This window comes from Rhodamnia argentea, chromosome 6, assembly GCF_020921035.1.
Source record: "Rhodamnia argentea isolate NSW1041297 chromosome 6, ASM2092103v1, whole genome shotgun sequence".
In the NCBI taxonomy this organism is placed as follows: Eukaryota; Viridiplantae; Streptophyta; class Magnoliopsida; order Myrtales; family Myrtaceae; genus Rhodamnia; species Rhodamnia argentea.
This window is the reverse complement of record NC_063155.1, coordinates 15,690,855-15,827,466: the sequence shown is the minus strand read 5'-3', so window position 1 is coordinate 15,827,466 and position 136,612 is coordinate 15,690,855. Positions and strand designations below refer to the sequence as shown.

Genomic DNA, 136,612 nt, shown 5'->3' with positions numbered 1-136,612 from the left:
GCTACTTATTTTCTTATTATGTTCTTTTACGACGTTGAAAAAATTTCCAGATCAGTGGTCATATTAGCTTAATCAAGTGAGCCAGTGATGGAAGGGATTTGATACTCAATTGCACAAATTAAGAGTTCAAAGATCCAATTGCGTGTTTTGCACGAAACAAACGAACAAATGAGAGACACCATCCATCTATTTTGTGGAGATTCTTAGAGCCAATTAAGTCTGCTGCTTTGATATTCAATCCAATCCAAAACGAGACCAAACCAAGTTTATGAATTTTTTTTTTATTTCGCGAGAAATGAACAATCTCCAATAATATCTTATTAAAATTGATTGCTGCTCCAAAATTAGTGAACAACATAACATTTTATCGTCCATGAAAATATTTAAACATAAATTATTATTAATAATGATAATATTTTGCCGATCCAATCATTTTTAGATTTTTTTTTTCAAATTATTCACTTCTGGTTAAATAAGCGGATTCTTGTTAAAAAGGCGAGTGTAAAATGTAAAATATCAGTAGCACAACAGGTAAATCTCACGCACTCACTGTCATTCAAGATTACAAATAGCCACATAGGTCATGGACTCGCAGCTGATAGTTAAAATAGACACAGGAGGAGATGCATAGAACAGATACATCAAGACAATAAATCATAGTGGCAACGAGGGAACCATCGCGACTAATATTTATAGAAACAACACTAGCTGGTTTTTGTTACATTCTTAACACCATCGAGCATTACAACCCGAGAAAAGGACAATGCTTCCTCGCGTGTTCCGGGACCAATTTCAACAGGACCTCCACCGGGACACCTTTCAATTCTGATTATAAAGAGACAGCAAGGACAAGATCAGTGAACTGTCTTGAATACTTATATAAAAAAACAGCAAAGTGAATGCAGATTGAGTTTGTACCGTGAGCCTTAAAATTGAAAAGTGGCGGCAGGAACCGTCCGTTTGGCAGCCGAGTGTTGGGATCGCGTAGCTCGTTGAAGAAGGGATGCGTCAAAGCATCAAGCTGCAAAATGGATGTAGGCAACCATTGGTTCGAATCTAGTCCAGAGTTTGTATGTGCAAAGTCACGACGACACTCACAAAACTATTAACCACAGTCCAGTCTCTCCTAGCCACTGCCACTACTTTTTACTCACTCGTCAAGCAAATGATATGAACACTAAAAAGGCTGTTCATGCAGTTATATAGCCACAAGTAACAAGATATAGCCCAAGAGAGGAAAAACTAAATCCCAAAGCTATCAAAAAACCAACAAAATGTTACCGCAACTAAAATTCAAAGGGATTTGTTTGTGTGTTTAACAATATGATAATTCGCTATCTCTTGAATGTTGATCTCTCAAAGAATGAACAATATGGCCAAAAGAAACCATGAAGCAAAATAGAAGATATTGCATTACGATTGTAGCTATCAAAGGCCGCATATCTCCTGGTTATTCCAGACAAAAATTGACAGTTGGAAAATACTGTAACAGCCGCAGAAACAGGTTATTTTAAGTAAGTGCCCAAGAATTAAAAAATAAAATAAAATAAGAGAGCAGTGCCTTAACGACAACCCTGCTGATGGATAGTTTCGCTGGAATAGGCCATCATTGGATCATACTTTGATAAATGACGCAATCAGTAGTGACATTGATACACAAGAACATTGGGAAACTCTTGAACTAGCTTGAGGGAAGGAAAACCACATGAGATGCAGAATCGAAGTAATCAAACTCGCAGTCGAGTTTAGGACACGACTTGGAGCTATCATTGCAGCTCCCAGTTTAGGACACAAATGTCCCCGACATTTGTGTCACACAAACAGAAGAAGAAAATGAATCCAGGAACACAAAATCCCACTTCTTATACAATGTTACTCAAGGGGAAGGCCGTAAATCATATATGAAATGAGGTAATCATTTGAATGCAAAAGTAGACGGCACAGGACAACATATAGCAATGCATTAAATTAAAGAGCAGATTCATCAGTAACCAAATAGAAACACTCACAGCTGTGCATCGCAGATTGGGAGAATATTGCAACAATCTTGAAACTAAATCAACAGCTTCAGGAGGCATTCGCTTGTGGAATATCTGATAGGAAAAGGAAAGGAAAATAAGTGACGAGGGAACTAGTCGCTACTCATGACACCCAACACCTATGCATGTGCAAAGAGCATACAACCCGTCTATTCGATCCAAGTACCTTGTGCCACGGGTGCGCTTTTATCTGAGGGAATTTAAACTCTGTGTAATTGGGGTTCATGCATTTAATTTCCTCCCTGGTTGGAGTGCCCAAAATCTGCAAAACAAACCAGTTAATCAGAGATGCATAGAAGGCAGCAAAAATAAATGGACAATGTGTTTAACATGAGAAATTTCTACCATGAAATGAACTAACAGAACCTAAATCCCTAGACTGACTACAACTAACTAAATACAACACTTACTTTGATAATCTCCACCAGCTGGTCAACTCCACTCTCACCAGGAAAGAGAGGCTGAAATAAAAGATTATGTAGTTCAGATTGCAATACATTTGAAAATATGTACCATGCTGAGGCTTATCTGGAGCATGCCATGCGATTGTAGTTCGTTGGGCCTTAACAACCACCATTACTTACATAAGAGCTCTCTTAGGTCAGCAATTCCCCTCTTACATAAGGTGGGTCTGTTCCCCGTTTGCAACATAGTTTGTGTACCGTTTAAGATATTTGATATAATAGGAAGTGTACCTTTTATTCATTTTGTTGATTAATTTACAAAGTTCATGGAAAATACGAATATAACTGAATCTTTGCATTTGATTATGTTTATCATTCGTTTAATTTATGCATAGTAATGTTTTCTTCAAATGTTAAATTTAAGTATTATGCATTTGATGATTGGACATTTACCAATATTAAAAAGAAATCAGAATGTTATAATGTATTTGTTCATATTGAAATTTAAAACTCCTTTAAATACTCTTTAAAAAAAAAAGAATGATCACGAAAACTGAATCTTTACTATATTTTCATAGACATAAGTAATTACATAATTAATGAAATAGCTAAATGATGATATTCATGCTCTCTCTTTAGAAAGTCACTATATAATAGACCAGTATTTCATGCATTCCCTCAATCACAAATATTAAAGTAGGGGTAGATTTTACCGGGTTCTTATTGATAACAAACTCAATTATCAAACCATACGAAAAAATGACCTGTTATGATTTTTAAATAAGTCAAAAACTACAAAAAAGATAATTTTTCCAGCGACAACACGATGGTCCATGCTAGTTGCCATAAAAGCAAGAATCCCAAGTCAAAAAGTCAAGTAGCATACGTGTCCAAGCAGCAGCTCTGCCAGCACACAGCCAGCAGACCAGATGTCAATAGCTGTAGTGTATTCAGTTGCACCAAATATCAGTTCAGGTGCCCTATAATATCTTGAGCAGATGTAGGATATATTTGGCTCCCCTTTTACCTGTCAGTCACCCCAATAAATTTAAGACTCCAAGTCAAAGACATCATTAAACAAACTTAGTAAGTACATTGACCTACCAACACTTTTGCACTTCCAAAATCACATAATTTGACTTGGTGCGTATGAGGATTTACCTGCACAACAAGTAGAAAGATTAGTTATCTTTTACAATGAACATTATATCCTTAGTGAAGCATAATTAAGTAAACTGCAAGAGAACAATCCTCTATCTTTTAAACTAACAGGAATCTTCTATCTTTTAACTTAACGGGTTGTGACGGAGTAATGCAAAACTAGGTCCAGCGTTGGAAAATTATATTATAGTAATCTTACGGGGAATAGAAATACAAGCAATTCTTCATTGCATCAGAAGAAAATGTCATCATAGAAACATTTCAGCAAGGAAACAATACAATAGAGATATTTGGGGAGTACCTGAAACAAAAAGCAAGAAAAATGGATTTCGTATGCAATTTTTAGGTCCATTGTTTTAGGAAATAACTAGAATAATCCATCTTGCAATATTTTTCGTTTTTCATTCATATGCACTATATACAAGTATTTTCCGAAAGAAAACAAGGACATGGCGAGACAAAACAGTATTCTATCTAGAACACACCAGCCAACTGCAATTTCACATGGCTTTTATGCTCAAAGCCTGTTTATAAACCTATTCCTATAAGCATATATGAATGAACACTTAGAAATCCACTTCCATTGCACAAAATGACAAATTTCAACTGCACTCTCTCTACACCAGCAAATTTTCTTCAAATTATATCCCTCAGAGGAGTACAAGTATTCAAAGAGAAGAAAATCAAAGTGCACAATGCAAACAGCTTCTCTTGATAGCTATGAGCTTACCAAGAGATTTTGAGGTTTAATGTCCCGGTGGCAAACTCCTATACATCGATGAATGTAAGACAAGGCTCTGAATATCTGCCAGCAGAAATTTCAAGCGATGTTAATTTAGGAATTGCACAATCAGAAACGAATAATATAACCCCAGTACGCAACACTTTAATACAGGTCATAAAGGAGTGAAATTATAAAATGGAAGGAATGTAGCAATAGCAGAAGAAAGGGGGAAGCTCATTGCAACTCAGAGGCTTGCAAAGGGAAGAAACATACTCCTAGGGATCTATAAAAACAAAAGAACTAAGATAAGAAATTAGGTTTAATACCTGATATGTGTAAAGTTTCACATATATTGTGGGCATCCTTTGGTTTAACTTGTTATAGTGCTTAATGACACGATGAACAGTCTCTGGCACGTACTCAAGTACCAAATTAAGATACAGTTCATCCTTTTCAGTCTCCGAGAAAAAGCAATGCTTCAATGAGACAACATTCGGGTGGTCAAGAAGGCGCATCGTTTGCAACTCCCTATTCTTGTACCTCTTGTCTTGAAGGACCTTCTTTATAGCCACAGTTTCACCAGTCTCCAAGCACTTAGCCTGGATAAAATTGGAAAAGAGGCAATCAGAACTGCTACAACCGATACATGCATTTCACGACACTGTCAAAGAAGAAGACAAACCTGAAAAACAACCCCGAATGACCCCTGTCCAACCACACGCTCAGCCATGTAACTTATCGTCTGAGTTCAGAGAGAAACTAGTTAGCATAAGTAAGAACTAAAGTGATATTACAATATTAAAGAACAGTCTCGTACAGCAACTCAACCACATGCTTCCTCATAAACGACGATTTAAAACAAGTGCATGACGGATGACGATATGACAAAATGCACATTTAGAATCTGTTAGACATCACATTTAGCATGGCATTTGCAGGACAATAGAAAAACAGTAGGTTTTATATTTCAAACACTCACCTGCTTTGGCTGACCATTTCTGCCACCAATAGTTGTCACGATGATGTGACCTGCCTCTGTGCCATTACCATCAACTACAGTAGTTTCCATTTCCTGATTAAAAGTAAGGATGAGCTGCTGAATATTAGAATGTTCATACTCACAGATGCACAAAAAGGAAAAGAATTAATGCTCTAGTTCCCAGAACAAGCATGAAACAACAAGCTGAAAAAACGGAGAAGAGTCTTGAATAGTTCCATTACTTACCTTGTCATCCCTAAGTTTCATTTCATTCATCTCTTCAGGCAACCTATCAACACCGACACTGTGACCACTAGGTTCCCTGATACTATTAGGTGCGATGCCCACTGAAGCCATCAGATGCACAGGCATCAACACCTAAGCTCACAGATTCTCCAAGTTGACAGGGTCAATCATTTACCTGCAAAATCAAATCACACTCAAAGGCAGTACTTGATATACACGAACTGAATACGTAAACAGAATCCTCATCTACAGCCGATTACAGCATGAGAATCAGAAGGCCCACAAGACAAATGTTTCAGTCTCCCATCTCCTAGTAATCTCGACAAACATCTTCATCCACACCCAGTACGTACAGGTAGAGAAAGTACATCGCACGTCCACAAACAGCTGACGACGGCTCTAATCTTAATGCTATGCATATTTCAGGCAAAACATACGTGACTCGAAAGGGCTAAAGACGTCCCATCATTGAAAAGGCAGAACCCACTCTACTGCCTGCTACAAAACCACAATTCAAGTAAACAACAGAAAGATACTCATGATTCTCAGGGACAACAGCACAACATGCAACACCACATCCAGGGACTTCCCCTTCATTTTCTCTGCGTGAGCAGGAGAAATAGATCTTCTAAAGCCATCTATGCCTCTAAATATCCACAACAAAATGCAAATACAAAGATATAAACGGGAAAGTCAAGGCATATGTAAATCTAAAGAGTTCTTGTTTTTTTTTTTTCACACAATTAGGCAGGAAAGGAACATTCCTCAACAATCGAGTTCTGGAAGATAGCAGTGACCCATGGAGAAAATCGAGCAAAAAATTAATGCAGCAAAAAAATACCGATCAAAACCCTATTTCCAAAAAAAGAAAAAACAATCAGACACTACAAAAAGCGAGATCGAGGAATCAGTAAATCTAAGCGTAAAAACAACTTCGCATTTGACGCAAAAAAAAAAAAAAAACGCATAAACAGAAAATCATCTGGGGACAGAGAAGAACAGAAAAACCAATTGCAAAAAAAAAAAAAAAATCCGCAAACGAATCCAGAGCAGCCACGTAGAAATGACCAGAGCAGCCACGTAGATCTCCTAAAAGGGCCGCCGCCGACGCATCCATCGAGAACAAAAACCCCTACCATCTACGAATCCAACCCCCCCTGAAAACCACGGGGAATGAACGGAGCCAAAAGATCACCGCGTACGACTGACAACAAGAAACCGACACCATCCGGCGAATCTGGACCGAGAAAAACCTACCGATCGCACGAGGAATCCCGTGCCGGCGACGAATCGATCTCTCGACGGCGCGTCGACGGAGCAGCCGGAGGTCGCCCGATGCGTAGAGAGAGAAAGAGGAGAGAGAAAGAGGAGAGAGAGGGGAACGGGTGGTGGTGGTGGTGATGACAGTGCCTTTCTTTTCAGGCGCTCGTTGTCTCTATCAGGTTTGGTTTATTGGTCTTTTTCCTCATTTTCTTTTTTCATTTTTATTTTTCTGCTCCTTTTTATAATAATAATAATAATTTTTTTTTTGGAGGGGTGTGTGGCGTGCTATGATGCGCTGGTGACGGTCAAAGAAAAGATAGAGGGAAGCCTCCCGCTCCCAAAATCAATCATTAATTAATAATTGGAATTTTCATTTAAAGAAAAAGCTAATAATCGTAATCATACTACATGAGTATGAATATAATATGGACATGCATAATTGAGATCCGGTTCGTGATCGAATATGTCCATGCTCGAGATCCGCCCGATCGGGAATCGACGGAAGATCGGGATCGCCAGAAATTTTTAGATTCTTCCAACACACACGGTATCTTTATCCATCCCGATCAATTTAACGAGTTACAACTGCCGTAGATGTCCTTACGTTCTTCAAATACGAGAGATGATCTACATGAAACTTTTTTTTTTTTACGTCAATCGGCTCGGAGGCCTCCCTCTCTTTTTTTTTTTTTTTTCTATTAACCACGTGGATGATAATTCTTTCCGTCCTTATCTGCTCATGGTTATAAGATGTGGCAAATTTGCTCATATCTCATATGATAATGACGCCTACAATGTAAAGGATTGATTTGGAACGAATGTACCTACTTTGATAATTTCGGTTACAGAAAAGAAGAAGAGGAAAGTACCATAAAATTTTTTATACGATGCTCATTACGGCACAATTATTATTAAAACCTCCGAACTTGTACCGGTATGATAAAAATACCCTCTGTCTCGACGTCACAACGGAAATAGTTTTAATTTTTTTTTTATAGTATTAACCCGGCATTTACCACACATGTATTTTAAACTTTAGTTATTATAAAAAAAATTAGAACAACTTTAGTAAAAAAAAAAAAATTGGCATGGGGCTTTTAAAAGAAATGGGAAAAGGAAAATATTTCTGGTAAGAGTTCCTTTGGCTTTCCGCTTTTGACCGTTCAAACTTACTTTATTTGTTTCTTTTTAGTTCAAGAAAATAGTGGAGCAGGAGCCAATGAGGGAGCGACACGTGGAATGAAAAGAGTGGAGATAATTGATTATTGGTTTTTTTTTTCTTTTAAGGTTTTACCTTTTAAAGTCCTCATCGGTAGATGCTTATCTCTTTGAATTATGGGCGAAATGGCTCATTCATCGAAAAGTCCAGATTATCAATTATCTTCTGCTGAAATTCGACTGGGGCAAGTTACCGTTGGTAAATCCTGATTTTGATGTTTTGTTATTAAACCTTTTTTCCCTTTGCTCAGGCGAGGCGGGCCCTCGCTAGATCTAGGCGAGGATAGCCTAATATTGAATTTCCATGACAAGCGTGACATTTTTCAAATCAGGCCATCCAAATGAAAATGGACGGTCCGATTTAAGCCATGTTTAGTATTCAAAGTTTTTCAAACCCCAAAAAAAATTCTAGCCCACATTTTTTCCCTCACTTTCAACACATGACATGACTCAAATCAAGTTGTTCATTTTCATTTGGACGGCCCGATTTGAGTAATGTCACGCATGTCACGGAAATCACAATATTAGGCGATCCAAATTCGGGTCGCCAGCAGCCGACGACCCTTGTGGGCCAAAATAAAGGAAAAGAAAAAGAAATGGAAAAAAGAAATAAACAAATGAAATAACGAAAATACCATTGATTATGCCGTTATTTTAAATAAAAAGGGCATTTCGGACCCTTATTTTAAAAAAAAAACATCTACTTCAAATGTCTATTTAAAATACTTATATACAATTGGCTTTTTTGTGTCGAGTGCATTTGATGCTACGAAAATTAACGAGACCAGTGTCTTTGTTTTTTTCTAACAAAATATCGAAACAAGAAATGTTGCGAAATATAGTAATTTCTGGTGGTATGTAATTATATTATATCCATGAAACTAACCATTGTTTTGACTGCGCTAATTATAATGTGCAAAGGGGTCTTATTCGATAAATATATTGCTCAAAAGTCCGATGGGAAAACAATTTTTTTTGCATCCTCGACGTACTGATCTTTGCCAAAATGGGAATAAACAAGTGTATTTTTTCATATAAATTTTTTTGTAAGTTGGTAAATTTGACTTTTGGTTTTTACCAATGAAAAGTGTCTAATGTGATTATCCTAATTAATCATGTTACAAGCTGTACGATTTGGAAAATACCGACATGAACGGAAAAAAAAAAGGATGGTCCAATGACGCCCGGTAAGCTCACGAAAACAAGTAAATTTTACGCGGGAAAAAATTGAGGAGAACATGCAAATAACATCCTTACGAGTAGACGTGACCGGTTCCACGGAACCGGCGGTTCCACGGAACCGGCGGTTCCAGTTCCTAAAAAAGGTGGAACCGCCGGTTCCTAGGCTCAATAGCTCTTTTCTCCCAAGCTTCCTCCTTTTGTTTTTTATAAAAGCCGGGTTGGAACCAGCTCGGAACCGGCGGTTTTGGGTCGGTTCCGAAAATTTAGAAATCGGAACCGTGGGCCCGGTCAACGGGCCAATTCCGGGCCGCTCAACGGGCCCACGGTTCCATATGGCCATGTCTACTTACGAGTTCGTCGCTATGCATGCTCTAAATGATTGTTCCGATGTATCATGAAATTCTTCGAAAATGCATGTTATGACAATAAATCTGTAATTTTGTTTAAAGCTGAGTAGTTTTTTTAAAATTCCGACCCAAAAAAAAAGTAGTTTTTTTAAAGTTGACAAAATGCTTATCAAGAAATAGCCAACACATTCCACCAAAAAAAAAAAAAAAATAGTCAACACGCAATTCTAGGGATTATATAGACTGAATAGTCAAGTTTTCGCATGAATGATTCGTCTCATATTTGGTTATATTGTGATTTTTACTTAAAATGTCGGAAGACACAATCACCGAGACATTTTCATTTACATGTTACGGTACGCTGAACAAGCGTTGCAATGAAAAATGGACCCAATCATAACGTTGCGATGGGGCGGGCCATGAAGGGTCGGATACGCGACCACATCTCATGTCTTGCCGGTCAAAAAATACATTTCTATTATGGGAGTTAGGACACGAATTCTTTTTCGGCTACGCTTCCTAGCTATCATTAAAATCGCAACTGCTTCTAACCACTACCTAACCAAAGCTCTATTCCATCACAAGCTCACAGCTTATGGACCACCTAATTTGGTACCCCTCTTCACATGCGACATCTCCTTTTTCTCCTTTCTCCAATTTCATGGATAAAATACAAACATTATTTCGTCACTAAGTTCATGATAAGAATATCCAATTGGCATCACAAGTCAGATAAAAATGCAAGACAAAATTCGGCCTGAGCGGCCTGAATACGGGGCAAATTCTTATATAGACTCGGGTTCATGGACCAAGTGTAATCACAAATGTTGCATTTTGTGAGACCCGGGGGATACATAAAACTCCCGGCGATCGATGGCTATAATCGATCCGAATTATTTAGACCCTGGTCTAGATGAGATTGTAATTGCAAAGCGGTTTCGCACTAATTGATGTGAAAGTTGGGGCATCTATTGGGTGTCTTCACCCACCAAGAATAGAAAACAAAAGAAAGGCAAACAGTATCTTCTTGCGGTGGACTAAAATAATTGCTGACCACATGGGAATATCTCGTGATCCCTTCATAGCGGCAAGAGGACCAGGAAATAATTGCAGCATAGAAAGAAGAAGAGCTTTGCCCTGTTGCTCGGTCAGACGAGGGCCTCCCATTTGTCCAGAAACCCATCAAACGCCGGAAACAGTTAGGACAAAAGAGATGATTGCCAGAGGCAAACATCCAAATGGAGACCTCAGACCCCTGTAAAATGTCACATGATCATTGTTCTGTTTGAATCTTGAAAATAGGGAAGACAGAAGGTTTTTGGACGTTAGTTCCTGGAAACGCGTGAAAACACCAGGACCCCCCAACCCAAGTTCCAAATTAAGCCTGCTTTGAAGAGTTACTCAAATCTGTTCAACCTGCATTTGGCTGTAGGATCTTATGACCACAACCAGGGAAAAGAACGACAGACATCAAATCCTACCCGTTTCTCTGGAGCAGTCAATGGGTTCGGATATTAGCTGTGATCTCGAAGGATCTTGACAGTTAACGGAATAAAAGCAAATCAGAGTAATGAAAAAGGGTGGGGACTGTGGAGGCTCGGCACATGCGGAGGAGGGGAAGAGAGAGTCGCCATTGACGCCTGCAATCCCACCCATATGATCCGATGACAAAGTGCAGCAAAAATGGTTTAGAAGAAAATAATCCAGTTGCTTGCAGAATCAGTAGAAGGTTAAATGCATGTACAAGTTTTCAAAGAATGCAATTTAGCCACTCCCAAGTCCAATATCCACAAGTACCTTCTAAGTTCCTACAAAAGTTACTCGAGTCTTCGGTTTTCATACTTCCGCATCCGAGTTTAACTGCTTTCAGCATAAGTAAGATCTCGTTCCACAAGACAGAATAAGGTTGTGCATCAAAATTGCAGTTGACCAGTTCTGCACCACTAAGCTCCACACTGTGCCGAGAACTGAGGTGCTCTGCCCAGAGGTATTAAAAGATCCTTCATGATCTCGTACTCTTCCACGCTCATTCGGGCGCCCTGCAGCACCTGTTTCACAAGATACAAGGTTAAACCGTCCATGTTTTAAGGACAATCCCTAGTTCAAAATCTAAATGGCAGTATAAAAAAGGGAACATTCAGGAACCTATCAGTGTCTTTTCCCCATCCCACCGAAGAAGTTGTCCTACCTTACTTCTCCAGGGTATTTAAGTAATATGACAAAGGAGGCTAAATCTGGTTTGTAAGGACTAGAGAAATACAGTTGCAAGGGACTAGAGAAATACAGTGAAGAGAACACGTGCATCGTAGTCGCCCCTTAGAACAGCCATTACAGGAATAACTCTATATATGTGGGTATATATAAGGAAGATTTCACCAGGCTTACTAGATGGAACCATGATGTCTAACTCACCTTCTGCAGCGAGGGATGCCTATTGGTCATGTGTGCAGTCAGCACAGGAACTCGACAAACGGAGAGAGCATCAATAAAGAGAAGAACAATCACTTGCCACTGCTTTGTACGCAATGCAGGAATAGAATCCATAAATGACATTGTATCCAACAAACGACCCTGTTTGATCAACCAAAATCAACTCTTCATGAAAAAAAGATCTGCATGATCAGCACTCAAATAAAATAGACTTCTTAGATTGCTGAGAAAGCAAATCTAAACTTAGATAGCTAAACAACAAAATTCAAAAAGAAATTCCCCAGGCTCTTTGACAAAGATCAGCAACCCACAATTTCTCTCATTTCTAAACCAATTTTGTTCTCTATATAGATAAAAATATAACAAAGGTCGAATATAAAGTCTTCATTCTTCAAACAGGCTGCAAAGTTGGAAAGATGTAACCATTTTCGCTGTCGTCACTTGTCAAATTAATCTTCGCCAGCATTTTTATCTCTCATAAGGACTTTTCCTGATAATAATTTGTCATGCGTAAAACCCAATGAAAAATACTGCACAACTACAGGGACTCGTTGCAAAGAAGTCGGTAACTGGCAATATCTATCTGAAGATTTGAATCACTTTTTACTTTTAGGTAACTATCATTTTGTGTTATGGTCAGAAGATTCAAATATATGCACTCATGCATAGCCAATGCAAAATTCGGATAATTTTTACAAGAACTGCCAATCATACAGCTTAACTAGTGCTATCTAGACTAAAGATGTAATCAAACAGTAAATTTCTGTTTGCATTTTCAACACTGGGGCATCTAGCACTCAATTTCTAGCTCTAAAGTTCTCAGTTCAAAATTTTCAGCTCTATCCAAGCAGGCCTTATTGACAAGATTTGATCAAACTCCAAGACAGTAAAAAGATAACTTTATGCCTAATCAGACAGCAGATTTTTTTTTTTTTTATTTGGGGGGGGAGGGAATGACACAACAGAATTGATGATACTGAAAATGACACATAAACAATGAGAAACACGGAGAGAGTACAAGGGGTCCGCAAATGCCACAATCTATTCATATTTCCAAGTGATTAATCAGCTTTTTTGTATCAACAGTCACCATAAGAAACACGACGACTCAGAAAAAGAGAGAGGTGAAGACAGATTCATATATTATACCAATCCTTGCTCGAGGGTGGATACTGGCGTTGGCAGCCTGAGATCAGAAACCACTCCAGGTAAAGCTCGAGAAAGACAACCAGCGAGAGTTTGCTTAATTTCAGTAGAGCGGCCATCAGGCAGTATAATCTTTAGTGGGTACTCTCTGCCATTAACTGACATGTATTCTTCATGAAAGCTTTCATCTTTGCCATATATATAAGCCAAAGTAGATGATGTTATCCATGCAAAAAGGGCACCCCACATGGTTGCGAAAGGAGACAACTGAAACATTTCAAAAACACTTTAAAGTGAGTGACGACACTAACAAGGTAACTGGAAATTGTAGACAAGTTAAATTTAAAACACTTACAGTCAAACTAAATCCATCTGGCGGGGCATCATAATATGAGTCATCAGCATCAAATAAATCAGCGGTCGGAATCCCAGGTTTCTTTGGCCACTTTACGGAGACTGGGTCTACTTCCAGTGGATCAGTGTCCTCGATAGGTTCTTTTCCATCCACATCATGTGGATGTGGCAATAAAATCAATCCAGCTTCAAACACCAAATGGAGAATGGGTCATCAGGAAAAAGAAAACATACCAGAACAATCTCAGTCACACAAAACCCTAAGGGCGAGCAGGCTAAACCGAAACCTAATACAACTAATCCCTGCAATCTCAAACTCCCAAACCAAAGAATATAAGCCCAATGTCCCTTATTACACCAAGCAACTCAACAAGCAATCAACGCCCAAGACAACATGGAGCCATATTTTGCTCATACCTAACCAGAAAACAGATCTTCATAACCAGCAACTTCTCAACATCATACTACTGAGGAGGTACAAATGGTTTAATTCCCCAGTTGTGGTTGAGTTGCATGCCCTCTCTGAGCAGGATAAACTTCCTTTCTTCCAACAATGCAGACATCTTAACCCTTACAGCAAACAAACCATGATGAAGAACTCTGCCAGCATATGGCTGCATTCCAGCAAATTTTAATAAATTCACAGCAAAGGACTTTTCCATCAAGTGATACAATGCCCAATTTAATTCCTGATCCCAACCAGCCACAGGTCTTCAATCATTCCTTAATAAAAGCAGTATAGTCCATAGATTTATTGAGAAAGAACAACCAAAGATAGATGCTACCTTGATTCAGATTTATTTTTGCATAAAACATGAGCAGTCAAACATCTTCCATTTTTAGTTATACCAACGTTTGCAGTATGATCATGCCAAATAATATTAAAATGGATCTTCCATACAGGAGAGAAGACACCAACCAGAATCAAAGACATCAGATTCTCCAGATGCAGCAGCCTCAGCAGCCCGACTCAAGGCCATTGCACAGGCTTCAGCTGATGAAAAGCGCAGCAGATTTTCATCATCTTGCACAGTTTCAATGCCAGATGTTGGAAGAGGTTCCTTTTTGTCCACCATTTCTCTAGTCTCGCAAAGATTTCCCCCATCGGTTGCACTAGCTTTCTCATCAGCCCATGTAACAGAACGATTAACTTTCTTTGCGCCTGTAGACTTAAGCGAGGGCTTCAGCTTGGTTTCTGTTGATCTTCCATCTGATATACCATCATTAACTGCTCCTTCTGCTCCTGTAACACGACTTAGGGATCCACTTTGACAAACTTCTGAAGGGGAAGGAACTTTTTGAGAACCGTATTCATCTTCTGTGATGTCGTAGCTCTTCCCTTTCAATTCACTTTGGCTTATCTTGGAAGTTCTCGGCTTTGCAGATGAAGTCTCAATTACAGTACGACAACTCTGTGTATCATTGCCATGTACTTTTTCCCCTTTTGATTCTTTCATTGTTGCGGCAGAAACTTCCTCCACTGAATTCACAGGCAACTTTGAAATGCTATATTCATCTTGAGTGATTATAGTACTTGTGAAGTCCATGTCATTAATTATTAGCTCTTTTTTACTTGGCTTAGAGTTTCTGGATTTGGACCCTGCACAAGCAAATAAAGGACACTTTTAAAGCATGAAGAGGGTCCAACCAAGACTGCGAAATCCGCTTGCCACAGCCACTATAATTAACTGCTCTAGAGAAGCCAAACTACTAGTGCTCCAATGATGCAGAATTGGACGGACTCAAAAACCTCAACCCTTCTCTCTTGCCATTTCATCTAGCAAACACACACACAAAATTGAGACCTCTCATCAACACTCGACAATTAACAGTGCTATAATATGCCATATCCAGTCAATCATCGACAAACCAAGGCATCACCAAACAGTTTACCTTGTCTACTTTCCTTCTTTGCACGCGAAGACGCTGCGGCGGCCATATCATCTCTTCTCCGAGGAACATAACCTTCAATCGCATCCGTAGGACCAATCCACTCTTCCAAGTTCACTTCCCCCGCCTTATTCTCTTCATTCTCTTGTATCTTCAACTCAGACATCCCCAATTCCCCGACTTTATCCGCCCTCTCCTCCCCCTCGGATGCCAAACCCTTATCCCCAAATACCCTCAAAACCTCCTCCATCTTCAGCACGTCCAAAACCGCACACCTCTCCGGTTGCAAGCTCCCCGCGAAAGCCCGGCTATTGACGACGCAGCCCGACGAACAATACATGTAAGTCTCGTGCAAATCATACACCTTGTGCTCCTTCAGCGAAATCCTGTACCGCCCCTTCCGCGGGCGGTCCGCGGGCAAGGGGTTCGCGCAAAGTGGGTAGCCGCAGAGGTTGGCGATCGACCTCTCGACGGCCACGTCCTCGTAGTCGCGGCACGACACGATCGAACCGGCCGCGAGGAGCTGGGCCTCGCTGTCGATGCCCTCGAAGAGGAAGTGCTGCAGCTTGTAGACCGCGTCTTGGACGGACGCGGGTTGCTCCTGGAGTTCCACCATCTCCTTTTTCGGGGGGGTGGGACGCAGTTTCGATTCGGAGATCAGATTTGCGGCGAGCCGCGCGAACGATTCGAGCGGCTCGCGAGGCAAGAGCAGGATGAAGACGATGAAGGGAGAGGGGAGAGAGGGGGGTTTCTCAGTCGCGAAGAACTCGAGAGCTGAGGCGGTTGAAAGGGCGATTCGGCGGCTTCGAGGTTTTCAATGGAGATATTTTGGCGTTTTTAAGGGCAAAAGGACACATAACTGTCAAAATTTGTGTGCTTGTGTCAATTTTTTTTTTTTTTTAATAACTTAAGGTGCACGCATAATCATCTCTATTTTTCTTTTAAATCTATTTTTAATTTAGAATAGAAATTCGTTTGATAACGTAATTTTATTGCTCACTTCCTCACTTGCGTCCCTCTTGCTGTTGGCCGATTGCCATCCGCCTTTCGCCGATCTCCATACACCATCCACCCATCGCCCGCCTATATGAGGCCCGATGGTTGGTAATTGTAGAAATTTCATGTTGTTAACAAATAAATTTCTATTTTGGGAACAGAAATTTTGTGTTGTTTTCAAACACCTTTGTCTACTCAGGATAGAAAATTCTATTTCTGTCTAGAAATTATTGCCAAAAATAGAATGGTTATCATTCATGCCCTTTAAGTATAAACTTTTTTTAAAAACGATCACTTAAGTGTCAATTCCAATCTACTTGACTAAAAATTTCGACATGACATTTTTTAATCAATATCTAAAGCCAACGTAGCTCACTCGAAGATCCATTTACCAATAAAAAAGCTAAAAGTTCAAAAAAATTAGAAAATAAAAAATACACAACTTAATTAGATTAAAATAAACTAAAAAATAAAAAAGAAGAAAGATGCATTTCGGGCGAAGAGGGCGAATGATACCTCACGGGTGTAGTAGAGCCCAAGCCCGGGGTCGATAACCTTATCGAGGGCCTGGCCCTCCCCGGATCGGGCGAGGGTTACTAGCCCATGTTGCTCGCAACGCATTTTTTAAAATTTTAAAATTTTCAGCTTATTTTAATATGTATTTAATATTTTCTAATTTTTAGATTATTTTTAAATTTAATTTTCTTAATTTTTAGTTTAATTTTAAACTGATTTTTTTATTTTTTAACTTATTTTTAAGTTTAGCTTTTTTTTATTATAAAAAATTAGCTTATTTTTTTTTTATAAAAAATTAGGTTATTTTTAAGTTCATAAGTCTACTAAAATTTTTAAAACATTTGCCATGTCAGATTAAATATTTAATTAAAAATGCCACATAATCAATTAAGCGGAAATTTATATGATTTGACACTTAAGTGAATCGACGAAAAATTTTGCCACTTTTGATGTTATTTAGCCCTTTTTAACCGATGGGTTTTTTTTACCAAAAAAAAAAAAAAGAGGTGGGGGGTTTTACTTTTATATTAGATTAGATGATCTACAAAATGATATAATAAGGAAAATTTGTGGGATAATTATATAAATGATCCTTGAACTTTTATCCAATGTGTAATACTATTCCTAAACTTTTAATTCGTTCAATATAATTTTTAAACTTTATATTAATGTGTAATGTTAAGAGGGTGAGTAGTTTCACATTCCTTTCATGTGCCCATCAAAATCGGTTCCCCAATTTTTGTAACTTGAAATGTATCCTACATACATGAAAGTTGGAACCTACTATGTCACAGGTTCCAAAATCAACCCAGGTTCCATCTGTGTTCTTTCTTGAACAATTGTAGTAATTAGCGCTTCTAATGACCACCATTTCTTATTACAATTCATTGAGCACAATCACATTTGGGTATAAGAATAATACGAAATATTAACAAAGTAAAAGTCTTTGTTATAGATATGGCCAAAAAAGAAAGCATGTGCTAATGATTTTAGATTATACACTCATTAATGGACGCCATAGAATACTACGGGATTATGCAAGGTGTTGAACTAGAAAAAAAAACTAAGGCAAATTCCAAGTTCAACCACTTGGAGCTTACCCGTCGGAATTAGTTTTCTAATTTTTAGAATTTGGAAGTTGACCTTCATACCGTGCAACTTGAAATCAAATTGCTTCCCACCGATGCGGTTATCTAGTTCCCGATTCTACCTTAAAACCATTCTCACCCTTATAATATTATCTCCGAACTTTCAATATATTTAATGTGATCTCTAAAATTTAGATAATATTCAATCTAGTTCCTCAACTTTTTAGTATCGAGTGATTAGTGCTGAAACTTATAAAATGCGTTGCACCGGAGATTGATCTTCCTAGACAATCCGATACGTTGTAATTGTAATGATAGAAGCTCATTGAAGTCATTTAAATAGATGGCTTTAAAATCGTGTGGCACATGTTTTTTTTTTTTTTTTGGGGTCACGTGGCACATGTTTATTAGCGAAGAATGTTGTCAAGTACATTAATTTTCCAAAATTTGAGAGATTTGGTCAAAGTGACCGCCGAACTCGGAAGGAGGCCGTGATGGGGGACGAACGCCACGCGTGATTCCGGTGATTGGCGAATCGAGAATCGGGACGACACGAGCACCGGATGGGACACGCAACGAGCGCGAACGGAGAAGAGGAAGGAATTGTAGCTCACCCGAACCGATCGAGCGGAGGGAGAGAAGGAGGAGAGAGATGGAGGTGGACCGGAGGTGTGGGTTGTGGGTGGGAGGTGCGACCGAGTAAAAGTCCGCCACCTCCACAACGAGTTCAATGTGGTTGAATCGTCGGCGTCTCCCTCACAAAATCATCGAAATGTAAAAACAAATGAAATATTAAAAAAAAAAATGTGATGTAATTTATGGGGATTTCTTTTTTATTGGAAAAGAATAATTTGGCGGATCTTTTCTCTCTCTCTCTCTTTTTTTTTTTTTTGCTCGTGGAAATTATTGTTTCTTCCGCTTGTCAGAATATGGCGGTGTAAGAAGAAGAAGAAGAGTTTGTACGGCAGTCTCACCATCACCACACCGCGCCAAACGAGAGGACTTAACGGGCGTACTTACCGTTTGCTTTCGGACTTTTGGAAGAAGCTTGTTGGGCTTGCTCGACAAGGAGTAGATATTCTTGCGAAGGAGTTGATCTAGCAAAAGTAGGCAAAAATTGGCTGAAATATATATCTTTCGGGGATTAATTGTCAGTTCATTGGTTTATGTCAATTATACACGGGTTTGATATTTTCAAGTTTGTGCTCAACTCGATTAAATTGGTCAAGCTATTCGACCTTCACACATACTAAGAGAAAGATTAAGCCAAAATTCAATAATAGGGGAGTTGAATTCGCGTAACTTACATGGGTCATGAGTATTAGGGGTGTCAAAATTGAACTAAAAACTGAACCAAAATCTGAAATGAACTGAACCGAATTGAAATTTTGTGCATTTTCAGTTTGGTTCGGTTAATAATAAAAAAAAATGGATAATTTAATAGATCGGTTCGGTGCAGATCAATTCGGTTCGGATCACAGTTTTCTCTATCCTCTCTTATTGTTCACTCCTCTATGCTCTCTATCACTCCCCCTGTTTTTGCTTTATTCTCTCTTCCTCTGTCTCTGCGCGCTCTCTCTCTCTTCCCTCCTTTTTCTGCTTTATTCTCTCTCTTCTTCTATCTTCGTGCACTCTCCCCCCCCCTTTCTACTTTATTCTCTCTCCTCTTCTTCTCTCTCCCCATTTTCTTTTTCGTGCTCTCTCTCATCGGAGTAGTGAATGGCTTCCCGTTGCTGTTATTAACATTAGTCCGGGGTTTTGCTTTCTCGCTTGCATTTCCTGCGTTCGTGATTTGTCGCGTCGATCGAGGCTTCAAGCCTATCTGTTCCTTCTTCGCCCTTCTTGATCTCACCTCGGGGGTCGTTGTCATTGTCATTGCCGTAGGGGATGATGTTGCCGCTCTTGCTGCCTAGGTTCTCCATGCAGAGCTCCAAGCTCCATGGGCTGAGCTTGAGCAAGGAAGCTCTCGCCCGAGAGTGGACGTAAACGGGTGATTTTTGGTCGGGTTTGGTGGGTTCTCGGCGGTTGGTGGTCGAGACGGCGTGCAAGAAGCTCCAACCACCACGACCTAGACCCATGTTGGGATTTGATGACGATGAAGAGAGGGATTACGATGTCGATGACAGTGAAGAGCACTTGGGGAGCTCAAATCAAGAAGAGAGGGAGTGAAGCTATGGTGGTTGGCAATGGTTTTGGGGGAGGCCGGCTTGAGCCTCGGGGTGGCCATTGGGTCACCTACAAGGTGGGTGTCTAACTAAAAACTGAACCGAACTAAACCGAACCGAGTTTTTCAGTTCGGTTCAATTCAATTCAAGACAAATTTTGGTTCGGTTTAAGTATATTGACTAATGGTTCGGTTCGGTTCGGTTTTTTAAAAAATCGAACCGAACCGAACCGAACCATTGACACCCCTAATGAGTATGACAACCTAATTTTCCTAGTCATATATAATCGGCAATAAGCCTAATAAAGGCGAGATAATAGTTTGGAATGCAGGTTTGAGTAGCTTCCGGACAATAGCAAATTATTCAATTTTGGGTCCTTTATTTTTTTTCTTCTAGTGAAATTGAGCATCTAAACTATATATTTCTTTGTTTGAATTGGTCTTTTATATCAAAGTCATCATAGACCATGTCCTTGATTAGCAAGACCGATCATAGTAAGGGTGCATTCTTTTTACTGAAAGCTTCATGATAAAGGAAAATATTTTTTGGAAATCGATTTTAAGGGAAATGGTTGATTTTCATGCATTTGGTGGTTTAGAAAAAGTAATATCCTTCTTGCCCGGAGAGGAAGTCATTTTCCTTCTATCTAAGCTCGTTGTTTTTGGTCCATGGAAAATGTTTTCATTAGATCAATTACTTTTTCATATCTAAACACTAGAAAGTCAGAAAATGATTTCCTAGTAACAATTTTCTTTCAAACAAACAGACCAAGCCGTCAAACTTAGTGAATTTTCAGGCAATTGAGAAACTACTTAACCATTCGATTAATTGGTCACATGTCGGTGGGATATATTACATTCTTGAACAAACGGACCAAGCCCTTCCACAAAATTACTGTACTCCCTTATTAATCCTTGATGAAAGGCAAGGAATTTTCACCGACCAAAAGAAAAAAAAAAAGAATTACCAACTTAATTATTAATTTGACATGTCTACTTGTTTCCTAATTTATGCCTTTATAAAAAAGAACTACTAGTGTGTAACGGAACTTACCAACATTGGAAGATATCATAAAAGAAGGAAGCCGCTAGCCTGACAGTCCGACAAGACTGTCATTATTTCTAACTCCACGATATTTCAATTAATGAATGCTTTATGCAAAACACGCGGTAATGGTGTGTGGATCTATGGTCAGAAATAATTGAAACTACCGTCAGACATCAGGAAAGCATTCTCCATAAAAAAAACTACTTAATTGATCACATGTTAGAGGCTATATATTCACCGATGTTGCTTTGAAGATACCATGAAAATTTCCAAATTTTATGACTTAATCATCTACTTGATCAGTAAGCCGTCAACTTACTTGGATTCTACTAATAGTTATGAAAGCATACCAGGTACGTTTATTTCGTAAAAAATCAACTACTTAAAAATGTTGTTCTAAAATTAATGTCAGTCTTGTGGAGCCACTCCTTGATCGATTCTAAGCACATCTCGCTTGAAATCCTTGAACACAATAGCCGTGTTAAAGCTTTTCCGTGCATGATCAATTCCTTTTGAGTTTGCAATCTCAATCTCGCTTGGCGTCACCACGAAAGTGTCGGGAAAATGTTAGATAACATATAAAAATAACAATCATATGAAATATTTTGAAAAACACGAGAAAAGTAAGAACAATTATCCGAGATGTGCAAGCACTGTTATTAAAGATTATTCCGTCCCTAGGAGTACGAAACTCGGTGCGTAAGACTTCTAGTGGCTATTCTCTCAAGATACAATAGACATTCTTTTGTATTCCGCATTGAATATTAGAATGAACATGAACAACGTATAGCCTAGCAAGGAAAAGTATAAGAAAGAAAATGAAATTCTCTTAGTAATTTCATGTATATTAAGATTCTCTTGAAGTTCAAATAGAGCCCTTGAGAAACCGTTATAGAGATGTTGTATAATATTGAATGATTTATGAAGAAATAAATCGCACGTTACAAAGCATTAGATGACTGTTAGAAAGTCGTTAGAGAACCATTATATGACCGTTGTAAAGCTGTTATAAACGACCATCATAAAACCGTTACAAAACAAAAACTTACATGCAATTATAATTATTATCAAATCTTTTAGAAATACTTTAAAATTGGTGAAGTATCCAACAAAAGGAAGGAGCCTCTATCGGCTCCGCCGGGCAGCTGAAAGTTGAAACGATGAAAGCTGAAGACTTGTGAGGAACCCCTTAAAAGCCGAGCTCTTTCCGAGGTTGATCCGGTCTACCGAACCGGAGGTTGCCCCCGGAGACCATTTGATCCATTCACTAAGTTTCCGAAAGTCCATGTTAATCTTATTCCTCCTATCTCTTTCCTATCGCTCCTCTTTGATCTGATTCGGGTCATACACCGATCTCCTCGAACCCCCCTCAGGTCCGGACCCCGTCCATCGACTCGACGTAGAACTCCACGTCCTACCGTCTTCGATTACCCAAAGATAATATGTTTGGGAAGACGGAAATGCCATAGGGTTATTATCGCCAGCCAATTCCTATGTTAATTGGACTCACATTTTTGAATTTTTTTTTTGTGTCGAACACATGTCAGACTTGAACACGTGTCCGACACGTCCGGACACCTCCGGACTCTTCTTGGACATGCGACCAACAAGTGTCCGAGTTCGGACTTGCGATTAATTATACGGACTAGCGTGTTTGGCCTTAAAATATACAAAATGACCAATTTTGACATAATTTCTAACTCACATCCCTCTTGGTCGTGATTCACCTCTCTCCCTCTCCCTCTCGCGATTGAGTGCCGACCGGCCTCTTATTGGCCTCTTGCGACTTGCTGTCGTCGCCGGCTCCCATCTCAATTCCTGCTCCTATCGCCGGCTTCAGCTCGTCGCCTTGATCATCGGCCTCTGTTCGTGCCTCTCCGCTCGCCGCGCCGCCTCAAGGTATCACTCCTCTGCTTCCTCTCCTCTGCTTGCGCCTCTAGACCTGGTGGTTGAGGGTATAGTTGGCCGAGAGACTTAAGGGAAGGGAAGATGGTCAGCCTAGGGGCTTTAAAGGCATCGTGTATTACTCGTGTACATAACCATAGGTTATATAGTGAATTCGAGGTAAGAGGTGAGTCGGGTGAGAACTAGTGAGTTAAGTGGTTGAGAGGTGGAAGCCGACTAGGAACCCCGTAGTTGAGATGATGTAAGGCTTCAACTTGAGAATTGGTCCAGTTGATGTGAGTTGAATCTTGGGCATGAAAGTGGAAGTGACGATGTGAACTAAGGAAGAATTGGTTCTGGATAACCGGTTGGAGTCGTTCGAGTAGGCTTGGAACTATTAGACTTGTCTGAGTTGATATCACTCTCCCCCTCCTCTGCGAATCGCGTACGCCCATCACTCCTCTGCTCCCCCTCCTCTGTTCTATGCTTTTTTTATTCCACCGTTTCTTGAATTGCTTTTTATAACATACTCAGTTCCCTACACTTGAATAACTTTAGTGGTTTCCTCAAACGTTCTTGTGCCGCATGTGGCAATTTTACCGAGATTTGATTCCGCTTGATTTTCTCGTTGCGTAGCTTGGTAGTTGGTACTATAATTCTTCATTGTTTGTGCAACACAGTTTACTTCGGATTACTAGTATTTTGCTTTAGAAAAATGGATGCTAGATAGAACTTGTATGTTGAAATTTATAGCCATTGTAATTGCTTTTTTGTAGAGTGATATCAACTTATCAAGCATGGACATCAGTAGCAATGAAGATTAAAATAAACCACTGTGAAGGTATATTACTAAGTTAGCTAATCATGGAGATGCGGGGGGGAATTGTTCTTGGAAATGCAATTTTTGTGAAAAAGATTTTAAGCATTCTTACACTAGAATTATGGCTCATTTGTTGATGATAAATGGAATACGGATTGCAAAATACAGACAAGTAGAAAAACAAGATCTTTTGGAGATGGAAAGATTAGATAGGGAAGGTCAATGAGAGATTATAGAGTAATGCTCCCAGAAATGTGCCTTTGCCACCTTCTAGTTGTATTAGTGTGCAAATGGATTCATCCTTTGACTCTAAGAAAAGGAAAATGGGAAGTGGGAGCGGGAGCGGGAGTGGGAGTAGAGGACCAATTGAGAAAGCATTCAATATGTCTCAACGGGAACATTTAGATCATTTGATTGCTAGGATGTTCTATTCGGCGGGCTTGCTGTTTAACCTAACAAATAACTCTTACTTTCATAAAGCTTTCACTTATGCCGCTAATCACAACATTGCGGGATATGTACTACTGAAATTTAATTTGTTGAGGACTACTTTATTGCAAAAAGATAAGACAAATATTGAGAGCTTGTGTGCACCTATTAAAACAATGTGGAAGGATAAAGGTGTAAGTATCGTGAGTGATGGATGGAGTGACTCACAAAGGAGGCCACTTATTAACTTTATGGCGGTGTGGGATGGAAATCCTATGTTTATAAAATCGGTTGATTGTTTGAATGAAAGGAAGGACATGCATTTCATTTTCAACTTATTGAAACAAGTAATCATTGAAGTTGGACATGAGAATGTGGTCCAAGTTATTATAGACAATGCTTCAAATTGTAAGGGCGCGAGACAGTTCATTGAACAAGAATTTCCATCCATTGTTTGGACGACTTGTGTGGTGCACATGCTTAATCTAGCTTTGAAGAACATTTGTGCCGCAAAGAATGTGGAGGCCAATGAAGTAGCATACAAGGAATGTAATTGGATTTCAAAGATTGTTGATGATGTTATGCAAATCAAAACTTTCATCATGAACCATTCGATGAGATTAGCAATATACAACGAGTTTATTCACTTAAAGTTACTTTCCGTGGCGGATGCCCGTTTTGCATCGATGATTGTGATGCTTAAGAGATTTAAGTTGACAAAAAAATGGTCTTCAAAGCATGGTTATTTGTGAGAAATGGAGTACTTATCGAGATGGTAATCAAAGGAGGGCTAGGTTTGTCAAGGAAAAAGTATTGGATGACCTTTGGTGGGATTCAATAGATTACATACTTTCCTTCAAGGCTCCTATTTACAACATGCTTAAAGTTTGTGACATTGACAAGCCTCGTCTTCACTAGGGTTATGACATGTGGGATTTGATGATTGAAAAAGTGAAGAAAGTTATATATATGCAAGAAGTGAAAAGACTAGATGAGGAGTCTACGTTTTATGAGGTGGTTCATACAATTCTTGTGTATCGTTGGACTAGGAACAACACTTCACTTCATTGCTTGGCACATGCCTTGAATCCTAAGTAAGTTCTAAACTTATATTATATTGGTTATTCTTTCTTTGACATATTGATATAATGCTCCTTTTACTTTTTTATGTTTTGTTAAATAAGGTACTATAGTAATTAATGGTTCAATAAAGATTCTACTCGAGTTTCTCTACACATGATTATGAGATCAATAAAGAAAGAAAGAAATGTATTAGGAAATACTTTCCTAATGAGGATGAGCTCTACAAGGTGAGTATGGAGTATGCAGATTTTGCGTGTAATAGTGGGCGTTGTCAAGACCCTCATTCCATTTGATATAGGTATTTTATAGACCCTAAGATATGATGGGTTGAATATGGTGTATGTGCACCCATGCTTCAAAAATAACCTTCAAGCTTCTTGCACAACGTTCTTCTTCATCTTGTGCTAAGAGGAACAGGAGTACCTACTCCTTTGCGCAATCAGCGAGAAGACATAGGATGACTCCAAGACGTGCGGAAGATTTGGTTTTCATTCATAACAACATTTGTCTTCTATCAAGAAAAGACCCACAATATTTAGAAGGAGAGACCAAGATGTGGGATATTGGCGGAGATGCATTTGACACGTTTCGAGATGTTGGGGTGCTTGAAGTTACAAGTCTTTCACTTAATGAGCCCGATATATAGTCCGTTCTTTTATTAGGAGAGCGGATAATGTAGATCCATGACTTCTTGTTATTTTTTATGGTGAAATGGGATTTGTTTTTTGTTTTCCACCTATGGTTAAATGTTAAATTTAAGGTGGAATGTGGATTGCTTTTTTTTTTTTCCCTCTAAGTTTTATGGATTATTGGAATGAAATGTAGTTGAATTCTTCATATGATATATTTCTTGATAGCAAGGTATGGTTTTGCTTTGCCTACACATGACATATTTTGTGAGACCTTTCTAAGGAGGATATTAATAATAGTTTTGGTATCATGATGTATTATTGTTGAAATTATAAAAATAATAATTTGTTATGTATATATAAAAATATACATATAATATATAACGTGTCCCAGCATGTCGAAATTTTCTATTTTTTGAGAATCACGTGTCGGCGTATCATGTCGTGTCTTCGTGTCCGTGTAACATAGGCCAATTCCGCTTCATGCGCCTTGTCATTTCCTCGTTAGAGATTTCCCGTTGTCCGATCTCGAGTGTCATCTCGGACATGAATGACTTTACACTGTCATCTTTGGATTCGGTTTTACGCCTTTCTTCTTCTTCTTCTCCATCCATATCGAATGAGCAAGCCCCGTCCTTCACAGCTTTAGAGCTAACATGAGGTGCTACATCCGGTTATTCTTTTCCGACAATGACTGTCCCCGCAAGCAGCATAGAGAAACTCTCGTTTAGGGTCGTTGGGCTTCTGCAGATTCTCGAAACCAAGTGACACAATAAAAACCATGTTCTCTTTGACGGTTGTTTCACTTTCGGCATTAATGTTCAACCATGACTCACCAAATTCAATACCAACTCCCGTCCCAGCAGACTTTTGTCAAGTTTGGTCCTAGTTCGGGAGCATCCTTCTCCGCGATTGAAAAGGCTGCATGATAGGCTGGATTCAGCAACTTCCCAGGCTTCAACATGGTCATTGCTACTTCATGTGCCTTAAGAAGAACTTCATATGCTTTACTTTGCGGGGGATTGGCCCCAATCAAGAATGTCCTTGCAACATTGGAGCAATAACCATCGTAACGAGATCCAACGGCACATTTAATTGCACTTTCAAAATTTATAATACCGGAATTCACCATACCCGGCTGTGTAGGCCTGGGGTCAAACTCTCTTCCACTCTGGAAAACCGGAGAATAGCAGCAAATCGATGTTTCTGCCTTCAGCTTTACTTTAACTCTAGAGATGGTTCCAATGTGGCTTCCCTAGTTCCATCCGTCAATGATGAATGATCCATTTAGTTCTCCTCATCAGCGACATTCGCAAGTTTTGGAACCACATAATTCTTAAGCACATTAGCCGTCGAATGCGTAGCTTTTCTCACATTCAGAATCTAAGTTTCGTCTTTGATAGCAAACAAGTCGATCGGTGTCACGCCCCGACTCTCGAGCCCGCGACATCCCTACCAAATCGCCACGAGGTCACGAAGGATAACGTCTTAGGCGCGTTATCGACCTTTCAACTATATACGATGCGGAAACGGTTTACTCCTAGACAACATATAAACAAATAGGGATAGCATAGCGGGAGATACATATCAAGGCAAATAATCAAAGATAGCATACGTAGTTACAAGACAAGAGATGAGTCTTAACCCTACTGAGTTATAGAAATATATACAACCCCATACTTGGGGGCAGCTCACTAAGACCTCAAAAGGTTACTAGGTCAGATAAGGTTAACTTCTCATCTACTCCAAAAGACTATCCTCATAACCTGGTCTTGGTATCCGCAAAGCTCCATCACTTAGGACCCGAAAGTGGTTCCCACAACGGGGTGAGATATAAATCTCGGTGAATCAAGCCTAAGCTCGGTTAGGACACCGATTCGCCTAAAACATCCTAAACACGAGGATTATAAAAACCATGATATAAACAAATCACATGGCAATAACCATCCACGTGTATACTTACCAGCCTTGAGCCATACATAATGCAATGATTGACTCAACTCAACAATCACATCGGACGACCAACTGAATACGCATCATACTCACAAGTATGCACTGGACACCACACAAGTCCATTTATTAACGATGATCGCGCTCTTGGCGCCACAATGATGAGGATCCACGCGATCGGCGTGATCGACTCTCACAATTAATGCGATCCCGCATTCTTCCGGTAGGACCGGGCTACGTTCCTTTTCCCTCTCGGCAACGGCTACTACAAGTAGTGTATCTAGTGCACCTTGCACGGCACGGCAAGTAGGCATCCCTATACGGGGCTTCGGTCCATCACAAGTCGTGACCGGCATCCGATAATCCCTTAAAACCGTACGTACCATACGGGGCATGAATTATCGTGCTTACGGCAAGTCGTGTGGTTCCATAAAAATGGTACGGTGTGTACTATGTGTACAGTACGAACTTGCCAGGAAAAACCCATCATCGTTCCTTCATATGACCATATAGCACACCCGACACATCAATCAATTTATTCTCTTTGATTTAGGCCGGATGCTCACACAAACGTGCTCAAAGACTCGGCCCAAGGCCATTTTCATGCTAAAATGTGTCTTTGATATTGCACACGGTCATATGCATATGCGGACTACCAAATAGACACCGCAAGGACACACAAGACAATTAACTCCCAAATAAACACTAATTCACTCAACGAGCATTCAGGGTACTCAAATCAACATTTCAACGCGGTGATCCGCCCAAACAAAAGTCATCAATTCAACACGAATAAACCAATTCGGTTAGGCCATATAAAGGCTCAATTTCGTGCCAAGGTCATTGATTAGCCAATTCGATTTATAATCGCCAATCGATCGCTCATCCTTAACCTATCGCTCGCTCGCGATCAAATCACAATATACAGTCAAATTCATCTAAAAATAATTAGTCACAGATAATTTTAATTTAATCGATTATGGCCATTTACCCTAAACTGGGTTTCTAACTAATCCGACTATAATCAAATTTACCTAAATTCCTTATCGACTAGCTAATTAATCCTAGGCGCAATTAGCGCCCTAACCAAGGATTAGGGTCAACTCACCAAAAACGGTGGTCGAGCACGATTTTCAAGGCCGGGGCCGAAAATCACTTTTCACGCCGGAAAACACTGTTCATCGGCGGCACTATTTCGGCAACATCGTTCACGGCCGAAACGGTGACGAGTTCGGCGGTGAAATCGCTGCAAATGGCAGCAGCTCGGCGATTGGGGGCCCGGCAAGCGACGGAAGCTGAAAAACGGAACCAACAAAGGTAAAAACAGGGGAAACCGGGCTGAGTTGGGGGAAAAATTGATCTCACGGGCTGATGCCAGGCTGGGGAAGGCTGGGAGACTCACCTACAGGTCGAGGACGACCTTCGGGACCAGCTGGGGGCGGTGGACGACGGCCGGAAGTGGCGGAACAGCGGCTGTACGGAACCGCGCAGAAAACAGGGGAAAAACGGGCAGAACGGGGGAGGTCCGATCGGGCTCAAATCGGGCTCCACAAGCGGCGGTCGGCCACCATAAGCTTCGAGGGACGAGATGGGACTCTAAGGAGGTCGTCGGTAGTGGTGGTGAGCGGCGGCGGAAACGGCTGGAACAGTAGCAAAAATAGCAAAACTCGAAAACGGGGGTTGTCGGTTTCCAGGGCGGTTCGCGGCAGTTCCGGTGGACAACGAGCGGCGGGGTTGGGTCGGGATGGTGGTGAGGAGGCTGGTGGACGTTGCTGAGGTGGTGGTTGGCTTCGACGGTGTCGTGAACGACCGGAGGAGGAGTTGGAAGTCTCGATTTCAGGGGCGCCGAAACAGAGCAGTCCGATGCCGGGGCTATTCTGGGCTTCCCGGCGGCGAACGGCGGCGGGGATGACGGTGGCGACGGCGAGGAGAGGTGGATGAGGAGTAGGGTGGTGGATGGAGGTGGTGGTGGCGCAAAACAGCCCAGGGAGGAGGAGTTGTGCACGATGGGGGTTGCTCGTGCGAAAGGGAAGGGGGTCTGTAGATCAATGAGAGAGAGAGAGAGAGAGAGAGAGAAAGAGAGAAGTCACGTGGCTTTGACTGGTGGGGGTTGCATTGACCAAAAGTGGGGCCCACCCATCTCTTAAAAAATAACGATTTTTGTCCCATACGCATAATATCCAAGGGCGGTTCCGTAATTTGACAATTCGGGACTGATCGGATTTTTGGCTCAATCGATTGGGAATAAAATTTGGATTTTCACGGGCTAGGTTCGGTCCAAAAAAGTTTAGGCACGAGGACTAAAAATCCTAAGTCGCGGTGACCACGATTTCGAGACCCAATCGAAATTGAACGATATTTCAGGACTCGTCTAAAAATCGTCACTTATATCCTTGCGATCCAAAAATTTGCACGGACTAAAATTCAATTTCTTCCTTTTTATTGAATTCGGGTAAATTTACATAGTCCAAATTTCCCGGGCGTCACAACTCTCCCCACCTTAGGAAATTTCGTCCCCAAAATTACGATCGATTTACGATTCTTCAAAAAGATACGAGGAGCTAGTCTTCATAATTTCTTCGTTCTCCCATGTAGCTCCTTCCGTTCCATGATGTTGCCAAACCACCTTGACTAACTTAATTGTCTTGCTCCGGAGCACTTGCTCTTTCCTATCCACGATCCCGACTTGCCGTTCCACGTACGCAGCTCGCTCATCTAGCTCAATTTCTTCATAACTCGGGACATGAGCGGGGTCCGGTTCGTACTTTCTTAACATCGACACGTGGAATACATTATGTACTTGAGCCGGTCTTGGCGGCAACGCAAGACGATATGCCAGATTTCCTATCCGCTCCAAAATCTCAAAAGGCCCGACATACCTAGGGCTCAACTTTCTTTTCTTGCCAAAACGAGATGTCCCTCTCATAGGCGACACCTTCGGGAAAACATGATCGCCCACTTGGAATTCTAGAGGTCTCGGCTTCCTATCTGCATAGCTCTTCCGGCGACTCTGAGCGGTTCTCAGCCTATCTCTGATAACTTTGACCGCTTCCATAGATTGTTCCACCAACTTAGGACCGGTGATTTTCCTTTCACCTACCTCGTCCCAACAAACTGGCGTTCGGCACGCTCTACCATACAACGCTTCAAATGGTGCCATCTTGATACTCTGTTGAAAGCTGTTGTTGTAGGCGAACTCAACCAAATGCAACCGCTCTTCCCAACCGCCTTTGAAATCTAAAACACATGCTCTCAACATATCCTCCAGTGTCAGTATCGTTCTTTCGGGCCGACCATCTGTCTGCGGATGATAAGCCATACTGAACTGCAGTTTCGTTCCTAAAGCGGTTTGCAGACTCTTTCAAAACGTGGTAGTAAACTTAGGGTCACGATCCGAGGTGATCGTCACCGGCACTCCATGCGATCTCACAATATGCCTCACATAAAGCTCTGCATATCTATCTAAAGCGAAGTCTTTTCTTGCTGGGATGAAGTGTGCCGACTTCGTCAATCTGTCTACCACAACCCAGATTGAATCATGTCCTCTTTGACTTCTTGGTAATCCTATCACGAAGTCCATCGTGATATGCTCCCATTTCCACTCCGGAATCTCCAAAGGCTGCAGTAAACCTACGGGTTTACAGTGCTGCGCCTTGACATTGTTGACAGGTCAAACACTTAGCCACATGCTTGGCTATATCCGCTTTCATACCGTTCCACCAGTAGTGTTGCTTCAAATTCTGATACATCTTCGTACTACCCGGATGGATACTATAATTGCTACGATGTGCCTCCGATAAGATATCCTCCCTTAAAATTTCATCGATCGGCACAACTAGACGTCCTCTAAACTTCAGTATCCCATCCTCGGCCACTTGAAAGTCAACCTTTCGCTTAGCCGAGTCCTCTTGAAGGATCTTCTGAATAGTAGGGTCCATCGACTGCAGGGTCTTTATTCTAGTCTGCACTTCTGGCTCAATTCTTAATGTAGCTACCGGACTCGACAGGCGACTCACTTCCAATTTGAAGTCCGAGTCTCTTACTTGCTCAAGCAAACGCCATTCATGTACACATAATTGAGCAATCACCGATTTTCTACTCGGGGCATCCGCAACCTTATTCGCCTTGCCCGGATGATATAGGATCTCACAATCATAATCCTTGAGCAGCTCCATCCATCGACGCTGCCTCATGTTCAACTCTTTTTGAGAGAACAAGTACTTCAAGCTCTGATGATCGGTATACACTTGAAAATTTTCTCTGATCAAATAATGCCTCAAAATCTTCAAGGCGAACACGACCGCAGCCAATTCCAGGTCGTGCGTCGGATAGTTCAACTCGTGGGGTCTCAACGGGTGAGACGCATACGCTACTACCCTTCCATGTTGCATCGGCACGCAATCCCGACCTCTGAGAGACGCGTCACCGTAGATCTCGAAACCTCCCGAGCCGGACGGAATCGTCAACACCGGAGCCGTAGTTAGCTTATGCTTAAGCTCTTGAAAACTACGCTCACTCTTGTCTGTCCATTTAAACTTCATATCCTTCTTCGATAGCTTAGTTAAAGGTGATGCTATAGCTGAAAATCTTTCCACGAAACGTCTATAATAGCCTGCCAAACCCAAGAAGCTTCTGATCTCCGTCACTGTCTTCGGTCTTGGCCAATCCATAACCGCCTCGATTTTCGATGGATCTACTTCAATTCCTTCTCCAGAGACTACGTGGCCTAGGAACGCCACCCGAGCTAACCAAAACTCGCACTTGCTAAACTTCGCATAAAGGCGATGTACCCTCAGAGTTTCCAAAACTACCCTCGGATGTTGCTCGTGCTCTTCTAGGCTCTTCGAGTACACTAGAATGTCGTCTATAAATACGATCACAAAGAGATCTAAGAACTCTTTGAACACCCCATTCATCAGATTCATATAAGCGACGGGAGCATTTGTCGGGCCAAACGGCATTACCGTGAACTCATAATGTCCATAGCGCGTCCCGAATGCCGTCTTCGGTATATCTTCTTTCCCGATCCTCAACCGATGGTAGCCCGTCCGTAGGTCAATCTTAGAAAACACCGATGCTCCTTGCAACTAATCGAACAGATCATCAATCCTAGGCAGTGGGTACTTATTCTTGATCGTCACTTGATTCAACCGCCCGTAGTCTATACACAACCTCATAGAACCATCCTTTTTCTTAACAAACAATACCGGTGCTCCCCATGGCAACGCACTGGGGCGGATAAATCCTTTATCCAACGGTTCTTGCATTTGTACCTTCAGTTCCTTCAATTCTGACAACGCCATCCTATATGGCGCTTTAGAGATCGGCTCCGTCCCAGGAGCTAACTCTATTACAAATTCTATCGCCCTTTCCGGCGGTAAACCGAGCAGTTCTCGAGGAAAGGCATTCAGAAACTCGCGAACTACTGCGATGTTCTCAATCTTCGGTTCCTCCACCGATACATCCAATACGATCGCCAAATACCCTTGGCATCCACTTTCCAATAGACGCGTCGCTTCCAACGACGAAATCAACGAGGTTGAGGTTCCACCTCGACTCCCAACAAATTCAAAGCCCATTCCATCCAACGGGTTAAACTGGATGGCCTTACGATAACAATCCACTACTGCCTTTTGTTTCATCAACCAATCCATCCCCACAATCGGATCAAAGTCATACATTTCCAGCACAATCAAGTCTATTCTACCCTCATGTCCATCTATAACTAGCCTACGGTTAGGACATCCATTAGCGACCACTACGCTATCCTTTAAAGGTGTAGAAATCTTAAAAACAACATCCAATGGTACTACACTCAAATCAGCCATTTTAACAAATCTATCAAGAACAAAGGAATGCGTAGCACCCGGATCAAACAAAGCATAGGCGACTTGATTATGCAAGATGACCGTACCAGTAACGGTCGGTGAATCCTTTGCCTCCTCACGGGTGACCGCAAACACCCTTCCTTGAGCCCGTGGACGATTCTGGAAGTTTTGTGGCGCAGCTCCCCTTAGTGGTCCTCTCGGTTGTGGCGCCCGCCTTCCTTGCTGCCTCTGCGGGCGGTCCTTCACCCGATGGCCCAGCTGGCCACATCCAAAGCGAGCTCCATTCCTATACGGGCACGGACCAAGTCCATGTCTTTGGTGATACAGATTGCACACCTCACTGCGGCGGAAAACAGGCTTATTAATCGCTCCTCTGCGATTAGGTGGGATGTGTTGTCTGCCCCCATACATAGCCTTCTTTCCTTGCCTCTTCTCAAATATGTTTGATGACGTAAACCGTGACCCGGATGCGGCGGTCCTCTCGGCCAAGTCCCGCTCCACTATCGGCGCCCTCTCATAAAGGTCATCATAATCTTGAAGGTTGAACGGCGCTAGTATACTCTTAATCTCGGGCTTCAATCCGTCCCCGAACCTTCTAACCCTATCCTCGGGGTCCTCAATCAATCTCGGGGCATACTTAGACAATTCCAAGAATATGGCTTCATATTGGTCGACAGTCATCCGATTCAGGCGGAGGTGGAAGAACTCGGCTATCTTCTGCTCTCTAGCTGTCCTCGAAAAATACTTATTATTAAAAGCCTCCACAAAGGTATCCCACACCGGAACCGTACCTTCTGGGAAAATTCTATCCTTGACAGCTCTCCACCAAGTAATGGCGTTACCCTTTAGTTGATAGACGGCCAGGACCACCTTATCCTCATTTGAACATCTAAGCAAGTTGAACACTTTCTCCAATCCTTCAATCCATTGGGTGGCAGCCTCGGGGTCTCCGCTTTTAGTGAACTGCGGTGGCTTCAACTTGAGAAACTGTTCCACCATCTTTTGAGCCTTACGATCCTCAACTACGGCTACGGGTGGCACATCCACCGGCGGAACCGCAGGTGGAACTACAGGTGGGGCTTCAACAGCGGCGGCGGCGGCGGTGTTTTGATTCCTTATCTGCTGCCCTATCAACTCCCCCATAGCTCCTAAAGCTTGCATAACCTCTGCCATAGTCGGCTCTTGCCGAGCGGGACCAGCTGCCGGTGGTGCAATAGGAGGTGCCGCTCCAACATCGGCAATCTCATCTACCAGCCTCACAGGCCTCCTTCGAGGTGCTTGAGGTGTTCTTCTACCGCGCCCGCTCATTATGCAGAAATGATGCGGAGTCCCGCTTACCCCAAAGCAAAACGCGGTCAGAAGGCGACCCCAAAAACTTAACACACAAATAACAATCACATGCATAGCGATAAAAGTCCTACTAACTATCCCATATCCCATCGCTCCTTATTACTCCAGGCCAATGACCGGATGGATCAGCCTGACCTTGCTCTGATACCACCTTGGGCGGGGATGTCACGCCCCGACTCTCGAGCCTGCGACATCCCTACCAAATCGCCACGAGGTCACGAAGGATAACGTCCCAGGCGCGTTATCGACCTTTCAACTATATACGCATGCGGAAACGATTTACTCCCGGACAACATATAAACAAATAGGGATAGCATAGCGGGAGATACATACCAATGCAAGTAATCAAAGATAGCATACGTAGTTACAAGACAAGAGATGAGTCTTAACCCTACTGAGCTACGAAAATATATACAACCCATACTTGGGGGCAGCTCACTAAGACCTCAAAAGGTTACTAGGTCAGATAAGGTTAACTTCTCTTCTACTCCAAAAGACTATCCTCATAACCTGGTCTTGGTATCCGCAAAGCTTCATCACTTGGGACTCGAAAGTGGTTCCCACAACGGGGTGAGATATAAATCTCAGTGAATCAAGCCTAAGCTCGGTTAGGACACTAATTTGCCTAAAACATCCTAAACACGAGGATTATAAAAACCACGATATAAACAAATCACATGGCAATAATCATCCACATGCATACTTACCACCCTTGAGCCATACATAATGCAATGATTGACTCAACTCAACAATCACATCGGACGACCAATCGAATACGCATCATACTCACAAGTATGCACTGGACACCACACAAGTCCATTTATTAACGATGATCGCGCTCTTGGCGCCACAATGATGAGGATCCACGCGATCGGCGTGATCGACTCTCACAATTAATGCGATCCCGCATTCTTCCGGCAGGACCGGGCTACGTTCCTTTTCCCTCTCGGCAACGGCTACTACAAGCGGTGTATCCAGTGCACCCTGCACGGCACGGCAAGTAGGCATCCCTATACGGGGCTTCGGTCCATCACAAGCTGTGACCGGCATCCGATAATCCCTTAAAACTGTACGTACCATACGGGGCATGAATTATCGTGCTTCTAGCAAGTCGTGTGGTTCCATAAAAATGGTACGGTGTGTACTATGTGTACAATACGAACTTGCCAGGAAAAACCCATCATCGTTCCTTCATATGACCATACAGCACACCCGACACATCAATCAATTTATTCTCTTTGATTTAGGCCGGATGCTCATACAAACATGCTCAAAGACTCGGCCCAAGGCCATTTTCATGCTAAAATGTGTCTTTGATCTTGCACACGGTCATATACATATGCAGACTACCAAATAGACACCGCAATGACACACGGGATAATTAACTCCCAAATAAACACTAATTCACTCAACGAGCATTCGGGGTACTCAAATCAACATTTCAACTCGGCGATCCACCCAAACAAAAGTCATCAATTCAACACGAATAAACCAATTCGGTTAGGCCATATAAAGGCTCAATTTCGTGCCAAGGTCATTGATTAGCCTATTTGATTTATAATCGCCAATCGATCGCTCGTCCTTAACCTATCGCTCGCTCGCGATCAAATCACAATATACAATCAAATTCATCTAAAAATAATTAGTCACAGATAATTTTAATTTAATCGATTATGGCCATTTACCCTAAACTGGGTTTCTAACTAATCCGACTATAATCAAATCTACCTAAATTCTTTACCGACTAGCTAACTAATCCTAGGCGCAATTAGCGCCCTAACCAAGGATTAAGGTCAACTCACCAAAAACGGTGGTCGAGCTCGGGTCGGGCACGATTTTCGAGGCCGGGGTCGAAAATCACTTTTCATGCCGGAAAGCACTGTTCACACCGAAAACACCGTTCACCGGCGGCACTGTTCCGGCGACACTGTTCACGGCCGAAACAATGACGAGTTCGGCGGTGAAATCGCTGCAAACGGCAGCATCTCAGCGATTGGGGGTTCGGCGAGCGACGGAAGCTGAAAAACAGAACCAACAGAGGTAAAAACAGGGAAAACCGGGCTGAGTTGGGGGAAAAATTGATCTCACGGGCTGAGGCCAGCCTGGGGAAGGCTGGGGGACTCACTTATAGGTCGAGGGCGACCTTCGGGACCAGCTGGGGGCGGCGGACGGCGGCCGGAAGCGGCGGAACAGCGGCTGTATAGAACCGCGCAGAAAACAGAGGAAAAACGGGCAGAACATGGGAGGTCCGATCGAGCTCAAATCGGGCTCCACAGGCGGCGGTCGGCCACCATAAGCTTCGAGGGACGAGATGGGACTCTAAGGAGGTCGTTGGTGGCGGTGGTGAGCGGCGGCGGAAACGGCCGGAACAGCAACAAAAATAGCAAAACCCGAAAACAGGGGTTGTCGGTTTCCAGGGCGGTTCGCGGCGGTTCCGGTGGACAACGAGCAGCGGGGTTGGGTCGGGATGGTGGTGAGGAGGCTGGTGGACGTTGCTGAGGTGGTGGTTGGCTTCGACGGTGTCGTGAACGACCGGAGGAGGAGCTGGAAGTCTCGATTTCGTGGGCGCCGAAACAGAGCAATCCGATGCCGGGGCTATTCTGGGCTTCCCGGCGGCGAACGGCGGCGGGGATGACGGCGGCGGCGGCGAGGAGAGGTGGACCGAGGAGTAGGGTGGTGGATGGAGGTGGTGGTGGCGCAAAACAGCCAAGGGAGGAGGAGTTGTGCACGGTGGGGGTTGCTCGTGCGAAAGGGAAGGGGGGCTGTAGATCAACGAGAGAGAGAGAGAGAGAGAAAGAGAGAAGTCACGTGGCTTTGACTGGTGGGGGCTGCATTGACCAAAAGTGGGGCCCACCCATCTCTTAAAAAATAATGGTTTTTGTCCCATACGCATAATATCCAAGGGCGGTTCCGTAATTTGACAATTCGGGACTGATCGGATTTTTGGCTCAATCGATTGGGAATAAAATTTGAATTTTCATGGGCTAGGTTCGGTCCGAAAAAGTTTAGGCTCGAGGACTAAAAATCCTAAGTCGCGGTGACCACGATTTCGAGACCCAATTGAAATCGAACGACATTTCGGGACTCGTCTAAAAATCGTCACTTACATCCTTGCAATCCAAAAATTTGCACCGACTAAAATTCAATTTCTTCCTTTTTATTGAATTCGGGCAAATTTACATAGTCCAAATTTCCCGGGCGTCACAGTCAGTCCCTTGCCCGACATCATTAAGCTGAAAACCAGCAGCCATCAGCTAAGCCCAGGTCTCTGAAAGTTTACCTTCTGGAGCTTCTCTTGCTACATACCCAAAAACCGGGACCTGTACACCACCGGCCTGAGAAAAAGAGTGGAAAACAGTGAAAATCCACTCTTTCACAAGTATCACAACATCTGCTCCTACAGCCTCCCTAGCAGATCTTTTAATGACTTTGGATGAAGAAGCATTCTTCTGGCTGCACTATCATGGAGCTGCTTTTCATTGAAATACACTACAGTCTCTAGGGATTCTCCCATCTCTGGATTTTTTACCCTTATAACCAGCCCGTCAAGAAAAAGAGGCAATCAATGCATCCTAGGACAGTGAGATACAAAAGCATCGCATGCTATATAGTTTCCTTAGCACTTTACTAAGGAGTTTGTCCTTGAGGTGATCTATCTAAGCCTGTTTAAGAACTTCATGCATCATAAAGTCTGATCTACTTTGCCTTGTGTTTGTTTCTCTGTTCCATTCTTCTCAAAAATAAAATTGAGAGTTGTTGCTTGTCAAAGGAAGAAACAGAAACAAGTATTCAAGTGTACAGTGAATGCGAGTCACTCTAATTACCTTTGAGCGTGAGCTATCGCATAATAGTCCCAAGGTCAACCATTTTCAGGGCCCGTAAGAGAGCATAAAGAGATGCCAATGAATTGTTACGTGGCATTGTTAACCAGATCATCGCCTTTTCAGAAGAATTTTCAAGCAACAATAGCTGAAGAGCTCACAGCTGATCAGTTTCTCTTTTACTTATCTTCCTTATTCTTTCTGCATGTTTTGACTTACATCATCCATTGCCCATGATCAGATTTCTAGTACTATCGAAGAGCTCAACTATCCCAAAACAAAAGTACGCCACCCGGGAGAATGTTTCGGTAGCTACTCCAAGAAGAGTGAAAAAAAATTCACTACAATACCTGCAAAAATAGCACAAGTTAATGTTAAACATGGCCAAAGCTACTACAAAGTTTTAATAAGCAGGTTTAATCGGTTTATAATCGCTCCGTAACATATACAGAAACTCCATAAAACTTGACAACCTAAACCAGAAACGTCCCTCTATGTCTGCAAACACATTACCCTCCAATTGCGAGCTCGGAAACTTCAAACCGTTATCACACTTATGGAAAGCTTGAGAAGCTCTAGGACAAAGTACCCGCAATTCATCTTAGAGTTCATTAAAAAAAAAAAAGAACCAAGAACTACTCCCACTTCACACAGAGCAGGATATTGCAAGTCTTAATCTTGGTGATTTTACACTCCTTCCCCTTCAGACTCAAGAAAGTGACGCGCATTCTCCCGACAATCAGATCCGACAACTCCAGCATTGTGCCTTATCATTTACCCCTCCTCGTATTAATCCTAGGAAGGCTTAATGTTGGTGATTACACTACTTTTCCCTTTTAATATAATAATATAATGTTGTTTTATTGACTTCTCCCCTTAGTGATTTACAAAGAGATGATGCGTTTATATACACTTGCAAAGAATTTTGACAACAGAATTCAGTTTGAGTTTGAATGAATCTGAATGGGTTATAGATGTGGAGAGGAGCCGAAAGTTTCTCGCTGAACGAGTCTGGTGCTGGAGAATAGGAAGACGTAAACTGCTTGTTCCAAGTGGCAACTTGATCTGGGCCGGAAGCTGATGTGGACGCCTTTGACTTGTTCAACAGACCGACCGTCTCGTTCGCTCATCCCGCTCCCACAGTTCAGCTACAAAAGCCTCTCGCGTCAAGTGCCCTGACTTCGCCTGCTCCGATAGCCTCCATCGTCTGCCGTCCAGTTTCGGTGATTGGCGGACCAGAGGAAGGGAGGCTAGATGAGCAATCCGTGCCAGTTTCCTGAGTTCGACCTTCCTCGCACCACCCCAGCTATGGCTGCGGCTGCGGCTGCGGCTTCTGCTCTATGTCAGGCTCTGTCGGCTTCTTCACGTAACTCTTCCTCTCTCTTGAACACACAGTGCTTTCCTTGAAAAGGCGCCTGTGGAGTTCCGGGGAGGATATGTCGGGTTTCAGTCTGGAGATACGTCACATTGTTAGTCGACCCAGGTTGAAATTCCCTCTCCCCTTGTTTACTTCCGACTTTCAGTTGCTTGATCGCAACTAGTTTCCCGCTCGAAAGCACTCCCCTGTGAACGAGTAGCCAAAATCACCCTGGCCAAGTAAATTGAGATTGGAAAAACCATCCCTTGCTATTTTTAGCATTTCGTACGTGAAATTACTCTGGGAAAGACCTAATTTGAATCGCAAGTTTAAAATCAGTATAAGGCAACGATCGGAGCTGATGTTTTCATGGAGGAAGTTCAGTTTGAGGACACGTTGTTGACATTGCAGGTGAGCTTCGCATAGTTCTTAGTTTCTTTTCCGCGTAAGTTGTGTCATTTACGGATGGATTTCGAATGCTTTCTGATGCAAACTGCGGAATTTGAGTTTGACAGGCTTCATGCTGGCATAGACGCCCCCCTGCAGGGGAGCAGCCGCGACAACACAAGGCGGTAAATGTCTGTGCAGGTCCAAGGGTGAACGAAAATCATTGTAGCCTTTCGCAGGGCACATTGGTGTGCAAAGCGCTGAAGATAGCAAGAGATGGTTTCTTCGATCTCGACTCGCTTGGCAGGGGTGATTTCGGCTACATTCATAAGGGAGTGCATTCGAGCAGGAGAGTAGTCGCGATCAAGCAGTTAAAAGCCGGAAGTCGACAAGAGGAGAGGGAATTTTTTGTTGTTGTTGTTGTTACTTTCAAAGTATTATAGTTCTAGGATTACAGATGAGGCCTACTTGTTGTGTTTATTATCTATCATTAAAAGTGTAAATAAAACTGATTTAAAAGTTTATTGAACAAGTTGTATTCTCGACAATATTTATTGGTTATCAAATAGATAAAAACCTAGTATAAGATGATGTCCGAATGGAAATAACAACATTGTTGTTTCAAACTAAAGGAACAATTGAGGTTCTCTACAGTTAAACTGCAACTTAAAAATGAATGAAGATATCAACAATTTTTCTCACTTCTATTGGCATAAGGAATTATTTAAAATACATATGACACCTATGAAAAAACAACATATATCTGATAATCAAATTAATGGGAAACAATACTGGTATTTGACAATATTAGGACATTAATTTAAATTTCTGCCCAAACTTTTTTCTTCGTTTATCTCTGGATTTCATATTTAAGGTCATTTGAAATTCGAAGACATAAAAAATAATGCTCGGAATTGGAAATTTACTCTGATGAATGTTTGATTATGTACTTGAATTAGAATTTATAGGGAAATGATAAAATTATTACCTCTCAAAATAGTGTTCAATTGACCAAAAAAAAAAAAAAAAACGAAGTAGTGTTCAACTGACCAAAAAAAAGTAGTGTTCAAAATCATAATGATATATCTTAGTCTCTTGCTTTTCTTCCTTAAAGTTACACTTAAATGTAGGTCTTTCATTAATATATGTATATTTGGCGACCAACTGGGGAAGAAGGAAGGGAAGGAAAGAAAAAAAAGGGAAAAATTTAAAAATAAAATTTTTGAAAAAATATTAAAATTTTATCAATAATTATGCACATCGGCATTGGCCATACCACGTAGGATGGCTAGTGTCTATGTCGGCGTTTTCCTACCAAAATTGGATTAAATTTGCATAAAAGCAAAAAATTTAGGACTCAATTGGAAAAAATAAAATGTAATATTGAATTGGCACAGTTGCAAGATTTAGAAAAATTTTTTGGTAATTTTCCCCGTAAATTAAATGGGGGGAAAAATACAAAGGAAAAGGATCTCAAGGGATTAGGAAAGATAAAGAGGGATTGGTTAGGTCAGTTTTATACACATTGAAAATCCCTAGTGATATCTCGAAATATGGAGAGTTGTGAGTATTAATCGGGGGTGAGCAAAAGAACAGGATTGAACTAGTTGTCGGTTCCTAAAATTTGGAATCGGTGAATATGGGTCCCTTTCCCGATTCCAAGTGTGGACCCACCCACTTGGACCATCCGGACTAGATCAATTTTTTTTAATCTTATTATTTTAAATTTCCAAAACCCTAATTCCCTACTTTCATGTATGATATGTAAGGTAAATTGTGGATGTATTTGAAGTGAAGCTTGCGAACTTTATGGCAAACTCTTGTAATGATTGTTATGCTTGGCATACTCCGTGCAAACTCACAAACTTGGTTCTTGATGATCCGTATAGTTTTGTTCATGGAGATGATCATCATGTTTAATTTATCACTGCTTTGTTCTATTGACATCACTCGTGTAGTAAGTGAGACTATGCAACAATACTTGTTGTCTTGTAGGGAATAGAAAAAAAGAAGAGATACAGTCGGTTCCTATACCCACCTAGGAATCGTATCGGACCAAGCAATCGAATTCCCGAGTGGGTCTAGGACTAGGTGGGCCGATTCTCGGTATCATCAATGGGGAACTCGATTCCTAGGTGGGAATCGGCCAGCCTCAAACACAATCAGTTTTGAATCGGCGAAAACAAGGGTCGTTTTCCCTACCTTGACTAGATCACCACCAACATGAAATAAGATGGCCGCACAAAAGGTTACCACGAAGGAGATGAGTGGAGGAGTATGGCATGGTACCCCGGTGCCCGAGCCCCGGTCCTTGGCACTTGAACTCGGAACATAGTTTGTATGTGGGACTTTTTCTCATATGAGTACTTCATAATTTCTGTGTAATAAACGTCGAAAAGTGGCTTCCGTACTGTTTGCAAAGTACAATAAAAAAAATTAAAATTCGGAATCAAATTTTTTTAGAAAAGTTAAGTTGCCGTGAAGCAATTTGAGGCTTATACATAGCGGGGTTTTTTCCTTATGAAGTCCACGGATGTGTAGTGGAGGGAGATTTCTAGAGCGGCTGCCGGGCAGCACTAAACCTATCCCATTGTTTAATTTTATTCCTTATTTGCCCGATCAATAAACCCTATCCCACGTTTTAATTATATTCCTCCTTTAGGCGATGTAATAAACCTATCTTAAATGGACGAATAATAATTGTCCTTCCCTTTTAAGTAGTTTCATTCCTCGCTCTCCAAGAATCAATAATTGCCAATATAATTCATCGCATGAAACTAAAATTTTTAGATTAAGGAATTTATACACACGTTACTCTATCGCTCGCATAAATTATGAAGAAATGATAGGTTGGCCATTCTTCGAGAAATTCGTCTACAAAATTACATCTATTATTCTTATTTATTGAACAACTCAATGTACACATAACGAAGTTCTTCGTTAGAAGCTTATCGTAACAATTGAAGATGGACCACATTACCTAATTCCCTTATCTACAAACCGAACTTTCAGTAATTTCTCGACTTCTCTTTTTCTCTCTGTCGATCACCCATTTCGCTAATGTCTGTTCTATCCTCATAGGCAACGCGTTAGACGTCTGCCTCATCTAAGACAATTAAAAAAAAATGCACCCCGAGGTCCCGCCATAGAGCAAAAAAGAAGCAAATAATACTAAAGAATCCGACATGTAAACCATAAACAACAAGTTATAAAGCGATTTAGCCATAAAAATTCAAAAAGATTGCGATGGACCTGTTGAAGTATTCATTAGAATTTGACACTTTGCTTTCGTTTACTATGCTAAATGGCAATCTTAGCCTCTCCATGTTGTGGTGCGTGCATGTATTTCCTTTCATGTTTCATGATAGATTCCCCACCGGCTATTAAACGATCTTGTTAGCTAGTGCTTGTATGGTATTCGTTGGTCTTACTTGATTGCTGTAATACAACGCACAGAAACTAACCAGGATCTTGCAAATTAAGTCAATGCAAAAAGCCCAGAAAAATAAAGAGGAACGATAAAAGACATTAGGGATTGCGTGGCTTGATCCGAATATTGGTACCTACATTTACGGGGAGAGTCGACAAAGAAAGGTTTTCAATTTTGACTTGGCGGGCATAAGAACGATGTTTAAAATGACAAATCTTCTTTGTTTATATATTCAACAAGTGTATTTAGATTTTCTTTTAAAACAAAAAATAAGAAAAAAGATAAACTTCCCGTTTGTTTCGTGAAAAATAAATGATTTGAAAAATATTTCCCTAGAAACGATCCATTTTATGGCTGAAAATAATTAGTTAATCAGAAATGTTTGCATTATCGACAACAATGTAGGCATAAATATTTTCGTGGATCGTGAAAATATTTTTCATTCATTCATTTTGTAAGCGATTCAAGGGATCGTTTTTAGGAAAATATTTTTCAAATCAATGGTTCTTTGCAAAACAAAAGGAGCCAAATATTCAATAAGCTTTCCAGAGAGAAGGCTGTTCCGCTGGTTTTCCTCTTCAAATTCCTCCTCTTATAAATTCAAACTCGCCTCTTCCTCTTATTATTCAAGCAAATAAAACGTTAAACCCTATCCTCATTCCATTTTGCCATTCACACAGTCACTCCGTCGCCGACGTTACGCACATACGCCCACCAACCTCCGTTTCTCTCGTTCCAGGAACCGGGTACGAGTCCTTCTCCTTCTTCTTGCTTTGGTCGGAATCCTTCTTGAAGCCCACGGAATTTGATCTCCTGAAAGCCTCTGTGAGCTTCCAGAGATGCGTAAACGTGTTGCTCAGAATTAGATTTTCGAACTTTCTCATTTCGTTCCAGTCGTTTGCCCTCTTCTTCGCTTCATTCAATCACCAGACCTCGAGAATCTATGTTTGATCTTTTGGGTTGGCAATTCGCGAGGCTTTGTTTTGCAACTGCTATCACTCCATGGACTAAAAGCTTTGGATCTTCATCATTCCGTGTTTTGATTTTTATTTCTTCGATCCGTAACATCTTTGCGGTAGTTTTTAGTTTTAGAAGTGGTAAAATTTTTGTAAATCGCTTTGGTTATCTTTCTGCAACGCAGTATTTTGGGACGTTCCCTCTTCGGTCAAGAATGGCGCACCACACCCATCAATGTCGTTCACCCGCTGTACACACCGCCACTCCTGATGCAGTAACGCGTGAATTCAACTGCCCGGCGATTGATCTCAACTGTCCACCTCCGGATGATCTGATGGTCGATCAGGATCTAAATCCGTCTGTCTCCGATTGCAATAGCGCTGTCTCTGCCGATCAATGTGGCAGTCCTCCGTCGCTGTTCATCGGCGGCGAGTTGATGGAACTCAGCGAGGAAGACAATATCCACCACCTTATGGGGGAGCACTTGGTCTCGAGGCTAGCTATGCTTGGGGCGAGAGTTACCTTGGTCGCAATCCTCAGGATTTGCTACTCCGATTTCTCGGCAAAAGAACGGGCCAAAGCATTTCAAGTTCACTCAGAGGCAGCACAGAAGAAAGTCGGCGACAACACCATCAACGTCGTAAAGTTTGCATGGTACGCGGCATCGAAGCCAGAGGTATTGAAGATCTTGTCCTGTGGCTTTGGCTACATTGGGAAGCCTGGGAACAATGGCTCATATGGTTGTGGAGTTTATTTTTCTCCTTTTGATCATCCTCTTGAAAGGTATCCTTTCTTTTGCCTTGTATTGCCTAAACAGTTGACGGATATTGTTTGGAAAATGGTATGATCACGAAGATATGTTAATTTAGCGTGTTAGTATATTTCCATTTCAAGTTATGACCACTTAAATCTAACACACCGAGTATATTTCGAGAGCATATGGTTTCTTGACTCATGGTAGTATGGCGTGCTTGTGATGACATAGGCCTTATTTTCTCCGTAATGCCTTGGCAATTAAATCCGCCCCTATCAATTGCATAAATAAGTAGGAGACATACTATTTGGAAAGTCGTACGATCACGAAGATTTGTTTATTTAATGAGTTAGTATATTTCTCTTCTACGTTACGGTCGGTTAAATTGATGGAACGAATTTGTTTCACGGACATGTTGTTTCGTGATTCATGTTAGTAATTTGTGCATGTGATAATATTGGTCTTAGGTAGTTTCTCTGTAATGCTTGGGCAGTGCAGTATCTGCCCCTTTCGATGAAGATGGCCTAAGGCATCTGTTGCTTTGCCGGGTCATACTGGGGAAATCGGAGATTGTCAGTCTTGGCTCGGGACGGTCTCATCTCATTTCGGAAGAGTACGACTCGGGCGTTGATGATTTGTCATTTCCGAGGAGATATATAATTCGGAGCGCTCACTTGAACATTCGCGTGTTGCCGGCGTACATTGTCAGCTTTAGAGTCTCTTGTTGCTCGAGAGGTAATAAAATTTTCTTTCTTAATCCTGTTTTTGCATTGACCATGGTTGTGTGTTTGACTTTGTCTATTCCATCAACCGTGTCTGATGATTTCTAAGATGAATATGAAATAGGGTTCTGGAAAACTCCGGAGAAGCTGGAGAATTTGACCACCCCTTGGACACCATTTCCGATTTTCTTTTGGGAACTCTCGAAGATCTTACCTCCATCTCATGTCAGTTTGATCTCCAAGTATCATAAGGACCACAAAGCAAGTGCCCCATCAACATTGTCATCACTTAGTTCCTGGCATTTAAGCTCTATCTTCCGCTTATCTGTGACTTTGAAATTATCTTAACACATTGTCATCATTTTCCAGGAGAGGAAGATTGCAAGGCATGAGCTTGTACAGAAAATAAGGCGAATAGCAGGGGATAAGTTGCTCACTCGATTCATTAAAGATATGACATCTAAGGTGTGGATTATGATTCTTTTGATAAACAGTAGTTCCAAGTATCATAAGGACCACAAAGCAAGTGCCACATCAACATCAGTTCTTGGCTTTTAAGCTTTATCTTTTACATACCTTTAATATTCGAATTGCCTTAACACATTATCATCGTTCTGCAGGCGAAGAAGATTCCAAGGCACGAGCTGATACCGAAATACAGGCAAATAACAGGGGATGGGTTGCTGATTGAAATCATTGAAAGTCTCAAAACTAAGGTGTGCATTATGATTCCTTTTATCAACAGTAGTTCGAACGCACATCTATGCCTTTGCTGTCAAGTCATGAATGGAGAGAGCTTAGGTTGCATCAAAATAATAACTTCGATAGAGAAAACTGATATCGACGCAAGGAATAAATGTAGGAAGGGCGGGTTCATTACTCATTGCTTGCTTCATATATATGCCATTACAATTCGATATGTCATCGCTCTTTGCATGCAAGTTTCTTTTTGATCAAGCGGATCTCTCCCTCCCTCCCTATGTGTGTTGGTTGTCGGTCATTGATTTAGTATCATTCTCTAGAAAACAAAACAACTGTTTAGGATAGGATACTTGCTATACACAACAGAAGTGAGCATAGTTTATTCTGTTTTACAGCAGTCTGGGGGATGAAGCGGCTGATTGTGGGACTATCGATGGACTTGAATATGAATGGGATGTGAGGGGAGTTTATAAGGTCGTTTTTCATTTTGAGGAGTTCCTGGAACACAACAATCCTGAGCAAATGGTGCGCAAGGTGTGGACGAGGAGGTCCATCTGGAATCATATATAGGAAAAAGACTCCTTTGGAATTTGTATGATCCCCTGGTCATGTGGAATGTTTGTGTTTGCTTATAATCATCAGCTGTGGTTTTTCTCTTGGTTCTGATGTCGCATGACTGTTTCCAATGGAGATGGCGACCTTTGGAATTTGCATGATAGGCTTGCCTTTTGGAATATTTGTTTGCTTATGGTCCTCAACTATAGTTTTCCCTTGGTTCGCATGTCATATGTGACTGTTTGTTTCCAATGGAGAATGGGAAATCCTAGTGACAGCAAAACTTTTCTTTATTTGATACTGGAATAGTTTCATTCGGAGAAATATTCACCTGTATCTGGTTCCTTTCTTGCTCACCGACATATTTCCCAGAATAGGAACTCCGGACAGTGAAAGGCAATTGACCACATCGTCGAGTTCGGTTCGGACTCTTTTTCTCGGTCTTTTTTTATGGCACTCATGGTGTACTTATCTCCTTTTTCTCACATGTGGGGTTCGGTTTGCTTTCTTGACTAGGCTAGAGGCTTTTGCTCTCTTTCTGAATAGAAATGGCAATGTTACTCAGGGCAATTTCCGGTCATTTTAATGTGTAAAGTACATTAGTGTTTTAGCTTGGCTTTCTGTTTAAATTGGTCAAGGGAAACCTGTGAATTTGCTATAAAAAAGACCGAGTCGGGTTTGTGAGGCCATAGTGCAACTCGTGAAGCTTAAGGTCCGGTTTTGGGACGCCAGGAAATGATTCTTGTACTGCCTTTCAGGATATACTTTCCCCCATCATTGCGAAATAGCAATTTCCTGTAGAAAAAGAAAGAATTATATAAGAAAGAATCATGTATTTACTAATTAGGAAGCACCGATCATGTTGTGTTGATAAGATGTGATAATCTTAAGTCCACTAATGCTTTGCTTGGTTAAGCACCGTCGGAGGGATAGTGGCTGTTGATTTTGGGCTGTGCACGTTGCCATAAGGACCACCCCGAGACTGGAAGGTCCATGATTGACAAGCTCGGCACCACAACTCCACCAAAATGTTAGCAACTAGGAAGTCTCGCCACACAAGATATGCTCCATGGCCGGCAGCAAATCAATGAGGACAAGCCACTCGGAATTTGATAAGGATGTGAATCGAACTCGTGGCCTCGTGGGAAAAATTAAATTACTCAACCAAAGTTATATACTTTGTTTTGCGCCGTAAGTAATATTTCCTCAGCATTTTACAGCGTGATAAACTTCACATATGAAATTAAATGAACTATCAAAATTTAGAATGTATCCACGCACAATTGAGCATTACTTAACTTGATTAAATAGGACTTTTGAAAAGTTCATTTGACTAAGTTTCTGTTTCGCGAAATATATGATGTTTTTGAAAAATATTTTCCGGAAAGTCATTTTCTATGAAAATAACAATATCTTTCGGTATTTGACTGAGACTTGACAATGAATTGAAAAACAATTTTCGGTTTTTGGTTGGAATTTCCTCACTTTGACCAGATCGTCTTATGTGGCATGGTCGGCAAATTTTTTTAATTTTTTTAAATAAAATTCCAAAATTTTTAATAATCTTTTTGTTTTTTATTGTTTATTTTTTTGATTTTTGAATTTTTTGTTCTTCTTTCTTCCTTTTCTTTCTTCTTACGTTGGTCGCCGACCATGGAAACGGCCGGCGATGGGCTATAGGCGAGATCAACCTTGCCCTAGGCCGACAAGCTTGAGCCTCGCCTTGCTAGATTTGGCAAGGCTTTTCCTCACTCGTTGTTGATGAGGCTTGAGCTCATCGGCCACGGAACAGCTCGTTCCTTGCCCGTGACCGGTTGTCTGTCGTCACCGCGGCCGTCAATCGACCGAGAAAAAAAGAAAAGAAAAGAAAAGAAAAAAGAAAATGAATGTGAAAGAGTAGAGGGAGAAAAGATGAGGGAAAATGATTTCCTCTCTTCAATTTTGAAAGTGTTTTTTCATGGTTGTAAAATATTTTCCTTGACTGTTTATTTTTTGTGAACCAAACATCGGAAATTTGGAAAAAAAATTTCCTGATAATTGTGTTTCGTGAAACAAACAAAGCCTAAGAACGGAGTTAGATATGCATTAAATAGCAGTATCCATTAATCACAATGGTCCGTCAAACCAAGCGAAGCACAATCTCTTGCTCCTAAGCCCGTCCTTTAGGTTTTGGCTTCTTCAACGCTCAAAAAACTCTTAGGGCATGTTTGTTTGGTGGACAATAGATGATCTGAAAGATATTTTTTCAAAAGTTATCTATCGTATCATTACAAAAACGTATAAACGAAACATATTTTCAATCGTCCATGAAAATATTTAAATATAAGTTGTTCCTTTTACTTTCTTTCAAAACCATACCTTACATTGTAGAAAGTTGACGTTGATTAAATGATAAGAAATAAAAAAAAAATTAAAAAAGAAAAATAATAGAGAAAATAGAAAAGCAATGAAAACTCAAAGGTAAACAAAACCCGACTCAGATTGAGCAGCCGTGGCGGCTTTGGGCTTGTACTTTGGCTTGAGCGACCATGGAAGCGAGCTTTAGATCTGGTGACCTCCATACGTGGAATCGCAAGCGGCCCAAGCAGAGAGAGAGAGAGAGAGAGAGAGAGAGAGAGAGAGAGATTTCCTAGCATGCAAGTTTGTTTTTTGATTTAGTGTCTTTCTATTGAGAACGACACAGACGTACTATTCGCAACAGAAGTGAGTATAACTTATTCCGTTCTACAGCAATTCAGAGCGTGAGGCGGCTGATTATGGGGCTACGGATGGACTTGAATATTGAATGGGATGTAAGGCCTGTTCATAAGATTGGTTTTCGTTTCGAGGAGTTTCCGGCACACTGCAGCATGAGCAAATGGTCCACAAGGTGTGCACAAAGAGATCCATCCAGAATCATAGATAGAAAAAAAGATTCCTTTGGAATTTGTATGATCCGCTGATGTTTTGGAAAATTTGTGTTTGCTTATAATCATCAGCTGTAGTTTTCTATTGGTTCCTATGTCGCATGACTGTTTCCGATGGCGATCGAGACCTTTGGAATTGTATGACTAGCTTGTCTTTTGGAATATTTGTTTGATTTTGGTTTTGCTGTGCTGGAATTTCTGTACAACAAATATTTTTTTACGGAAGTTCGTTTTTCGGCTTTTAAATGTGATAAGAGATGATACGGTGATTCGAGACAAGAGTGATCCATATAGTCAGAAAATCAACATGTAAATGATGCAAAGATTTCAATAAAATTGCACTAATGTGAACCAAGCCAGAGTTTGACTCAATGGATGGCTCAGATAGTACACTTCTAAAGAATCGATACATAAATGACTAGAAGAAATTACACAAACATAGACTAAGTCGGGGTTTGACTCAACGGAGTGGCTTAGAGAGTACACTCCCTACAAAAGAACGAACCAACGTGCTCAAACCTTGCCAGAGTTTAATTCAATGACAGTGCCTGAACATACCTTGATACTACACCGGAGTTTGACTCAATGGCAAAGCATCTACGATAAGACAAACGCTGGAGTTTGCCTTGATGACGAGAATCTAAAAGTTACATTTAAGGAAAGTAAAGTGCAGTGTAGAAAGTAAAGATAAAGGTAATTTGTTGATTTGGTCTGCCGGGAGGGAACGGGATGGGGGGTGGGGGGTTTTAATGGTGGATGTCCGGTGGTATTTATAATGGTTGAGCAAGTAACTGTCTTTCAACGGTTGTATCTTCCAGCGCATTCTTACCGATAGCTCCCCGCGTTGATTATTCTGCACGAGCTTATTTGACTAGGTCTTCAGACATTTATTTTGACTCGTGTAGTGCACCGTATAACTGCCGATAGTCTTTAATCTACTTGTAATGGTTTGCTTCTTTTCTCTCTCCGCCCCTATCAATCGTGCTCATGTTCTCTGCCTTGAATCGAGTCTTCAGGAAGTTGTTTTAGAGCTGGCATAACTATTCATAACCATTCTCCGGTCGGATGCTCGATTAACGAGTGTCCATCTATTCTAGCACGCCTTCTGAAAGTTACTTCAGATTCTTGGCCGCATTTTCTGTTATCGATGCCAATATTTACGTCTCCTGATTACTTGTAGATTTCGAATTATTGTAATCATATTTTCCTCGGATCACTAGCCTTTTGGATTTCGGTTTTGAAAGATTAAAATCAAACTTTTCCGATTCTTCTTCCTTCTGCTCTTAAACCCTAAACCCTGGTCCATATTACTTCGAGCCTTCTACTGATTCCAATGGCGTTGAGTTCACCTCAATTCTCCTCAGCAAAGATCATAGCAAATTTCGATGATCTGGAACGAGATGATTGCTCCGATAATTGTCGTTTTCATCCCTTAAACATGTTGGGTGAATAGCCTGACCGGTTGGTCCTTGGCCCTTGTTTCCTCAATCATCAACGTATTCCTACTGTTCTTCGGTATTGCCTTCCTATGAGGTGTGGAGAGCTGCTTCTCATCCAAAGAACTTCTATGGTGGATATTTGGACAACAGAACCCTCTCAATTCCGGGTTTCCATCGTTGGAGCTGGATTTCCATAACTGGTACCTTAGGCTGAAGCGTGATGGACTCACATAAACCATTTGGAAATCAAATGGCGTGGACACAGCTATGGAGGTTAGCACACTGTCTCATGATTTGAATCTTGGACTTTTGGGTGCTGCCATCAGCTTTTGGTCCCCTTCCTGACCGTTTCTTCTTTCCTTAGGGTCCCATGTCGATCACGTTGTTAGACATTCATACCATCACTGGACTCCTTCCATATGGTATTCCTATTGAAAAGGTAGGACCTCTCGAAACTCCTTTTGTTCCTGATCATATACAGAGACGGATCAACGAACCACCAATATGCGCACTTGTGTATCATATGCACAAACCTAATTGACATGTATTTTTCAACGAAGTATGAACTATTCGTTCTCGATTATAACCTTGGCCGAGGATTTCAATACGGTGTAATGATCAGATATCATTGGACATCATTTTTGTACCTTGTATATAACAAGAAGAGAGATTACATATTGTGCACACATATGCCTTTACATGTGAAGTTATGACCATCAAGTACAAAGAGAGTTCAACGAAGCATCATTATGCGCACCCGTAAACCATAACTATTCAACACACAAGACAAAACCGTGTCTTACGTCTAAGGATCATTTACATAAAACCATAACACGAACGATTAGACATTCACCATGCTAAAAGCTTCCATGTTGCTAATCATTCTATGCATACCATGTTCAGTGAACTTGTATGATACACACCTATGTTCTAACTCGGGTATCGCAATACCCAATGACTTGTGACTCGTCATTCTTCTTAAGTATCCAATGCTTAATGACGAATCTATAAATACACGGATCTCAATAAGATCATCAATATCTACTCAATGATTCATCGATTGGGAATAGTTTAAAGATTCAGTTTAACTACAAACCTATCACACATATTCTCAATGCTTTAAGAATAGGTTTAGTCATGATTGATCTTGTGGAACCATTTATATATGTTTGCATATATATATTTATGTAACTGGACAATGAATGAGTACATCTTTTCCAGAAAATAAATAATAAAATTGAAAGTATAACTGAAATTCCTGACATGTAGCTACTATATGGTTGCTTTAGGGCATGCCGCCAAAACCTTGATGCTGCTATACCAACACGTTAAGCTGAGGTCAGGTTTGTAACGAGTTGCAACGCCTTTTAGGTACGGTCGTGAGCATTGGGGTCTAGAGCCTCAGCTCGAGGGATTTGGGCCTAGTCAGGTATCGAGGCACCATCGTTGGGAACGCAGCCAAAAGCACTGGGGACTTAAAGCGCGACTTCAAGGAACTCAAAGCATCCATATGCTTAATCATATTTTGAAAATTTGATTTCTGAATTTTAAAAAAGGAAATCATTTTTCTTAATTTCAAGCTATGTCTTTTGTTGACTATGAAAAGATTTTCCGTCGACTCATTTTTCTAAGCGACTCAGATTCCTACTGGAAATTTCACCGAATTTTTTTTGGCGAAACAAATAGTGCTTTTAAAATTAACGGGACTGGGTAGCATTCTCTCTTTGCCTTTCTTTTCTTTCATGGGAAAGCTGTGCTGCTTTGCCTACCGGAGAAAACAGAAATCCCGATCCACTCTTGCAGTTTCAGACTGAACTCTAAACAGTAATAAACAGCTTGTGATTCATAAGATGTGCTAATATTAAATCCGCTAATACTTTGCTTGGTTGAGGAACATAAGAACGATAGTAATGGATGCTTCGATAGTTACCTCCGGAAGCTCACCTGATTTTTGGGGCTGTGGATTTCAACTTGACTATAACCAAAGAGATTATATTACTTCTTTTTTTTAATTGTTACAAGGGTGGGGAGTGGCATCAACGCTTGCAAACCCATTGAACGTTACCATAATGGCATATTTAGTTTAAACCATAGCTATTTCGCAATACCCGCGACTGGAAGGTTCGAGATTGACAAGCTCGTCACCACAACCCCATCAAAATGCTAGTAGCTAGGAAGTCTCGCCACACAAGATATGCCGCAGGTAATCAATAAGAACGAGCCATTCGGAATTTGCTAATGATGTGAATCGAACCCGTGACCTAGTGAAAGGATTAAATTACTCAACCAAAGTTATATACTTTGTTTTGCGCTGTAAGCAATATTACTTGAGCATTTTACAGCGGAATAAGCTGCACATATGAAATTAAATGAACTAGCAAAGTACATTTTCCCATATACATATTTCACGATCTTCATGTATTATACATCGAAAAGTGACTTCTACATTATTTGCAAAGTAGATAAATAATTGGAATTCAGATGTACCTTTTAGCAAAGTTAATTATTCGTGAAGCAATTCGAGCCTTATGATCTTTTTTATCGTTGGTGAAACAGAGGCAGTGTGTTACAGCACGTGTGGTGGAGGGAGATTTCTATTCTTTCTTTACCTGATGTGATAAACCCTATCCCATTTTCTAATTCTACTCCTCCTTTAACTAAGGTAATAAACCTTATCCCGTGCTTTAATTATTTTCCCGCTTTAGCTGATGTAATAAACCAATCTTAAATGGATGAATAATAGTTGTCCTTCCATTTTCAGTAGTATGATTTTCTGGCTCGGCGAGAAGAGAACATGTTCTTTTTCTTTTCCGGACACAATTCTTTTTCCCCCCTTTTTGACATCTTGGGAAAAATAAAATGCCATAAATATCGCTTTTCCACACAAATCAAAACACAAAGGTATAAGTGTAATATATTGTGAAAATTTTGATAAAATAAAGTGAGTTCAAGGGAATCGGTATTTACGGTTTTCTCATTGCAAATTGAAAGAGAACATTGGTGGATCCAATACTATTGAAGCTGCGGAACTCGATTTTTAGATAAGTGAAACTATATAAACCTTACTTTACAGCTCGATAAATTAAGAAATTATAGGTTGGTCATTACTCGAGAAAATTGTCCGCAAAATTACTTTAATTATTGAGCAGCTCAATATCATAAAATTATTGTAATAAATAAACATGAATCATATTACCGAAGTTGCTTATCCGTGAACCTACTGTTTAGTAATTTCTCGACTTCTCTTTTTTCTCTCTCTCGACCACCCAATTCGCTTCTCCTAGAAATGTCTATTCTCTCCTCACAGGCAACGTGTTAGATGTCCGCCCACACCGAAAGAGGCAAATAATACTAAAGAATTTGACATGTAACTAGCAAACAAATAGTTATAAAGCGACTAAGCCAAAGAAATTTAAAAAGATTGTGATGCACCTATTGAAGTATTCATTAGAATTTGACACATCGCTTTCGTGTACTTTAAGCTAAATGGAAATCTTGGCCTCTCCTTGATTCCAAAAACATGTGTACATATTACAATTTAGTGCACAAATTGTCAATAATACAAAGCAAAGTATTCTTGCTTAGTTCCTCATCATAACTCCGACACATGGCAATAGAATGTTTATTTATGATGTAATATACAAGCTTCCGGAGGCTTAATTAATTTCGCCAATCGCCGCACTCTGAATCATAAACAATTTACTTTTCCCATTCACAAATAGATTCAATTATCAAAGAGTTCTCTTCATGTTGTGGTGCAAAAATATGGTACCTTTTCACGTTTCACCGTTAGATTCTATACTGGTTATTAAACCGGTTTTGTTAACTAGGTCTTTTATGGTATTTGTTAATCTTACTTGATAAATAAAGATTTTCAGTTTCAACTTCCCGATCAAGCGTCAAACCAGGAAGACGATGTTTTGAAATGACAAATCTTCTTTATTTAAATATTTAACAAATGTATTGAGATTTACTTTTAGGCTCCCATTATTTTGCGACATACGAATAATTTGAGAAGTATTTTCTGAAAACGATTGCTTATAGAAATGAATAAATAAAAAAATATTTTCATTGTCCACAAAAATATGTCAACATAAATTATTTGTTTGCAAAAAACAAAAGGAGCACAAATATAAAAAAAAAAAAAATCGACAACTGTTCCAAAGCACTTGTAAAAAACGAGAGAGAAGGCTGTACCGTTGGTTTTCTTCTTCAAAACCCTCCTCTTTTATACTCAAACTCGCCTCTTCCTCTGGTTGTTCAAGCAAATAAAACTTTAAACCCTACTCTCATTCAATCTCGCCATTCACACACTCACTCCATAGCCGAAGTTACCCACATACGCCGACCAACCTCTGTCTGTCTCGTTCCAGAAACCGGGTTCGATCCTCCTCCTCCTCCTTCTCCTTGCTTTGATCGGAATCTTTCTTGAAGCGTGCGGAATTCGATCTCCTGAAAGTCTCTATAAGCTTCCGGAGATGCATACCCTTGGGTTGCTGAGAATTAGATTTTTCAACTTTCTCATTTCGTTTTCATGGCTCTGTTTGTTCTACGGTTCTTTGCTTCATTCTACGACCTGACCTCAAGAATCTGTTGTTTAGTGCTTTTGGTTGGCAATCCGTGAGGCTCTGTTTTGCAACTGTGATCCCTGCATTGGATCTTCATTCGTTCTGTGTCTCGCTTGTTCTTTCTTCAATCCGTGCCATGGTAGTTTTCGTTTTGGAAGTAGTAAATATTTTGTGAATTGCTTCGTTTATTTTTTTGGCAACGCAGTATTTTGGGACGTTCTCTCTTTGGTCAAGGATGGCACACTATACCCATCAATGTCGTTCACCGGCTGCACACACAGCCGCTCCTGATGCAGTTGCACGTGAATTCAACCATCCGGCGATTGATCTCAACCGTCCACCTCCAGATGATCTGATGGACGATCAGGATTCGAATTCGTCCATCTCTGGTGGCAGGAGTGTTGCCTCTTCAGATCAATCTGGGGCTCCTCCGTTGCTGGTCATCGGCAGCAGGTTGATGGAACTCAACGAGGAAGACTATGTCCATCACCTTATCAAGGAGCACTTGGTCTCGAGGCTAGCTATGGTTGGGGTGCAAGTTACCTCGGTCGCAGTCCACAGAAATTGCTACTCTGATTTCTTGGCAAAAGCACGGGGCCGAAGTGTTCCAAATTTATTCACGGGCAATGCAGGAGAAAGGCGGCGACAACACCGCCAACGTAAAGTTTGCATGGTATGCAGTCTCGAAGCAAGAGGCATCCAACATCTTGTCCTGTGGCTTTGGCTACTGTGGGAAGCCTGATAACAATGGCTCGTATGATTGTGGAGTTTATTTTGCTCCTTATGGTTATCCTCTTGAAGAGTATCCTTTCGTTTCCCTTTTATTGCGTAAACAACTGATGGATACTATTTGGAAAATGGTACGATCAAGAAGATATGTTAATTTAGCACATTAGTAAATTTCCATTTCAAGCTATGATTGGTTAAATCTGATACGAGTATATTTCGCGAGCATATTCTTTCTTTACTGATGTTAGTATGCTTTGCATGTGATGACGTAGGCCTTATTTTCTCTGTAATGCTTTGGCTACTTAAATCCGCTGCTATAAATTGCATAAATAATTGGGAGAGATACCGTTTAGAAAGTTGATCACCAAGCATTTATTGATGGGTTAATATATTTCCCTTGTAAGCTATGACCGATTGAATTTATAGAACGAGTTTGTTTCACAAGCATGTTTCATAAGCATGTTGTTTCTTGACTCATGTTAGTAAGTTGTGCATGTGATGATATTGGCCTTAGATAGTTTCTCTGTAATGCTTCGACAGTGTAATAACCGCTCCTTTCGATGAAGATGGCCTAAGGCATCTGTTGCTTTGTCATGTCATACTGGGGAAAATGGAGCTTGTCGGTCTTGGCTCAGGACAATGTTATCTCAGTTCGGAAGAGTACAACTCGGGCATTGGCGACATATCATTTCTGAGGAGATACATAATTCGGAGCACTCACACTAAAACTCGCGTGTTGCCGGTGTACATTGTCAGCTTTAAAGTCTCTTGTGGCTTAAGAGGTAATGAATTTTTCTTTCTCAATGCTATTTTTGCATTAACCATGTTTGTGTGTTCAACTTTGTCTGTTCTGGCAACCTTGTCTGACGATTTGTAAGATAAATATGAAATAGGGTTCTTGACAACTCCAGAGAAGCCGGGGAAATCAACCACCCCTTGGACATCATTTTCGATTTTGGTTTGGGAACTCTTGAAGATCTTACCTCCATCTCATGTCAGTTTGATCTCCACGTATCATAAGGACCAAAAAGCAAGTGCCCCATCAACATAGTCATGACTTAGCTCTTGGCATTTAAGCTTTATCTTCTGCTTACCAATAATTTTGAAATTAGCTCAACACATTATCATCCTTTTCCAGGAGGGGAATATTACAAGGCATGAGCTGATACAAAAATTAAGGCAAATAGCAGGGGATAGGTTGCTGAATAGATGTATTGAAAATCTCAGAATAAAGGTGTGGATTATCGTTCTTTTGATAAACAGTAGTTCAAAGTATCATAAGGACCACAAAGCAAGTGCCACATCAACATTGTCATCACTTAGTTCTTGGCTTTTAAGCTTTATTTTATGCTTACCTTTAATTTCGAAATGAGTATAACACATTATCATCTTTTTCCAGGCGGGAAGATTCCAAAGCATGAGCTGAGACAAATACTCAGGCAAATAACAGGGGATAGGTTGCTGATTGAAATCATTAAACATTTCATACATAAGGTGTGGATCACGATTTCTTTGATAAACAGTAACCTTTATCTTAGTTATTGGTTTTTAAGCTATATCTTCTGCTTGCCTTTAATTTGAAATCAACTTAACACATTATCATCATTTTACAGGAGAGTAAGATTCCAAGGCATGAGCTGATGCAAAACTTCATGCAAATAGCAGAGGATAGGTTGCTGATTGAAATCGCTAAAATTCTCGAAACTAAGGTGTGGATAATGCTTCCCTTGATAAACAATAGTTTGGACGCACATCTATAGCTTTGATGTCAAGTCATGATATAGAGAGCTTAGGTTGCATTATAATAATATACACCACAGAAGTGAGTATAATTTGTTCCGTTTTACAGCAATTTGAGGCGTGAAGCGGAAGATAATGGGACTATGGATGGTCTTGAATATGAAGGAGATGTGAGGTGTGTTGATAAGACCGGATTTCATTTTGATTAGTTCCTAGCGCATAGCAGCATGAGCAAATGGTACACATGGTGTGGACGAGGAGGTCCATCGGGAATCATAGATAGAAAAAAGACTCCTTTGGAATTTGTAAGATCTGCTGATCTTGTGGAGTGTTTATGTTTGCTCATAATCATCAGCAGTAGTTTTCTCTTGGTTCTTTTGTGGCATGACTGTTTTTGATGGAGATGGAGACCTTTGGAATTTGTTTGACCAGCTTGTCTTTTGGAATATTTGTTTGTTTACGGTCGTTAACTATAGTTTTCCCTTGGTTATCATGTCACATGACTGTTTGTGTCCAATGGAGAATGGGCAATCCTAGTGAAAGCAAAAGTTTTCTTTGATTGACATGTTATGGGAATATTCATTGTATGATCTGCGTAATTACGTGGCATGTAATAACATTTCCATCTAATAACATATCATGACACAACCAGATCCTGAAGTTCCTGTGACAAGTCTAGATGAAAATGGTGGAATAGTGCTTTAGCTAGGAATAGTTGGAAACGGCTTCTATTGGACTTGGACACGGCTCCAGCAGTAATAATGTAATTGAGTTACAGTCATAGAGGTCGAAGGTCTGATACTGGAATGATTTTATTCAGTGAATGGTCACCTGTATTAGGTTCCTTTCTTGCTTGCCGATATATTTATCAGAATAGGAACTCTGGACGGCGAAAGGCTATTTACACAGCCCAATTGTCGAGTTCGGTTCGGACTGTTATTTTTGCATGTAGCGTTCGCTTTTTATCGACTGACTGTTCGCTTTCTTTTGGTTAGGCTAGAGATGTTTTCTCTTTTTCGGAATAGAAATGGCCATGTTACACGGGGCAATTTGCAGTCATTTTAGTGTGTAAAGTACATTAGTTGTTGTAGCTTGGCTTTCGGTTTAAATGGTCCCGGGAAACCCGTAAATTTATTATGAAATGTTCTAGTCGGGTTTATGAGGCCTTAAGTGCAATATTTAGCGATCCTTGATGCAGTGATACCAACTCGCCAAGCCTAAGGTCAGGATTTGGGATGGCGGAAAATGATTTTTGTCCCTGGCTGCATGAACCATCTCCCGAAGTATGTGGCCGAAAAGGTTAGGTTACCCGAAAGATGATTATCGGTACTGTCTTATATTCGAACCGAAGCACGAACCAACCCAAATTTTCAAGTATTTGCGGTTCGTGTCTTGTTTGGGTCGGGTAATGGCTTAAATTTTAGGTATTATAAAAAATTCGGGCCAAGTCGGGTCTTGTTTCGGTTCGAGCACTTGCGACGTGGGAATATCGCTCGTTTGTATAAATTTGGTTTTTTACTAAAAATTAGTCGTATCTTATATACTTATTTTGGCATCTCTGGTTTTGTTAATAAAAAAGATATTCCTTAAACGTTTCAAAAAATTTAAAATTTTCATATCGAATATGTGTGAATTTGGAGCCCCCTTGATCTTGACTCGAATCAAACCGGATTTGCCGTTCCGCACTTGATTGGATTATATGCTCATGTTCACCACCTTGTATCCAAAGAGTGATGGCCGGCACTTCATACTCGCGTGTTAAATTCAGGAGTATGTATTAATGTCAAGTTGTGCTATTGCAAAGTATTATATCGGTACTAAGTATTTTGAAAAACTTATGTTTTCTTATCTTGGTAGCAGAAACTTACGTGTTTTAAATTGTCAATGTGTCTCATTTTATGATTTGCCAATGTCTACTTGCATATCGTGTCAAGTCCTATCTGAAGATGTCACCATTGAAATAGTCGCTCTGTTAACTGGTATGTAAAGTCCATCTGATCAGAGATGCAAGGGCCCTGAGTTACTTAGAAATTCACATTATCAAAATGAATACGGCAAACAAAGTATGCAAAAAATTCGGTGGGAGAAATTCACATATGGGACCACTATCCGTTAAATAGCAGTATCAATTTCATTTGCAATTCTATTTCATTGTAGAGAATGCCAGACAGTTGGTCACATCAAATGTGCTACATGTCCGGTAAGCCCCCATCATATAGCTACTTTCTTTCTAAAACAACCTTGGTTAAGCTTGAAACATGAGATTTGGACGAATGAGCTACAAGGAGACAAGTTGAAAGCAAAATCCTACTGCGAAGAAGTTCAAATAGAGAGAGAGATGAGGTTCTTCCTATGAATTGCGAATTTCAAAGAAGAAAAGTAATTCCTTCTATTTCTTATTGCTTATATTCTTACATCGAACATAATATATAAATAGAGTGTAGGATAGCTATATAGTAGAAAGAAAATGAAAACAGAAGAGGAAAATACTTCCTACTTCCTAAATCTAATGATCTACTTCCTAACTTAGAGGATTCGGAAATAAAATAAATGGGAACAAAATATAATTGTATCCTAAGATTTTCTCCTAATCCTTCAACACCTCCCTCAAGTTGGTGCGTAAATATCTATGATGCCCAACTTGCCGATGAGGGACTCGAAGTTAGGTCTGAACAGTCACTTCATAAGAATGTAAGCTATTTGTTGTGCTGTTAGCGTAAATGGTGTACAAATAGTTCTTGCATCAATCTTCTCCTTGATAAAGTGTCTGTTGATCTCAACATACTTAGTTCTGTCATATTACACTAAATTATGTATAATGTTGATTGTAGCCTTGTTGTCACAATACAGCTTCATAGGCAACTTAACCGTACTTGAAGTTCTTCTAGTACTCATCTTAGCCACAACATCTCACAAGTTCCATGGGCCATTGCTTGGTGTTCTACTTTTGAACTACTTCTTGCCATGACGTTCTGCTTCTTACTTTGCCAAGTAATCAAGTTCCCCTAGACATAAGTACAATATCCCGAAGTCGACCTTCCGTCAGTAATTGACCTTGCCTAGTCCGTATCCGTGTAAGCTTTAATTTCTTATTGAGTAGACCTTTTGAATAGCGGAACTTTTCCGGGTGTGCTCTTTAGGTATCTTAGGATTCTATACACAGCCTCAAAATGTTTTTTTTTTAGGGAGAATGCATAAATTGGCTTACCATACCGATAACAAAGGTAATATTTGGTCGAGTATGCGATAAATAAATCGGTTTCCCTACTAGCTTTTGGTATCTTGATGTATCAACACGAAACCCATCTTTGTCATCTCCAAGTTTTTTATTAGGAGCTATCGGAGTTTCCACAGGTCTACAACCACTCATTCCAATCTCTTTCGGAAGATCCAGGGCATATTTCCTTTGTGAAACCACAATTCCCTTTTTTGACCGAGCTACCTCCATTCCAAGGAAATACCTTAGAGTTCCCAAATCCTTGATATCAAATTTAGACGCTAGACATTCTTTTAACCTATTCATCTTGGCTATACCATTCTCGGTGAGAATGATGTCGTCTACATACACTATCGGGATTGCAACCTTCCCATCACGAAAATGCTTTACAAAAATGGTATGATTAGCTTGTCCGTGAAAATACCCTTGTTTCTTCACAAACTTCTGAAACTAGGTCCTTGGTGACAGTTTTAATCCATATAGTGACTTCTTCAATATATAAACCTTTGATCCAAACTTTCTATCAAATCTCGGGGAAAATCCATGTATACTTCTTCCGCCAAATCTCCATTTAGAAATGCATTTTTCACATCTAGTTGTTGTAGAAGCCAATCAAGGTTGGCTGCAAAGAATAGGAATACTCTAATAGTGTTCGGTTTTGCAATTGGAGCGAAGGTCTCAAAGTAATCGATGCCAAAGGTCTAGGTGAATCCTTTGGCAACCATCCGAGCTTTATACCTTTCAAGGGACCCATCAAATCTATGCTTGGTCGTGAATAACCACTTGCATCCAACTGTGGTCTTTTCCTTGGGTAGATCCGCCACATCTCCCGCTCCATTTTTTCCTAGAGCTTTCATCTCCTCAAGGATTGCTTCCTTCCACTCAAGAATTTATAGACCATCCTGCACAATTTTTGGAATCTCCACACATGACAAGGTCAAGGTAGAGGCACAAAAACTGGGTAGAATTTTTCGCAAGACAAATAATGAGACATAGGATGTTTGGTACAAGACCAAACTCCTTTTTGAATAGCAATAGGTATGTCAAGTTCATCAGTAAACTTATTTTCTTGAATAAGAACATGTTGGAAATATTGAGTTGGAACATTACCCGATGATTTTATGGAGTTCTGGTTATGCCTTGGCTTGGACTCATGGCACCTTAATGGAGAAGAAGACTGCTTTGAGTTTTGTTTCTTCTCGTGTGGACCTTAGAATAAGATGGGAGCTCAATATTTTGGGTACTACTTTTGCACATGTTATGCTCACAAGTAGGATGCGATGCCAAAATAGGTGGATCCGAAATTTCATTCTTTAAGAAACATGGCTCAAAATCGGGGAAAAGTACATTAGAAGTGTCATAACTTGTGTACGGCGTTCACTTGAGTGCCATAACTTTCAAAACGTTCACTTAAGTGTCATTACTTTAAAAAATTGTTTACTTGAGTGTTACGTCGGAGTAAAATCGTTCACTTAAGTGCTACAGTAACTTTTTTAGTATGCCATGTCAGCTTTCCGGCATGCTACGTTAACTTTGCTAGCATGCCACGTCAGCTTTTTTAGCGTCCACGTCAACATGGCATTCAAGTAAACGATTTTTGAAAGTTATGGCACTTAAGTGAACGTTTTGAAAGTTATGGCACTTAAGTGAACGCCGTACAAAGGTTATGGCACTTCTAGTGTACTTTTCCCCTCAAAATCAGGTATAAGAGTTGCGTGAATAGGATTTTTAGGAAAAGAATTTTCAGGTTCTACAAGATGAAAAGACTCTATGATGGTGTTGTGCGAATCTACACTTTCTTTTCTTCCCCGAAGATGAGCTCCAAAAATAGGTGTTAATTCAAAGAACGTGACATCCATGGTGACAAACTTTCTTTTTTTGGAAATCGGGTCAAAACATTTATATCCGTTTTGGTTAGGTGCATAACCAACAAACACACATCTTTTTGCTCACGGATCAAGTTTCCCCCGATTTATGTTATAGATGTGGACAAAGGAGGTATAGCCAAATAGTTTTACTGGTAAGGCCAAAGTAAGTCTAGAGGTTGGATAAGTCTTCTGGAGGACTCTCTGGGGTGCTTGAAACTTTAACACTCTAGAAGGCATCCTATTGATAAGATATGTGGATGTGAGAAGAGCTTGACCCCATAAATATGTGGGAACTTTAGTTGTAAATAGTAGGGCTCTAGTTACTTCTAAAAGGTACTTATTCTTTCTCTCTACCGCCCCATTTGTTGAGAGGTGTCAGGGTAAGAACTTTGATGCACAATTCCCTTTTCCAAGAAAAATTGCCCCAGAATTTTATTAAAATATTCTTTCCCACTGTCACTCCTGAAAATCTAGATTTTCACTTCAAACTGTGCTTGTATCATGCTATAAATTTTTTTGAAAATAGTCTCTAGCTCAGATTTCTTTTTTAACAAGTACACCCAACTCACCCTCATATAATCATCAATAAATATGACAAAGAATTTCTTTTCTAAGGGCATAGGAATTCTAGATGGGCCCCAAACATACTATGAATTAATGAGAATAGTTTGGACAGCCTATAGGTTTGCGAGGAAAAATTGATTCGGTGATGTTTGGCTAATTCACAGAGTTGACACTGAAATGAAGATGGACTTTTATTCAAAAACAACTTTGGGAACAAGAACTTTAAATATTGAAAATTCAGATGACCTTGCCTATAATGCCATAACATAATATCATCATCCTTACAAATAGTAATAGATTCGAAATATCTATCCTAAACTTGTCTACTTGAGGTTGTTCCATCTTCAAAGAAACAAAGCCCTCCACTCTCTTTAGCACTGCCAATCGTCCTCCCCGAGGTCAAGTCCCGAAACTCACAATGAGATGAAAAAAAATTAGCTCTATTCTTTTGATCATATGTTATTTTATTAATGGACAACAAATTACAAGATAGCTTTGGGACATGAAGAACATTATGAAGTGTGAAGGTAGGTGAGAGCTTGATGGATCCTAATCTAGCTATAGCTGAAAGAGAACCATCTACAATTATGATTGTTTTTTTTATTTCCTACACAGATTGTAGGGAGAAAAGAGTTTTGAACAACCTATCATATGATCAGTGGCTCCTGAATCGAGAATCCATGGAGTATTTTGGAGTGGATTTTCTATGAGGAAAGCAGTAGAAAAATGATTACCTTTTTGGGCTAAAGAACAAGATGGATTTAAAGAAGGTTGTGGAGATTGAAGGATTTTGTATAGGTGCTCTAATTGGTCCTTTGTGAATGGAACTAAATTTGACTTGATTCGCTCTTCATTTGTTGCTTGGAACGCATGGCCATCGCTATTGCTCCTTCTCTTCGAGCCTTCTTTCTTCCAATTCTGTGGTTTCCCATGAATTTTCGAACAGGTTTCTTTCGTATGCCATGGTTTTTTGCAATGCTCACACCATGGTTTCTCCCTCCTATCGTCTTCAAAATCAAAACCCTGAGCTACAAGTGCAGAATTTTCAGATATGGATCACATTTGTTTCTGAATCATGCAGCATGATTCGCCTCCAAGATTCCTCCCTTCTAACTTTAGAGAAAACTTCGGGGATGGATGGTAGAGGTTTTTGACCAAGGATCCTGCCTCTCACCTCATCCAAGCTTCGATTGAGGCCTACTAAAATCCTGTATACTCTATCATTCTCTTCTCTCTTCATTTATCTCTTGCAATGAATCGGACTTTCCCATGAATCATCATAGCATTGATCTAATTCCTGCCACAAGGTCACCATTTAATTGTAGTAAATAGTAACCTCACGATCCCCTTGCCTTGATTGCCATAGCTTTGTCTTTAGTTCAAAGATTCGGGAAGAGTTCTCCAAATCAGAATACGTTTCTTTCACAACGTCCTACACATCTTTAGCTGTCGGAAGGAATAGGTGTGGTTTTCCAATTGTCGGTTCCATGGAATTGATCAGCTGGGCAATCACTAAGGAGTTCTTGGATCTCTAAGTCTTCCTATAAGGAACTCTTTTTGTTGGTTCCGTCACCTCGCCTATCAAGTCGCCTAGCTTTCCTTTGCCATCAATTGCTAGTTTCACCGATTGAGCCCACTCGAAATAATTTTGGCCATTCAATCGGTGAATAGTTAATAGTAGGTTGGAGTTCTAAGAGAATTGCTCTCCACTATTGCTCAATTGTACAGAGGAGATCAATTGAATTTTTCTCTAGCATGACACCAGAATCGGTGTCCTAGTCATAGCCGTTTTCACCATAGTAGGAGCCGAATTCAAAACCTCAGCTCTGGTACCATGCATATTCCAAAGAAGAAAAGTAGTTTCTTCTATTTCTTCTTGCTTATATTCTTACATTGAACATACCATATTAATACAATAGGAAGAAAATGAAAACTGAGAAGGAAAAGATTTCCCACTTCATAAATCTAATGATCAACTCCCTAACTTAGAAAATTCGGAAATAAATAAAATAAAATAAATGGTAAGAAAATATAATCATATCCCAAGATTTTCTCCTGATTCTTCTCCATGAACAAAAAAATCGGATTCAAGGGTAATGCAAGTTAAAATAAATGAGACTTTTCAGTGCACCAATGATCATAACCAATGAAGCAAACATCATAGATGTCATCTTCAACACAAATTTCAAAAGTGCATGCCCATGAAAGGCTTAAGCATACTACAAATGCCAAAACTTGTGTACGACGCTCACTTTAAAGCCAAAACTTTCAAAACGTTCACTTAAGTGTCAAATTTTTTGAAAAACACTCACTTTAGTGCCAAGTCTGGTGAGCCATGTCAGCTCAAATATTAATAAAAAAAAATAGTTCACGTCAGATTTCCGATGAACCACGTCAGCTGAAATTGGAGTTAGCATTGGACTGAGCGTTTTTTTTTTTTTTAAATTAGCACTTAAGTGATCGTTTTGAAATTGTTGATACTAAAGTGAGTGCCATCAAGTTTAGGAACTTGTAGTGTACTTTAGCCCCCATGAAACTATCTATAAAGTCATTGCGTATTAGAAATCCGGAAAATTATTGACAAGATCTAGCCACCTTTTCCTCTCCGGTGAAATTGTAGCTGACTATAGAAGACCCCCCCTCTTACAAAACTACCGGAAGAAATAAAACGTTTAAGCGAAGAAGTAGAATCAAGGAAAGTAGATTTGAAGGCAAAGGCAGAAAAACTGGAGGCCTTGGAGAGACAATTTGCAGCAAAACCATTAAAAAAACCTGAGGAGGTAACAAATGAGTCAGTAAAGGTTCTACGTCTACCAATGAAATTTGTGGTGATAATGGAATCAGAAAACATGTGCCTCTGGATTGAAGTGTACTTCAGCAGTCACTAAAAGAAACAGAGCATGAACGCTATTGCTCAACAAGTACAGTGGAATTAGATCAATGAGGGATTGGCACAATTGACTAACAGGCAGTGATTACTCTGATTGAACATCTAATGGCGAACAGTCTTTTGTTTTCCGGAGATGACAGCATACAGCCCCTCTTGTTATGTTTTATTTTTTATTTTTTATTTTTTTCTATGCTGGGTAACTTGCGTGCCGCTATCTGCCAATGTGGTGTTGCAAGAGAGTCCCCATATGTTGATTCACATCTCATTTTTGGCCTGTTCCACTTGGATGTCTGTCTTAAAGCAACCAGTTTCTGCTCATGATTGTACTCCAAGTGATATCCTCAGAGTGTCGAATTAATGTTTCGGACTCTAAACATCCGTTCTTCACAGCCAAATGTTAATTAAACACTAAAGGTAATTATGCTTCGGGTAGTTTTTTCTTTTATTCGAGATTTTCTTTTCTTGCTCAGACAAATAGTTGTTTTAGTTAGTTTTGATTTTGCCTGTGCATCATTATGATGGATTCGTACTTTTTTCTATCACAAAGGCGTATGGTGTTCAGCATGAAAATGATATTTGAAGGCGCTGTACTGTTGTTTCTCAAAACTTGAGAATTGGCAAAGTGCCTCTAATGTTGAAACCAGTATAGAGATTAGAGTTCTAAAATGGCCGAAATTGAGGAAAGCACTCCCATTCTCCTTCATCATCACATATTGGTGAGGACAGAGAGTTCCAGGAACTCCGACAAATTTCACTCGAGATTGTCCTCCATACTTGTCTAACGATGAATCCTCCTCTAAGCTTTTATAAATTGGCCATACTGCAACAACTACAGTTCTAAATACAGAATACTAAACGTTTGAATGAGGCCGTTCCATGGTCACAAGAACTTATTCACTTTATTTGGCTAGTTTTGATGGTTGTACAACTAGATTTTTCACTGTAATACTAACAGAGAACTATGATGTCACCTTCTCTGGAAGTTGAAGTGCCCTATACAGTATGCGAAAAGAGTTGCTAGAACAAAGGGAAAGGCAGTGAGGACGATGGCCACAACATACAATTGATCGTGGTGAAATCCGAAATAATCCTTCAAGAAGGCCGCCACAGTTTTGGTTTCTCCAAACACCATTATTTCCTTATCAATATCTCCATACTGCGAAGTTAATATACCGTTAAGTGCCCATGATGTTGGACACGCATAATACAACCAGATCCACCATTTTGGAATTTTCTGCAGCAATGACAATAAAGATTAATTTCCCAAGCACTAAGTTTTGAGATGTAGGGAATAGTGTTAATGTCCTAGTTGCTGATACATGCATAAGATATCTAAATCTCATAAGATTCATGAACTTCACAATTAGGCACTCTGCATATACAAAGAAAAGAACGTGGAAAAAATGCTTGTGAATGAAGTTAAGAAAATAAAAAAATTAGATCAAACTGCGGTAAATGACATGAATTGCTTACCGGTTTTGGGATCAAAAACCCAGCAAAAAGATTAAAACTTGTGTAGAAGGCAGATTGTAGTATTGCAGCCACCATGAAATTTGGTGTTAGGGACACGAGCAGCATTCCCAGGTAATTGAATGACAGCAATGAGCAGAACATGACATAGGAGTACCAGAAAATCTTGTATGCTGACCCGAAATAACCAATCATCGGATATGTGATGATAACAAATGAAATTACTTGAACCAGTATATATGGTATCTCAACAACAACCTGCGAAATCAGCATAGCACCACAATCTGATTAAATTGTTTTACTCATTCTTGGGTGTCCTTGAACATGATTTGTGCATTTGTTAATAGGGTTGAACATAAATTAACTACTGTGGTAACCAATTTCATCAGCTTCTAATACATCTATACCTGTGCTAGTGAAAAAGCCCAAGAAGAGTACATCCCTGCGAATCTCTCACGATACATGACGGTCCGTGCCATAGCAACATACTGGAGTACTGATGAACAGTTGTTTATGCCCAAGAAGATCACGGCTATATACATCGCACCAAGTATGTTGAATAAGTTCTGCTGGTTGTTTCTAGCAATGAGAATATATGGAGTCAGGAGACATGCCAGTCTCTTAATCGTAGCAGGTCATAAAAAGTTAAACGACCTTATATGACTGAACATGTGCTAGCTAATCGTGCTGACCATTGCGAAAATGCAAAACCCAGCCGAACATTTGACAACCTACAAGGTAGGTACTATGTTTTTAGTTCTTCTTCCTTGTTAAAGATTAGATACTAACAGGATCAGAGAAGTGTTTGCTCAGTTAGCCAGATGTAGACCTTAGATCATCTCAATAAGCTCGCGCCCAGACTCAAGCTCAAATTAACCAAGAGGGATAGTTACTCACAGTTTCTTCCCTTGGTTCCAGAACAGTACCCCGAAGAGAAAAGACGCAGCAAATGTGTGGAGGGTACGCATCAAGTTGTAAGAAGGACTTCTCCAATAGGACAAGTACTGCTTCCAGAGACATGATTTGAATTGTCCCCACCAGTTCTGTGAGAATTGGGAGGAGAAGTGCAAGTCACTAGAACCGATAGGCGGAGTGCTCAACTGCTTTACAAGCTCTTTGTTGGTCCTGGAAGCAAAAACAACACGAGGTTGTATAAAAGTGGATTTTGTCAATGGATTGATCAAGCTGCACATCTTTTAACTAATAAGAGATCAGAGCAGGAACACCAGTTAACTCTGAAGACATCCAGAAACTGAGGAAAGTAAGGTCACGATACAGTAGTTAAGGCTGTGGGTTTATCATTTATATGGCATATCAACTCCCGCAATTTCAAATCTTAGACTCCAGGAGATTATACAGTCTAATGGACAAGAATAAAGAAACCTTTGCTGTTTCTTGATTATGATAGAAAATGGCAGGATAACTTCAAAGTATCCTAATATAATGGACCATCTCAAACAATTATCAAGCATACACACTTTTATTGGGCACACAAGAGTAGCAGTGGATGAACTTACTTATATACTGCCGAGTCTCTGTATATTAGAGCAAAATCAATGCCAAGTTCAGCTTCAGCCGAGGTAGAAGTCACCTCTAGCATCCATGTAGCTGGATTGTAGTTGCTCTTAATCTTTGGCACCCCGGGAATACTCTGTTCAACAGAAGTTGGTTACTGAAGATACAAATAGCAGCAGTTCAAATTAATAAGGATTATGTAGTAACATGGAAAAGAAGAAATTTCGAATCTGCATTTTTCGTGCAACAAACTGACCTCAAAATATTCTATAATCTTGGTCGAGTTATGTCCCAAGGGGCCTGAATAAATCAGCCGTCCACCAGTTTTTAATAAAACCAACTGCTCAGAGAGAGAGAGAGAGAGAGAGAGAGAGAGAGAGAGAGAGAGAGAGAGAGAGAGATTAGGCCATCAAAAATCTAAGATTCTGCTCATGTTGATTCAATCTTCACTATCATCTTCTCTTGTGATCCATATGGAGCCTATTCAGCTAACTGTTTTAGCATGCTGAGAGAAATCCAACTGATTGACATTGTTATATATATATATATATATACATACATACATTAACAAACTTTACCTCATCAAAAGCCTCAAATATGTCAATGCTGGGTTGGTGGATGGTGCAAACTATTGTTCTTCCTGTATCAACTATATTCTTCACTGCTCGCATGACAATCGCAGCAGCTCTAGCATCAAGACCCGTTGTAGGCTCATCCATAAAGATTATGGAAGGATTTGCAACAAGTTCTACAGCGATCGTGAGTCTTTTCCGTTGCTCCGTGGATAGACCACTAACACCAGGTATGCCCACCAAAGAATCTTTTATTCCATCAAGCTCGATAGTCTCCAGGACTTCATTGACAAATTCCTACACATGCAATTCATGATTGTTCTGATACTAGCTGAAGAAAAGCAAATTATCAGAGCCAGGAGTGTAATCTTACTATTTTACGTTTTGAGTCAATCTGAGGATCTAAACGAAGCCAAGCAGAAAATATAAGAGACTCTTTCACAGTGATTTGTGGGGAATGTATGTCCGTTTGCTCGCAGTAACCACAGATTCTTGCAAATGTTTCTTGAATTTTGGGATAGCCACCAACTTTTATTTCTCCTTCAATATAGCCGGTAGTTTTTCTCCCAGAAAGGACATCCATAAGAGTGGTTTTCCCAGCTCCGCTCACACCCATCAATGCGGTAAGAACACCAGGTCTGAATGCGCCTGTGACATCAGAGAGAAGCTGCAGTCTTTTCTGTTCAAACCCTCGTTCTCTCATTTCCTAAGAACCCACAAAGGAAGAATGTAGTGAGAAAGAGACAACATGATTCAATGAATCCAGAAGGTTTAATCTAGCAACTTCAGGATGAGAAAAAAGTTCAAACGGTTACCACAGGAGTGTCTATGTAGTATTGAACATCTTTAAACACGATTGTCAATGGTGTGAAAGGTAAAACCATCCTGCCTGTTTGTGCAGTAAAAAAGCCAATTTTAATGATGGTTGAAGGAACATCAAAGCTAATTGGTGTGCGAATATAATTGCAAACGGGAGAATTAAGGACTTGACCATTTCTTGATTGCACAGGTCCAGCAGAAACTTTCTTTGGCTCTCCATGCTTTATGCTGTCATGAGAATCTTCAGTTTTATGTATATGCAAGTATTTCTCACGTGAAATAATAGCACGTGATGATCCCGGAGCTGTAAGTTTTAAAGTGATTTCATGAGCATCCTTGGCACTAATGCTCCAAAAAGTGAAGTCTAGATGCACAAATGACCAACTTACGCTTCAAGAAACTTAAGGCCAAAGTGAAACCGATGTTGAACAGTAAGGTAAACCCCAATAAGGCACCAACTGATACCCAAAATAGATACCCATCAAAGTTTAGTCCTCGGCTTGCAAGGGTTGCTTGCCCAATTGTAGTGTTTCCAGACAATATCTGTGAATATGCATTTAAAGCAAGAACAAGTCCGATTGCATTAAAAGACAAAAAAGTTAGTTGAATCTACGGGTTATGTAAGCAAAAACAAGTTAAAAATCCATTGAGAAATGTAGAGGAAGTTAGTTCTGCCAGTGGATTGCAAAACTGTACCCACTACGTCTTAATGAAAGGATTTTTCATTTCCAATAGAGTACAGAGTACCAAAATATTATAGAGTGGATATGATCATTGCTCCAGAAATTGTGTTGCATTAAAGTCAGTTAACTGGATGAGTTCATAATCACTAATGAGACACTCTGATTTCAAGCAAGAAGTTAGCAAAGATAAATTACCAGAATAAAATCATAGAATCTAAAGATTATCAACATCTATCTGTTAACTGAGGCCCTCAGATCTATAAACAGCTCGACTCATTTCTTGTCCTCACACTAAGAACACCACAAAGAAGAGAATATTTTAGTAGCCAAGCTGGTTTAACTAAATGACAGCACTAGCATGTTGAAATACTTTTCTAGAATAAAATGGGTTAAGTGATTTCTCCATATGATAGAAAGTGTCTTCTTGTATTTTGAGCTACAGCAGCCAAATACTTGTTCTCACTTCTACAAGCCCTCACCTTTTTCCATCGTGGAGCATCAAATTCATTAACAGAAAGTCCGATTTCTCCATATGATATTGGAGAGATCCAGAAACCCCACTTCAACCACGCAGGCATAGAGGCTGCAGCGAGAAGGAGAAATATTAAGCCTCACTTATTTATCCAAAACCAAACCGAATAGATATTCTAACAGCCTTACATTTCGGGATGATGAAACCGCCAAATAGCATCACTATCAGAATTGCAAAACTACCAGCTGTGGTGGAAGCAACCACAGTTTGAAAGATTGAGGCGAGAAAACGGTACATGGATATTGAGGACAGGTGCACAGAGAACAAAAGTATTAGTTGGCGGAAGAACCTGCATAAATAAGCATAAAACAACAGAAGTCATGACTTATGAGTAAAATGCCAATACGACTTTATAGAGGGTATTGAAAATGTAACAGAAGTTTAAGGAGGAGGTAATGGAAGGTCGTATAAGGAAGAACTCTCGTTAAAACTCACCTGCCTGCCTCAGGACTATATCCAATCACATAATATGTAAGCGATGTCCAAACCACAGATTCCAGCAGTGAAAGAGGAAGTTTCAGTATAGATGCTGGAATTGCATAAGCCCAAGCAGGGTAAAAGTACAGCTCCTTTTGTTTATAGAAAACTGCAAGCCTTGCAACAGTCAATGCCGATTCTGGTATTCCATCAACGAGGAGTATGACTAGCGCGTAAAACAGAGAGCCCATATAGTAGTTGGCATGAAAAACATCTATTCCCATCCGAGTCCGCAAGAATACAGTCATCGTGATAGATGCAATGAAAATAAGCTGCATGAAGAAACGTCAATAATCAACTTCTAAAGTTCCTTTTATATATGAAATCAGGGAGATTGATTAGAAATTGGACTTCAATAGGCATGGAAATTGGAAGAGACATGCATAATAAAAGCTGCTCGAGATGTATGAGAGCCTATTTTCACCTGTACTGTTTTGAAAACATAGAGAAATGAATTTCTCCTCATGAGAAGAAGTTCCCTCGCCATGCATGCTCTAAGAAGTTCCCATCGGGACAGAGAGTATACATTCAAAGAAAGAGCATTTTTGTGGCTTTTGGACCTATCAAATGTGTCTGAAAGCTCCTGATCTAGCTTCATCCCACTATTAGATTCCTTGAACTTACTACAGAACATATCGTTTGATATATAACTGTACAGTAGCTCGGGATGCTGCCAATATTGTGCTTGGTCTTTTCTAGAAATAACCTGCATGTGAATAGGCAACATAATAAATTGTCAATAAAGGAAGCTAACTTGCACTGCACGATCTATTTGGTGTTTACTACCTCTTGGAGGAAATCGGCAACCCCTTTTCTTTCGGGACACCTGAATCCACAATCCTCAAAAAACTTCAGAGCTTGATCACGAGGGCCTTGGTACACAATTTTCCCTTCAGCCATCAGAATAAGGTCATCAAAAAGATCAAATGTTTCTGGCGTGGGCTGAAGAAGTGAAACCAATATAGTGGCATCAGTTAAATGTGCCAGTTGCTGAAGACAAGAAACAATCTGAAAGGCCGTCGAACTGTCCAATCCGTTTGTTATTTCATCCATGAATAGAGCTTTGTTTGGGCCAACAATCATCTCCGCTGTACAATATTTACCAGAATGTCGGCTTGTCAGATAAGATTTTGGAATTTCAAGTAGCCAAGAACTGAAATGACATTGAAACATTGTTTCACTACAATAATCTAGAAGTTTATTCTTTGTGAGATTTGCTGCATCTGCCAGCATTTTTCCATTCTACTACCTGTGGTCAATCTCTTCTTTTGACCACCTGATATGCCTCTTCTCATGGGATCTCCAACCAATGTGTCCGCACAGATATCCAGCCCAAGGATCTGTGAAGAAATTGATGACATAAACAGAAGGTTTTGCTTAAACATTTGAGGTACAGCAAACTTGACTGTCAACTCAGTTAAAGAGCTTACTCTTAAAATATAGTCTGTCTGAAGCGTTCTTTTAAGCCCTTTGACCGCAATTGCCTGGTAAACAAGGCATGATTACTGTCGACAGAAGTTCTAGAAGTGGCAAATAGTTTTGTAAGAGATTATGCAGTTCAGTGAATGTAATTTATGTCCAACTTACAAGTCACAAAAGAAATGGACTATAGAAAAAGCATATTTCCTTTGTTCATGACAAGCTCACATTGGAATGGTAGACCTGGGCACATTAAATGCCCCATTAATCCAATGGATCCAGTGAGACGCGAACCTAAAACCGGATGGGGACCAAACATGGGATCGTTTGAACTAGTTACGGGGACTTAAACTCCTTTTTTCTTTTTCTGCCTGTGTCACACACACTATTCTGTTCCTTAACCATAACCTAATGGCATGGTTTTAACTTATTATGTTCGAAGAATCTGTAACTGTTAACCGCACTGATTGCATTACACCCAAAGTAGAACTTCTACTAACTAGGCTAAGAACCAAACCAATTAATGCTGGTGTTACATCCCAGCCATCCCAGTTATCAAATATCGTTTCCCCCCCCAAAAAATAATAATAATAAGTGCACAGCAACTCACTGTTACCCACCACTCAACAGTTGAAATTATACCTTAAAACTCAGCTTACAAACCCTTTAATACAATACGGTGCAGAAGTCACAAATTTGTCTTCCAACAAAACAAACAAAACTATGATATTGCAACTGCTCAGCCTCTAGGAATGATTCAATACTGAGATTGAATTTGGCTTTTTTTCCAGCTACAAAACAGGAGACTCAAATGGAATCTTGAAGTTGCTTGGGAGAAAAAAGTTGGAGAACCTTTATGGAAAACCTCACCCAAAAAAAAAAAAAAAGTTGGAGAACGTTACTAAACGCACCTTCATGTAAGTATCTATATCAGGATCTGGAACGATTCCTGCCTCCTTCTCCCTTCTGCTGATCTCCATCATGATATCTTTGCAACCACGAAACAAAAAAGATGGTTGTTTAACACATTTTCCTAGTGACAGATCTACACTCACTTTGAAGGATATATGTACCTTCTCTGCTTCCAACACCTTGACAGCGGGCTGAGAAGTCCATTGTTTCCCTCACAGTCATTTCTGGAATATGCTGATCATATTGGCTTATGTAAGCAGATGTTTTTTGGGGGATGAACTCGTCAAGCTTCTGGCCATTATATGAAATTGTTCCAGTGACCTATCAGATGATAGAGGGAACAGGTGAGAATGTCAAACTCAAAGACAGACAAATAAGAGCTTCGGGATGTTTTGACTGTTCCTGATTTAGCTTACTGTAAACTTCAAGTTCTGTGCCTTTAGCTACCCATATATTACAAAATAGTTCTGTTCCAATTAGCTAAAAAATGCAAAGATGCGACATGTGTAATATTATCTCACTTCTCAGCACCCTTCAAGCCCTTTCGTCAAATAGAATAGCACAAAGTGCTTCAGTGTTGACTTAAATGAAAACTCACTGAATCCACGTCTGCGAGGATACTGTTAATTGTTCAAATGAAGAGGAATTTGTATGAGCATGTGTTCTCTTGAGCTTCATTCAGTCTCAGTTTGCATGTTATTTGTAAGCCATACATGCAGTGTGTTGTTATTGCTGTTAAGCCTTGTGCAGTTTGAATAGAAGTTCTTAAGCATAGAGCAAGCATGAAACCTCAAGCGATTTGCTTAGAATCCCTGAAAGAGACTTTAGAAAGGAAGTTTTCCCACATCCCGGAGGTCCAAGCAGTAGAGTCACTCTGAGGCAAGAAAAGGGACAACAAATGTCATGAACTTTCATATCATCAAGCTTGTGCTTCTCTCTATAATAGAACTGTTGGGATCATGGTTTTCTTAAAATAAATGAGTGATGTTGGCAAGCTTTTCAAACTTCATAACACTTTTCACTGTGTGCAAGTATGCTGTGAATCCCCAATGATTGACACTGCTCTCAAATTTTAAGAATCAGCCAACGTTCATATGTTCGTTGTAAAAGCTAAGTATTTAGCCTTTTAAAGCCAACATCAAGTCTGGAAATTAAATTGTGTGTAGGAGATACAAACAACTACAGCTAGATGCAAATGAAATAGTTGAAGACAGTAGGACTGCTTAAAGGATGAAGGATGAGGCACAATTTTCCAGAGATCATCCAGAGAGATTGGAAGAGCGGATACAGTATAACAAACCTTCCAGGCTTTATAATTCCACTGACATCCTTGATGATGCTTATTTTGGCCTTACGCAACTCTGAACCTGGCATTCCAGGAATACCCTGTATAACAGTTCCAATGCACTTGAATTAGTGAATTGTAGGAAGCAGCAACCATTTAAGGCAATTGACATAGTGCCAGAAAAATCTGTTGAAATTTTTCTGCAGCACACAGAATGGTTAGGTGTAGTTCAGTCTTATTACAAAGTAAGGCATAACATGACAAGTGCTATGGCAGCGGAAGGATGAAAGAATGGATGTAGGAAAAAAAAAAGTGTTGACAAATTAGAATATGGAGATATACATTGTTTTGCTGCAGTTACCTATGTATGGCCTCTAGTTAGCAGTAATTAGCAGTAATATTAGTTGAAAAGAGTGTGAGAAATGATCGACAACACTTCCTTAACCTCTTCAAGAAGGACAAGTACCTTCTTAGCTTGATGATCTTTAAGCATAAAGTAAGTACATGCAAAATGACGCGAGTTAAAAACTTGCAAATATATTTGGTGACGGTATATACATACAAGTTGGGAAGCAGTTCACATGTTATTGGATTCAATCTTGCATTTTCAGCTGCTTGTTGATTAATGGAGATCAGAAAGAAGCCAAAAGGATTTAGCAAGAATTCCTACATCTACTCTACATGAAAGGTACTCACAGGAAGCATGCTTTTTAGAGAATTCCAGAGAGTGGGCAGGGGCTTTCCTTGAACTATCTCACAGTCTGCTTGAATACATAAATTCAGATATCTGACTTCTATGGTGGGCAATTTTACACCAACCCTGTGGAAAACAGTTCAACAGCAATTTATTCCTTACAACATGAGTTATAAAAACCGTAGGATGAGTTTGAGGAACAAAGGAAGAAATAAAAACAATACAAAAGCAAATCCTCATACAAATAAGATGGCCAGCATGGGACAGGGACAGTGTGGCCTCTTACCTAGATCAAATTCAAGCATGTACCTATGAACAGAAGTGTATTTTTCATCTGTTAATGAACTTTCAGCCTCGCATGCTGTTTAGGTCTGCACAAATATTTTAGGTTCACACAGGTTTGTCTTGTTTCTAGGTAACTCTTTATCCATTAAATTTTCTGGACATGTTTGCAACTCCCTTTATTAAGAGGAGAAGAATAAGCTTACTTTTCTGTTCTGTCTCTAATCCTGCGCAACAAATTAAGGTTGTCATTCGCAATATGCCTGATGAGCTTCTCCACCAAAAAATGACGTTCCAATGCACCAAGCTTGGTAATGTCAACCACCTTCTTTCCTTTACCATCAACCGCCCTTCCATCGTTCTCCTTATCAAACAGTGATGACCTCAAGCGCTCAAAAGTTGGCAACCGCTCGATAACAGCCCATTGTAGATCATATTCATCGTTAATATCATCTTTTGTTGTGCTCACAGATGAAATGCTTCGATGACTCGAACCTTGAAGTCGAAACGATGATCTCAGGCTTCTTCCTAGCTCTGATAACTCCTTCCTAATCGACTCTATTCCATCTGATTCCGTCCCAATTAGCTCGGCCATAAGTGCGAGTATGGGAACAAAGTCAACTCTGCAGAAAAACTGGATAGTATATGCTTATGATATTTATAGACAAAAGGTACTGCTATCAAATGAAGATGAAGTAATCAAATACATCATTCATATGCTTGCAGCACAAGGAACTTGAAACTGATAAAATAACATGGTTTTCAAGATGGCAGGGGACGGTAGAGAGTTGCGTCAGGTAATCAAGCTTTAGTTAGTCTGCCAAAATCTTATTTTAGGTACATGTGTTTTGCCTTCTCAAGTAATAAAAATTAGAGAGTTGACCTCCATATTCTAGCAGCTGGCATTCTCTCTTTCAAATCAAAGCATGAAACCACTAAGTAGTTCAGGCTGGTATATGTTTCATGCTTCTCTGTCACCTCTTACATCTCCTCTTCCCTTTGTAAAATAGGCAATACATCTCCAAATAACAGACCAAGCTCAAGATAACTAACGCAATTCCTCCTTAGGAATGAATTAGTAACTTTAACTTGTTCATTAAGCTTCTCGAGAAAAAAGTGAACATAGGAATAACAAGAACGCAAGTGTCAATGTGGGTGAACTATTCATAAAAGCTGCATCACAAACTAACAACCCTTATATGCACACAGGATCAGCTTGGTTCCACATGGATGTGGGGCTGCCCCTGTAGTCTGTACACCGCTATGAAGTTCAGCATGGCACAGCCTCTGTGCCACAGATTCATTGCACAAGTATTAACTCGCACACCTATTTTCACCAAACACCAATTAAACAATGAGTCACGAGTTCAATCCACACATAAAAGAAAATAAATGTAGAGACTTCAAGGCTAAGGCAGTGGCATTAGATGGTAGAACACGGCATCTAAGAACAGCAAGGCACAACCACCGGTTATCTTGAGAGGGTGATTGGGAGATATACATATATGGTGCATACATCAGCAGAATGTGGCATCACCAATAAAATACCAAAAGAAAGTGGTATAATATTTGTAATCGAGGTCTTATCTAGCGAGTCAGGGAATATCAGGATGCCAATCAGTCATCACTTTGACATTCTATGAGCCCAAACCCATGTGGAATAAACTTCATTCTTGAACCATGACGGATCAAATATGCTAGTCATGGAAGCAGGATATGTCCAATAAGCTTTAAAGTCAACCCAGTTGATGCCAAGGAACATGGGATAACAATAATAATAACAGCATAACCAACAGACGTACCCCTCGCAGAGTCAACGCATCGAACAGATTAGCTGCATTATTGCAAATTCCAATTACATCTAATCCAAGAATAAGCAAGAGAGGAGAAAAAGAGAAGTGGTCAGACAGACATTTGTCCGCACCATGGACCTCATGCATGACGTCATTGTATAAATGGAAAAAAAAAAAAAAAGGAGTAGAAGTAGCTACAAGTTGAATTAGCCTTACTAGCCAAGCTAGGTTAATGAATAATTAATGACTGGCAAGGGTTAAAAAGTAGATGCGGATCGAAATTTTTTTTACATTAAATCAGATTGTTGACGATAAAAAGCTCACTAAATCCTAGTTATTATCCGCAAGTGGTAAGCTCCTCGTTAGAGCAAAGTTTGGTCGAAAGAAGAAAACATTTGATAACTAGTACGATCGGCAGTTAAGTCATTGAGAGAAAATAATACGGAAGTTATGAAACATGGAATATAAATACCAACCGCAAAATCTGATTCAATTTATCGCAATCGATTAGTTAACATGTTGGTTAACCGTATTTTGAAACATGAAAAAAAAATTATTAGCATTTCAAATTATCTATCGAGCCATGAAAAAGATTAAAAAATAAAAAAGACAGAAACAAACCCGTCAAGCCATACTGAAGTAACTCTCGACATAACAGTAAAAGCAGGACGTGTAGACAAATTGATTCATCAAGTTCCCAATGAAATAGGATCTCACACAAGAAGAAGCACTTGTCATTGGTTGGTTATTCGGAGCATCCCGAAAACGTTGCAAAGCTCCACCAATCAATTACAAAACATCTGATCTTTCAACTTCAATGTTATATATCAAAATTTCTTGCAAATTTACCTTTCCAGCACCATTAAATTCTCTATACCATTCATCTTTCCTGTGACCTATAATTGTACCTGCAATATCAATTCCTTTACACTTCCGGCGCGAGTATGACCATTTCTGGATACTTGTATCGCATCCCGAAATGAACCTTTCGGCAGCTGGCCATGACAGTGGCACAACAGTTTTCGAGTCGAGGGAGAGCGACCTGCCTTTGCTGCGAGCATCGATATTATTTTTCACACCAGATAACGTTTCTTGTGCTGTTACGAGTTTTCAAGTCAATGGGACACGCAGGTTATTCAGACTCGAAGCACTGGATCTGCCGGCCTCAACGGATGTCCGAAGACGCTCGCTTATAGTACTACAGAAAAATGCTCTTCTTATTTGCTCTGATGTTGATGGAGGATCTGATGAACTTTACGTCATTGCGAAGGACACTGCCGTTCAAGAGGCAAAGAGAGAGGTGCTGGAGGGTCTGCTGTCTTCGTGGCTCGGAATGAAGTAGTGGTCCAAGAATCTGAAAAATGAGATTTTTAAGAAGAGCGGCCTTCCTTCTTCCTGCAGATGCAATCTTTTAAGCTGGAACTGGTAACTCGCTGTATAGGTCAGAAGACAGAGTTATAGTTATTGGCTTGCAAGAAGCTTCTCCAGCAATGCACTCTCCAATCTCCATGAGACCATTGGTGGGAAGAGCAGGGGTGATTAGCACCCGGTCCCACCCAAGAACCGGGAAAGTGATCCAATGGAACCGACGGATTAATAATAAGGGTGAACAACACATATTTTAATTTTACTATATCAATTAGCATTTTGTTTACATTTAAGCAAAAAAAATCAAAATAATAAGTCCAGTCCAGGCAGTCCAATTTCTCCCGAAATCGAAAATCGGACTGAATTGGCCGGTTCACACGGTTTGATCGGTCCGTTTTGCTTACTTCTTGTAAAGAATGCAGCCTGGGACGACAATGGAGTATTCATCTACAGCTACACTGAACCAGATGAAGTAGTGCCTGCCTAATGGTGATAGCGGAATAATTAGAAATCCAGGTGTCCGTATCAACATCACGAAGGTTACGGGGAATACCACCTTTGGTTCTGATCGTGATGGGAAAGAATATATTTATTTATGGATTCCACGGAGTACACGTTCAACAAGTCACGAAAGCCTGGAAGGTATGAGATGGCTTCAACTTCGTTGTGCCGTTTCTCGAGCCCGGCCTAATGAAGTTTTCTAATTCAATATACGGATTTCAGTTACGTCCTAAACATTTTCGATTAATTCAATAGAGTCCTAATTCTTTGGTTGAAGATGTAATCAAGTTCTCCAAGTCATCGTCAGCCATCCTATCTATCACAACCGGCAATCCGATATTGACAACTCACTCGAAACGACACCCTTTTACTTAACTTCCTCATTTTATTGATTATCTTTTCTTTTTTTCCTACTGTTCATCCTCTTTCCCTGTGAAGCACGTGAACAGGAAACAAGATTTTAAGTATTATCATCAATATCATTAAGCTACAACTCAATTCACGCCACAGCGGAAAACATGACAGATCCCTTCACTAAAGCCTTCCCTCAGTCTTTATTTGAAAGAAACGTTGACAAGATGAGTTTGAGGTACTAGATTAGTTGGCTTTAATGCAAGTGGGAGATTGTTAGCTATATGCCATAAAACAAGCATGTAATTGTTACATGTTAGGGATATTTTAGTTCTCATTTCAGTTTCATATTAAATGAATGGCAAAGACTTGTTCATTTATCTGTCCAAATTAACTAGATGAATGATTCTATAAGATCGGTTGTGACTGAACCTATTCTTAAGGTGTTAAGAATATGCGTGACAGGTTCACAGTTAGACTAGATCTTTAAACTGCTCCCGATCAATGGATATTTGAGTGGATATCAATATCCTGTTGAAACCGGTGTGTTCGTAACTTCGTCATTAAGTATTGGATACTTAAGGGAATGATGAGACACAAGTCATTGGGTATTGTGATATCCGAGCTAGAACACGCTTGCTTGTTCCGGACAAGTTCACCGAACGTGACACGCATTGAATGATTAACAACATAGAAGTTTCAAGCGTGGTCAATGTCTAAATTGTTTATTTTTTGGTCATGTGTAAATAATCTTTAGACCCGAGGCACAGTGTTGACTTGTGTGTTGGATCCTATGGCTCACAAGTGCGTATATTAGTGGTTCGTTGATCCGTCTTTGTACTTTATGGTCAAAGCTCGTTCACATACGAAGTCACACGTGTGCCGCAACAGTGGGATCTGTCTCCTTGTTTAATGCAAGGTTGATATCCTGTGCGATCCGATCATGACACTGCATTGGAAATCCTCGGCCGAGATTGTAAACAAGAATGTCTCGTATAAATGCATGTCAATTAGGTTTGCGCATATGATTGAATTGGTGACTTGACAAATATTCCATAGCCTTTGTTCGGCAACACATGATAAGACAGAATGATTGAATTGCACTGTAGCTAAAGCTAACATCTTCATGATGTTCTTGTCACATTCACATTGTTTGGATAACTATAATACTTTACTAGATGTCACTCATGACTTGTAGGACCTAGAGGCTGATCGGGACAATCGGTTCTCTTGATAGTACTAACGTGTTAATGCATGTCCCACTGCCAGCTTAGTGATGAAATTAGGGATGCCACACACCAAAATCAACACATGACGATGTTAAGTGTGAAAGACGATATTGTAAATGTGTTTGCGACCACGACTATCGAATTGGTCGGACTGAAAGAAAATTAAATAAGATTTGATTTAATTCATATAGTTAGGTCATGAACGTGCGTGCATATAATGCACAAATACGCGCGAGAAGGACACATAATGATGTGCCCGATATACCTGAATCGTGCAAGTTTATTGACTAACCACGGTCAGTAAGTTTGGCCCAAGTGGGCCCGGACAGGCCCCCCCTGTACCTATAAATAGAGTGGGGTGTTAAGAAAAATACGTTTTTCAGAAGAGAAAAAAATCTGTTTTTCGATAATAGTTCCTTGGAACAATTTTCTTCTTGAGTGTCGGTTTTCTAAAACCGATAGAAAGGGTGTGCCTTTGTGCGTATTATCAAGAACTGAGAACAGAAAATTATTTTCTACGTTCTCGTTTTTGTGACCGAAAGATCAAGAGTGCGGAGTGTTGTATTCATGAGATTGCTAGTACAATCGAAGGTGATGATCGTCCATGAGTTTCGCCTTACCGTTCGTCGTGCGATTGGTGGTGTGTTTGAACTAGATATCCAACACCTGTGGGACTTGAAGAGCATCCAAACCAAGTCGATTCAAGCATACTTCAAGAGGTATTCTGCAAAACCATTCTTCGTAATGTTTGATTTTCGATTGAAACGCACGAACGACACATCTGGAGATAGGTGTACAGGGTTTGTATTTAGTTTCTGCTGTGCTTATTACATTTTTATTTTACCCGTACATCGTACATAATGGTTCCGTACCGTCGAGAATCCCAACATTATAAACTTTGGTAACTGAGGGTCAGAACATCACAATCTATATCTATTAACTCCATCTACATATCTAATGAAAATAACTTTTTTGGCTCTATGTTTAAGCTTACCATATAAGCGAGACATCCAAATACTTTCAAAACAGAATAATCAGAATGGTTACTAGACCATACCTCATTTGGAGTCTTACATTCAATTGCGGTCGAAGGAGAACAATTTACCAAATAATATGTCGTGTTCACGACTTCAACCCAGAAATCTTTTTCAAGTCCAACATTAGAAAGCATACATTTAGCTCTCTTTAAAAGTGTTTGGTTCATTTGCTCCGCCACCCTATTTTGTTGAGGTGTATACATGACTATTTGATGTCGAACAATCCCTGAATCTTCACAGTATTTGTTAAAATCACCTCCGCAAAACTTGAGACCATTGTCTATTCTAAGACGCTTTATCTTCTTGCCAGTTTGATTTTCAATCAACATGTTCCACTTCTTGAACATATCAAAAATGTTACTTTTACGCTTTAAGAAATAAAGCCAGACTTTCCTAAAAAAGTCATCAAGAAAATGTCAGAAGATAAACTACGCCACATTTAGATGTAACCTGTGCAAGTCCTCATAAATCGAAGTGAATGTAGTCAATTGTGCCCTTCATCGAGTGCACCCCAAGACTGAAACTAACTATGTGCTGCTTTCTATAAACACAATGCTCATAAAAGTCAAGTGGGACTATATGCTCCCCACGGAGTAAACCACGCTTGCTCAAAGATAGTGATTCCTCTTTCGCTCATGTGGCCTAACCACATATGTCACAATCTTGATTTATCATAATCCGAAGAGGATAAATATTTAAAGAACCCACATTGGCACTTCCCTGCAGAACGTAAAGATCATTCTTCCCGTTACCTCTCATCACAATCAAGGAGTCCTTTGAAATTTTTAAAACTTCACCTCCACAAGTATACATGCATCTAATGGAATCCAAACTACTCAAAGAAATAAGATTCTTCTTCAAATCTGGGATGTGCCTATCATCTATCAAAGTTCTTACTATATTGTCATGACATTTGGTTCGCATAATACCAATACCCACAATCCTGGAAACTGCATTGTTACCCATCGAAACCGAACCATCACCGACTTTTTCATATATGTGGAACCAACCTCTATTTCGGCACGTATAGTATGAACATGTCAAATCCAAAAATCCATTCATCATCTATACGATAATCCAAAGACAAAATAGTAAGAACAATGTTTGCATTAGCAGACCATTATCCTTCACCGGACTAGCCGAATCAGAACTCCCCGACTTTTTCCCCTTAGCCTTGAGTAAAGGACACTCGTTTTTATAGTGTCCGAACTTATGACAATAGTAACACTCAACTTTTCTCTTGTCCTGGCATGACCTAGACTTCGAACGCCCTTTACTATTATTGCGTCTATCCTTATGATTCGACCTTCCCTAACAACTAAGCCATCAGCTTTATCTACACTACTACTCGTATTCAACTTTGTACACATTTCTGCGAAATTCAGCGAGGCCTTTACATCATCAAGAGTTATGGATTTTTTTCTATACAACATAGAATTCATAAAATTCTCATATGAGCTCGATAGAGTGCATAACACAATTAGAGCTTGATATTCATCATCTAGCTTCAAATCTAGATTTTTCATAACAATTACAATTTTATTAAATTCATCTAGATGTTCTTAGATAGGAGTATCTTCTTACATTGTGTAAAGACACTGCTTTAAAAATAATCTCGTTGTTAGAGATTTCTTCATGTAGAGAATCTCTAGCTTTTGCCACAATCCTGAAGCCGTTTCTTCATTAGCGACCCCACGAAGCTCCTTGTCGGACAATGATAATTGGATGGTGCTGTCCACCCACTCTTCAATCTCCTCAATCTCTGCCGTAGTCATGTCATTGGGGTAATTCCCATCCAAGGCTCTAATCGAACCTTCCCGACGCAACAAAGCCTTCATCTTGATCCTCCATAGCCCGAAATTGTTTTGGCTATTGAAGGATGCTACTTCGAATTTGATAGACATAATCTCGAACAAAAGACTAAAATTCCTTCACTTTGATACCAATTTGTTATGGAAAACGCCAAGAGATGCGCGAATTCAAACATGAAATAGCGAAGGATGTAAGTGAAAAAAAAAAATGCACGAGACACGATATATATGGTAAACCCAAAAAGGGAAAACCATGGGGAGAGAGAGGAGTTTCACTATTTTCAATAACGAGTACAAGTGTACAATCAAAGATCTAACAAGAAGTGAAAAACAAAGAATTTCGGGAAAAGCGAAAGCAAGCAGTACAATGTAATATGCAACATATTATTTTTATTGGTCCCTCTAAAAATCCTAAAAGAAAAGTGCATGGTCCAAACTGCCCTTATCTTATATTTGAAAGTCAAAATATAACAAGTCATTTTCGTACTTTAGGAGATTATGGAAAATTATTAACAGGATATCAAGCCACCTTTACTTTTCAGGTGAAACTAGAGCTGACAGGAGAGGACCACCCCGTAACAAAACGGCGCGAAGAAATTGAACATTTAACCGAAGAAGTAGACTCAGTGAAAGCAGATTTGAAGGTAAAGGAGGAAAAACTGGGGGCATTGGAGATACGATAATGCAGCAATTCCATAGAAAAGCTGAGGAGGTAACAAATAAGTCGTAAAAGTCCAGCGGCTCCCGGCGAAATTTGCAGTGACTCTGTAATGAGGAAACATGTGCCTCTATAGTGAAGTGTAGTGCAGCAGTTGCTGAAAAAAGAACAGATAAAATATGGAAATGTTTAAGAGTATATTGCATTTGCAGAAAAAATTAGGTTCGAGTCGATCGTTCATGATGGTTGTGGATGGATTGCGCGGGAATCACCCTGACCTCACCCCAGAGGTACGGTTGACCTCTTCCTCTATCTCAAAATTTTCATCGAGTTGGAGATATCTCACCCTAATAGCGCGGAAAAGAATCTCGACCTAGCTGGAATCTTGAGAGCCAGACCCAACCAATGCTCTTTGGTACGGTCCGTTCTTGGGGTTTCACTTTGTAAAAATTACAGAAATCACACTTGCACTTCCATGCGCATGTCTAAGTGATTGGCATCTTGTTCACGGTAAATGTAAGTTCTTGAAATTTATCTTGTTTTGATTTGTTTTTGGTCAGTCCATGTTAGGCGTCAGTCAAATTTTGAACTTGACATCATGGTCATTTTTCTAAATATCAAATGGATGAATCATTTTTCAAGAAAGAAAGAGAAAAATCCCTTTGGGACGAGTTGGAAGATTTTCCTTGACAAATTTTACCTTAGAGATTTGCGTGATAGAAAAATGGAGACGACTTTTCTAAAAAAATTTACTTTCAGCACATGCCCTCACTTTCCTGAGTGTCGTAAGTAACTTTTCAGAAAATTTGCAGTCATTTTTCCAAAAGTTAGAAATGAGCAAAAAAATTTCAACAGGACTACCTCTGACTCTCTTAGATGTCACAGTCCATTTTTTCAAAGAAGTTTGTATCATCTTCCCAAGACAAAAAGGAACGAAAATGTCCGAAAGAAGAGTCAGTTGCGTTCACGCTTCTTTGTAGGTGAATCTGAATCGTCCAAAAATCAACCATCCATACCCGTTCCAAGACTAAACTGGCCGATCACTGGGGAAACCGCAAAGGAGGCGAGCACAACCCCGAATTACTGAACTTTTAATTTCATACACAGCCCCTTGCATAGGACATTTATTGCTTTCTAAGTGTTTATGTTGCATTTTCAATTCTTGGGATTGTTAGGGTCAAATTCCCCACATGGAGAATCGTTTGCATTTGCCATTTAATAAGATATAATTCATCAATTTTTATCAATAAAGTTACGGAGTTTTTATTAAATTTGTTTTGAGGGCATAATGGGTATTCCAAACTTGACCGATGATGATATCCAATCGATTGAAAATTTATCATCCATGGAGAATCCCAAGGGTTGGGTTCCATTATGTTTCCTCACTTTTGAGTCTTTCAAAAGAAAATGAATTTCGAAAGAAATTTTTTTTCGAAAAAAAATCAAAACCAAAATTCTAAAAAAAGTGCATGAAATTTTTTTTGGAAAAATAAAAAAGAACTTACATGTGATTTAACAATGCTTGTCTTACTGACTCATCTACTACATGTTTCAGAAGTTCAAGGGCAAGGAAAGGATTCTCAAACCCAACTATGCATCAGGTCCGATCGACCCTCAGACAGCCCCGTGCATGAGTATCGAGCCATGAAGCTCACGATCGAGCTACAAATCCTTGGCCGATCCTAGTTTATCGACCAATTGAGGTGGATCCATGCTTCACTCTTGATCATCTCCCTTGCCAAGTGATGGAGTTACTAGTCAACTTGAGTCTGATTTACATCAGCCTGATCAAGTCGAAGCTTGAGAAATGCCCAAATATAGTGATCCTCAACTGCAAAGGATTTCATGATTGAGCCAAGAAAGGATTGCCCTGTCACAATGATGTATCAACCACTATGGTACTTCAATCCTAGTCAAGAACAACACCAACCGCGAGGCAAGGCCATCTATGAATAGACATTGGTGCCCGTGATAGATCCGTAGCTAGTCATTCATCCGTGCCCGACCAAACCAATCAAATGCATAACGATCCTTGACAATCCTTACATGTTGTATCAACATCAGCCGTCGCCGATCCCTGTATCGGTCAACGCTTTCTCTGGCCGGTCCCCCAACTGATTCATCAGCCATGCTACATCAGCCGATAGAAATATGGAGCTGGTCTGATACATCCGAGAATGCGTCCGCATATAGCTTGGGCCAGTAGAGAGTCATCTACTAAGCCCCCAGTCCCTAGATGATTCAAGATCAGGGCACAACTAAGCATGAACAAGGGGGATCTACGGCCAAAGATGGTATGTCCCTTGACAAAAAGATATCCGCTATGGCGGTGATTCAGTTTGATGAAAGGATCGGGGCAAGTCCAATTATATGAAATGCATCGGCCAACCCATACACCAATTCATCGGCCAATCGAGGCTGGTACATGATTCGCTCTCGATCAACCCTTTGATCGTACCGTACCGCTCTCTACTTAGTTTGACTGGTTTTGAAAATGACATTTTGTCTTCCTTCTCGCAGGTGCTAAGCTAGGGGACATGACTCTGATTCCTATCGCTAAAGCAAATGAGCAATCGGAATCTCCTGAATCTTCGCTCACTTTTTAAGACCCGATTGGTGCACCCTCTTCTCGTACAGGATCAAGCCAATAAATGATATGCCTACCAAAGCTGGAAATCCAACTTCTGACTCAGGCCAAATCTGGGGGGCAACTCCAGTTGTCGCTCACTCAACATAACCCATCCTTACTAAAAATGAGGCAAACCAACAGCAAACCCCAACTTGAAAAAAGGGATTATGTTTCTCCGTCTCATGTGATTTTCAAGGCGATACTTTCCTTCTTACAGACCGTGACGGTACTCACCGTTGAACAATCATAGCATTTTGAGTCTTCACCCAGTTCATCATTCATGAATGTTTTTCCTTGCATATGGGTAAAGTCAGAAGCAAGCCATTCCACAACTCAAGGATTAGACTCCCCAACTTGTTTGATCCATTCACATGTTCTGGGGCAATCCATGACCCCTCGTCCTAAGAATGCCTAATGAATTCGAAATCTTAAATATTCTTGCAAGATGCCTACGATTTTCGTGGAACATGTCAGACTGTTTAGAATTGCCGCATTTGCAGACTTGGAAAATGCTCACATTTTGCACAATTTATGCATGATCATTCAACATGTTTAATCTACCAACTCTGAATGGGAACATAAACTCCATCTGATGCATCGAATGTATAAAATGGGACACGACATGATGATAAAAGGCAAGCCTTTTCTAAACATGTCCTATATACATTTCCCAAGTGAGTTGAGCGGTAGATAGTTCCACATTCCTCGAGGTAAAGGGCTTTCTCGCAAAAGGTACGGTAACCAAAGTCACGGAGGCATTCATTTCTATATCCCAAACACTACATGTGTCCATATTTAACCTCTTTGAACGGAGGTTTCATTTCATTAACTCTATCAAAGACCACCCCACATTGGGCCCAAACAAAGGTAATTTCAGCAACATCATGAGGTAAATGGGTAGAAATTTTCTTGGCACTTAAATCTTAGTTATATTTCTTTAAAATAACTGTATATATTTCAGAAAATATTCATCAAATCAATAACACCAGAACAAACATCAATGGTTGAGTCCACTAATCAATCTCATGAAATCACACGTCGATGGTCCGGTCCGACGAGATAAATGGTTAGAAATTTTCTTGGAATGGGGTTATTGGCAAGGCCGAGCAAGAAAATTGGCACTTAAATGAACTTAAGTTATTTGGTTACAATTCCAAAGCTTTCTATAAACCATCTAAAGATACATTTACATATTTACATAAATCCATCAGAAGAGCATTTAACTCAAAAGCTCAAAAAAGCTATATACAACTCATACCCAAAAAGCCCCATTATAAAAAGGTCATCTTGCTAACGCTAATGCTCTCGCCTTACCTGCGGCTTGCTGAAGAACCCGAAAAGCAATAAAGATGAATGAAATGAGCAAACCACATCCCAATGAGTCATGCGTATATCTTTTAAGCAAATCGAACATTTGCTATGCACTTTTACGAAACAATATCAAAATTCAATTATCTCAATTCCAATTTATAATTTACATACAAGATAGGAAAGAGATATATTGCGTTAACATAACCGTATACATTTCAGAAAATATTCGTCAAATCAATAACACCAAACAAACATCAATGGTCGAGTCCACTAATCAATCTCGTGAAATCACATGTTGATTGTGTAGTCCATCAACCAATCTATTACTCAATATCAAACCATGGCCACGACACAACGCCTGGTGACAAGGCGACAAAGCTCCCCCCTTGGCAAGGTCTCCACTTATTATTGGCATGTGGCTCCGCCCAAAAATATATCCTAACACCAGAATGTATACCCATAAACCCTTACCCGTGTTCACCGTCACATGGAGCATCAAACAATCATACTCCAATAATTGACAATTCCAAATCCAGAAAATATTTCATAAATCACAACAAGTTTCCCAAACCATTTTAGAATTCATTTCATAAATTAGGTTCACAAATCAACATAAATATATGCATAGATTTTCGCAACACCTTTCCTAAAAAATTTATCAAATCATTTACAAATACCAAATTGTAGTAAATGTCCGATCCAGATTAATGTAACAATGCTTTTAATAACTCATTACATATATATATGTGTGTATCAACTCTATCACTTTAACACATGAGTTTACAAATTTATACAAGAGATAGCACATTAACATGAGAAAGATGAACATAAATTTCAATCGTTACTGTGACAACCCCGACACCTCGGTTCCTCAAGATGCCAAAGCTGTCACAGTTCCTTCAGAGCTGTGATACCTTGGGCGCATCACTCACTAGAGCAGTCTATTAAATTTTTGTCTTTCTCTTAACATTTAGAAAGGTGCCAGGAACAAACAGCAACAACCCAGACAAACATCAACACCATGCAAGCATTATACAGTACACTATTATTATGCTTCCTTTATATTTACAATACATCTTTATATCTATACATTACATAGGACTACCCAAGCTAGGTAGGGGAAAGCCTGTCTCCGCTACGTGTCGGCCATCAAAACCAGTTTTCCCCGTTCTACTTCTCATCTAGGCAGGGGCGGAGCCACCACCGAGGGATCTAGGGCCTGAACAACTAGGAATGGGCCCTATCATGTCTCCATCGAGCACGATATACCGAGCCTGAGCAGTAGATGGGGACCTTTTGTGTAATTCCCACTTGGATCCATACGGTAGCATCACAGTGACGGTATGTCAGATCCTCCTCTACGTCCATTATATCAGTAAAAGCATAATTGATAGTAGCAGGGACTCCATACAACGGTGCCTCAGGGGCCGACATATCTATACATCTAAAATGTTAAATGAAAGAGATGACTTCTCAATAAGTATAATATCTAGCCCTAAGGTAGAAGGTCGTTTACTGCTTCACCTAGTGCCATACTCATGGAAATGATAGAATAGTAGACACCTATATCGATGGCAAACCAATAGCAATCTCATATATTAGTATGGGTGTTTCATGTGCGATCTGCATCATTTCATCTTTACTTTCATATGTCCCACCATCAGGCAGGTCCTTCCAACATCAACAGGGGCATCGCCACTGAGCAGCATCCTGAACACATCACTTCAAGGAGTCCTCCCAGCATTAACTGGGGCTTCGCACATAACACCACTTCCATGCAGCATCCCGAAACTCTCCTTGGGGTAACGAGCATCTCAACATCAAATGAGCCCTGGCACCATCATTAAATGGTGATTAACTCTCTTATATTCCTTTGTAGAATCATACATATTGCCGTGCATACATGCAACCACTTACTACTTTCAAACTTAGTCGGCGAACAAGTGGTCCACCTTCAGGCCGTGATGCTATTATCATGTGTCGTAATGCACATGTCTAGTAACTTACCTCCTAAATGACTGGACACGGAACATGGTGAATAGTGGGGACCAACGTGAGTGTGGTGTGGCTGCCCTGTCCGTGGCTCACCTCACCCGTGTCTCGAGGCATGAATCGATGCATATGCTTTTGTGTCACGAACAATTCATCAACCACAAGCAAGCAGCCAAATGCAATCAAATTAGAGACATCCTCACTTAAGGTTAGAGAAGACACTTACATAAGGTTCTTTGCTATACGAGACCCAAATGAGCAAGAGGCGAGGGTGAGTGGTGGTGGTGTCGCGACTGAAGCAGGAGAGGGAGAGCGTGGGTAAGAGCGGCCGAGAGGGAGGAGTGGGAGACGGTGGCCCGGAGAGAGGGGAAGCTACAGAGCAAGAGAGTTGTCTTGGATGAAGGTGAGGAAATGAGGGGTGGAGTGGTCTATTTATAGACCATTTTTCCATAATGACCTTTCCTCCTACCGGTCCAAGTCTTTAGTCTAGTGAGCTTGGGTGGCAAGCTAAAGGCCTTATGTGACGACCCTAGGATCAATATCCCGGTCACTATTTATGTCTCTTTTGATTCTAAAGTTTCGAAATTCTTTATTCTCTTTTTTTTTTTCTAATATTAATTTCGAAAACTATATCTATTTATTCTACATTTTTATTTTCGAGTACTATTTGTAAATATTAACTAAGACCTCTTAAGCTAGAAACTTCCTTAAGGACCCTTAATTAACCGACTTAAAAGCTACTCAAATTTAAGGTACTTTTAGCCTTCTAACTTTCTTCCTTATTTTCTGCCAACATTTACTATTACTAGTAGGTAACTACTTAACCTATTTAGTTAGCAAACATAGCAGCTTCCAAGACGATTAGAAAATACTGAATTTTATATAAGTGGGTGATCGTTCCTAAATCATCATTACATGCTCCAAGCTTTCCTAATTTATCTTACACACAAAAATGTTGGAAATCCTACATACCACGCTATATCACAGGATTACAAACCACTATCTCCCAACCTATCTTAGAAAATTTGTTCGAGGCTATCCTACCACGCTAGCTGCCATTCCGTCGGATCATACAACCGATACGAGATGGAGTCACTCTATCTCCCAAAGCATCTCGGCTTAAGGCGCTGCGGTGCTATTGCCTAGACACCCGGATGGATCATTGTGTAGTGGACTCATTATCCCATCCTCAAGCGATTCGTGCCACAAAACAAATTCGATTGAACTAGACTCGCCAATCCAACATCCATCCAAACTATCGAGGTGATGCGGACATAAATAGCTTTAGTATCAACACAAACTACAGTGTGATGGTAGTGCGTCATGCGTATCGGGAAACCAAATAGAGGCCCTCATGGAAGATCCATTTCTTTGCACCCGAAAAATAAAGAAATGAGCGAGCGGGCCGATAAATGAAATTCCTAGGCCTAAAACAGAAATATCATAATAATACTTAACGTAGCAGTGAAAAATTCATTTTGACACAAAATTATCTTGTGATTCATTTCATAAATGCCATGCATCAATTGTGACAGTCCGATTTTCCTGTTATTTCGAGATCTTTGACTGTAAGATATCCGTTGAAGTATTTCAGCTATATCTCGCTCAGATCCGATCAATCGCGAGTTAACTAACCGAAGGGAAAAGGCTAACGCATGACGAGATACGTGGACCTAGGAAATTCAATTCGAAAACAGCATTTTGACCATAAGGGTCGTTGAGAGAATATTTAGAGCCGAGGCTGATCCGAGAATGATTAAGGGATTCATTGCTAGTGTTATACGATTGGGACGCGGGTAATGCCGCATAACCAACGTATGATTTACGAATTTCCCTAAATCGATTTATGACGATCGCAGCCGTCGGGGCTAGTAATAGACCCTTGCGATTTCATGACAACCAAGATAGCCGTGATTTGAATTTTCCTAAGTGTGATGAGAATCACAGAGTCAATACGCGTAATGTCCGCAAAAGCCGCCCGTTAGTTCGAGATAAATTGAAATTACGGACGACGAGAAATCGATCATGAAATGGGATCTCAGAAATGGAAATAAAAAATTGGATTTTCGGACGAAAGGTGTGAAAAGACGATTTTGCCCTTGGAGCTTCGACCCTATTTTTATTAATCGGACAAGGGCATTCTTGTCATTTGATTATTCCCTTTATATCAGCTAAAATTAGAGGGGCAAAATTGGAAGGAAAGTGTGATATTATGTGTACAATGCAAAATGTCATTAATCCATGGTGCTCAATTAATGAACTTGACACCTAAAAGAATTTGGGATGAGAATGAGCCATCTTCTCTTTCTTCCTTCTGGATACTTATGTTCAAGAACAGAACAGCACCACCATCACCTCCATTTTCTCCTTCCTTCACTCCCTCACGCACAGAAACAGTCTGCCCCGACCAGTTCTGATCGCCAACTTCCCGGCCGTCCAACTTTTCAACCGTCGACAACCAGCCAGTGAGCCATCTACCACTGCGAAGATCAGCCTGTTGTCAAACTTTTCCAAGTGGAAGTGCACCGTTTGAGCCACTATCGAATTCAGGGCGGCCATTCTCCCGCGAGTCGCCGGAAATTGACTCAACCGGAGGTACGCTGCTGTTGGTATTTTATTGGACAACCAAACGGACGAATTTTGAGCTCAAATTTTGGTGACGTTTAGTAGACATATATATGATGTTGCTGTAAATTTTGAGCCGAAAATGAATGATATTTTGACCTTGAACCACTGTTGTGTTCAAAGGAGCAGAAACTGTCCAATGGCGGATCAGAAGGGATTAGCGCCAAATGAAGACCAACCGGTGTCGCCTTGAGCCAAAATTTTCGGTGAAGCCCCTTAATACGTAGAACTGGGTGTTAACAAGGATATTGATGGGTAAATTGAAGGATTAGGTTGAGTTGTGGACTGTTTGAGCTGGATTGAAACAGAACAGGGGATACCCTGTTTCGGTTCTGTTCTTACTGAGTTAGAGGGGGCTGTTTGTGATGGAATTGAGATTTAATTTGATCCTTGAGGCATGTTAGGGTGTGGAGTGATATGTTGAGGAAGTGTATGATCGATGATTTGGTGTTTAGGCGAAGGAATATTGATGAATTGATTGATTTTCTCTAGGCTGCTTGCTGCCCTGTTCTGAAATTGCAGGAGCCGAGGTGTTTAAGGGCTAGGAAAAAAGTGTTTTGCTGATTAAGCTTAAGGTAAGAAAGTTCTTATACCTTGGCTAGAACGATTAGGCTCAATTGGGTAAATACGATGAGGATTATGCAAATTTTGGTGAGTTACGGTGATGTTGTTTGATATATGATCTCGTGTTGTGCCAATTGCTTAAAGACTCATTGAATAGCCTTGATATGTATTGATTGCCTCTTGTTTGTTGAAAATTTATGTTCCCGCATGCCTTTTATTGTTAGCTCTATGTGTGAGCTATATTTGAACTTGAAGTCATGATTATGATGAATTGCTGGCATGCTTGAGAAATTGTGGTACCCTAATGCATAAAGACGCGGGGTGGAAATGGCCAACGTCCCGATGCGTAAGTGACGTGGGACGGAAATTATGATATATCGACACAGGCCTGAGATGATTTTGAAAACCCGAGGCATTTTACGTGGGTTTTATCGATGAGACGGTCCGATGCGTAAGTACGCGGACCTAGCCCGAGGTGTTTCACACGCGGGCTTGAATCGAATGAAGGTGGAAAGAAAGGAAGGCGTGGCTTGGTTTCGTTATGTGCACCTGTCTTAAGTAAAGTGATGAAATATATTGCCATGATTGAGTAATTGATACTTATCGTTATACATGTACCTTGTATGGTTATTGTATGCATCACGTTACTGTGCACATTGAGCTTATGTTACTTTTACCCGAATGAACCGTCGGTCTAACTTAGGGATAGGACTTGCCTTACTGAGATGTAAATCTCACCCCGTCGTGGGACCTTTCTTTTTCGGATCCTAGAAATTGAAGATGTTGTCTGTCCGACTGGGTGAACGCCAAGAAATTACTAGGTATATTGAGGAGTTTCCTGAAGGAGGAGATGTAGTATATGTTAGAAGGACGACCGTGGTTTGGGTAGATGAGCTTGAAGCATCTTATAAGCCTCATAGGTTCGAGGAATGGTTCCGTAGAGTAAACGGGGTCGTATCCGAACGCTTAAGGCCCCAAGATGTGCCAGAAGGGGTTGTACCTTCTTGGTGCCACCCTACCAGGGATGAAATAGAAGTTGAAGCGTCTACTGTTGGTTCAAGGAATATACCTGAAAAAGAACCAGTGGGAGAGGAGAATATAGAAGTAATAGAGATTTCGGATTCAGAGGATGACGAGATGGACGAGGATTCAATCGAAGTGCAGTTGGAGTCTTTCTCTGAGTATGATCCCGACGAGGACGCGAGTCAAGCCGAGGACACTAGTACTTTCTAGAGTCTCCGTTGTTGGTTGACTTTGATGCTACTTTTTGTTGGAGACGGTATTAGGTTAGGGCTTGGTGGTTTCAATTTTGGTTTGCCGTCTTGTCTCCTTGACCTCGATTGTGTATATTGTTAGTTTTTTTTGTATCGTTTGTACGGACCTATATTTATTTATTTATTTATTTGTATTTTTTTTATGGATAAAGTCTTTTAGTTTCCCCACATCTCATTAAGCGGATGTATTGAGACGATGGACTGGAGTTGGGTTTATTTTCTTTCGCTTTTCGCTTGCAAGTTTCATTTCATTCGCCGTACATGAAGAGTAGCCTGGGATAGTACTTACGGCGTGTTATGAATGTACGTGCTCGTAAGGGAAGTGGGGCGTTACATCCTAGTTAACCATCGTAAAACTTTCTCATAAATCATCATATTAAAAAAATGACGCGTTAGCTTTTCTTTTCACTTTTGGGCATCCTCTCCCGAACCTTTGACCGGAAATTTCGTTATCGTGCAACGTCACCACTGCATGTGTATGACAGCATGCCGAATTCATGTCATCATTTAAGTAACGACATCCACGCTATCGTCTCAAGTAAAAACTTTTAGCAAATGACGGCAGATCCATCTGTTGTCACGAATAATGGATATTAGAGGTTTATAAACATAGTTGTTACCTCCGAGCCCCTACACCGTTGCTTTTCTCTCTAGGTTGCCGTCGATGTCTTTTAATGTAATCACAACCTTGCAAGCGCATAATCCATGTCTTATCTTTTGCATTACCAATCATGCAAGACTAAAACAATAAAACAAAAGTTGAACGAGGAATAAATCGAGCCGTTTCAAGTCGGCTAGTCAACGCAACGAAACTTGGAGCCAAATCATCCATTCAGCCTGTTCGAAGTGGACCCCAAGCATGCGGTTCATGCTTGGCCAAAGCAGAACCGTAACAGGTCGGTTTGGAACTAGTCCCGAACAATCTGGTTCATGCTCAAACGAGCTAAACCGGTGCTAGTTGGGTCGGACCAGCCGGTTCCAGACCCGACTAGTGTTGGTTTGGGCATGTTTCGAGATTCGTTTGGTTCAACGACTTCCTTTTTTCTTCAGTGGACCCCCACTCGATGTCCTCAACTAACCCTTTTGAAATAAATCGTATCAATTATAGTTAATGCCATTATACTCATGCAATGCACTCAAATCATACAAAAATGCACCACCAAATCAAGTAGTAAACGAATATTACCACATTAGGTCGAAGAATATCATTTACCTTTCACATTTTTCTTTACCGTTTAATTAGAATAAACGAAGTCAGACAAAAATGGTGGTCGGAATGTTGGCAAATGCGTGATAGATGGCAGCATGGTGAACGGCGGCTTGGCAATGGATTTGGCGGTGGTCGTGGGGGTGAAACCGGGGTGAGATGGAGGGGGCGTGTTAGAGGGAGTGTGGATGGAAGGAGGATATGGAAAAGAGAATGAGTTATCTTGAAGTTGCCGTGGATTCTCAATAAGCATTACCTACTTTTCATAAAAGATTCTCGAGTCCAAACTTGCACTTCACTTTTTTTTTTAAACTCGATATATATACACACACCTCTCTCTCTTTTCTCTCTCTCTCTCATTCTTACTCTCATGTGAGCTTCAAGACGGGTCCTCCCTTCTTGAAAATTCTAAAGCCCTGCCACAAGTTTTCAAGACCCCTTGTCAACTCAACATTTGTTATGCCTCTTAGATATTTTAGCTTTGGTCAACTTCCTTCTTGTACAAGACTTGTTACTAGCCAGACACTTTTACTATATTTGGATTGAGCCGCATCTCTTTATTCTAGAACTCTCTCTTAGCTTAGTTTAATATAATCTAGTTTTAACTAATTTAATCATTCGTTTAGTATGTATATATATATATATATATATATATATATATATATATATAATCTCATCTTATTTCAATTGTTTGTTTAATATACTTAAAATTTCTAACAAACGATGGTCGATGAATGCCAAAATGGAATGGACGACGGAACCGTTGGCCACGGCCAACGGGTCCATGCCTCATGCAACGACGATGGGGGTGGCGTTCCATCGTGCAACGCATTGGTGACCGGTCAGCTCCTTGCCGAGCTTGTTCCAAAAGTGTGCCAATTATTGGCTTAAGTAACAAAGGAAAAGATGGTGGAATATTTTTATTTCTTTCTTAAAACATTCTCATGATTCTTTGAAAGAGATGGGATAGTTACTTGAACAAGAATGGGGCCTTGTTGACGTGAGCATCGGCAAAAGACAACTTCTTTCTTGTGCTCTCTAATGATAACTACTTTTCAATGTTCAACAACACTTTGATAACCTCTTGAAAGCTTTTTGAGAGAAGAGGAAAATTGGAGTCTACGTGCATCTCAAGAGCTCTTGTACCATTTTACTTCTTTTGTCTTTATTTTTTTGTAACTTTTCAATATTCAACAAATCATAATGATTCTTCTTTAAAAGATCAAGATTCCAATTATTTCTAATTTGTTTTCTTGGACTTTAATAATCCTAATTGATTAGTTTATCATTTACTTTAGACTAACTTCATAGCACTTCCTTTAGTTCATGTTTCTAAGATGAGATAAACTTACTCATAATCTTATAAATTCGTTTACTATAAAACTTATGCTTTTTTAACCCTTTTAGATTAGCTTTTAATTAATTAGTGATGAACACAAGACGAACTCAAAATCAGCCGTTCCTCATTGAGGACCGGCGACCGGCGGTGGTCGCCCGCATGGACGTCGCCAATCCATGCCATTCATTGGTGGCATGGCTAGTGGAGCTTGTGCCGGCAATTCGGCTAGCACGCCTAGGTCGGCCTCGCGCTGGCCAAGCGCGGGTCGGCCGGACATCATCTTCCATCACTAGCTTAAGGATTTTTCTCGTTACAATTCGTCATTTCTGTTTAATCTTTAATCCATTGTTTGTAATTATTATTATCATATGTCTTTCCTTTACAATCCTAAGAACATTTTGAATTGACTTGCATACGTCATTTTATCTAGATAAATTTTCTTATATAGATTTGTTTAAGAAAATCTTAACTTTATTAGTTTTACTAAGGAGTTTTCATTTGATTGTAATTCCCTACTTATTCTTCAAGTTTCTTTTATTAAAACTTGCCCATCAAGTTTTAGACAATACAAACACATTTATAGTATTTTGACTTTACTTATAAAAGTGACATTAAGTTTTTTTTACCTTAATATTTAATCCTTGAAAATGACACTTCTATATTTGTCATTTTCTTCTTGACTTTTCATTGACTTAGAAATATTATTTGCTATACGTTGACTTATTGGCAATAATCTTGTTTTATAACTTTTAGAAAACTCAATTGACTTAGCATTGACCCAATTCAAGAGCAAATTCTCCGTATCATATTTTTCTAACAAAAATTTCTAATGAAAATTTCGAATAACTATTATAACCAAAAGAATTAACTTTCTTGAAAAATTTTCAAGTTAACTATCTAAAAGTTATGGAATAGCTTTATAAAATCCTTAAAGAATTTATCCGTAAATATTTATTTTACTCTCTGATTATTTTTAATATAGAAAAATTTGGGATGTCACACCTTATGTGCATTAATAAGATTGAGCCATGAAAGCTTGTAATTTTAGCATTTGGTTAGGGTTTTCTAATCCTTGTCAAGTAGCCCATTGAGTCATCACTTAATGATGGCTTTTAGATTTGGTCATAACGAGTCTAGATTATGAAATCTAGAATTAAGCCAAATGGATCAATAGCATTGGTTCCTAAAAATTTGATAATCATTGAGTTGGGATTACGGCTTTTCTAACTTTGCCAAGTAACCCTAGTCATTATGGCTTTTAAACCCTTCTTCTTTCTTCTAGACCATGCTTACATAAGCAATGAGATTATCAAATGAGATATTTTCAAGAAAAACCATGACCGGAGGCCAAAACGGGCCATCCCCACTCTGCGGCTAGCATCGCTGTGACCGCCGGCACCGCTAGATAGCTGGCCTAGGCGGTTGGCGACGCTACGCATCGGATCTGTCCTCAAGTCGTCTCTCGAGGTTTGTGATGGGTCGGGGTTGGTCACGGGTCCATGCTCATCTATTCTTAGACCGATGTTAGGTCGGCACGAGATCAATCAATCCTCAAGTCAAATTCTTGGCCCATCCACTAATTTCATCATTTCAACCACAATGCACAAGTCCTCGACTTGGTTACGAAACTAACACATAGGCTAAATTCTATCTTGTCATAGTTACTCAAGTTGACACACTCGTATACCTATCAATTAAATTGAAAACGATATCAAAAGCTAAGTAAAACAATATTATAATGAATGAATCAACTAAACTTTCCTTATTCATTGATAAAATAACACCTACGCGCCAACGAAAAGCTCGCCCATAGTAGACACCCATCTCTATCTGCTATGGACAATTTACGCACTAAATTTGTTTGTTCCATAACTTCCCTTACCAAATTCCATTTCAAGCAAACTTATAGTCAATTTAAAGCCCCTTCGACATACTACAAAACCCCTAACATAGCTGACCTAAAAGACAGTCGAGGGTGGACAAAAACCATCATTGAAATCAGAAGTTTGAAACTATCCATCGATACACACGCAGAACTTCAAGAATTCACTTCGATCAAACCATAACTTCAAATCAATTTCTGTGAACTTCTACGGCTCCACAACGCCCCACTTTCATTCACACACACACACACACACACACACACACACACACACACACGTAGCCCAACAACCCCACAACCGAATGCAACGACTCAAAATTGATACAGATCCAAATTTACACTCTAATTTTGAAAATTCGTTTGAATAAACAAATAGAAGCTTCAATCACTTGCTCGGCATTTCGGCTTGTCAAGGTGTCCGGATAGTGAACGCCATCTTTTTTTGTCATTGTTATTCTCTTTTCTCTCTTTTCTTTCTCTGTTAAGGGTTTCTCCCCCTCCTCTCATGTGCCTCTTTCTCCCTTTATTTCACTTTTTGTTTCTGTGTATATTTTTGTTTCTAAAGAGCCTACTATAACATTTGGTTTTTTGAAAACTCCATTGTAAGTTTTAGCCTTTGAAACGTCCATTGTAACCTTTATTTATTTATTTATTTATTTCAAGTCCCACCACTTTTGATCTAGTCAAACAAGAAAATGTTAATGTTACAAGTACAATGGAATTAGAGCGATGAACGTGTGGCACATCTAACAATGAACGATCATCTATTTTCTAGAGATGTCAACACGAAGCCGCTTTTGTTATTTTTATTTCGGTAAATCTGAAGTGCCAACATTTGTGTACATCGCTTATTTGATGCCAATAATTTTTTTGGATCACTTCAATGTCAAATCGGAGAAAAATCGATCGCTTTAGTGCTACTAATGAGAAATTCCAACCAAAATGTATACGTGGCTTTTTTATTTAAAAAAAATTGGTGACATGGTCGATTAAATTCAAAAATTTAGTAACATAGCATATGCAATGAAAAAATACATGTTTGTAAGTCGAGCGGCGCTGTTCCACTTACACTCCTGGACATGAGAAAAACGACGTTGCTTTTGCAAATCTTCCTCTTTGTGAGCACTTTCCTTTCCCGTTGTTCTCCTTCTCAAAGTCATTATGCTCGCCGTTGCCTGTCGATCGATCCGTCACTTACCGTCGCTTAGTATCCATAGATCACTCACTAGCCATCGCACTCTCGTCATAAGTTTCTCTTCCCATCACTTAGTAGCCATGAAATTAGGGCTTGGATTTGGGGCTGTTGCTATGAGTCGCATGAAATTAGGGCTCCGAAGGAAACTTGGGATTGTTGGCACAGTGGGTGACTTGCACGAAGCAAGGTGTCGAAAGTGTTCATGGTGTCTTTGGTGTAGAGCTTGCTGATTTGGTTCAAAAAAGGCAGTCCACGATTCTTTATCTGTGCCTTTGTCTTTGTGTTGTCATTGTTGTTGTCCATGTGAGTTGTGGTTCATGTGGGGACCTCCATTCTTGTTGTGCAAGTGGGGTGTCTATTGTATTAAAAAAATTGGTTGAATCTCGGTGTCCTTCATGTGGTCCCCATCCATGTAAAGTTGTTCTAAATGTAGGTTGCCAAATTTAATGTGTCAACATTGTCATACATGTGGTCCTAGAAACTAACAATGTTTTTTTTCCTTGGCTACAGTGTTGGCATAGGAGATGGGGACAGAACTTTAGACATAATTGTAAAATATGGTGAGGAATTTGTCATAGGACTTGATGAGTGTGAATATGTGGGTAGGAATGAAGGCACTGTGTATATGGATATAAGTAGGCCTCTTATATTATTTTGTTTAGGGAGATAGTACAACGGTTACATTGCAAAATAGTGAGATTGCATTATTGTGTTCATGGCAAGGACTTGAAGAATGGTTTGAGATTTTTCCACGATGATAATGATGTTAAAGATATCGTTTACCATTATCTTCATGGCAAGGAAGCTCAAGTGTACGTCAAGTATATTGATGGTGTTGATGATGATAACAAGATCGAAATAGGAGATGGTGTACAACATCTTACTTGGGTTGGTGATGGTTCCATTATAGATGAAGCCTAGGAAGTTGTTGAATCTACTTCATCAGATGATGAATGTTTGGCAAATGTCAATTTCCTAAATGATGATGATGATGATGATGAAGAACTTGCACAATTGAAAGAAAAAACAGCGGGATTTTTGGGAAAAAAGAGTTTTCATATTTGAAGAGTCGCATGGTAATGAACTAGCAAATAGGGATGTGCGAGCTCCAGCTAATGGTGAGGAAACCGAATATGAAGAAAGTGGGGATGACGATGATGAGATTGATAGTTCAGGAACCGAGTTTTCAGATGAATATGCTTGCGTACAAGGAAAAGTAAGTTTCCTTCATATGATCCGAGTGCTACTTCTGTTGTTTTGACTGTTGGAATGAAATTTGGTGACGTGAAATAGTTTAAAGAAGCTATTATCAAGTATTCCATTGCTGAATAAATGAGTGTTAAGTACATGAGAAATACGAAGGAATTTGTGAGAGCTATATGTTCTCAACTAAACTGTTCATGGAAGATCTACAGTGCATTAATTAAGAAGAGTAGGTCGATCCAGGTTAGGTCTTTCAAGTAGGAGCATACTTGTTCAGTGGTATTTGACAATAGAAGGGTATCAAGTACTTGGTTATCGAAGCATTTCTTCAACACTATTAAGGCGATGCCCGACATAAACAGTTCTTAGTTGAGGATTTTGGTAAAGGAGTAGGTAAGGATAAATATCTCGAGGAATACATGTAAACGAGCCAAGCAAAAGGTGATGAAGACATTGTTGGGAAAATACAAGGAAGAGTATGGTATAGTTTGGGATTATGCAAACGAATGTAATCTTCATAACCCATTCAAGAGAGCATATGTAGAGGTTGTGGAGAGGCCCTTGCTCGATATTGGGACCAAGTATGATAGGATGTATGTTTGCTTCAGTGCATGCAAAAGGGGTTTTTTAGCTGGTTATAGAAGAATCATTGGGTTGGATGACCTTTTTTAAATGGTTTAATTAAGGGAGAGTTGTTAGTTGCCATTGGGAGGGATGCTAATAACTAGATATTTCTATTGTTTGAGCTATTATGAAAGTAGAAAGCAAAGACACTTAGTCCTGATTTTTAAAAAACTCAATGGAAGACCTTGACATTGATAATGGTGGTGATTGTGCGTTCATGAGCAACTAACATAAGGTTATTATAATGCTATATTTGATTTTTTTTTTTTTGGGGGGCGGGGGAAATAAGAGTCGGCAAGTGTTACAACTATTGGTCCAAGAGAAGCAGCAGCTAGTAAGCGGTTGCTATTGTGCATCATTATTGATATTGTCTTTGTCTTGTCTTGTCTTGTAGGGATTTTTTTCCAGCATTGGCTGAGTTGATACCATATACTGAACATAGGATGTGTACAAAGCACATTTATGCAAACCGGGCGAAGAAGTACAACAGTGACAAATTACGGAAGCGCTTTTAGGCGATAGCTAGGAGTTCGAACATGGCTGCTTTTAAGGTTCACAACCAGGCCTTGTATAACTTAACGAAGTAGGGTTTTGATGTACTATTCCGGACCGAAGCTAAGCATTGGTGTAGGGCCTTCTTCAGCGAAGAGTTCAAGTGCGACATCATCGACAATAATTTGAGTGAAGCATTTTATGGTAGAATCTTAGAGGCCAGGTGCAAACATATCATAAGCATTCTCAAGGATATTCGAGTGATAGTCATGAGTATGTTGAAAAAACATAGAGAAGACGCTGCAAAGTGGACTACATATTTCGGTCATACGATTGTGAGGAGATTGAGTGAGAACATGACCAAGGTAAGGTTCTATCATCCTATTTGGAATAGCGATGATGGATATGAGATAACGCAAAGGGATGATAAATACATAATCAAGTTGGACACTAGATAGTGCTCATGTCAAGGCTGGCAAATTATTGGGATCTCCTGTGAACACACCATTTGTGCGATCCACAATAACCACGAAAGTTTGGAGGATTACCTGGACACTTGGTACAAGAAAAGCACATACCTTGCTTCGTACCAATTCATGATGCACCCTATTCGTAGTAGCAAATTCTAGGAGCCAACAAATCATGAAGCTTCTCACCCTTTGCCATTGAAGAAGCAATTAGGAAAACCAAAAAGGAGACGGATAATGCATGATGGGGAGACTAGAACTAAGAAGATGAGGAAAGGGAGTGTAAAGAAAACTTGTTCACTTTGCTTAAAGGAATGCCACAATAAGACTGGTTGTGTACGGAAGAACCAAGTTGGACATGAACAACCAAGTTTAAGGCCAACCAAAGGCACGAGTGAAGGGCCCGTTATAGGATCAAGTCTCGGTGAAAATGCAGCGGCAACTCCATCCTCGATTGTTGCACATACTAGGGAAAAAAATACCAAAAAAATGTGTTTTGTTTTGTTTATGTTGGTGTTTGTTTGGTTTTGTGGGCTGATTTTGTATAAGTTAACCTCACTTTGTCTTAATCTGATCGGGTCAAAAGAAGACCAACTCATGTGGTTGTTGAAGGGCCTACAGAGACTACGGAAAATGCAAGGCCAAACTTATCCTCAACTACTAAAAATACTATGCAAAAAGTACAAGTAAGTTGTGTTTTGTTTATGTTTGTGTCTCTATTATTCTGTGGTCAGAATTAGCCTAAAATTAACCTCATTTTGTCTTAATCGGGCCGAAAAAAAATCAACCATAGAGGTTGTTGAGATTGCTGGAAGTCAACCACCACACCGAACAAGAGAGGCTATTGGAAAAGGGATAAGACAATATGGTTATGGCCTTTTCACGAACAAACATACCAGAAAAACCATTTTGAATGTGAGTTTTGTACTACTCATGCATTTATATCGTATATGATTTTGTTAACAATAACTTAATATGGGTTTCTTGTTGTAGCCTGGGTTTCCTACAAATGTGCTTATCACTAAAGGTATCCTAATTCAAGAGTCAACGGCTGCGTAAAAAAAGACTACTCCTAAGAAGAAGACAACGGGTGTTGCTCCAATGAAGCCAGCTCCATCAAAGCAAAGTGATCGTCACACCACCAATGAGCCTACTAAGAAGAAAGTACATGCGACAAAAAGCGAAACCGAAGAATCAGTAGCCTGCTAGAAAGAACGTGAGGATAATGAATCAAGATAGACCATCAAAATGAGGAAAAGGAATTGGGGGGCTTGTGGAAATTGATTGATGGGAGGCTACTGGTTTTAGTTTTTTGTTATTATTTTTTGGCTACGAGGTTGTGCACCAATGTAGATGTGAATTTTCTTTTCGATGTAATGATTGAGTTCTAGACTTGTATGTGGATGTTGATTTGCTTTTGGATGTAATGACTGAATTCTAGACTTGTATATGGTTGTGGATTTGCTTTTGGATTTGCATTTGGTTGTGCACCTATGTGGATGTAATGACCGAGTTCTAGATTTGAATATCAATTTGCTTTTGCCATGTCAATAGTTAGCTTTGTGGTTGTGGTTGTGGTTGTTTTGCTGGTTGTGGTTGAGTTTGTACTGAGTACATCAACAAATTAGTGGTTCAAATGGTGCAAAGTGCAGTTGTGGTGCAACAAGCCGGTGTGTAGAAGTTGCTGGTGCAGCAACCGCATTATGTACTTGCTACCGCACCACCAACTGAACTAGCAAGTCACTGGTGCAGCAGCTGTACGAACCAAGAGCTGCACTAGCGAAGCTGCTAGTGCTGGTGCAATGTAGCAACCGTACAAACTAGCAACTGCACCACAACAACTTCACAACTGAGCCGGCAGCTTCGTGGTGCAATGGTGTAGCACCAGAAGCGCCTCTTGTATTAGCTTCCTCAAGTAGTAAAAAAAATCTTTTCAAACCAAAATTGCCTTTTTCTTGAAAAAAAATTCGACCATGACTGATCACTTTTTAAAACATAAAGCACTTAAGTGATCACATCTTATAACTTATGGACTTAAGTGATCACTTTCAGAAAATACTCGCACCGAAACAATCATAAATTTACAACTTATGGCACCGATAGTTATTTCACAAAATTCTTAAAAGTCTTTCATTTGGTAATGGTTTGCAGTAAAATTTGCAGCAAACCAATACCATCAAAGCAAACATTGCGGGAAACCAAACTGCTCAGACAAAAATAAAATTAAGCAAACCGAGATTCGCAATACAAAACTAAGCAAAACAACTTGTATGTGTTCAAAACCAATGACTCCAACCTTTCATTTCCAAACATACATTGCATCAACCCTCTTGTTCCATTCAAATTTTGCAGCAAACCAACAATAGAACGATAGTTACTTCACAATATACAAGTACATATTTCACAAAACGTCAACTACGGTAGACTGATAAACTTCTTCCCATCGCAAACATTATATTTGACCATAAAATAGGCTGCATAAGACAACATCATCACAATGACCGATCGATAAAACTTTCTTTCAAATTTCATTCTTGAAACTTCTTTCTTCAACTGGTTGGCTTGAGAAGCTAAACCCTTCATTTCAGCTTGCATTGAGTCCACATCCTCCAACTCGTCCATTAACATAGGTGGAGGTTGATGTCGTCCTTCAAGTAGTTTCAATATCACCTCTCTCGCTCAACCGGAGATTTTTGCATCAACGCATTTGAAATAGTTGTACTTCAAGCCTTTTCTATAAAGGCCACATCCATGGAATCTTTTGCCGGGATTTAACCGAGTCCAAGATGTTCTTCTTGGACTTGGGAACCTACTAAAACAGTAACACTCAGCTTCTTCTTCGCTTCATCGAAACAAATTAGAGCCACTATCGAAGCTTCTGCCCTCCATAAAAAAAAAAAAGAATGTAGTGGCAAAAATGAAGATAAAGATTAAGCTTGAGAAATATAATGCAAGTACCTCAAACCTCTCGTCAGTGATTGCACCCTTGATTAACCTTCGCAAGCATACAACTGCTCCTCTTCCTCAAACAACTTCAAGGAATCATGAATTCAAGCAGCCTCCTTTAATACATGAAGCACACACGCTTCCCAAAAGAGATCAACATCATTAGAATGGAAGCAAATCTATGGCAAAGTACAAAACCATCCCGAATTCACTGACTCCATCAATCGTACCCGAAAACAAGGCTACAAACCATACAAATTGATACATTGAGCAAACGAACGAAGAGAGGATTGAACCATCACCTCGGATCCGGCGGCGACATCCCTATGATTTTGGGGGCAAGTCGAATTAGGGTGTGAAATTAGGGCTCCAATCGGCGGTAGGGTTTCCAATTGGGGCTTTTTCGACCAATTAAACGATTTTAGGTCGTTTAGCATTCTTATTTGGGGCCAAGTGGGTAAACCACATCGTTTTTGCCTATGGAAGCTGACGTGGATCTCCGACAACTCACATAGGACTACTTAAATAATAAACAATTGCCACGTATGATTTCTGGCATGCCTCACCATACTTGGCAATGAAATAACCTTTTTTTCAAAAAATTTGGTATTGAAGTGATTCAAAAAAAAATATGTTGGCACCAAAATGAGCACCGTACATAAATATTGGCACTCCATGTGTCCTTTTGCCTTTTATTTCTATGTTCATTGTCATTCCTGCACAGATTCTACTGCTTCAAACCTGGTAACTTGTGTGCCGCTGTCTGTGGATGTGGTGTAGCAATAGAGTCCCGAGAATGTCGTTTCACATCCCATTTTTGGCCTGTTCTCATGCGTAAGGTAGCTTTTTCTTTTACTTGAGATTTGCTTTTCTTGCTCGGACATATAGTTGCTTCGGTTAGTTTTTGTTTTGTCTGTACGTTATTATGATGGATTCAGACTTCTTTTTTATCGTAAAGACACACGGGTGTTGAGCTTGAACATGATATCAAAGACGCTGCATTTTTCTTGCTCTGAGCCTGAGAACTGGAAAAGTGCCTCTAGATGCCAATATAACAGTTAGAGATCGATATGGACCAAAACCGAGAGATGCACTGCCCTCTCCTTCATCGTCATCAATTGCGAGAAGAGAGAGTTCCAGGAACTTGGAGAAATTTCAAATGAGATTGTCCTCCATACTGTCTAACAATGAATCCTCCTCTAAGCTTTTGGATATTGGCCATACTGAAACAAGTACACTTCCAAATCCAGAATGCTGACCTTTTGAACGCGGCCATTTCATTGTCACAAAAACCTATTCACTGTTTTTATTTTTTTTTGTAGGAAAAACTTATTCACTTTATTTGGCTAGTTTTGAGGATTGTACAACTAAATTTTACACTGCGATACTAACAGAGAATTTTGAAGTCACCTTCTCTGGAAGTTCAAGTGCTTTATACAGAATGCGAAAAGAGTAGCCAGAGCAAGAGGAAAGGCGGCAAGGACGATGGCCACTACATACAATTGATCATGCCGAAATCCGAAATAATCCTTCAAGAAGGCCGCCACAGTTTTGGTTTCTCCAAATGCCTCTATTTCCTTATCAATATCTCCATACTGCGAAGTTAGCATACCGTTGACTGCCCATGATGTGGGACACACATAGTACAACCAGATCCACCATTTTGGAATTTTCTGCAACAATGAAAATGAAGCCCTATTAATTCCCCAAGATCTAAGCTTTGAGGTGTAGGAAATAGTTTCAATTAGTAGTAGCTGATACATGCATAAGATATCTAAACCCCGTAAGATTCATGAACTTCATAATTTGGCACTCTGCATATACAAAGAAATGAACATGTACAAAAATTTTACGGAAAAAGTTAGGAACATAAGAAAAAATTAGATCGAATTATGGTAAAGGACACGGACAGCTTACCGGTTTTGGGATAAAAAACCCAGCAAAAAGATTGAAATTTGCATAGAAGGCAGATTGTAGAATTGCGGCCACCATGAAATTTGGTGTCAAGGACACGAGCAGCATTCCGAGGTAATTGAAAGACAGCAATGAGCAGAACATGACATAGAAGTACCAGAAAATCTTGTCTGCTGATCCAAAATAACCAATCGTCGGATAGGTGATGATCACAAACAAAATCGCTTGAGCTAGTATATATGGTATCTCAACAACAACCTGTCAAATCAGCATATCACTACAACCTGGTTAAATTGTTTTATTTGTTCTTATGTGTATTACAACATGTCAAGAACTTAGAATATTCAATCGAACTGTATTTGTACATCCATTAAGAAGGTTGAATCCGAACGAACTACTACAGTAACGAACTCATTCATCTTCCAAGAGTTCTATACCTGTGCTAATGAAAAAGCCCATGAAGAGTACATCCCTGCAAGTCTCTCGCGATACATGACAGTCCGTTCCGTAGCAACATACTGTAGCACTGATGAGCAGTTGTTTATGCCCAAGAAGACCACGGCTATACACATCGAACCAAATACATTGAATAAGTTCTGCTGGTTGTTTCTAGCAATGAGAGCGTATGGAGTCAGGAGATGTGCCAGTCTCTTAATCATAACAGATCATAAAAAGATATACGATCATATAAGACTGAATATATGCTAACTAATTGTGCCAACCATTGCAAATTTTGAGAATTGAAAAACCCAGCCAATCATTTGTTGCCCTAGAAGTATGCACTTTGATTTTATTTCTTCATTGTTCAAGATTAGCTACTAACAAGATGAGAGAACCGCTAGTTCAGTTAGCCAGATGGAGACCTTAGATCATCTCAATAAGCTTATGCTCCAAAACTCCAGCGGACTCAAGTCTCAAATTAACCGAGAGGGATAGTTACTCACAGATTCTTCCCTTGATTCCAGAACATTACCCCGAAGAGAAAAGACGCAGCAATTGTGTGGAGGATACGCATCAAGTTGTAAGGAGGACTTCTCCAATACGACAAGTACTGCTTCCAGAGACAACACTTGAATTGTCCCCACCTGTTCTGTGAGAATCGGGAGGAGAAGTGCAAGTCACTAGTACCAGGACTTGGAGTGCTCAACTGCTTTACAAGCTCTCTGTTGGTCCTGGAAGAAGAAAGGACATGAGGTTGATCAAAATGGATTTTTCCAATGGATCGATCAAACTGCTCATCTATTAACTGAGGAGATCCGAGCAGGAACACCAGTTAACTCTGAAGACAACCAGAATCGCTGAAAGTAAGGTCAAGATACAGCAGTTAAAGCTGTGGGTTTATATAAAGAAACCATTGCTGTATCTTGATTGTGATAGATAATGGCAGGATATCTATGGACCATCTCAGACAATGATCAAGCACGCACACTGTTATTGGGCACTCAATAGTAGCAGAGGATGAACATACTTATATATTGTCGACTCTCTGTACGTTAGAGCAAAATCAATGCCAAGTTCATCTTCAGCTGAGGTAGAAGTCACTTCTAGCATCCACGTAGCAGGATTGTAGTTGCTCTTAATCTTTGGCACCCCCGGGATACTCTGTCCAACAGAAGTTGGTTATTGAGGATATTGATTATTAGCAGTTATTTTACATCTTATGCAGTAAAAATACGAGAAATGGAAGCAATTTTCAAATCCTTGTGTTCGTGGATCAAACTGACCTCAAAGTATTCGATAATTTTGCTTGAGTTCTGTCCCAAGGGCCCTGAGTAAATCAGCCGTCCACCAGTTTTTAATAAAATTAACTGCTCAGGGAAAGACACAGAGAGATTTAGGCCTTCCAATGATTAACCAGAAGTACAAGAATATTTTGCACAAGAAATTACTAGCTACCATGTGGCTTGTCTCTAGATGTTATTCAATCCAAATGAAATAAAAATACCATTCTATTCATAGTGATTCAACAGCTACCATTATTTAATGAAATTAAAGTACTTCTGCTCATAGTGATTCAATACCATTTTCTTCACTTGCGATCCATATGTAACCTAGTCATCTAACCGTTTTAGCATGCTGGCAGAAGGGCGCAGTTTTTTACCTCATCAAAAGCCTCAAATATGTCAATGCTGGGTTGGTGGATGGTGCAAACTATTGTTCTTCCTGTATCAACTACATTCTTCACTGCTCGCATGACAATTGCCGCAGCTCTAGCATCAAGTCCTGTTGTAGGCTCATCCATAAAGATTATGGAAGGATTTGCGACAAGCTCTACAGCGATTGTGAGTCGTTTTCGTTGCTCTGTGGATAGACCACTAACACCAGGTGTGCCCACTAAAGAATCTTTTATCCCATCAAGCTCAATCGTCTCCAGGACTTCATTGATAAATTCCTACAACAGGCAATCCATGATTGTTCTGATAGTAGCTGAACAAAGCAAATTATTCGAAGCCAGGACTCTAATCTTACTGTTTTACGTTTTGAGTCAATCTGAGGATCTAACCGAAGCCCAGCGGAAAAAATAACAGACTCTTCCACAGTGATTTGTGGGGTGTGTATGTCCGTTTGCTCACAATAACCAGAGATTCTTGCAAATGTTTCTTGAACCTTGGGATAACCACCAACTTTTATTTCTCCTTCAACATAGCCGGTAGTTTTTCTCCCACAAAGGACATCCATAAGAGTAGTTTTCCCAGCTCCGCTCACACCCATCAATGCAGTAAGAATACCAGGACTGAATGCACCTGTGATATCAGAGAGAAGTTGCAGTCTTTTCTGTGCAAATCCTTTTTCTCTCATTTCCTGAGAAACCCGAAAAGGAAGCATGTAGTGAGAAGAGACGATATCATTTATTGGATCTGAAAGGTTCAATCTTGCAACTTCAGGAGGGAAGAGAAGTTCCAACGGTTACCACAGGGGTGTCTATGTAGTATTGCACATTGGTAAACACAAGCGTCAAGGGTGTGAAAGGTAAAACCATCCTGCCTGTTTGAAGTAAAGAAGCCAGTTTAATAATTTTAGAGGAACATCAAAAGTATTAATTGTGTGACCATAATTGCGCAAGGAAGAATTTTGGACTTGACCCTTTTTTGTTTGCATAGGTTCAGCAGAAACTCTCTTTGGCTCTTCATGCTTTATGGTGTCACGAGAAACTTCAGTTTCACACATATGCATGTACTTCTCACGTGAAATGATAGCACATGACGATCCCGGAGCTGTAAGTTTTAAAGTAATTCATGAACATCCTTGGCACTAATGCTCGAAAAGTGAAGTCCAGATGCGGAAATGACAAACTTACGCTTCAAGAAACTTAAGGCCAAAGTGAAACCGATGTTGAACAGTAAGGTAAACCCCAATAGGGCACCAATTGATATCCAAAAGAGATGCCCATCAAAGTTTAGTGCTCAGCTTTCGAGGGTTGCACTCCCTACTGTGGTGTCTGATGACAATATCTGTGAATATACGTCTAAAGTAAGAACAAGTCCAATTGCATAAAAAGATGAAGAGGAAGTTAGCTAAATCAATGGGTTATGTAAGAAAAAGCAAGCTGAAATGCATAGAGAAATGCAGAGGAAGATAGCTCTGCATATGGATTACAAAATTGCACCCACTTTTGAGGATCTTTTGTTTCCTGAAACAACACGAGTACCTAAATACTTATAGAGTGCATATTCTCAATTGTCCAGTAATTGTGTTGTATCAAAGTCAAGTAACTGGATGAGATAACATCAATGAGGCACTGTGATATTAGGGAAGAATTTAGTAAAGAGAAATTACAAGAATGAGATCATAGGAAATAAAGATTGTCAACATCTATTTGTTAACTGAGGCCCTCAGATTTATAGACAGCTGGGCTCGTGTCTTGTCCTCATACTCAGAGCACCACAAGTGAAAGAACATTTAGTAGCCAAGTTGGATTAGCTAACCAAGAGCACTAGCATGTCCAAGTACTTCTATAGAAAAAATTGGTTAAGTGATTCTGCAACTAAAGTGGCTTCTTGTATTTGTAGTTTTAGAGCCAAATACTTGTTCTCACTTCTACAAGGCCCTCACCTTTTGCCATCGGGGAGCATCAAATTCATTAACAGCAAGTCCAATTTCTCCATATGTTAGTGGAGAGACCCAGAAACCCCACTTCAACCAAGCAGGCATAGAGGCTGCAGCGACAAAGCAAAATATTAAGCCTCGCTTATTCATCCAAGATCAAACCAAAAAGATATTTTAACATACTTACATTTTGGGATGATGAAACCGCCAAATAGCATCGAAATCAGAATTGCAACACTACCAGCTGTGGTGGAAGCAACCACAGTTTGAAAAATCGAGGCCAGAAAGCGAAACAAGGAAATTGAGGACGAGTGCACAAAGAAAAGAAGTAATAATTGGCGGAAGAACCTGCATAAAGAAGCAGAAAACAATAGAAGTACTGACTTATAAGTGGTAGTAAAACATACAGATGATGTCGAAATGTAAAAGAAGTTTATGGAGGCAAGGTAATGAGAGGTCCTAAAATGAAGAACTCTCGTGTTAAAACTTACCTGCCTACCTCAGGACTGTATCCAATCACATAATATGTGAGAGATGTCCAAACCACAGATTCCAGAAGTGAAATCGGAAGTTTCAGTATAGATGCTGGAATTGCATAAGCCTAAGCAGGATAAAAGCACAACTCCTTTTGTTTATAGAAGGCTGCTAGCCTCGAAACGGTCATTGCCAATTCCGGAAATCCATCAACGAGGAGTATGACTAGCGCGTAAAACAGAGAGCCCATATAGTAGTTGGCATGAAAAACATCTATTCCCATCCGAGTCCGCAAGAAAACAGTCATCGTGATAAATGCAATGAAAATAAGCTGTATGATGAAATGGCAATAATCAACTTCCAAAGCTCCTTTATATATATGGAATAAGGGAGATAGATTAGAAATTAGACTATAAGAGGCACAGATGTTGAAAGTGATAAACATAATAAAAGCGGCTAGAGATGTATGAGCACTTAGTTTGACCTGTACTGATTTGAAAACATAGATAAAAGAATTTCTCCTCATGAGAAGAAGTTCCCTCGCCATGCATGCTCTCAGAAGTTCCCATCTGGACAGAGAGTACATATTAAAAGAAAGAGCATTCTTGTGGCTTTTGGACCTATCAAATGTGTCCGAAAGCTCCTGATCAAGCTTCATTCCGCATTTAGATTCCTTGAACTTTTTACAGAACATATCGACCGTTGTATAACTGTATGGTAGCTCAGGATGCTGCCAATATTGAGCTTGGTCTTTTCTAGATATAACCTGCATGTCAATTGGCAATGTAGTAAATGGTCAACAGAGGAAGTTAACCTGCAGTGCACAATCTGCTTACTGTTCACTACCTCTTGGAGAAAATCAGCAACCCCTTTTCTTTCTGGACACCTGAATCCACAATCCTCAAAAAACTTCAGAGCTTGATCACAGGGGCCTTGGTACACAATTTTCCCTTCAGCCATCAGAATAAGGTCATCAAAAAGATCAAATGTTTTTGGCGCAGGCTGAAGAAGTGAAACCAGTAAAGTGGCATCTGTCAAATGCGCTAGTTGCTGAAGGCAAGAAGCAATCTGAAAGGCCGTCGAACTGTCCAAGCCATTTGTTATTTCGTCCATGAATAGGGCTTTATTTGGGCCAATGATCATCTCCGCTGCACAATATTTACCAGGAAGTTGACTTGTTAGAAATTGGATTTCAAGTAGCCAAGCTCTGAAATGACAGTGAAACTTTGTTTCACTTCGATCATATAGAATTTTATTCTCAAAGAGATTTGCTGCCTTTTGTCTTTCCACTACCTGTAGTCAATCTCTTCTTTTGACCACCTGATATTCCTCTTCTCATGGGATCACCGACCAATGTGTCTGCACAGATATCCAGCCCTAGGATCTGTGAAGAATTTGAAGAAATAAAGACAGAATGCTTAAACATTCCATGCACAGCAATCCAATAAACTGTCAACTCAATCAAAAGAGCTTACTTTTAAAATATAGTCTGTCTGAAGGGTTCTTTTAAGTCCTTTGAGAGCAATTGCCTGGTAAACAAGACATGATTATTGTCGACAAAAGTTCTAGAAGTTGCAAATAGTTGAAAGAAATTACGCAGTTCCGTGGATGTATTAATGTCGAGCCAATAAGTCATAAAAGAAATGGAATGCTAGCGAAGCATTTCACGATGGGCTCACATTGGATTGGTAAAATTAGGCACATCAAATACCCCCATCATCCAATGGATCATGTGAGACACAAGCCTAAGAACGTTTGAACTAGTTGTGTGGGGACACAAATCTGTGTTTTTGGCCTGTACCACACACATTATTTTATTTAAACCAATGCCATGGTCTTAACTATTCATGTTTCAATAGAATCTGTAACTATTAACCACCGTGGTTGCACCACCTTCAAAGTAGAACTTCTAGTAACCAGGCTAAGAAAAAATTAATGCTGATGTTACATCCCAGCCATCCCGGTTGTCAAAGATTGTTTCCCTGACAAAGAAAGAAAAGAAAAACGCAGAAACTCACTGTGCCCATCGCTAAATAGTTGAAGTTATATCTTTTCGTGCAGAAAAATCAGTTTATATCCCATTTCATATGATACAGCAAAAAAGTCACAAACTTGTCTTCCAGAAAAACAACCGAACTATGATTTACAACTCCTCAGCTTCTAGGAATGATTCAATTCTGAGATTGAAATTGGCTTTTTTCCAGTGACAAAACAGGAGACTCAAATTGTACCCTGAAATGGTATAGAGAAAAAAGTAGGAGATTATCACTAACCTTCATGTAAGTATCTATATCAGGATCTGGAACGATTCTTGCTTTCTTCTCACTTCTGCTGATCTCCATCATGATATCTTTGCAACCAGAAAACCAAGACACCGTCTTATCACAGTTTCCAAGTCACAGATCTAAAATCACTTTGAAGGATATTCACCTTCTCTGCTTCCAACACCTTGACAGCGGGCAGAGAAGTCCAGTGTTTCCCTCACAGTCATTTCTGGAATGTGCAGATCATATTGGCTTATGTAAGCAGATGTTTTTGGGGAGATGAACTCGTCAAGCTTGTGGCCGTTATATGATATTTCTCCAGTGACCTATCAGATAATAGAGGAAACAGGAAAGAACATCAAACTCGAAGACAGATTAACAAGACCTCACAGATTTTTTTGCTGTACTTAATTAGCTTACTTTGAACTTCAAGTACTGTGCCATTAGCTAACCATAGACTAGACTAGAAAATAGTTCTGTTCCAATTAGCTACAAAATGCAAAGAAAACCTATGCACACCATTTTATATCTCACTTGTCAGCACCCTAAAACCTATGCACACCATGTTATATCTCACTTGCCAGCACCCTTCAAGCACTTTCATCAAATGGAATAGCACAATGTGCTTCAGTGTCGACTTCATGAAAACTCTCTGAGTATATGTCTGCAATGATGCTGATGTTGATTATTCATGTGAAGAATAACTTCAATGAGCGTGTGTTCTTTTGAGTGTGATTCTGTCTCAGTTTACACGAAATTGTAAGGCATACATGTGGTCTGTTGGTATTGCCGTTAAGCCAAGTGCAGTTTGAAATCGTAAGTTCTTAAGCATAGAGCAAGCATGAAACCTCGAGCGATTTGCTTAGAATCCCTGAAAGAGCCTTTAGAAAGGAAGTTTTCCCGCATCCAGGTGGTCCAAGCAGTAGAGTCATTCTGTGGCAAGAAAAGGCACAATGAATGTTACGTATTATCCTGTCATCAAGATTGTGCTTCTCTCTATAATAGAACTGTTAGGACAATAGTTTTCTTGAATTACAGGTGTGATGATGAGATTGGCCATATGTGAAAATAAAACATGACTTTCTTTGGGCTGAATTCACCCTCATGGGAAACATGGACAATAACCAATCTCATCAAAAACTAAGTGATGAATACGACTTCAGTTTCCTAGCAAGCTTCTCAAACTTCATTAAACTTTTCACTGAGGGCAAGTGTGGTGCGAATTGCCAAAATTTGACGCTGCTCTCAGATGTAAAGAATCAGCCAACGCTAACGAAATTCATCGCTAGCTAGTAAGTAGGACATGAGGTTATGCTCACGTTTGGATAGGTTCATTGTAAAAGCTAAGTACTTAGCCTCTTGCAAACTACATCGAGTCTGGATATTAAATTGAGTGTAGGTGATGCAAACATTTGCAGCTAGAAGTGAACAAAATAGTTGAAGACACTTGGACTGCCTAAAGATATAGTGTATGGCGCGATTTTGCACAGATGATTTAGAGGGATTGGAAGAGCTGAAACAGAATAACAAACCTTCCAGGCTTTATAATTCCACTGACATCCTTAATGATACTTATTTTCGCCTTATGTAGCTTCGAACCTGGCATTGCAGGAATAGCCTTGACAAAACATTCCAATATACGTGAATTAGTGAATTGTTAGGAAGCAGCAACCATGCAAGGTAAATTGTCATGATGCCAAAAATATCTGTTGAAATTTTCTGCAAGACACAGAATGGTTACAAGTTGTTCAGTCTTATAACAGACTAAACTATTACATGATGAGTGTTACAGCAGCGGAAGGATGGAAGAACGGCCGTGGGAACAAAACAAACAGTGTTGGCAAATGAGAAAATGGACATATACATGGTTTTGCCACACTTACCTACGTATAGCCTGTTATTGGCACTAGTATTTTTAAACAAAATGTGTGGGAAATGATCAGCAACACTTCCTTAACTTAACCTCTTCAAGAAGGACAAGCGCCTTCATAGCCTGATTTGTTCGAAACATATAAGAAAGTACACGCATTTGTAACCCAAGGGAAAACTACATGCAAGATGACAGGAGTTAAGAACTTGCAAACATATTTGCTGACGGTATGTAGCTGCTTGTTCTTTAATGGAGAAAAACAATGAATCAAATGGATTCAGCATGAATTCCTGCAATTTTCTCCACATGAATGTACTTACAGGAAGCATGCTTTTTAGAGTATTCCAGAGAGTGGGCAGGGGCTTTCCATCAACTATCTCGCAGTCTGCTTCAATGCATAAGCTCAGATATCTGACTTCTATGGTAGGCAATTCAACACCAACCCTGTGGAAAAGAGTTCGACAGCAACTTCTTACTCCATGTAAAGAAATTTTATCTTGCTCATAAATGCAAGCATCTCTATATGGTAACTCATTTTATGAAGAGAAGTGTTTGTTTTTCCTTCCGCTAATGAAAATTCCATAGCCATTTGGACTTTTCTGAATATACATATATATATCGAGAGGAGAAGAATAAGCTCACTTGTCAGTTCTGTCTCTGATCTTGCGCAACAAATTAAGGTTGTCATTCTTGATATGCCTGATGAGCTTCTCTACAAAAAAATGGCAATCCAATGCACCAAGCTTGGTAACATCAACCACCTTCTTTCCTTCATCATCAACCGCCCTTCCATCAATCTTACTATCAAACAGTGATGATCTCAACCTCTCAAAAGTTGGTAACCTCTCAATGGCAGCCCATTGGATATCATATTCGTCGTTAACATCATCCTTTGTTGCACTCACAGCCGAAGCACTTCGAAAACTCGAAGCATGAAGCCGAAATGATGATCTGAGGCTCCTTCCTAGCTCTGATAACTCATTCCTAATCGACTCAATTCCATCTGATTCCGTTCCAATTAGCTCAGCCATACGTGAGAGTGTAGGCGCAAATGTCACTCTGAAGAAGAACTGGGATGCTATCTGCTAATGCGTATATATAGACCAACGGTAATGGTACCAAATGAAGATGAAGTAATCAAGTACATTATTCACATGCTTGCAGCAGAAGCAACGTGGAACTGATAAAATAACTCGCTTTTTTGTGGGCGCCAGGGGAAGCAAGAGAGTCATGTCAATTAATCTAGTATTGGTTAGCCACAAACATCCGATCTGGTACAGAGTATTTTGCCTTCTCAATAACCAAAATCAGGGACTTGACTTCCATATTCTAGCAACTTGCATTCTCTCTCCTCTAATCAAAGCACGAGACCACTAAGTAGTTTGGGGTAGAACATGATTCATGCTTCTCTGTCACCTCTTACTTATCTTCTCTTTCCTCTGTCAAATAGGAAATCCTTCCCCAGATAACAGATCAAGCTCGAGATAACTATCTTTTGGAATGAATTAGTTCATTAAGTGCGAGAAAGTGAAGATAGAAATACAAAGAAACTCTGTTATGAATGTGGTTCAAACAGTAACAAGTAAAACATCATATGCATGAGGAATCAGCCTTGTTCCACATCAATGCGGGGGGATGCGCCTCCACGCCCTTATCAAGTTAAGTGCAGCTGTGCCTCTACACCACAGATTCATTTCACCAGTATTAAAGTCGCACCCGTATCCAGTACCAATTAAACATGAGTCGCTGATTCGATCCATGACATAACAGGATCATGAAGAGACTTCGACGCTAAGTCAATGGCATTAGATGGTAGAACTTAGCAGCTAAGAATAACAAGGCACACCATAGGTAACTTTGAGAGGGCAGGGAAAAAAATTGATTTGAATCCATTAACATGGTGCAGACATCAGCAGATTGTGGCGTACTAAATAAAAATGCCACAAGAAAGGCAAAAAAATATTTAACACTGAGGACTAATATTGTGAATCACGGAATATAAGAATGCCAATCACTAATGAGTTTGACATTCTATGAACCCAAACGCCAATACTACACACTTCATTCTCAAACTGTGAGATCAAATATGCTTATCTGAAAAGCAGGGCGTCTCCAAAAAGCTTTCATAGTCAAACTAGATGATTTGGAGGAATGGTAATATTAAAAATACTATCAATTAGTAATGCTTTAGTGTGCCCAACAATGGTGGCCACTAGATTTTGTTGGCAGATAAAATACAATTGCAAATGGAATGATGCTAGAGAGGTAAAAGACTGATCATAATGTCAGAAATGGCAATGTCAAAAGTCAACTCTTCTTATATTCTCAAACTCTAGAATTATAAACTGTGATGAGGTCAAGAGCAGCAGGTACATGACCCACAAAATCTCTCGATTCTACAAATATTCCTCTCTCTTCCATAGCATCTCTAGTTGTGTGCGCTGAGCGCCTCCTATTCGTTCCCCATCGAAAGCTAATGCGCTAGCACATTCTCTCACCTTTCATCAGGTCAAAGCAGCACTGATGTCTGGTCAGAGATTGTAACCGTTGACACGAGCAGATTGCAACAGCAACGGCAACTGGAGCAGCAAGAAATTTGTCACACGAGGAAGCAGGACAAGCACAATGTAGCCATCACATAAGCCGGTTTTTCCTTTTTCTCATTATAATCTCTTCGTGTATTTGTCACTAATGATGTGATAATGTAACTTGCTCATTAAGCCTTTTTCAAAGAAAGTGATTATAAACGTTAAAAGATGTGATAATGTAACTTGCTCATTAAGCCTTTTTCAAAGAAAGTGAATATAAACGTTAAAAAAAAAAAAAAAAAAACCACAGGTACCAATGTGGTCCAATCGGTGTGAACTATTCATAAAAACTGGGTCACAAAGAAATGTGATTATATGCATACAGAATCAGCTTTGTTCCACATCGATGCAGGGACTGCGCCTCTACACACCTATCAACTTAAGTGCGGCCGTGCCTCTACACCACAGATTCATTTTCACAAGTATTAAACTCTCACCCGGGTTTCCACCCAACATATATTAAACATGAGCCACTAATTCAATCCACAACAAAAACAGAATCACATAGAGACTTCAACGGCTAAGGCAATGGCATCAGATGGCAGAAACGTAGCATTTAATAATAGCAAGGCACAACCACAGGTTATCTTATATATATGTGTGTGTGTGTGTGTGTGTGTGTGTGTGTGTGTGTGTGTTCAAAACCAAGGTCTAATCTTGGGAATCACAGAATATGAGAATGCCAATCACAAATGACTTAAACATTCTTTGAGCCCAAACACCAACAGGTATAAACTTTATTCCTGAACCGTGACAGATCAAAATTTGTTCTCATCTGATAAGCAGGGTATGTCCGAGAAGCTCCATAGTCAACCCGGATGATGTGGAGGAACCGCAGCATGATAACAATAATAATACGAGCATAACCGTAGCATGATCCTCCCTCAGAGTCAAAGCATCAAACGCACGAGCTGCATCATTGCGAAATCTATGCATCCTCCCAAGAACGAGTCAGAGAGAAGCGAAAAAATGGAAGTGATCAGACATTTGTCAGCACCATGAACTTCATGTACGACGTAGTCGTACAAATGAAAAAAGACATAGAAGTGATTATAGGGTGAAGGAACCTTATTAGTCAGCTAGGTTAGTGAGTAATTAATGGATCGCATGGGTAAATGGAGACAGAAAATTGTTTTAGATTAATTCAGATATTACATTAATCAAAAGATAAATAAATAAGTACCCAGAAAAAACAATTTGTAGAAGAGAAAATTAATTTAAAGTGCCTCTATCGAGAATCGATACTTTTAGTTATGAATTAGTAAGGTATACAAGATATTTTATTAGTGATAAAACAAAACCTTATTGCAATTGTGCAAATTCAATATAGAATTACCAAAAAAATCCAAAACATATTGCAATGTGTCAATTCAGTCTAAACTTTTTTTTTCGCCAATTAAGTCATAAACACTTGGCAATTGTGCCAATTCAATCCAGCCTAAATTTTTTTTTTTCGCCAATTAAATCATAAACACTTTGTAATTGTGTCAATTCAATCTATCCGGCGAATTTTGGCAAGCCAACGTCGATGTGGATGCTGGCCTATCGACAACATAATATTTTAATATTTTTGAATTTATTTTCTTGTTTGGATATCTTTTTCTTTCTTCCTTTTTTCCTTCCCTCTTCTTCCTCCACCTAGTCGCCAGATACTAGCCAAATACGACGACCAACTAGTGAGGTCGGCCTCACTAGGGGCCGGCAAGGTTGACCTCGCACTAACCACAATGAGGCTTGGCCTCGCCTATCCAAATCGGGCAAGGCTTGACCTCGCCATTGCCGGGCGAGGTTCCACAGCGAGACGAGCCTCACCTAGCAACGATGAGGTCGAGTCTCGCCCAGCGACGGCCCCTAGTAAGGCAAGCCTCACCCAGTCAATTGTCACCTTTGGTCGATCACCGGCGACGATCGAATAGAGGAAGAAGAGGGAAGAGAAAGAAAAGAAAAGAAAAATAAGGACAAGGATAAAGAAAAAAGAAAATCAAAAAATTATTATAAAATATTAAAATATTATGTCGCCAATCGGCCAGCGTCCATGTCAACATTGGTTAGGCAAAATTAGTCGAATGGATTGAATTGACGTAATTATAATAGATTTATGATTTTTTTGGTAATTTTTTTTATTATTTCAATGTGGTTGTCTTTGTTTTAGAAGGGGAGTTTTCTGTCAACATATAATTACGTGTCATCAAGTTAGGAATAGCAACACCGTGTGACAATAATATCACAATACTCCAATTTCTCAACCTACATTTGAGTTTCATATAATAAAGGAAAATCCCTACATTTTTCATCCATGTAACTTCAAGTTTTTTTTTTACCAAAAAAAAAAACTTCAAGTTTTAAAATCTAAGTCCTTGTAATGTTCATTTTTTGAAACAAATCATTCTACTTTCACAAGTTTGGTAATCAAGTCTCTCGAACACCACATCCGATCACATTTAGTTGACTATGCCAAGTAAGATGTGCATAAAATATGTGAATGCTCACATGGATGTGCGTAGGCATATTACCTAAATAGACGATGTGAAAATATGATGCGGACTAAATTAAGCTAACCTGGATGCCGGCACAGATGTCCAATTGAAATATGGTAAGAACTTAAAACAGTTCACCTAGTCACGAAAACCGGGAAGGTTAGATATGGCTTCAGGTTCGTGTGTGCTCTTTCTCGAACCCGGCCTAATAAGGTTTTTTATCACTAATTTCTCTCTTTTTTCTAATTTCAATTGCTAAACTCGTTTTGTACAACATTGAATTTTAACTAGAATGCGGCCCACACCACGACGCGAAAAAAGCTAAATTTTTTTATGTTAACATAAATTTCCGGCTAATAGATTATTTCGCGAGACTTACCAAAAAAGCCCAAAACATATTGCAATTATACCAATTTAGTCATAAACATTTTTTGCTAATTAAGTCATAAACATTTTACAATTGTGCCAATTCAATACATCCTACAAATTTTGATAAGACGACGCTGATGTGGAAACTTTTTTTAGTCTAAACTTTTTTTTTTTTTTTGCCAATTAAGTCATAAACACTTGGCAATTGTGTAAATTCAATCTAGCCTAAAAAAATTTTTCGCCGATTAAGTCATAAATACTTTGCAATTGTGCCAAGTCAATCTATCCGGCGAATTTTGGCAAGCCAACGTCCATGTGGACATTGCCCTATCGACAACATAATATTTTAATATTTTTGAATTTTTTTTCTTATTTGAATATCTTTTTCTTTCTTCCTTTTTTTCCTTCCCTATTCTTCCTCCACCGGGTCACCAATGACTAGCCGCAGAAGATGGCTAACTGGGTGAGGCCGGCCTCACCAGGGCCGGCAAGGTTGACCTCACACCAACCACAATGAGACTTGGCCTCGACTTTCCAAATCTAGCGAGGCTTGACCTCGCCATCGCCAGGCAAGGCTCCACGGCAAGACAAGCCTCACCCAACGTCGCCCACCTAGCAACGGTGAGGTTGAGTCTCGCCCAACGACGGCCCCTAGTAAGGCAAGCCTCACCCGGTCGGTTGTCACCTTTGGTCGATCGTCGGCGACGATCGACTAGAGGAAGAAGAGGGAAGAGAAAGAAAAGAAAAGAAAAATAGGGACAAGGATAAGAAAAAAGAAAATCAAAATATCATTAAAAAAATATTAAAATATTATACGCCAATCAGCCGGCGTTCGTGTCAGCATCAGAAGGCCAAAATTCGCTAGATGGATTGAATTAGCATAATTACAATAAATTTATGACTTTTTTGGTAATTTTTCCGATTATTTCAATGTGGTTGTCTTTGTTTTAGAAGGGGAGTTTTCTGTCAACATATAATTACGTGTCATCAAGTTAGGAATAGCAACACCATGTGACAATAATATCACAATACTCCAATTTCTCAACCTAAATTTGAGTTTCATGTAATAAAGGAAAATCCCTATATTTTTCATCCATGTAACTTCCAGTTTTTTTTTTTTACCAAAAAAAAAAGAACTTCAATTTTTTTTAAATCTAAGTCCTTGTAATGTTCATTTTTTGAAACAAATCATTCTACTTTCATAAGTTTGGTAATCAAGTATCTCTAACATGAAATCCGATCACATTTAGTCGACGTAGCCGTCGGACCACGCCAAGTAAGATCCGCATAAACTATGTGAATGCTCACATGGATGTGTGTGGACATATTGCCTAATTAGACGATGTCAAAGTATGGTGCGGACTAAATTAAGCTAACCCGGATGCCGGCGCAGATGTCCAATTGAAATATGGTAAGATCGTAGGACAGTTCACCAAGTCACGAAAACCTGGAAGGTTAGAGATGGCTTCAAGTTCGTGTGTGCTCTTTCTCGAACCCGGCCTAGTAAGGTTTTTTATCACTAATTTCTCTCCCTTTTCTAATTTAAATTGCTAAACTCGTTTTGTACAACATTGAATTTTAACTAGAATGCAGCCTGCACCCCGACGCAAAAAAAAGAAGAAGAAGCTAATTTTTTTATTTCAACATAAATTTCTGGCTAATAGATTATTTCACGAGAATTACCAAAAAATCCAAAACATATTGCAATTATATTAATTCAATCCTAAACTTTTTTTCACCGATTAAGTCATAAGCATTTTGCAATTGTGCCAATTCAATCCATCGTGCGAATTTTGGTAAGCCAACACCGATGTGGACGCCAGCCAACGACATAATATTTTCGTATTTTTGAATTTCTTTTTATTTTTTGAATTTCTTTTTCTTTCTTCTTTTTTTCCTTCCCTCTTCTTCCTCCACCTAATCACAGTCAACCGGCCAAAGGCAATGGCCGACTGGTGAGGTCGGCCTCACCAGAGGCCGACAAGGGTGACCTCGCACCAGCCATGGCAAGGCCAAGCCTCATTGTGGCTATGCGAGATGTCACCTCACCTGTCTAGATTTGGCAAGGCTCGACCTTGCTATCGCCAGGTGAGGCCATGGCAATACGCGCCTCGCCCGGTGTCACCTCACCTAGCAACGGTGAGGTTGAGCCTCGCCCCGCAATGGCCCTTGGTAAAGCGAGCCTCACCCAATCGGTCATCACCTCTGTTTGATCGCCAGCGGCGATTGGATAAAGGTAGAAGAGGGAAGGAAAAAAAAGGGGGAAGAAAGAAAAAGAAAAGACAAAAGGGAAAAGGAAAAAAATAAAATAAAAAATTCCAAAAATCATTAAAAAAATATTAAAATATTATTTTTCCAATCGGCCAAAGTTCATTTCAGTGCCGGTGGCCAAAATTCGTAGGATATACTAAATTGACACAATTGCAATAAATTAATAAATTTTTCGGTAAATTTTTTTTATTATTTCAAAGTGGTTGTCTTTATTTTAGAAGGGGAGTTTTTTGTCAATATATAATTACGTGTCACCAAGTTAGGAATAGCCACACCATGTGACAATAATATCACAATACTCCAATTTCTCAACCTAAATTTGGATTTCATATAATAAAGGAAAATCCCTACATTTTTCATCCATGTAACTGCAAGTTCTTTAAATCAAGTCCTTGTAATGTTCATTTTTGAAACAAATCATTCTGCTTTCACAAGTTTGGTAATCAAGTCTCTTTGACACCAAATCCGATGACATTCAGTTGACATAGGGGTCGGACGACGCTAAGTAAGATGCACATAATAATGCTCATGGGGATGAATGTGGACATATTACCTAATTAGATGATGTCAAAATATGATGCGAACTAAATTAAGCTAACCTGGATGCCGGGGCAGATGTCCAATTGAAACAATATTGTCCACTCCACAAAATCACGTTGTCAGATGCTCAAATCAATGATTTGGTGGCTTACATCAGCAGATTGTGGCCCATCACATTGTAAAAGACAGCAGCCGAACAAAAATTTTGAACTTGAGGTCTAATCTTGCAAGTCAGGGAACATAAGAATTCCAATCACTGATGAGTTTGACAATCTATGAGCCTGAAAGATCAAATTTGCTCATCTGATGAGCCAGGGTATTCCCAGAAAGAGCTTCAAAAGTCAACCCAGTTGAGGTGGAGGGGTGATAATGAAACCACGATCAGTGAGTGAAAAGGAAAAGTACCAAAAAAAATCTTGAATTGTTTCACGTAGAATGATTAGTATTCACGTCAGCGATTTCTAATTAAAATTAATCGGATAAGCTCAATTGGTATAAATGCAAAGACGTTTATGACTAAATTGATATAATGAAAAGGTTTCTAACTGAATTGATATCAATACTGTGTAACAAAATTTATAATTTTTTTTGTACTCTCCACTAAGTCGCAGCATCAACGGTTGAGCTGCGTTGTTGCAGATGCCAGTGCACGTATGCCGGAGGAATGAGGGAGCCAGAAGTGGTCAGACATTTGTCAGCATCGTAGATGTCATGCATGCTACAATTTGTGAATTATGAAATAAGAAATTGAAGTGATTCATGGTTGAAGAAACCTTAATCTTAAGCTGGGTCAATGAGTAGTTAATGGCTTCCAATCTCAAAAATAAGAAAGTAGAAAATTATGGGCGGCATTGAAACCCCACACAATACGACAACGAGCTAGATGTCCGAAAATAGAGATAACGCATTTAACCCAAACTAATTTTCCTCTCACAAGAAATTTAAAATTATTTTACACCGATCCAAATCTACCCTTCACGTCAGATCCAAATGGCTAATGGAGTATCGACTTGGGCTGGCCGGGTACTGATTTGGAATTTTCATCTCGTTCGGAGTAAGTATCAACTTATCTTATACGGCAGTATGCTTGCACATGTATTTCGCATTTGCTTGCCATTGAGGCACGTGACTAAAGTACAATATACAAATTGAATAATACTAGAAATCCAAAGCCCGAATTACAGAATTACGTAGGATACATTTTTGGGGATTTGGAACACGACTCGTTTGTTTGAATATTCAAGTGTATTCCATCGCGGCAATTTGTATTTGGGTACTAAAATTAGTGTCTTTCATATTATACATGCGTATATAAGTATATGTACGTAGGTACATACATACATGTAGTGTCACTAATGTTTCAGGTGTAAAAACCATGTCAAATGATTCAGATGAACTCTATATTGGCGTATGGCTTGTTTTTAAACTTTTTATGCCATTTGCACCGACGACGAAGTCTATCCCATGAACCGATCAAACAAATTCCGCTATTTTAAAAGATTTGCAATGGCTCCAACTCAATGCTACATCGCCAATTTATGGGGACACCCTCAATCGATTTTCAGCCCTAACTTTTTTATAAATAAAAAGGACAAGACGAGAAGATCAACGCTAGTGATCCACTCAGAATGTTGTCAAAAAGGTCTCACAATGTACGATTTGAGTCGAAATTTGTTAAAAAGTATCAGAAATCCGATATCTTCACCTAGAGAGATCGCCATAAGGGAGTTTGAACCCGTTAACATATTTAGTTAGATTCACATCCACCTAAAAGATTAATTTAGTGAATTATGGGTTAATCATAACATATTAACTGTTTCATACCACATAAATTCTCTCGAAAGCTTATGCGCAAGCACATTCTCACCTTTCATCAGGCCGAAGCAGTACTGAAGTCTGGTCAGATTATAACCATCGACACGAGCGGATTGCAACAATAACGGCAACCAGAGCAGCAAGAAATTTGTCATGGGAGGAAGCAATATAAGCACAATGTAGCCACCACATAAACCGGTTTTTACTTTTTTTTTGTTCTAATCTTGGGAGTCACAGAGTACGAGACTGCCAATCACAAATGACTTAAAACATTCTACGAGCCCAAATACCAACAGGTATAAACTTTATTCCTAAACCGTGACGGATCCAATTTGTTATCATCTGATAAGCAGGGTATGTCCAAGAAGCTCCATAGTCAACCTACGTGGAGGAACCATAACGTTGTTAATAATAATAATAATACGAGCATAACCGTAGCATTATCCTCTCTCAGAGTCAAAGCATCAAACGCACGAGCTGCATCATTGCGAAATCTATGCATCCTCCCACGAAGGAGTCAGAGAGAAGCGAAAAAATGGTAGTGGTCAGACATTTGTCAGCACCATGAACGTCATGTACGACTTAGTCGTACAAATGGAAAAAGACATAGAAGTGATTATAGGGTGAAGGAACCTTATCAGTCAGCCAGGTTAGTTAGTCATTAATTAGTGGATCGCATGAGTAAATGGAGACAGAAAATTGCTTTAGATTAATTCCGATATTACATTAATCAAAAGATAAATAAATAAGTAGCCAGAAAAAAAAATTGTAGGAGAGAAAATTAATTTAAAGTGCCACTATCGAGAATCGATAATTTCACGCATGAGTTAGTAAAGCATATGAGGCTCTAATCATACAAGAGGCGACAAAAATGAACAATGAGTTAGAAATATAAAACAACATTGACTATGGGATGCATGACATGCCAAATCAAATAACAATCACGGCAATGATTGGTATAACCCGAATAAATTTATCCTATCATGTTTTTGCGTTCCTGCCCAAATAAAGGGGATATAACTCTGATTCAATATCACATAGGAAAGGTGAGATCAGAGTTAAGATTTTTAATATCCATAGTATATAACCTATATTTCTCAAATAACAAACTTCTTAAACTAATACAATTGATATAATAATGCAATATAAATAATATTTATGTTTCAAAATAACAAAAAAAAAACAGCAATTTTCATTTTTATTTTTTCGTCTATATTTATATATATTGAATTTATTTCTAACCTACGATATGTATATATAAATATATATTCAGTAAATGTATTGAGTATTTATATTAATTTCATATTTTAGTTATTTTGGTATTTTGGGTATAGCAGTATAGTTCATTATTTAATAAATTTTTATTAAGGAAGACGGAAGGGAATCGAAAAGATAGCAAAAATAAAAATAAAACTAAGTAAATATGAATGAAATAAGCAAGAGTATCAAAGCATTCTTCTTTTCAGAGTAGCGAAGGTGGATAATCATGTCTTCTCTCTCTTATTGGACTTGACATTTGTTGGCCGATCTATCTCGTCGATGTTATTACAGCACATTTAAATTCTTGTCATAGTCGAATATACACAGATAAAGTAGAGAATATGTATTTCTTTTTCTACTATTAAAACTAACTTCCGAATAATTAAATATGGATTGCCTATGCTTTATTCTTCCGAAGGTGGGAGAAAAGATCAAACTTAAAAAAAAAAAAGGGGGGGGATTCCTTTTTATTAATAAAAATTAAAGTTTGAAACTCATGGAATTAATCACTTTTGCTTTTAGTTAACCTGAGAAAAAAAATGAATGAGACACCACAAGAATTGAACGGCTCACATTTCATTTGATGGTCAAAGACAAATTGAAAGCTAAGCCGTGGTAATTCGAAAGATTTCCCGATGGGTTTGGAATGCTACAATGAGCTCATTTACGGTTTAAGATTTAGTTTGCACAATGATCATGGATTTATTTATGAAAGTTATCGATGTTTTGTGCATTTATGGTTTCTTTGGCAATGGATCGTGAGAGTCTCTTATCGTCTCCATTTGTGCATTTCTCATTTCATTTACATTGATATGTTGTTGTTCCAAACAAGGGACGAAATAGGATAGGAAATTATACGATTTTATCACTACGATTCACTAAGAAGTAGACTGCATATGGCAAATGTAATATCCCTAGATTCACTAAGAAGTAGATCGCATCCGGCGGCCTCACCAGGGGCGGGCAAGGTTGACCTTGCACTAACCACAATGAGGCTTGGCCTCGCCTATCCGGATCTAGCGAGGCTTGACCCCGCCATCGTCGGGCGAGGTTCCACAGCGAGACGAGGTTGAGTCTCGCCTAGCGACAACCCCTAGTAAGGCAAGCCTCACCCAGTCAATTGTCACCTTTGGTTGATCGCCAGCGACGATCGGTTAGAGGAAGAAGAGGGAAGAGAAAGAAAAGAAAAGAAAAATACAGACAAGGATAAAGAAAAAAGAAAATCAAAAAATCATTAAAAAAATATTAAAATATTATGTCGCCAATCGGCCAGCATCCATGTCGGTATCAATCGGTCAAAATTCGCCGGATGGATTGAATTAGCATAATTACAATAGATTTATGACTTTTTTGGTAATATTTCCAATTATTTCAATGTGGTTGTCTCTGTTTTAGAAGGGGAGTTTTCTGTCAACATATAATTACGTGTCATCAAGTTAGGAATAGCAACACCATGTGACAATAATATCACAATACTCCAATTTCTCAACCTAAATTTGAGTTTCATATAATAAAGGAAAATCCCTACATTTTTCATCCATGTAACTTCAAGTTTTTTTTTTTACCGAAAAAATACTTCAAGTTTTTTAAATCTAAGTCCTTGTGATGTTCATTTTTCGAAGCAAATCATTCTACTTTCATAAGTTTGGTAATCAAGTCTCTCTAACACGAAATCCAATCACTTTTAGTTGACGTAGCCGTCGGACTATGCCAAGTAAGATGCGCATAAAATATGTGAATGCTTACATGGATGTGTGGGGACATATTGCCTAATTAGACAATGTCAAAGTATGATGCGGACTAAATTAAGCTAACCAGGATGCCGGCACGGATGTCCAATTGAAATATGGTAAGATCTTAAGACAGTTCACCAAGTCACGAAAACCTGGAAGGTTAGATATGGCTTCAAGTTCGTGTGTGCTCTTTCTCGAACCTGGCCTAGCAAGGTTTCCTTATCACTAATTTCTCTCCCTTTTCTAATTTAAATTGCAAAACTCGTTTTGTACAACATTGAATTTTAAATAGAATGGGGCATGCATCCCGACGCAAAAAAAAAAAAAAAGCTATTTTTTTTTATTTTAACATAAATTTCCGGCTAATAGATTATTTCGCGAGAATTACCAAAAAATCCAAAACATATTGCAATTATATCAATTCAGTCTTAAACTTTTTTTCGCCGATTAAGTCATAAGCATTTTGTAATTGTGTCAATTCAATCCATCAGGCGAATTTTGGCAAGCCAACACCGATGTGGACGTCAACCGGCCGGCAACATAACATTTTAGTATTTTTTAGTTTATTTTATTTTTTGAATTTCTTTTTCTTTCTTCTTTTTTTCCTTCCCTCTTCTTCCTCCACCTAATCACAGGCAACCGGCCGGAGGCAATGGCCGACGGGTGTGGTCGGCCTCACCGGAGGCCGACAAGGGCGACCTCACACCAGCCATGGCAAGGCCAAGCCTTGTTGTGGCTACGCAAGATGTCACCTCACCTGTCTAGATCCGGCAAGGCCCGACCTCGCTATCGCCAGGTGAGGCCATGGCAATACGTGCCTCGCCCGGTGTCACCTCACCTAGCAACGGTGAGGTTGAGCCTTGCCTAGCAATGGCCCCTAGTAAAGTGAGCCTCACCTAGTCGGTCGTCACCTGCGGTCGGTCGCCAACGGCGATTGGATAAAGGAAGAAGAGGGAATATAAAAAATAAAAAATAAAAAAAAAAGGAAGAAAGAAAAACAAAGAAAAAAGGGAAAATCCGGCAAGGCTGGACCTCGCTGTCGCCAGGTGAGGCCATAGCAATACGTGCCTCACCTAGTGTCACCTCACCCGGCAACGGTGAGGTTGAGCCTCACTCAATCGGTCGTCACCTCTGGTCGGTCGCCAACAGCGATTGGATAAAGGAAGAAGAGGGAAGAAAAAAAAAGGAATAAAGAAAAAGAAAATAAAAAATTCCAAAAATCATTAAAAAAATATTAAAGTATTATTTTGCCAATCGGCCAAAGTCCATTTCATGCGCCGGTGGCCAAAATTTGTAAGATAGACTAAATTGGCACAATTGCAATAAATTAATAACTTTTTCAATAAATTTTTATTATTATTTCAAAGTGGTTGTCTTTATTTTAGAAGGGGAGTTTTTTGTCAATATATAATCACGTGTCATCAAGTTAGGAATAGCCACACCATGTGACAATAATATCACAATACTCCAATTTCTCAACCTAAATTTGAGTTTCATATAATAAAGGAAAATCCCTACATTTTTCATCCATGTAACTACAAGTTCTTTAAATCAAGTCCTTGTAATGTTCATTTTCGAAACAAATCATTATGCTTTCACAAGTTTAGTAATCAAGTCTCTTTGACACCAAATCCGATGACATTCAGTTGACGTAGCGGCCGGACGACGCTAAGTAAGATGCACATAATACATGTAATGCTCCCGGGGATAAATGTGGACATATTACCTAATTAGATGATGTCAAAGTATGATGCGAACTAAATTAAGCTAACCTGGATGCCGGTACGGATGTCCAATTGAAATAATATTGTCCGCTCCACAAAATCACGTTGTCAGATCGTCAAATCAATGATTTTGTGGGTTACATCAGCGGATTGTAGCCCATCACATTATAAAAGAAAGCAGCAGAACTAAAATTCTAAACTTGAGGTCTAATCTTGCAAGTCGGGGAACATAAGAATTGCAATCACTGATGAGTTTGACCATCTATGAGCCAGACGGATCAAATCTGCACATCTGATGAGCCAGGGCATCCCCAGAAAAAGCTTCAAAAGTCAACCCAGCTGAGGTGGAGGGGTGATAATGATACCATGATCAGTGATTGAAAAGAAAAAGCACCGAAATAGAAATCTTGAATCCATTACATTAATGCCAATTCAATTATATTCCATTTAATTGAATCAATTTAGTCCAAAACATTTTGCATTTATGTCAATTGAGTCCATTCGATCAATTTTAGTAAAAAATAACTGAGTGAACATCAGCTATCCTACGTGGCATGACAGACGCCGACATTGACATTTTTTATATTTTTTTAAGTTGAATTTTAAATTTTTCTTTTTTCCTTTCTTTTCATTTTGGCAAGTGAGGGTCACCGTGACCCCCACCTGCCAATATAAGAAGAAGAAAAAGTGAGAAAAAAATTATAAATATGTACATGCTTGTCGGTCGCTTCGCATAGAACGATTAGCATCCATATCAGCGATTTCCAATTAAAATTGGCAAGATAAACTCAATTGGCGTAAATATAAGAATGTTTATGACTAAATTAATCTAATTAAAATATTTTTAACTAAATTGATATTTATACTGATACTGATGCAACAAAATTTAGAATTTTTTTGTGCCTTCCACTTAGTCAAAGCATCAAACGCTTGAGCTGCGGTGTCGTAGATACCAATGTAGGTGTGCCGGAGGAATGAGGGAGCCAGGAAATAGAAGTGGTCAGACACTTGTCAGCATCATAGATGTCATGCATGGTATAGTTTGTGAATTATGAAATAAGAAATTGAAGTGATTCGTGGTTGAAGAAACCTTAAAGCTAAGCTGGGTCAATGAGTAGTTGATGGCTCCCAATCTCATAAATAAGGAAGTAGAAAATTTTGGGCGGCATCGAAACCCCACACAATATGACAACGAGCTCGGTGTCGCGACATGAATTACCTGTCAAAGTTTGTATGTAAAAGAAACAAAAAGTTACCTTTTCCAACCCTACGTAGGATGAAAAGAAGAATGCAAATCTCTTTATAAGTTAGAAAGTTATCATCATCTTTCAAAATAAAAAAATGGGCATATGAGCCAAACCACTCTATATTCGCATGTGGGTGCGCGATTATTAGACTCACTTAGAGCGTTGCGGATGGAAATAAGCCTTAATCAACAATTATTTTTTTGTTGAATTTCGAAATTTATTATTCTATAATTTTATTTCATAATTTTTTTATTTATGACTGTTCGGACATAAACAGTTGTGTCTGAATGACGGTTTCACACACGAACAGTCATGTCTAGATTGTGATTTCACCGACATGAACGGTTGTGTCCGAATGGCGGTTTTTACACACAAACAGTCATGTCCGAATTGCGATTTTTCGGACTTGAATGTGTGTGTTTGAATGGCGTAATTCGAACACCAAGAGGTGTGTTTTATTCGTATTATAAAATGAATAATTCTGTTCATTTGCTATAGTTCCTTTTCATTCTTTCGTTTTCTTTCAAAAGAGAAATAACCATTTTTTCAATTATTTTCGTAGAGAGTTTTAGGAAATTTATTAGTATTGCTATCCAGTATTCTCACCGTGACTTTATTGTATCCTAAAGAGAATTTGCTAGAAACTTATAGTAATTTCATGGGGCAAATTGATCCTAAAAGAGAGTAATTACACGCCCAAAGTCCGATTATATTGTTACTCCATTTTCTCCAATTATTTTCCAACATTACCATCCTACCATCAAGCCCAAATAACCTCGAAAATAGAGATAATGCATTTATCCCAAACCAATTTCCGTCTCACAAGAAATTTCAAATTATTACACCGATCCAAATCTACCCTTCACGTTAGATCCAAATGGCTAATGGAGTACCGACTTGGTTCAGGTACTGATTTGGGATTTTCATCTCGTTCGGAGTATGTGTCAACTTATTTTATACGGCAATGTGCTTGCACATGTATTCGCATTTGCTTGCCATTGAGGTATGTGACTAAAGTACATATACAAATTGAATAATACTAGAAATCCAGAACCCGAATTACGTCATTACGTAGGACACATTTTTT

At 39.7% G+C, this 136,612-nt stretch overlaps 5 protein-coding genes and 2 pseudogenes across 8 annotated transcripts; 2 read left to right on the top strand and 5 right to left on the bottom strand.

The window, feature by feature from the left end:
- Positions 1 to 535: 535 nt before the first annotated feature.
- Positions 536 to 6,986, bottom strand: LOC115756173 (shaggy-related protein kinase alpha). 2 transcript variants are annotated; one of them, XM_030695867.2, is made up of 13 exons: positions 6,811 to 6,986; positions 5,554 to 5,728; positions 5,308 to 5,400; positions 5,011 to 5,070; positions 4,655 to 4,927; positions 4,335 to 4,409; positions 3,548 to 3,604; positions 3,330 to 3,470; positions 2,450 to 2,500; positions 2,206 to 2,301; positions 2,010 to 2,093; positions 919 to 1,021; positions 536 to 825 (listed from the first exon to the last, which is right to left on the bottom strand). In XM_030695867.2, the coding sequence occupies exons 2-13, from the start codon at positions 5,677 to 5,679 to the stop codon at positions 743 to 745; spliced, it is 1,242 nt and encodes a 413-aa protein (XP_030551727.1). In that variant the 5' UTR covers positions 5,680 to 5,728; positions 6,811 to 6,986; the 3' UTR covers positions 536 to 742. The 2 variants fall into 2 exon arrangements, with proteins under 2 accessions (XP_030551727.1, XP_048137064.1); XM_048281107.1 differs by lacking the exon at positions 6,811 to 6,986 and adding an exon at positions 5,837 to 5,997.
- Positions 6,987 to 11,250: 4,264 nt separating this feature from the next.
- Positions 11,251 to 16,176, bottom strand: LOC115756171 (putative RNA polymerase II subunit B1 CTD phosphatase RPAP2 homolog). The gene is made up of 6 exons (XM_030695865.2): positions 15,387 to 16,176; positions 14,413 to 15,093; positions 13,495 to 13,679; positions 13,143 to 13,406; positions 11,976 to 12,134; positions 11,251 to 11,611 (listed from the first exon to the last, which is right to left on the bottom strand). Exons 1-6 carry the CDS (start codon positions 15,997 to 15,999, stop codon positions 11,507 to 11,509), a joined length of 2,007 nt encoding a protein of 668 aa, XP_030551725.1. The 5' UTR covers positions 16,000 to 16,176; the 3' UTR covers positions 11,251 to 11,506.
- A 5,427-nt stretch (positions 16,177 to 21,603) lies between these two features.
- Positions 21,604 to 38,682, bottom strand: LOC115756181 (annotated as a pseudogene).
- A 6,123-nt stretch (positions 38,683 to 44,805) lies between these two features.
- On the top strand, positions 44,806 to 48,031 carry LOC115756180 (probable inactive poly [ADP-ribose] polymerase SRO5). Its single transcript, XM_030695875.2, has 7 exons — positions 44,806 to 44,909; positions 45,305 to 45,903; positions 46,368 to 46,609; positions 46,721 to 46,857; positions 46,966 to 47,061; positions 47,217 to 47,312; positions 47,694 to 48,031. Exons 2-7 carry the CDS (start codon positions 45,335 to 45,337, stop codon positions 47,706 to 47,708), a joined length of 1,155 nt encoding a protein of 384 aa, XP_030551735.1. The 5' UTR covers positions 44,806 to 44,909; positions 45,305 to 45,334; the 3' UTR covers positions 47,709 to 48,031.
- An 8,461-nt stretch (positions 48,032 to 56,492) lies between these two features.
- Positions 56,493 to 59,255, top strand: LOC125315498 (annotated as a pseudogene).
- A 9,339-nt stretch (positions 59,256 to 68,594) lies between these two features.
- Positions 68,595 to 120,628, bottom strand: LOC115756167 (pleiotropic drug resistance protein 3-like). 3 transcript variants are annotated; one of them, XM_048281089.1, is made up of 24 exons: positions 78,641 to 79,029; positions 78,155 to 78,278; positions 77,474 to 77,559; positions 76,963 to 77,047; positions 76,335 to 76,494; positions 76,173 to 76,249; positions 75,273 to 75,326; positions 75,092 to 75,182; positions 74,629 to 74,930; positions 74,267 to 74,548; positions 73,801 to 74,114; positions 73,494 to 73,654; positions 73,313 to 73,416; positions 72,540 to 72,693; positions 72,323 to 72,454; positions 72,147 to 72,220; positions 71,705 to 72,037; positions 71,338 to 71,628; positions 71,016 to 71,099; positions 70,762 to 70,895; positions 70,142 to 70,369; positions 69,652 to 69,823; positions 69,248 to 69,502; positions 68,595 to 69,008 (listed from the first exon to the last, which is right to left on the bottom strand). In XM_048281089.1, exons 1-24 carry the CDS (start codon positions 79,027 to 79,029, stop codon positions 68,742 to 68,744), a joined length of 4,353 nt encoding a protein of 1,450 aa, XP_048137046.1. In that variant the 3' UTR covers positions 68,595 to 68,741. The 3 variants fall into 3 exon arrangements, with proteins under 3 accessions (XP_048137046.1, XP_048137048.1, XP_048137047.1); XM_048281090.1 differs by lacking the exon at positions 78,641 to 79,029 and adding an exon at positions 120,144 to 120,628 and having other exon boundaries at positions 68,596 to 69,008; XM_048281091.1 differs by having other exon boundaries at positions 72,147 to 72,454; positions 78,641 to 79,032.
- LOC115756168 (pleiotropic drug resistance protein 3-like) lies at positions 110,067 to 115,240 on the bottom strand. The gene is made up of 14 exons (XM_030695862.1): positions 115,081 to 115,240; positions 114,900 to 115,003; positions 114,145 to 114,298; positions 113,930 to 114,061; positions 113,758 to 113,831; positions 113,316 to 113,648; positions 112,948 to 113,238; positions 112,571 to 112,654; positions 112,315 to 112,448; positions 111,791 to 112,018; positions 111,284 to 111,455; positions 110,850 to 111,104; positions 110,262 to 110,605; positions 110,067 to 110,225 (listed from the first exon to the last, which is right to left on the bottom strand). The coding sequence occupies exons 4-13, from the start codon at positions 114,018 to 114,020 to the stop codon at positions 110,339 to 110,341; spliced, it is 1,929 nt and encodes a 642-aa protein (XP_030551722.1). The 5' UTR covers positions 114,021 to 114,061; positions 114,145 to 114,298; positions 114,900 to 115,003; positions 115,081 to 115,240; the 3' UTR covers positions 110,067 to 110,225; positions 110,262 to 110,338.
- Positions 120,629 to 136,612: the final 15,984 nt, after the last annotated feature.

Coding starts and splice junctions, on each gene's coding strand:
- LOC115756173 (XM_030695867.2), bottom strand. CDS start 5,679: ATGCCTGTGCATCTGATGGCTTCAGTGGGCATCGCACCTAATAGTATC. Junction 5,401..5,553: donor TGAAACTTAGGGATGACAAG/GTAAGTAATGGA, acceptor ACTTTTAATCAG/GAAATGGAAACTACTGTAGT. Junction 2,501..3,329: donor CAGAGCTGCTGCTTGGACAC/GTATGCTACTTG, acceptor CTTTTATTTCAG/CCTCTCTTTCCTGGTGAGAG.
- LOC115756171 (XM_030695865.2), bottom strand. CDS start 15,999: ATGGTGGAACTCCAGGAGCAACCCGCGTCCGTCCAAGACGCGGTCTAC. Junction 13,407..13,494: donor CAGATGGATTTAGTTTGACT/GTAAGTGTTTTA, acceptor GAAATGTTTCAG/TTGTCTCCTTTCGCAACCAT. Junction 11,612..11,975: donor GGCATCCCTCGCTGCAGAAG/GTGAGTTAGACA, acceptor CTTGTGAAACAG/GTGCTGCAGGGCGCCCGAAT.
- LOC115756180 (XM_030695875.2), top strand. CDS start 45,335: ATGGCGCACCACACCCATCAATGTCGTTCACCCGCTGTACACACCGCC. Junction 45,904..46,367: donor TTTGATCATCCTCTTGAAAG/GTATCCTTTCTT, acceptor ATGCTTGGGCAG/TGCAGTATCTGCCCCTTTCG. Junction 46,610..46,720: donor AGTCTCTTGTTGCTCGAGAG/GTAATAAAATTT, acceptor AATATGAAATAG/GGTTCTGGAAAACTCCGGAG.
- LOC115756167 (XM_048281091.1), bottom strand. CDS start 79,029: ATGGCCGAGCTAATTGGGACGGAATCAGATGGAATAGAGTCGATTAGG. Junction 76,495..76,962: donor TTCTAAGCAAATCGCTTGAG/GTTTCATGCTTG, acceptor ATCATCTGATAG/GTCACTGGAACAATTTCATA. Junction 74,549..74,628: donor TTGCCGATTTCCTCCAAGAG/GTAGTAAACACC, acceptor ATTCACATGCAG/GTTATTTCTAGAAAAGACCA.
- LOC115756168 (XM_030695862.1), bottom strand. CDS start 114,020: ATGCATATGTGTGAAACTGAAGTTTCTCGTGACACCATAAAGCATGAA. Junction 113,832..113,929: donor ACCTATGCAAACAAAAAAGG/GTCAAGTCCAAA, acceptor TACTTCAAACAG/GCAGGATGGTTTTACCTTTC. Junction 113,239..113,315: donor TTGACTCAAAACGTAAAACA/GTAAGATTAGAG, acceptor TGCCTGTTGTAG/GAATTTATCAATGAAGTCCT.